Source organism: Strigops habroptila, chromosome 9, assembly GCF_004027225.2.
Source record: "Strigops habroptila isolate Jane chromosome 9, bStrHab1.2.pri, whole genome shotgun sequence".
Classification (NCBI taxonomy): Eukaryota; Metazoa; Chordata; class Aves; order Psittaciformes; family Psittacidae; genus Strigops; species Strigops habroptila.
In genome coordinates this window covers 43,560,237-43,703,606 of record NC_044285.2, presented here as the reverse complement: position 1 = coordinate 43,703,606, position 143,370 = coordinate 43,560,237, and the positions used below count along the sequence as shown (strand labels likewise).

The following is a 143,370-nucleotide window of genomic DNA, read 5'->3' as shown; positions in this document are numbered from 1 at the left end:
TCATGCCAAAGCAGCTGGTAGCTACGTGAAGGATGACATTAGAAAACAGCCTGCTATAATCATGGAAAAATACTAAAAGCTCAATCTTCAGACCTTGCAAAATATCTTTAGTTTGTCATTGTGAAAACATGAGGTGATCTCTCTGGTGGTTCTCACACAGTTACTTTGGTTTGTATTGCCATTCAGCAGGAAGGTGCTTCACGGGCTGAGCCAGCTCATGCATGTCTTCACTGTGGCCTGGTGGAGTGGCTTACAGGCTTACAGGGACGAGCACAAACAAGAGATCTGGGTGAAATCATACAGTTGAAGTTGCAGCTACTTATGCAACTCCATCACCCACCACCATTCTTTAGCTCTTGGTAAAGTGAGGTATTCTTATGGAAATCCAAGTTGCTATGGTTGTGTTTGGTATGAAGTAAAAAAGGGCTCCTGGGCTAGGGGCAGGCAACTCCCTGTGACATTTGCCATGAGGACATCTGTGCTGGAATTGAAGAGTGCCCAATACTTAAGGTTACATTTAATATCTTGCCCGGTGACCTTTTGTAAGGAGACAGCTGAGAGTGCTAATGCCCAGGGTAGTCTGTGAAAGGATATGTGCTTTTAATCAGCTTCCCAGTAGTAGGATAATAAAAGCAATAATCCTTTTAGTATTCTGCTACTATAATCTCTATCTACATTTTCCAAGGTCACTAAAGCAGTAAGCAGTGGGGAAGATGAGCTTTCAAGGAGTTGAACTGTAGAGCAGTGAAAAATATCACACCCAGCAGGATGGATTGTTCTGCTTCCAGCTCGTGGTGAGGGAGTTGAACCATGTACAGAACAGACTGAGTGGTTCCCCAGGTCACTGGTCAGAACAGATTTCCACTATAGTGTAAGCTTCATCTTCTAGTCTCCAAGCATCATTTGTTACATTCAGACTGAGAATTTGGACTTTTTCCACTTATCAAGAGGCCAAATCATTTGGCCTGGGGGAGGGAGGGAAATTATAGAGTTGTGGGTTCTGATTTGGTTTGGCTTCAATGAGCTTGTTTAGTTTCTTTGAGACAACAACAAAAAACACCCCATGCACCCCAAAAAACCTTGTCATCTGCTGCATGTACTGATTTCTGGTTGTGAAATGTTTAGCATAATAAGCTGGATGCCGTAGCAAAAGGAAGGTGTCATTGAAATGTCCAAAGTGTGCTTCTGTTCTCAGCTGTGGTGAACTCTACCACTAGATAGCAGGCATGCATTTTTCCCTTTACTTCATTAGACTGTGTACACGTACCAAATCTGGCTGTTTGCATATTAAAGCAGCATAATTGGGTTGCCCATCTCTTCTCTTGTGGGCTCTTGGCATTAGAGCGTCTCTGCTGGGTCAGTCCAAAGGTCCATCCAGCTCAGTGTCCTGTTTCCAACACTGACCAACTCCAACATGCTGAGGGAGGAGTGCTGCGCCAAGGGCAAGCACACAGCCCTATAGTCTCCTAGGCTCCAGCAATTTCTGCTTAGGCATTCCCTAAGTCAGATCTGTTTAACAGCCATGAATGGATTCCCCCCCCCCCCCCATTATTTTGTTTAATTGCCTTTTCATCTCTAAAATTTAATATTTATGACATTGTGTGACAACGAGTCCAATAGTTTTAACAGGGCATTTTCTGAAGAGGTATTGGAGGATTTCTATAGGTTACTGGAGGATTTCTCTAGTTTACCACCATGTCACTGATACTGGCTACTCCTAGCTTTTCGTGGGAAAATATAAACCACAGTTTTATGTGAACAGTTATTTATTGAATTTCCTAGAGAGCGAAATGTATTCTTTGGGCAGTCAGTGGTATACTGCTGCCATGAACTTAATAGTTCACATACCGTATAACTTGTGGCTGTTTTAACTATGGATGATGCAACTTCTGCCTATATGGATGTCTTTTGAATGCACATCTTACTTCTAGTTTAATAGTATTCTATGCTATTGAGCAGGAAACTTTATTCTCCTGCATAGAAAATGCACTGCATTTTTGGTTAGTGCTTGATTTGTTCTTTCTTTGATGTTGCTTTAAGTAGAACAAGCAAGTTTTACCCTGGAATACTAAATAATTATTTACTATAGATGTTTTGCTTAATTAAAAAATTTAGCCAAGTACCAGTTTGTAGTACAAGATTTATTTTGACTGCCAAAGCCTTGTGCTGCCTTTACAGCAGAGCTCTTCTCCATACCCAAGTTCTGTCCCTATGCTGTTCTCATGGAGCTCTAGAGGCAGTTTTGACCAAAGGACTCCCCGTGGTGGACATGGGGTGCATGAGCATTGTAATGTGCATGTGTATTTACATAGGTGATGGAGAAATGAAGAACAGTGGTCATAGATCATACGCAGCAGGATCAAACAGGACTTTCTCATGCCAGAAGAAACACTGTGATCTAATCTGAACTTTTCACATCACATAAACTATAAAGGTTAATGCCTTGTGATTCCAACCCCAGAAGGGTTTTATTTCAGGTGCTGGCCATGTATATTTCCCCTGAATAGCACTGCCATCAGTGCTAAAGCAGTTTTATTGCATACTATGGCATGGCACTGATTTTGGTTTGTCTGCCATGCTGTAAACTTTCAAGACAGTATTTTGACAGTCTTAATGTGTTTTGGAGCAAATGCATTTCCTGAGGTACGATGTGTTCCACCTTATCCTTTAGTTAATAGATTAATACTTCTGCCTCAGGCAGAGACACTTAGGCTTGTGCCTCTTGGTTGTTGCTTTTAATTTGAATTCAATTATGAGCATTGAAGAAACTGTCTCAGACATTACAATTGCTTTCAATTCACAACTAAAATGGTCCGTGACCCATCACATGGTTTTCAGACATTCATGCTGCTGAAATTCAGGCATCTAGCTTAGTCTGTGTCAGGCAGCTGTAGAGAATATCTTTCCATGTTGGCTGCATAGGACAGCAATGATATTCAAGTTACATTGAAGCTGCATAAGATGAATTGAGCTCTTCTGCCCAGCTTACTGCTGAGTATCTAACTGCTCTTGAGAGGAGTGGTCCTGCGTGGGATCCCCCACCCTGCCTTCACTCACAGCTGGATGTTCCCAGCACTTCTCTTGTGTTAGTGCCTTCACTGAACCCATTAGCGAACTAGTTCAACTCAGTTACTAGACAGTGAATATCCCAGCTGGAAAAGGAAAAGGAAGGAAGAGGAAGAGAAAGAAAGGGAAGGGATGGAATTGAGAAGGGCTGGGCTGGTAAACTGATACAGCTTACTTCTAAATGATGAATTTCAGGCATGATGAATAACCAATCCAAAACATGCCCAAAGCCGTACTTTCCCCCAGTTATGTGATGGAACAGCACCGAAGCATGAAAGTTCTATGAAATACATTCCCTCTATTTCCTGCTTCTCTGTTACTACTTCTAGCCTTGCAAGCAGGGTGGTTATCAAAAAGTTCCAGTTGATGTGGAAGGGTGAGCTTTGCTCTTGTGCCTGAGCAAAAAGCTTGGAAACTTTGAGTGTAACAGTCCAGGCTTTCTGTCGTGGGAAACCAGGCATGGACCCTGCTGGGGCACGTTGTTTGCTCTACTGCTGAGCTCAGATTTTATTTCCAAGATAGTAGGTCTTCATTTCTCTGCTTGTAAATTGAATATAAGTGTGTTTACCCGTGCTATACAGCCATTGTGTGGCTGAAAGGCTGTCTGAGAGTCTGCAGATAATTGAGTTGCTGTGTAAGCACTTGGAATGGAGTCCTGCTAAATTAGCTGTCAGCCTTTCTGTAGGATTATTCCTGTGAAGATATACCAATATACTGGTGTCTTAAAGATGCTTTGAAATATGGTCAGGTGAATTAGTTCACTTAAAGAAAGAACATGTCTAAATTACAGTCCCATTTCTCTCTGTATTTGACACAAGCTCATTTCTAAGACTGCAAAGCCAAAAGAAACCCAGGCCGTGGTGTTCTCCATTTTGCTTTTTCTTCCTCTCCCATTTTGGCAGCTTGCATGCCACTGGCTGGGTATCTGAGAGGGGAGTTGGCAGCATTAGCCGCAGGACACCTTGAAACCTGGCTTAGAGCAAGGCTTGTTGGGAGCCCGCTTTAGCGTGACTCGACCCTGCTGCACCATTCACCAGTGATATCATGGGTCAAACCAACCCATAGGTCCTGAGGCTGGGGGAAAGTGTCAGAGTGTCATGAAGACGTGGAGATGAGCTGGTTAGTCATGTTGATTTGCAGCAGTGACTGATTGCTGCATTTCTGGGTACAATCTGAGCTTTGGGGAAGGTTCTTTGTGCTAGTTCCCCAGTTTTGTTTGTGATTGAAATGCAGTGGCTTTTTCTTTCAGTGTTTGGCAGTAGGTGAAGCAACTGTACTATTTTGGCTGCCCTCTGACAGCTTCTCACAAGGATACTGGGACTTGAGACAAGCATGAATCAATTGGCTTCTCAGAAAAATTCTGGGAACTGGCTCTCTGCCACTCTGCCTGGAAATGGGACAAAACCAACGTCATTGCTCTGTTCTCTTTCACTTTGCTGAAATGCCCCAAAATCCTCAGGCTAGAAAAACAGTCCATAAAACCAAACCAAACCAACCAGCAGTGTGTTCCTGTTGTTAATAGTGACTGAAAGATCCAAAGTACTTGGCTTTGCTTGGTGATCTGAAGCAGAGAAATAAGGATTGAACAGTCAAGTGATAATCTGTAATGAGCAAGTGGTGTGATTTTTGCCTCGGGAAGAGCTTGTGCTTGGGTAGGAGTGATGCACAGCAGGGGGCAAGGCTGGAGACTCCTGAACTAACAGCATGAGCTGCTCCCTCTCAAGCCGAGAAGCTGTGCTCCCCAGCTGCACACTGTACCTGCTCGCTCTCTGCAGAGCTGCCTCAGATTTAGGAAACCCATAAGGGTGGAAGGATGTTTCTTCAAAGAAATCGTATCAGAAGATGTTGTTGTGGTTATTTAGTCTGCCTTCCCATGTGTGGAAGATCAGAACATGTAGGGGCAGGTGACAGATACAGCAGGAGTCACTTGGGGAAATGCTTAGTTGTGGTTTTAAGGCTGGGAGCAGACTTGTGAGGAGAGGATGTCCCAGATTAGATGATCTTCAAGGTCCCTTCCAACCCAAACCATTCTACGATTCTATGATATGGTTTGTCACAGGGGAAGATAATTTTCTTTCTGACACATTTTTTAAAGAACCAGTGCTTTAAGGTTCTCAGGCTTTAATTAAGGAAGTGTGTGCAATACGCAATGGAGCTGGTGTGACCTGCGGTGTGGTGTCCCACCAGCTGGGCTCTTTGCCAATGCTGTCCTTTGATTCCTGCAACATTCCTATCTCTGGAGCTAAACTCAGGCAGTTGAAGGTCTCTGCATCTTTCAGCACCATATCTTTTGTCTTGTTCGTTGACAAGATTAGTATGTTCATATTTCATAGCATTTTTGATGATGCAAACCCAGGCTAGTTTCAGCATCATCTCTGGAATGTTGAAGTGCTTTAGTTTGATTTTGCAAGGTCTGTTATACTCAATAACTCAATTTGCTATTTCCATTCTTGTTTAATTAATTTCTAATTAAATGTCTAAATGTGTTCTTGTCAGTTTAAGATTACTTCTTAATATATTGGACTTTGAACAGAGATTAAAGTTTAGTATATTAGTTACTTTTAGGCAGCTTAACATTTTTAATAGAGAGAAAAATCTGTCTTATGTAACTAAGCCTATAATTCTAAATGAAACTGGTTTAGCTGATCTGATAAATAATTAGTGAAATTGGAAATTAGATAAATTCTGGTTCAGTAGCATCTAGTTTTAGAATGGAATTGTAAGGAAACATGATTGGCAAGAGGATGCTGGAAGTGTATCTGTTGGTAATGTAATAGTTAGAGAGGACAAAAGTAAGTTAGTCAAGATTTAAGACTGCCTTAACTGACAGGACTCAGTTTTTTCCCCACAATGAAACATGAAGCAGTGCTAAAGATGCCCCTGTTAGAAAATGAGGATCATCACAACTCCTATGAGGACCATGAATGTACTGAATAAACTTGGATGAATCAGTAACTTTTATTGAGTAAGAAATAATAAATTTATCTAATTGATTGCTCTCAGGAGTTTCATCTGGGGTTTATGGGATTGCAGGGTAGAAGTAGTGGGAGCGGGATGAGGCACATGAACTGAAGCACAGCAAAAGCTGAAGGGAAAGATTATCCCACACACTGCAAAGAAGAAACCTCAAAACTGAGCATTAATTTGTCTTAGTTTGATATATCTAGTACAACACATACTGTGGTTATGTAGCTGTTTGCTATGAGCTGCTATTAGGTGGTGCTAACACTTCTTCCATATGCAGGATTTTCTTCAGCTTGTTTGTGGACAGCTGGTAGTCTGTGAAGAATTGGCTCATTTCTAATCCTAAAAATACATTAAATACTTTCTTCATCTTACTCTTCTGTGCAGCAGAATCGCCCCAAGACTAAACCATGCATCTGTGAAGCATAGGAATTACAGGACCCACAGGCCAATGTGGCTGGTAGGGCTTGGTCTGTGCTAAGGAAATGACTGGGAATCTCGTGTGAAGCACCAGAAAGACTCCAGTTGTTAAAGATTTGAACAAGTTCTGGATACACAAAAGACTCTTACTCCCTGCAGACCAGCATCTCTGCTGGTTTGGAAATCTTGTGTTTTCAGTGCCTGTTTCCCACACACCGCTGTGGCTTAGATAGCAGAGAAGCATGTTTGCTCTCTACCTGTTTGGGAACTTCTTTCTTGCTGATGGTGGTGGGGTAGGTCCCTGGGTACTAAGCATGGGTCCTCCTTACCAACTCAGTGCCCCACAAAAGGTTTACTTGTATGGTGGTTATTCCTTTCTCTGACACACATTTTAGTGAGCAACCAGAGCTTGCATGCATGTGGAAGAACATAGCTTTAGGTGCCAAACCAGGTTTTGGACATGCCAAGATGATTGCACTGGGTTGCAGGAGTCTCTCAGCCCAAGCTGGAGGTGAGGGATTGCAGGATCAATTCAGTAAGATATCCTTAAAGTCCTTGAAAGAAGGGGTCAGAGATGCCATTGACTTAAGACCTGTGAGAAGCTGGGTTTGGCTCTTGTTCATGGTGTTTGCATAAGTTACATATGGCTGAATTTTTTGTCCTCTGCTTCGTATCTAGTATGCGATGAGTTGTTTCCTCCATCTGTAGTGAGACATTGCATTGTCATTGTAATGATTCATTGTTCTGTACACAATTTATCATCCTGAAATCAACTTCTAGAAGATGCTGGGTACGTTTCTGGGCTGGGAACTAGCTCTGTGGGTAATTAGAGGTTGGGGTCAGGACCATAGATAATACGCTACCGAAATGGTCAGTTCTATAAATATGTTGGTGAAATTCAAAAGTACTGGAAAGCAAATTAACAAAGAATAAAGGCTCAACTGTTCAATTGGACCCAATGTAGCCCCTAAATCTGTGTGAACAAATGTTTATGAGCAGAATTAGCCCATTTGGCTATACAATCTGTGCATTGTGTTCTTGATTTCGTTTGCAGCAAATGTGAACAAAAGACTTTATGTTCCAGTGTTATGTATACAAACCCAAGCCCTGGATCTGGAGCATGTTTGATGATGCATACTGTCCGCTGGTGCAGAGGCCAAACTTTAGACCAGTTCTTGAAAAGGCGACCAGACAGGTGAGCTCCAAAACTGCGCTCAAGGTCCACAGTTCTGGTTTCAAAAAGCAAAATCCCAGAACATTCAGCTTTCTCCTCCTGATACCTGCTTACTATTTTCAGCACCCCAGTGCAGAACTGCCAATGTTTGGGAAGCTCTAGACTGAGCATGGTTACTTCTTCGAGGACTTCTTTTTTATAACTGGTCCCATAAGAGTAACTAAATTTAATATAACAACAGACTTTCAAAGCCATCCCTGGAGACATTCCAGGCCAGGTTGGGTGTGATTCTGAGCAACCTGGTCTAGTTGAAGATGTCCCTGCTTATTGCAGGGGGTTGGACTGGATGAGCTTTGAAGGTTCCTTCCTACCCAAACTATTCTATGAAATCTGTGGGGTTTTTTGCCTTTCTTGCAGGGTAGGTGCGTTTATAATTTTTTTTTTTCAACACAAGAAAGAACACTCTCAAAGTCTCCAAAATAGGTAAATTGGCAAACTAGTTCCCCAGTGTAAAGTTCATTCCCAACACTACTCTGATGTGGGAGTAGCATTTTGTTCAACTTCAAGCTGTTCTGCCAAGTTCAATTTTATAGGTGTGCAAAAAATCCTGGAGATTCTTGAGTCTTCCCCAGCTGAAAATCTGAAACAATAAAGGTTTCCATTTTTGAGCCCTGTCTGCTTCCATCCCAGCTGCAAATCAAGTCAGGGATGAAGAAAGTACTTTCAAATTTCAGGAGAATGCCAGCTTGGATTCATGCCTAGTACAAGGGTAAAAGGGTAGAGCATTTTCTGACTAGGATTGTCACTCTCTAGTACACAGTGCTATGGTTGATTCGCTTCATACAAAAAGAATATAGTTCATTTCATTTTGTAGGTACCAGAAAATACTCAGAAAAGTGACCGGGTTATGATTTTCTGCCAGTGACTCACACAACCCGGTCCCTCAGCTGAGTGTTCTTGAGGATCATCTTTGTGTGAGATGGAAAAATCTCAGTCACTGCTTTCAGCAGTAGTTAAACAAGCTCCATCTTGTGCAGCTTGGAAGTAGTCAACTGTGCTGAGCTGCGCTCAGCTACAGGCACACATCCTACGCGAGGCTCTGACCCTACATGCATACAGACTACTAGCTGTACTGTTATGCTCCAGAGACTGTTAAGTTAAGAAACATTTGCCTATGTACAAAAACTGTGTAAGTGATATATGCCAAAATGATACACAGATTGTCACATATTTGGGCTTTAATATGTTCTGTTTTCCAGGGAAAGCATCAATTACCAGTAGATTGACAGCCAATGCACCTTGGGCACTAATGTCTGCAGTCCCAGCCCTGCCACGGAATCAGGCAGCCCCAGATCAACACAAATGAAATAAAGTTATGGGAAGTTGTGAGGACTCTCCCTTAGTTGAACCATAACCAACAGAATCACATGAAAACAAAATGATCAGGTAATTATTAGAGAACAATAACATTGTTGGGCTGACTGGGCTATGCACCAAGGAGCTGTCAGTCACAGTTATTATGAAGAGCAAAGCGTTTAGAGGCTGTCAATCATACCTGCTTGTAAAAGCTGAAGGACTTGAGGAGTAATCTTACGCCTGAATTTACCAAATGCAGAAATAACAAAAGCCCCATAGTCTTTTGCAGGCTGATATTACAGTTTATGTAGAAGTTCTTGCATAAGTTTATGCCTTTATTCATCTGCAAATATCTTATGACACTGGGAACTTAGAAAGGTTTGTTTTTCAGCCAGCTCCTTTGTATCACTGATTGTTTTTAAGGCTGCTTAAGTGTGTCAAATCTGGGAACAAAAAGGGAACTTTTGTTCCATTCCTTTGCTGTGAAGCAAAAATTTTGGGATTTGGTATCCAAATAGCAAACACTCGATGGCCTGATCATCCTAAATAGATTTAGAAAGAACAGCAAAAAGGATTAAGCTGCCCAAAGTCATCCAGTGAGCTGATGGCAGATCCGGAGGCGGAAGGTACATCTCATTGATGTTCAGAGGAGTTTCGTAGGTGGACATGGACCACGCCACCTCCCCTGGTAGCATGCCCATGTACCACAGCAATAGGCGTCATCTCGCCAGAGCACTCACACAACTGGTAGTTAATTCAGTGAATTTTAAAAACAAATGTTAATAATTAAACTCAAGTGGTTAATGAGTTCCTAGAGAAAAGATCAAATTATACTCTTCAAACATGGAGTTAGAATTTTGTCTGATTAGAAGAAATATGTTTTTCCCATGAGGGGCAGTTGCTGAAGTGACAGTTTGGAGACTGTTTTGACAGCATTTGCAGGGATGGGTGCCAGCCAAAGAACAGAGCTTTTTTAGTATCTCTGGTAACGTAGTAGTTTCTTTTGAAAGCATAATTATGTTGCATTCTTTGCACAGTTCATTAGGAAAAGAAAAACAAAGAACTTGTATTCCATGTGGTTGATGTTCACACGTTTTTATCTTAGCATGATAGAAGAAGTTGTTAGATCCAGAGAGTAACATGGTGTCTCTCCCTCTGTCTCCCTGCTAGCCTAATAACTAGTGCTAGGTGGGAAAGAGCTTTTCTACCCACAACTGTTATTCAGGAGTCCATTTTTTTCCCTGTGTGAAATATCAGAAAGTGTAAAAATAAATGTAAGCTAAAAATCTCAACAAGAACTAAGTTTGGGTCAATTTGAGTCATTCTGATGTCTTGACATTTTTGATTTCTGTCTAATTTTAATATGGCTTTTTTTGCTGCTACTTTTTTAAATATAAAAAGAAAGAAATGGCTTTAAACTTTGGGATTATTTTTGTTTGCAGGCTGTAAAAGTGAAATTTCCCCAACATTTTCCCGCAGCACTCTCTGTTGAGGAACGCGTCCAAAATGTTCCCCACAAAAAAAGTTTCTCTGTTAACTTCACACATCTTTTTTTTGCGTGAAAAAGAGAGTTTTGTGGTACTATTCCCAAGTAACTCTAGCGATAAATATCTTCTTCATTACATCCTACCATTTGCAAGCAAAACAAGTAAACAGGATTTCTACAGAGCCAGAATTTATCAGAAGTGTCAAGATAAACAGATTCATTTTCTTGGAGCATATGTAAGGTAGTCCTTATGGCACAAGAGTATAGGAGAGAATAAACAATTTTTACTAGCCATTAAACAGACCTTGCAGAACTGAACCATCTCATACTTCCAGAAGCTAGCAATTACTTTTTCACGCTGGTTTACTCCATTTGTAGTAAGGAGAAAACCTAATACCTATAACCTACCTCCCAATAACTATAATTTACCTGATACCAACACATCCTGTTGAATCAATTATAAATGGCTTAAATCCCATTTCTATTTAGTGACAGTCTGAACTGCCCTGCTATGGTGGGAAATTAGCTCCATACACTAGGACATCCAAGTGTCCAGGCGGGGGTTGCAACTGGATGAGATTTAAGGTCCCTTCCAATGCAAACCAGGCTGTGTTTCTATGCTGCTTCAACCTTTTCAGGCAATTTGCAGCATCCTCTTTGGAGCAGAGGGAACTCTTTCAGCGTGCAGGAACATACAGTGGAGATGTTCACTTGCTATATGTACTTTTCTGTCTGTAACTCTAAGCTATGAGCTGTGAAGATAAATTATATCAGCTGTGCCACATTTTTTTGGGAAAGAAACTCATGATACCCCAGGATACACTATCACTGGAAAAGGAAGGGTGGAAGAGTCTGTTTTCAGTCATGTAGGAAGATGGGGCTCAGCTCTGGAGTCTGCCCAAACCCTCTTGCAGGTAAGAAGGTCCTTTCCCAGATAACAGGGATTTGAGGCAGAAATTGTGATAGGGAAAAGAGAAATTATTACTGACTTATTTATTACTGGCAAATGGATTGAGATAGAAACCATGCATGGATTATATATGTATATTTATGCATATAAATATATATATACGCACACAAAAAGTTTATTTCCCTCTAACCTGAGCTGTATAGTGGTCAATTGGGAAGCAATCTTGGTTTTCAATGGCAAGCCATTCTGGTAGGGCCCAGGCAGGGTCTGTTGCACATCCTGGTACTCTGTGGAAGACCTCACATGCACCAAAAAAATAACCTTCTACAATAAGAGACGTGCCTGGCACAGAGGAATCCCCTTATGGTTTGTTTCTATTGCTGCATCAGTTCTGCAAGTGAGGCATGGAGAAGCACAGAGAAAGGGAGGAAGAGGCTTAAGTGCACAGCTGCACTTACTCAAAAATCAGGCTAAAGCTGATAGAAATCAGCACACCCAGCACACCTGGGTATGGGTGGCTTGGTTTTGATAGCTCTGTGTGAAGCACACATACTTCATGCTGCCTGTGTTGATAAAGAGATTTTCTAAAGAACATTTATCCAAGCAAGAAGAGGTACGAGGATGTCTAAGAAATCTTCCATGTCCTTGTGTTGTCTAGAAGAATTGTTAAGGATTATAGCTTTGTTCATGGGCTGTTTGGGGGTGTTGTGTATCATTGAGAGCCCTTTTCCTGCCTTCACAAAAATGTAGGAAAAAACTGATGCAATCAGCAGCTTATATCTGGGGAAAATGTGATCAGGCAGCACAGCCTTCCCGTGGGGTTAACATAGTGCAGTCCTGTCTCTATTTTGTCAGTCCCTCTGTGTCAGTGCAATAAGCTGCTCTTGGTGAGCCTAAAGGATAGAAGGTGAGGATGTGCAGGTTTGTCTTTCTTCTGTGTGTCTATAATAGCTTTTGGGGCCTTTCACTTTAATCTCTGTTGTAATGTTGGCAGCAGAGATGAATTCCCTCCCCAAACCATGTCCAATCTCAGGTCTCCTCACTAGTAAGGAAATGCGTTCAGCTGACTGCCAGCACAACGTCTGCAGGCAAAAGGCTTGTGAATGTAAAAGCCATTCCTGGTTTAGGTGGTTTGTTATTCAAACTGCAGATACACTCAGTTTGTTTGGACTCTGGTAAGTTTCTGTGATGCTATGTAGGTATTTAGGAAAAAAAAAAAAAACCAAGAAGTTTTCCAGTGCAAATGAGGCCTCTTGGCACCAGCAGCTCGCTCAGTTATAGGAATGTTATAGGAGAAAGCTGCTGTGATCTGGTTCATCCCAGAGACTGACCTGCTCTAGCTGTAGCTTAACCGGACTGTAGTTTTGAAGGCATCTGTAAAAAGGGTTGTGGTGGAAGGATGGTGTCAAATATAAAGCTTGAACCCTTTTCTTAGCTTTTAACTGTTCCAGATGTGAAGCTTTTTAAGAATCTCTCATTGAAGTTTTGGAGCACAAAGACACCGGACTTTTAGGGAGCCTTTTAGACCCACAAATCAAGTGCCTAAGATCAGAAAATCCACAAGATAATACACCCTGCTTTTATATATATATATAGTTTGCTTGTAAGATGATTTCTGTCTTTGAAAGCTTTAGGAGATGTATTTTTCATCTTTCATCTGCAGCTGTGAGATCTACTGTCCTAAAGGGCTTAGATTTAAAAACCCAAGACACAAGATACTAAAAGACTTGCGAGGAAAACCAGAGTTGGCAGCTCTGGGCTAAGTATCATTTTTCTCTAAGTAATATGGAAGCAGGAATCTGAGTAGCTCACATTGCTGTTACCTCTCATAACTGTGCTTTTGTGGCTTAAAAGAAATGAAGTAAAAGGAATCCATTTGATATTAAATAGTAGCAAGTGGAAGCAAGAAGTATTTTAAGATGTTTATGAGAATTCTTTATAATGTTGTTTAAAAAAAACCCCAAAAACTTAGAGTTGAAATTCCAGCTTTGTCCTGTAGTTCAGTCATTCCTGTAAGAAAAAAAAAAAGCTTGTTAAGATTTGGCCCTGTGAGGTGTTGTGAGGTTGCTACCTCTGTTTCTCTTCTGGGAGCAAGCTGCATGGAGTGTTTGCCTTTGATGTGCTATCATGCTTTCCCCAGGTCTTGTTCATCTGGTTATATTTTAAATATGCATACTGTTATTACGAGCAAGCTACCAAAAATCTCTCTAGCTCTCAGGAACTAAGCCCCGTTCTACCCTCCCAGTCTCACTCCTAGGTGTGGCCACTGAAGCCCCGCAGCTCTTCCGGAGCTTGGTGAGAAGTGACCCTCCCTGTCAAACAGAGGGGCTTTATCTCGCTTGTGATACGAGTAGCAGAACTTGCTTCGTTCTCAGTGGGCTGCAGTGGCATGGGGAGTGGGATCAAGGAGAGAAGTGCAGCACCTTTGTTTCTGCGTGAATCAGCTGCTCTGATTCAGAGCTGTGTCTCGTATTGCAGGGCTTCTGTGCTGCAGCATGGTGCTGATATTTTTGGCAGAATAAAGCCCTTCTACATCCAAATGACCACAAAAGTGCTTTTATCTAGAAAGCGTTATGTCTTTCAGCCTTCTAAATAAACTGAATGCTCTAGAAGCATCAAATATGGAACATTTTGCTTGGTACTGTTACGCCTTATGAATCCTCAATGAAGTTACAATCTCTAGTTTTTGGTTGTTGGGTTTTTCCTCTTTCTTCCTTGGTTCTGTGCTTGAACCGTGTCTGTACTCCCACACAGCTTTGCTAGGGAAGGGAAAGTAGGAGTAAGTTCATGTTTCCCTACTTTCAGAGCTCTTCTGTGCCCAGGGCAGAGTTGCCTGCTGGTTTTGTGGGGCTCAGGTCCTCACATGCAGTGAAGTTTCTGTGCCTTAGATCAGTGTATCTCTTGGTCCTCAGCAACTGTGATTAGCTGGTACTGAAAGAGCTTCAAGATAATGATAATGTGCCTGACTTTGCACTTCCATTGGCCCAAACAGGATCCTCCGTGTTCAATTTTTCTTAATTGAAACAAACTATTGCAAGAGGGTTCCTTGGGTCGCATCAGCAGCGCTTCAGGCGCTGTCTCCAGTGCTTAAGAGGCATTTGGTTTGTAGCATCTCAGTCATACATGAACACTGAGACTGCAGCTAGGTTCAAAATCCTTGGTTTTGCTCAGGACCTGTAAAGTGGTATTTCTACCCATAATGATTAAGGATTGCTGGTTGCCTGTTCCACCCCTGAGGTTTCTATCAGTTTGTATGGTGCTCCCCACTTTGAAGGTGGCTGCTTTCCTTCAGTCTCCCTTTTGATGCAGTGCTGTTGATAGGTGTTCCCACATGTGTGTTTTGGTTGCCTTGATCTGGAATAATGCTCAGATGCCTGTTGTGCCAGGTCTTGCTTTGTTTGAAGCTCTTGCAAAGTGCTGTGCAGTAGCACATCACCATCAGCATGGGTTTTTCTATTGATGTTCTACTTGCCCAAAGGGGTTTTCCAGCAGAGAGCGTTGTCCTGTTTTATGTCAGCATCTGCACTGAACTCCTTGGGTTTCTGATGGCTCAGACTTGCAGAATAAAATGCTTGAGTAAGAGATTATTTTTAATGACACTGAGAGTTTTGTTAATTTGGAGCAGAACATAAACCTTTGCTTTGCTCTACGGCACTCTCACGGAAACTTTTATGTTGTAAATGGAAGCAAGGCTTGGGGTCACACTCCGCATGTAGGAATTTTTCATGCTTCAGATGTTCATGTAGCTCTGTGTTGTGGGCTTCTGCATCCTGCCTTCCTCATCTTTACATAAGGATCACGTATCAACAGTGAATTTGGTTTTGCTTTGGGGACTTACTGAGACAGTTCATCAAAGGGCCTGCAAGCTAAAGTCCCGAGTTCAAAACCACGCTCCTCACAGATCAGGTCACAATTTCAGCCCACCAGCAAGGTCCTGTGGCTCACAGCAGCATCACTGGGGTGGGATGTGCTCCTGTTGACCTGTGTGGATGAAGCTGATTTTGGCCTCACTGAGTATTTTGTGTTTCTAATTGCTCTTTGTGCTGCTTTGGTGTCATGAAACTGGGAACTCAGAAATGTGTTTGCTACTTCTTTGACCTTTCTATGCAAATCTTCCTTGAGGGTTAGATGTGTGTGAGAGAGAAATGGTGCCAGTATAATTTAAGAATGATATGATGACATTTGTTAGCTCATCTATGCAAGGAAGTCTATTATTGCCTCTTAATTAATGGAAGTAACATAATTGCTTATTTTTAGAGTGCTGCCATTTATCAAACCGTGGGTTTGTAATGGCTACACTGCCTTGTATGAAGGTGTTCAAAATATTAGGTTACCTGGCCTGATGCAGCTTGTTCTTAAATATTCTCTGTGCTGACTCCCCAGCCTTGGTTCCTGTCTCTCCACACAGTGCTCACTGTGTGCTGTGCTCGTACCTGCAAACCAAAGTACCTTCAGCCTCAAACCGTTGGTTTGTTTGAACTTCTCTCTTTCAGTAAAGAGACCCACTCTTTACTGAAAGCCTTCAGATGTCAGAAGAGGGATCATGCCTCTTGCCTTCAAACATACTTCTGCTCCTTGTGAGACTGAACATAAAAGAATCAAATTCCAGCTTAACTGGAATCAGCAGAAAAACTCTTGTTCACTTACAACTGATAGTGCCAGCACCCATAGCTTGGGATGATGCTGGAGCTGTTAGAGATCAGAAGCCAGGAGTGATGGACCTGCCCTGTTGTTTCTGATGGAGTGTTTCCCTCCTTTGAAGGGCTTGATTTTTACCAGAGGAACATAGAATCATAGAATCAGCTAGGCTGGAAAAGACCTGAACTGTTTCCCTTCCAAACGTACTTTACCCAAGGGAGGGGAGAGGGGAAATGTTTTCCCCCACTTGACAATTGATGGCTTGTTACTTCCTTAGCTGTGAGCTGTTCACATAGATATTACCTTGCTGACGAAGTGAAAGCAATTTAGTAATCACTTGTGAGAGAAAATCAGCTCCATTAGAGTTCAGCTGCCTTTGTTCTAGCCCTTAAAACGCAGATGCTGCCTTATTCATATATAAATTGTTTTGATAGTTTCATTATTTTTCTTTAGTCCAGCTTATTAAAAGAGCATCTGCATCCTTCTGATATTCTCATGCTAGTGTGAAGCGCGTAAGAAGAGGTTGGTCTTCTGTCACCCATCGCTTACATGGGGACAGCTCTGTATGGGTCTCTGACTACAGCAGTCATCCACAGCCTGGTTGGAAAACAACATTTCACCTAAATCTTAGGTAAATGTAAGAAACATATTCCTTGTAAAAAAGAGGATGGCTGATTTGGATCCTGTTTGAATGATGCCACTTCTAAATACCAGTTTTTCTTCACTTCTAAATGCTAGTTTTCCTTCATAGGCTGTCATTGAGACCAGAGGCTGTGTTTACATGACAGTGTCTGCTTCTTTGTTAGTTGTTAGCCTTCATATTTTCTCCATTGTTATATTTCTGGTGGTTTTCTACAGCTTTTCTCCTCTTTTCATTTCCTCTTGCTGTGGTCCTAGCCCTTTTGTTAAGTGCAGCCAAGCCTCTGCCTGCTGTTCGCAGCATCAGCCATCTCGGGACTGCTTCCCTTGCTGCAGCTTCAGCACGCCTTGTGCACTAATCTGGGATAGAATCCAAACGATACAAAATCCTTATTTCACATGTGTTCTCGTAAAGAGAACTGGGTTCATCCAAATTGCATCAACTCCTATGAAGCACCTTTGCTCTCCACGTCATGCTGGGAACTGAAGTAGTTTCCATTTTGTTTTGTCCCCTTGATTTCATTTTTCCTGACTCATTTACTGATGTCATAGATGACAGTTTGTGTCATTGCAATTTGCTCCCATGGAAATGACTCCTGCACACGTGCATGTGGCATCTGACTCTTAGCTCTTCTTCCATAATTTGGGAGCTGTCAGAGCTCTACCCCAATGTCCCCATTTGCCTCTTCTCTCAAAGTTAATGAGCCTTTTTCTTCTTGCTTCAGGCATATCACCCACCTTGACTTATTCATAGATCATGTCTATTAAAATTGTCAAATCCTTTGAAAACGAAATTATTTCTCTAAATAAAAAGCCTGCTTCTAATCTCATTGAAGATGTTTCAACACAGTTTGCCTATTTTCTCGTACAAATCAAGAGTGACTACACTGAGGACTGTTTGACCAGAGAGGCAATTGGAGCATCTTGTTTAATTGAAGATATTTGTGATTGACTATAGTGAAATATCAGAAACTGCCCCTGGCTTACTCTGGGAGCAGCAGCACAACACAGAATTTACCTGGAATAAGGCATCCATATTAAATCATATAGCATGAAACAGTCAGCATGGAGGCATGGGAGGCTTGCAAGGTGCAGGGATGCATCTGATCAGGGAGAAGGAAAGGAAAATGGGTGGAATTTGGGATCCTGATTTGGGGAGGAAAGCTGGCCTGAGGGAGGAGTGCTGATGGCCTCTTGGGCTCAATCTGTGAGTCAGCGTCCTTGGAGCTGGGCTGGGTGTATGTCAAGGGAGGGCAAGGTCAGCAGGGCTGTGGGTGACCTCGCAGGGGATATCCCATGTTACCGCCCTGTGGTGCTGTGGGTGAGGAAGGAACAGGGTGAAAACTGATGGAGAGAGCCAAGGCAAGAGGTCTAATGGTGTGGGAGTGATGAAGAGGGGGCGAGAGTAAGTAGGTACGTGGAGAACCATGTAATCATTTAATGCTATAGCTAGTTACGTGATCAGTGTAGCTGCAGAGAAAAGTTTTTGCAAATACAAAACTTGCCAAGAAAGGCAGAGAAATACTTCTAGAAACCTAGACTGGTTTGTGTTGGAAGGGACCTTAAACCTCATGCAGTTCTGAGCCCCTGCCAAGGGCAGGGGCACCTTCCACTAGACCAGGTTACTCCAAGCCCCATCCAACCTGGCCTTGAACACTTCCAGGGATGGATATGTTGCATCTAAGATGTCTTAGTGCACTAAGAAGTTGAGTAAGCATTGGAGGTTGCTGTGCCATATGGATACAGCCCTGCAGACCAGCACTGGCAAGCACCCAGCCTATATCTGTGACCTGCTGCCTCAAAGGCAGGATGTTCCTGCACATCAGTACACAGGCTTGCTCCTGTTTGAATCATCTTTCTTGAAAACAGAAGATTAGTGAATAAAAATACAAGTATTAAGAGTCAAGTGTCTTGTGCCAGTGGCATTAGTTCTTCCTTATCTCTACAAGAAATCCCTTGCTTGGTTTATAGCTTAGGTTATATTTGTCTCTTTCATGTCCCTCCTCTGCTGATGCTGTGCTGTGCTCAAATGCTGCAGTAATTGTCTTTGTTTCCAGCTGATAAACCCTTAGTTCACAGCTGAGTTTGTATTATCACATTTCATTATTAGTTATGTGATTAGTCGGTCCTTGAAGCCATCCAGCTCCTCCTGTGTGATGTTCAGCGTTTCCCAATGTGGGTGTTGCATCCTGGTTTTGACTAATTGATGCATTTAATTCCCTAAGTAAATGTTTTGGCATCATTAAATAAAGATAAAAAATCAGAATGAAATGACTATCAAGATCAAACCTTGCCAACCCCAACGAACAACTTAGTTCCAGACCAGGGTTTAGTTTTTCAGCCCAATCCATTTTCATCTCCTCTGCAGCCAATTCCATGGCACTTTCACAATTGCTCTGCTTGTCTCTATCTCTGGAGTTTACCTAATGATTTCCCTGGTGACACCAAGTCAAATGGCTCAGTGAAGTCCATGTAAATTAGAACCAGTGCTTTTTTTTTTTCCCCCTGCAGAATGGGGTGTTAAGGAACAGACAAACAAAATGTCAAGATACCAAGTCAAGACTTAGGATGTACCTCTGGGAAACTCATGTCACATTTTATAGCACTTTTCATCTATCTTTAAATCTTTAATTTTCCTGTTACGAGTTTTCTTTTCCACCTGCTTTTGTCTTTAGAGTTTTCCTTAGTCCTGATTTACCAGGACTAAGGTCCTGGTAAAATATCCAGTTATGGTATATTTAGATCAGAGAAACGCTGCCTTTCTGAATTTATACTGTCAGTCATCACTTTGAGGTCTATAGGGATAAGTTTTCCAAGGGGGGAAAAAACGGGGGCACTAAAAAGGAAAAAAAGGCCTTGCATTTTTGCAGTGTCCTTTGGGGGGGGGGGTGTTTGTTTCTTGGGTTTTGTTTTGTAGTGGTTTGGTCTGGTTTTGTTTTATATTTAATCTCTTCAAGGAACTACTGATCATTTATCAGTCTTTGTTCCCCAACATTCCTAGGATCCAGTGTACTCCTCATATATTAAATAGCCATGTGATAGCCCGTAAAACTGAAAGAAGAATTAAAATACAGCTGCCAAGTCATGGTCTCTTTCTCTACAGTAGAGCATCTCCATTGACTTTACAAAGACGTGCAGTGGTGGGACCAGAGTTAGGGTGTGTAAGAGGCTGCACGCTGCCAAGAGCTGGGTTTGAATCACTCCGTGAGCATTATCCATACAGTAGGAGCTGCTCTTGCTATGAATAGCTACGTTTCCTATGTAATTATTGTGTATGAAATACAGGTAAGTGACTTATGAATGTTTCGGTCATTCCTTCTCTAACATTGTACAGGTATGTGGAAAAGCATTATTTAATTATAATAGTATAGTAAAAGCCCTGAGCGGTTTGTCAGGGACACTTTTTATTATGCTTTGTCCTTTGCTTTGCTTTTCCCTGTTTCATCTGATGCTGTGATTTTGTTTTTTGGAAGATGCTCTGGCAGCACTGACAATAGGAAGGGCGCTCAGTGGCATGTATTAATGGTGCACCACCACGTTAGGTAGGAGGCCTCTATTAAGTACCTTATAATTTAAATTAAATACCTCTCTGGGCTTTGAATTAGAGGGTTCTGTACGTTCAGGCGCTTACTGGGAAAACTGATTTAAGGGAGAAGTGATTTCAACTGTGTGAACCCGATGGTGAGCAGTCATGTCCTGGTGACGTGTTGGGCTGCGCGCAGGCATGACAGGCTGAGAGCTGGGCTCGTCAGCCTGGAGAAGAGAAGGCTCCTGAAGGGGAGACCTTAGAGCAGCTCCAGTGCCTAAAGGGGCTCCAGGAAAGCTGGAGAGGGGCTTTGGACAAGGGCCTGTAGGGACAGGACAAGGGGAATAGCTTTAACCTGACAGAGGGGAGACTGAGATGAGCTCTGAGGCAGAAGCTCTTCCCTGTGAGGGTGCTGAGGCGCTGGCACAGGGTGCCCAGAGAAGCTGTGGCTGCCCCATCCCTGGCAGTGTTCAAGGCCAGGTTGGACACAGGGGCTTGGAGCAACCTGCTCTAGTGGAAGGTGTCCCTGCCCGTGGCAGGAGGCTGGAACTGGATGAGCTTTAAGGTCTCTTCCAACACAAACCAGGCTGGGATTCTATGATGGGTCAAGCTGCCTGAACCCAGGGTCCACATGCAAAGCCAAGGGGAGATTCTCCCTGGACCACGTGTGGCATTTGGTGCAGGGTTTGCCCCATATGGCTGCTTGATAATCCCAGTTTCTTCATTTAAAAATGAGTGATGTTACCAAACTGGCGTGATTTCAGAAGAACTGGAGTGAAAAGAAAGCTACAAATGCAACATCAAACACTTTCTTGCTTGATGAAGAAATTTGCCTTAAGTGATAGATGAATTGCTACCATTCCTCTAAAAAAAGACACGCGTTTTGTGTAATGGTGTGTGTACGTTCGTGCTGTGACTCAGGATCTGGCCTGGTGAATATTCATGTTCTTCTTTTCCAGATTAAGTGCTGCTTTTTATTATTCTTGCAAAGTGTGCACAAGAACTCAGGAATGTCAGGTTACTTGTATGAATGTGAGATTTCCCCCAAAATGAAATAATTTCATGGTTATTTTTTATTTAAATGCATATATGTAGGTGTGTGTTCCTATGGGCACATACTGGTAACAAACGTCATGTATATGGTATTTTAGCATTATGTCACATATGGCTGAATTAAAAAGGGACTGAGGGAATGTCACCCCAGTGGTGGCAGAAGGGGGGGTCTTTACAGCCACAAGAGCTGCCTGAGGGGGATTCTGCAGACTCTCAAATCTCTGTGTGCCAGGGAACAAATACATGCAGTGCCTATAGCAAGTGCTGACTTTTCAATGCTGGTATTGAATGTTTACAGGCATTTATCAATAAGGATGAAGCAAAATCCAGGTTTTAATTTATTATTAATTCCATGAGCAGTCACAGGTAAATAAACATCCCACGCAGTAATAAGGATCCCAAAATATACCTGCCAGAGAGGCTGAGGGATGCTCAGCTGGTCTTTTTACAAAGATGAATTTTAGCCACTGGAGACATGCTTATTTAAAGGAAAAAAATATTACCCCCCAAAAAAGGCAGTTTGGAATGATATCTACACATAGAAAATATGAACAACTTGGGTGCAATCATTCCAAGAAGTTAGGACAGTAGGTGATGAGACTCAGATTTATGCTGTTGTAGTCCTTCTGTGTGTCTGAGCCCAGAGAGCAAGTTTATCATTGCAGGGAGTGGCAGAGAAGCTACATCTTCTTGTGAGGTTCCCAGGTGCTCTCCCACCAGGGGAAAATAGAAAATAAAGATGCTGGTCTTCCTGACAGAAGGTAGATCAAGATCACTTCTGTGTGCTTGTGGTGCCTCGGAATGTCTGGGAAAGAGATTAATGCCTTTCTGACTCGGTATTAGGGAAGATACAGAGAGGGAAATTAATGCTGTTTGGTTATGGACAGCATGGTAGTGATTCATTATTATGACCCTACAAAATATCATTTCTCACACGCTTGAGCTTGTGTCTGAGAAAATCCATTTCCTCTTGCTGTGGAAAAAATGAAATATCATGGATTTTTAGTTTGTAAGCAATTAAATAGCTACTTTCTGTGTTGGAATTAAAAGAAGTGGTAAAAAGCTGCGTTTGGGGAGGTTTCCCCAAGGTTTTGTTAAGTGTTTTTAACTCTGATTTATCTCTAGAACCTGCTGGGAAAACTTAAAACTCACAGAATATCCTTGCAAATCTGAAGAGGGAGTATTGAATACTTCCTTGGAAAGAAAGTCCCTAATCAAAGTGCTAATAATATGGTCTCCAGTTCAAGAGTGGCTATGGAAAGTATTTAGAAACTTAAAATCAAGTATAAGAACTTCTCTGGGCTGCATCCTTAGTTAATTTTGAAGTGGGTATCTACAGAATAATCATTATGGTTTGATTTTTCTTTTCCCACTGAAATGATTGTGAAAACATGTCTCTGTGTTGACACTGCTTTCAAAAGACAGGAACGTTTCCTGGTGCTCCCAAGTGACCAAAATGAATTGGGCATTTCTACATTTGCCACTTTGCAGAATATTTTTGAGCCACAGATTGAGACACCTCAACAGGAAACCTGGCAGTGTTCAAGGCCAGGTTGGACACAGGGGCTTGGAGCAACCTGCTCTAGTGGAAGGTGTCCCTGCCCGTGGCAGGGGCTTGGAACTGGATGAGCTTTAAGGTCCCTTCCAACCCAACCAGGCTGGGATTCTGTGGTTCTATGATTCTTCCTCATATCTACCCGGTTTCAGTTTAAAGCCATTATTCTTGATCTGCACAGAAATAAGAATGCGTGTTAGTGTGGCCACACAGAGGAAAAAAGTGAATTGCAAGTGCTTAAAATACAAAATTCTCTAAATATAAAAATATGCCTTTATTCAGTCACTAAAACTAAAGGGGCCCTTGCAAAGTTGTTGTGAAAAGATGCATTTTAAAGCAACCTTCTGTTCCAAACAGAAACGAAAATGAATTTGGCAAGCATTAAAAAAATAGATTAGTAAAGATGCAAATAGCTGGAAATACAGAGTTTAGAGTGAGGAATGAAGCCTTAAACATGCTTTCTTGAGCCTAAACGGTGTTAATTATTTATTAGCATATAACTTTAAAGTATTTGTCATGTTGTAAAAGGTTTCATGGAGCCATAACAATTCACATCAGCTGAGTGTTTGCCTCACATAGTTGTGAACTATCTGCAACTGTTTCCCTGTGAAAAACTCCAGGACTCACAGTTCAGTTTGCTCATCTTCATGTTTATTTTTACCCCTCTGGAAGTCTCCCATCTAAGCCAGGGCTGAAGGAAATCCTTTTGATTTAAAAATATGGCTGATCTTTAACAAGTTGTTGGCTCTCCTCTGCTTAGCAACGAAATGTGAATGTGACTCAGTGAATTGAGTACTGGTGATTTCGTTGGAGGAAAAAGTCTCTTTTGCTCAAATATGGCCTCTATCCCTATGACAAGCCATTGGATGTTGCTTGTTTTTCTCATGGGAAGGAAATTGCTGAAAGTCATAAGTTTTGATCATTAAGTACTTTTGGTTTTTACAGGAAGACTTAGCAGGAATTAATGTGTTATTCTCCTCTCGGAGCCAGCTTGAGACTCAGGTTATTTTTTGGGGCTAAATTGACAATCTTTGATTTCTTGCCCAATTTGAAATGCATGTTGTTAATATTCAGGCTATGGGTCCTAGAGAGTTAGTAAATGATTTATGAGAGCAGAGGAGCTCTGAGTCCATCCAGGAGAGGCAGGATCCTGGCTGGGGGCCAGGGAACTTCTGGAGTTCTCAGCAGGTGGCTGGTTTTCTCCAGGAGCTTTGAAGGGTGAAACAACTGAAGACAAATGCATTTAATTCAAAGGGGAAAAAAGAATTGTGTTTATTCCAAGAAAGGTTTGTCTGTTTGTTTGTTCCTTTTAGCAAGAGAAATGGTTGTAAACACTCCCAAAGGCATCTGAACCCCCCAGAGCCCCACTAGTTACAGGCTTATGAACCACCATAGCTTTTGGGTTTTAACCTTCTGGAATATCTGAAAGCTTCAGCATCTCAAACTCTTGTATTAAATAATTCATATGTTCTTGAGGGGTAGAAACAAAAATGATTTTTCTGTTTTCAGTTTATTCTAAACTGGACTAAATCTGAAGGGAAAACATGCCCAAAGAACTCATTACTTGCCTCTATCAAAAAGCAAGAGTGGGACAGACAAGAACCTGGCTTTGTTGAATGTTTAAATTATAGCTTTTAGGCCTGTTGGTAGTAGATTGCACTGGAATTGATGCTTGACCAGAGAATTCAGGATGTGTGCTTTGGAGTCAGTGATTGGAAAAAATCTGTGGTAGGCACAGGTTTTAATTTAAAATTATGGAGATATTTCTTAAACATATGCAGAATTCATGAATCAAATGTGAATTATTTTTCTGGTACAGTGATGTGCTCAGAAGTCTGTAGCTGAAGGAATTAGTCATAAAGTTTTACCTTGTGGAGGCTGAGGGATGCAGTGAAAAAGCAAGCTGGTTTAAGCCAGAACCCATGTAAAATAATAAAAGTATTAACAAAGCAATAGGATTATTAATTCTTAAGGTGGAGCCCAGTCTGCAGCACTGCAGTCCTGAGCTGTTATAAAATAAGACGTTTTTAATTCAGAAACCATATTTCGCAGTTAGGTTTTTTCTGTTTTGTGGCTTGCCCAAGGAGGGGTGGGGTTTGTTTTGTTTTTGTGATCTAGAATTGAGGCATCTCCCTGTCCATGTTCCTTTGGCAACCCCAACTAGCACATCCGGGAACAGCAAACTCAAATCTGTGGCAAGTGTGGTGGTAGCGTCACCTTCTCCAAGAGCTCGGACCTAGGAAAGAAGTAAGACCAAGACTGGGCATCCTGCTGTCTGACCATGTCATGGAATCCCAGACTGGTTTGTGTTGGAAGGGACCTTAAAGCTCATCCAGTTCCAACCCCTGCCACGGGCAGGGACACCTTCCACTAGAGCAGGTTGCTCCAAGCCCCTGTGTCCAACCTGGCCTTGAACACTGCCAGGGATGGGGTATGTCCTCATGTTTGGGCATGAACTTTCTTCTCATCCTGCCAAAATAGTATTGTGGCATGACCAGGAGTGGCCAAGAGTAATGGACCCAAAGAGAGAGGATTTCTGGAGACCCAGAGATTCCCACTGGCTTTAATGGAGGGTCTTACATAGCTAAGCTCAAGTGCCACAAAGCTGCCCACTGCCTCCTTCATGTGGAAAGGTGATTTGGAAAAATGGTTAGTTTTGTTCACAGCTTTCAAGTAAAAGCCATTTTGGAGGGAAAAAAGTACTCTGAAGTATTTTGAAACTTTCTATAGACTTTTTTTAGACCAGTTAAATTAGAAAAAAACCCCAAAGTCCAGTGACTGCTCCTGATTCATCTGCTTGTGCAGCTGCAGAATTATTTGCTGTGCACATAGTGCAAAACTTCTTCCTAAATATGAGGTTTAGAGACCCTTTGGGAGTAATTAACTATAACGCAGAAGCAAATCTGGGTTCATTGTCTGCACTGCTCATTTAAGAAATGTTTTTGTGCACAAAGCCCATTAGTAAGTTTCCAAAACCTTCATGAATGTTAAACATTTTATTATAGGACTCTGAGCGCTTCTTATTTTACATAAAACCGAATGTAATCCCATGAATTACATTTTGCTTTTGATCCCTGGATAGCAAATTGCTGTGTCACATGTGTGCCACAGTGGATTTGAGGGCTAAAATCTGGCTTTTATTTAGTTATTTATTTAGCAGTTATAGAACAGCTCTTTTCCTGTGGACTACACAAAAAGTTGAAGATATGCTTAGAATAAGTTGTACGCTACTGATTTTATTCTACTTACTGGTTGACTTCCATGCAGTATGTGATGCGTGTGTGTGCTGGTGTTCAACTAACTGCTTTCCTTCTGTGCTTTTAGTCCTATGCTGTGTGTGGTGGTGAGGATCCTCTGAGGCACTGGAATTGCAAAGCAAAGCTGCTGCTTTCATAAGTTGTACGGGATTGGCAGTCAAAATGATTGAGTTCCAGAGGTGGTGATTTAGCCAGGGTTAGGGATATACACCTTTAGCCTCAGTTTGGGTGTAGGCATGTGCCTGAAGTTAAGAGTACGTTTGATTTTCTGAATTAGGTCAATGCACGAGACTAATGGACTCCTTCAGAAGCAGCAGCGTGATGCTTCCTGGCCTGTATTCCATGGGCGGTCAGGGGTTGTGATCTGATTTGCCCTCACTGTCAACTGCTTTGTGAAGAAGCATAAATCCTGTGAGATATGCTGAGGAAATCTATTCTACAGCCTGTGTGCGTGGTAGGGATGCTGATCCCTGTACGTGCTGGGCAATAGTCCTGGGCAGCAGGCTGGTTGGATTGGGTTTACTGGCGCAGCTGCATGATGGTGACTATCATGGAAGCACAGTGGCACAGAAATGGATGAAGAAGAGCAGAAATAACTGCTCAGCTTTTATGAAGATCTGTCCTTTCTTTTCGATCCTTGTCATCTGTTTGTTTGCAGAGACTGATAGCACATATGTATAATATAATGTTGTCTAATATAGCCACCATTTATTGCCCAATAAAAACCATTATAATAAGAGAGTTAATCATGAACATCTGAGGGTTTTTACACCTGTGCTTTATCTCAGAATATGCAAAACATATTCAAATACTTCCATTGGAGGTGCTGGTTTACACTGTGTCTGGGCTGTGCTATGTGGATTGGTTGGAATTCCGTGTGATTACTGTTTTACACAGCAGCAGAGTAGCTCTGAAGTGGCTATCAATTGAAACATATTTTGCTCTTCAGACTTGCTTTTGCAGGTTTCACAAAACATTTAATTAGTGATAATCAGCTTTTAACCAGCCAGAACACACTGATGTGATTCTCTCCCTTTTCCCCCCATAATTGTAGGCATAGTCTGTACCCATAAGATAAATTGCTTCCTGTCTGGAGAACATCTTAGCCAGCAGGAAGGGAGAGAATAAGGATGTCAGTTCATGGGGATATAAGGAAGGTGTTGTGTGTGCTGTGATTTCAGTGAAGAATATTCTTTCTCTTTCCTTTTCAGAATGGTAGATCTGGAAACAAGCTGGAGATTGCAAAGTCTCGTTTCCCTTGAGGTTGCTGGTCAGTGGTCATCTTCCACCACACTCAAGGAAACTAGAAGAGCTCTGCACTAGCTTCTGAGGTTTGCCTCACCATGGAAGATCATACGATTTTCTGGCTCAGGTTTTATGAAGTTCAGTGTCTGCCTTGGACCTACAATTTGGAAAAGGGATCACCTCTGAGGCACTGTTGAGAGACACAAAAACCCATCCCAGACAATGAGCACTTTAAGTAGTCCTGGAATATTACTCAGCTTAACGACAGTGTCTGTTACCTTGGATTTTAGTTTGCATGGTGGTCTCATGGCTTGGTCCTTAAGCAGCAATTTGACTCTGAATCAGAGTTTGCCTACATCTGATCCTCTTAATGCCTCTGAAAAGAGCGAAGTCTCTCGGATGTCTGTGAGGGAGAAGAACTGGCCAGCCCTCCTGATCTTGGTTGTCATCCTGCTCACCATTGGGGGGAACATATTGGTAATTATGGCTGTATCCTTGGAGAAGAAGTTGCAGAATGCCACAAACTTCTTTCTGATGTCCTTGGCAGTGGCAGACATGCTGGTGGGTATCCTGGTCATGCCCGTGTCGCTCATTACAGTTCTGTATGGTAAGTGGCTTCTCTCCTTGTTTGACTGTATGCATTCACAGGGAATCCCTTGAGGCTGCAGCAATCTGCTTTGCCCAGATTTTCATGCACTGGTAGCTTGGGAAGTATCAGTGTGAACTTGACTGTGGGTGTGTGCTGAGGGTCACGCTCTGCTGGGTGAGGGCAGTGCTCTCTTGACAACAGAGCTTGTTTGATGCTGCCAGGAATGACCCGTGACTGGTGTTGGCATCGGGGTTTTTGTTGCTGAAGCCACCCAGAGAAACTGCAGCAGTGCTTCTTACCTCTTGGTTGGATGGCCCCAGAATTAGCCAGGAGACAAAAGATTACGGAATAGCTGAGGAGGATTGTGTTTGTGACTGGCCCAGCTCCTTGAGCTCCCACTGATATCAGTGAGATCTGAGCAATAATGTGGATAAGAAAGGAGATTTGCACTGGTAGGTTTGGCTTTCAAATGAAAACCATCACTCTTGGCATTTATACCTGAGCTTGCCTGTGTCTTTCAGGGTGTCGGTTTGCCTTTCTGTGCCTCTGTATCCCTGTCTGTCTTAAAACACTTTGAGATCTGCCTGTTTAGGTGTAAGCATTTATTTCTCCCCTAACATACTAGGGTTGGTGTGTTTGTGCTCACGCGGGGCATTGCTCCTGCACTGAAGTATAGAATCACTGTTAGCACTTCAAAGGAGTAAAATATAAAACAAATCCAGCTTTCTCATCTGTCTGAGTCTCCAAATCTGACTTCTTTCAGTATGGTGCTGGAACATCCCATCCCTGCATATTACAAAGGGGTATTTGCGTTTGCCTATGTCTCCGATGATCACGTTTGTAAACTTGTGTGTCAATATAATGTGTGTGTGTGTTTCATAGATAACAGTAATTTTTGAAGTCTGTTTTCAAATTTTCTTTGAAAAGGATTTCAGTATTGATATTTCTTGAAAACAAATAATGCTGTTTACTTACAAATTTGATTAGAAATTGGTTTGCTGTCCTATAAAGTAAAATATAGGGATATTTATGTGATGACTTCTCTTGCCTAAATGATTAAGTCAGACAGAGATTCATTTCCAAAACACATTGATCAAGCATACATCATTCCAAAACTTATCTAACTTGTGTACAGTGAGTTAAATCAATATGTGATTTAGGTACAGACCTAGCCATTGAGATTGGATGCATAAAGTCTTTTATTTTGGGCTGTCAGAATAGTTTCCTCTCTAAATCTTCTGCATGTTACAACATGTGTATTTCATTTTTAGCATTTTATTCCAGTTCCTGGAGCTTGAAAGGGAGCATATAAATACGGAATGATTTGATTGACCTGCACTTACATAAATTCTGGGTTACCCAGTGACTCTAAAAAGGTGAATTTATGGAAGTGATCTTCCTACATACATACTTTCTGAGTCTTTGAAAACTAATGGAAATGGATTTTCTGTTTGGCCTAGAAAATGAGGTTTTAAGGTTATTTAAAGGTGTGAAGCATGCTGCATATTTAGAAGCAAGTAAATTTCATTGAATTGAATTTGAACGAGGAATTGTAGTTATTCCTCTTTTCTACCAGAGTACCAGTATTAGCTGTTGATGGCCCAAACACTTCTCTGCAGGCCAGTGACTCTAAATGGATTGTTGGGGTTTTTGTGGGTGCGGGGCTTTTTGTTTTGGTTTTTTATTATTATGTATTTGTTTATTTTTTTGTGCCAAAAGTTATAATTCCAGAACAAGCATGGAAAATTTGTGGAAATACTGTCAGAAATGGGAATAGCTGCTCCTGTTTCAGGGGAGCCGTGCTTGGATGCTGGCTCGGCGGCCCTTGCTGGGCTGGTCCGAAGCAGGAGTGTTGCCTTCAGGCTTTATGAGGGGAGGAAAAAAAGCTCTATTTAGGGAAAATGGAACCTCAGAGGAACTTTTGGACTGATTTGAACAGGACCCCTGTGAAATCACTCTTCTGTGTTATTTAGGCTACTAATTGTGGAAGTAAGGAGCCAGGGCTCTGCCACACCAGCAGCAAGAAGGCAGCTGCCAAAGGGAGTATAGAAAGTCTGTCCCTTCCCCAAAGTGATGATTTGCTAATTCATCTTGAAAATAAACACTTGTTTTGATACCCAGAAGCTAAAGAGCATGGACTGATGGGTTATGTCAGAGAGAGGACCGAAGGAAAAAGACTGAGATTGCTTCAAGGGTATTGCTCCTCTTTAAATCCCCCATAACATGCAGATGCCTTTTTTTGAGCATCTAGAAAAATCATTCAGGATGTAAGACCAATAGGGCACATCACCAATCTCAGCACATGATGGTTCATGTCAATGAAATGTGTGTGAGAGCACAGAGGCAAAGCAGGTTAAACCTGTCATTCGTCACCACATACAACTTGGACCAAATACAGCTGTGTCTTTCTCAGCTTCACGTGTGCTGGAGCCATCAAGCTTTTCAGAGTAGTACAACCATTTCTAGCTTTGGCAAGGAGGGGAGGCAGGTGTCTTGTGTGTTATACTCATCTTGGTGGACCAGTTCTTATGGCATCGTGAGACAGCAGCAGGAGAGGCTCTTGGCAGAGTCACAACATTAATAAATGCTGTTGTTATAACTGACAGCCTCCAGAGATCCATCACTTATTCCTGAGTCTGTTTTATCTGGTGTCATATGTAGCATCTCTGCACACATTGGTTTTGAGCACAAAGGCTGGCCTCTTGTGTAAGGGTTTCTTGGCTTGGTTTGAGCTATAGTTTTTGGAAGAATGGTGGTTCTTACAGCAGCCTGCAAGCCTCCTGGGTGCCAGAGTGGCAAGTAGGACAGTGGACTTTATCTTGGTTTTTTAAAAGCTAGAGGACAGGAAATCCAAGTGTATACAAATACTTTAGTAAGTTTTATATTCTGTTTGACATGGGAGCACACAAACCAGTATCAGTGATTAATGGGGCAAATAGTCACACATCAGCAGAACTCTGGAGAGTAACTTCATGGGTTCCTGGCCATGGACTGAGCAGGGAGAATGTTACTGCTTGCAGATGTAACTGTGAACGTTCAGTCATTTTTACTCTATATATTTTACCCTGTGTGTTCTATATAGTCTATATATAATGACACTGGGCTGTTTCAAAAGCTGCAATGTGCTGTATGGAGAAATATATGCAGCGCAACTCTCCAAGGTCTGTAGAAGTCACTTCTAATTTCTGTAATTAGAAAGGAACCTTTAAAAAATAGATCTAATAAATAGAAGAGTGATGAAGTTACTGCTACGTTTCCACATTAGCTCTCTCAGCCTCAATGATAAACTCTAGGTTGCAGAGTAGGTTCATTTCCTCACTTTTTAGATAATGAGGTAAATGAAGTAGATTTCACTTCAAGCATAACCAGGAAATTGAATAGACACCCTCCACAAAGACTGCTTGTTTTCAGTGGTTTGCTTAATTAAAAGAAGGAAAAATCATGTTGTCAGTTAATTCAGGAATCTTATTGCAAAGGGAGGGATGGCAGGATGGATCATGCTGGACTTTTCACCAATTTTGCCTTCACAACTTGAGCAGTGTGGCTGGAACTCTTGTCAGTGAAGACTGAGGCAAAAATGCCAGGTAGGGCAAGTGTCCTTGATCTGTGCAGATGGTCACAGAATGGTGCCCGGTTGCTGGGTTATGTGGACTTCAAGTGTCTCCACTCAGGCAGTGGAATGTCCCTCCTTCGATCAGTCTTTCTTAAATTATTCTTCAGTTCTTCAATTAGTCTTTCTTAAGTGTCTTGGACTAATCAATGAGTTGCATTTGACAATGTAGAATGTTTTCCATGGTATACAGTTCCTAAAGAACTAAACAGTATGCTAGTTAATAAGCATGTACTGAGGAGGGTAAATAAGAAATTAACACTGTTTAATCTCAGTGGAGAAACTTCTGATGAATTAAAAATACTGGTGTGAGAGGGAATCGGGTATTCTGCATCCAACAGCTTCTGACAACACACAGATTTTCCTCACCTTGGGGCATTTTAGGGACAAGCAGTGGTAAGTTTGCATTGTCTAGTGTTGACGGGCAAGAAAGAGGGGGGCTGCTCTTTGTCTACTAGGACTGGTGAAGGAATGCAAGAGAATCTCACCAGATGATGTGAGTGGAAATTACAGAAGGTATTAAACTTTCTTTGTCCTAATGAAATGGGTTCAGAGCTGCTAACAAGTTGCTCTAGCGTGGCCAGCAAGCAGCCAGCACACTCATCTGTGACTCGGTGCCCAGGTTTCTCTCTTCTCTTTGAGTTTCAAACAACACTGGACTGCTGGTGGCCCGACGCAGCTTCCAGGAAGGCTGATATTAGACGCAGCATGCCTTAGCCCCAACTGGTGGAGCAGCTTTACATCCAGATTATTTTTATTACAGATAATTGCCATCATTATTATGTGGTGACAGAGATGTGCTGAGCACTTGCAGTAGACTTTTTAGGGACAAGCCATAGTAGGTTTGCACTGGCGGAAGCAGTGCAGTTTAGGACTTTGGGAGATGATATTCAGGTATCTAAAACCAGTCAGTCCTTTCAGAAATCCTGCCAAGTCATGGCCTTAAGTGCATCCTGACTGCACCAAGCTCCAGATGGCAGCTGGCTTGTCTTCAGAAATGATTTTTCATGCATGTTAATTTTAAACGTGTGACCTTTCTGTTTGTACTAAGCAACCATTACAGCTTGTTCTTCTGCTAGAGGGTGGGTGAATGCACACACCTTGCACTGACTGATGTCATAAACTCAGAGATGGGTTTTATTTATTATTCCTTCTCTCCAATGGCACCTTGTACCTGGGATGGATGCAATGAAATTTATACCCAACAGCATCTATTAGTCTGTTATCTTTTGCCATCAGTAACAGCCATTGGCTGCTGTGCTGTGTGCTCAGCCAGCAGCACTCGTTCTCTTTTGAAGTCCTCACAGCTTTCTTGGAACTTTGGCTAACCTAAAGAATTCTGTGAAATCTAAAACCATGCTACATCATTGCTCATCTTCTTTCCAGATTATTGGATACAGAGAAAACTTTAATTTCGCTGTTGAGTATCCTGCTCCTGAATTTTCTCCACATGAACAGCTGCCTGTTTACCTACTGTGACAAAGCTTGCACTGGTGGAAAACTCATAGCTGCTGGTCAGGTGAGAGTCAAAGGCTGAAGAGCTGAAGTCAGCACAGGAGCTCAGGACTGGAGAGGGTTACAGTACCTGGCAGGAGGAGGGAGTGATGCTACGTACCCTTTCTGAGCAGTGATTATATTTGGTCACTTGTATTAGCATCAACCTCTTCCAAAACACTTTGAGTAGGAGCCTTTAGCTTTTACTGGCTATACTGAAAGCTGGATTTGTTCCATACACGTAAATTTCTTCATTTCTTCTTAATTTCATTTCTGCTCTCACCTGAGATTATCCATGCCTCAATTCTGGCTTTTTATCTTGCTTGTTTTATGTGTTGGTTAAATTTTTAATGTTGGACTTTGCACAATAAAGACTGGAAGCCAGACTAGTGGGGGAAGTGGCATCATCCGAGCAGTGCAAAGCACTTTGACATAAAGACCACAGTGCTCCGTGGTGCTTCAGAGTCATCTTCTTGCTACTCTTATTAAGGCAGAATTGTTTTGTAAAGTTGTCACAGGAGTTTAACTTGCTTCAGCCTTTTGTTGTTATTTCTCATTATTTTGATGTGTCTTTTTCTTGATGTCTTGTCTGAAAATCTCCTCAAGGTTTTCATATTCCTTTGTTAGAAGAGATGAGAAATCAAATCTTCTATTTGCAGAATGGCATCGGTAGGAGCTGGATACAGTCATTTGCACATTCTTTTTTTGCAGTCTAACTGATGAAATTCCACTTGTTCATCCAAGGAGCAGCCCCATCCCCAGGACTGTCACAACAGGCAGGCTGTTTATGCCTCTAGTACAATATTCTCCATTGAGATAAATACTTCATATGAAATTAGCATAAATGCCTCTTCTTTCTTTCTGTGTCTTTCATTTTTCTCAATTTGATAGAAAAAGCTGCCAGACATTCTGGAGGGCATGTGGCAGCCCTGCAGTAGCTTTGCAGAATCAAAACTTGAGGTATTTAATTTGTTTTTGTCTTCCTCTCCAAGAGGTCACGCAACAATCCAAAGAGAATGAAGAATATTGGGTAGACCAGGAATGAAGAGGAGGCGCAAATAACGTCAAACCTTGATGCAGTTACGTGACAAAAGGTGTTTATGTGGGCACAGGTACCCCCTGATAGAGAGGCACAGCACTTGGTTCTATTTTCAATGCAATAACATAGTGCTTGTAACATCTGTGCTGATTGTTTCAATTGTCTGTGAGCATTCATTTGACTCAAGTGGTTTCTTCATAAGCTCCTTTCTAAGCCTTATTGGAGTTTTAGTCCTCATCAGGTTAAGAGAAAGATCGAAAATGGGCAGCCCATACAGTTGGAGAAGGGTTGTCTCCAGCTCTTCCATGATGAGCTGCTGCCGTGGAAAACAAGACACACCGCGCTAATGTTGAGGTTCTGGTCTAGGAATGAGACAGGGAAAAGTTTCCTGTTGAAGCTTATCTTTGCTTTCTTTCTGCTGAGTTTCCTCTTTTGAGATGGTGCATGGGTTTTGGTTGTAAGGCTTGTGAGTAAAGGAACAATCTAGAAATAAATTGTATAAATTCAGGGAAGCAAGCCAAGGAAGTCTGCTGCCTGCAGAAAGACTCTTGTCAATTAGGAGGTTTATTATGTTAAGCATTACTTTGAGTTGGATTTGACTTCTGACCTGTTTCTCAACCTAAAGTTGGGTAGAACAAGAAGTGCTACAGAGTAGAGTGTACTTAGCTCATCTGAAAGGTAGTTCACTTCTAACATCTGCAGGATCTGTCTTTCTTTCAGTAGATTAAATTATAAGTGTTCAGCATTTGACCTGCTGTCACTTCTCTGGGCAGATGGTAATGTCCTTTATCAGTAACTGAGCTGGTTTTTGTGTGTGCTGCAGCTGCAAGGACAGATTTAGAAAGCTTGTCACTTTTAATATAACAGGAACTGGCCCCATGAAAATTCAGATTTTTGTAAAACCTTGGCTTGAATTGTAAATTCTTCCTGCAAAAAAGCAAATACAATGCATGGGACCCACTGTACATCTTCTGTATGGAAGAGCTGAAGCTCTTTCCCTGCCTTAGAATAAATCTGTCCCTTAGCAGGCCTCTGTGTGGCAACAGCAGCTGGTAGATTTGCAGCATTATCCTGCTGTGATGTGACATCCAGGAACATATTTCAGGACACTGTGAAGGAGAGGAGCAGGCAGGGCTTGCTGGTCATGCACCAGGAGTACCATTTGAGTGGCATCCTTGGAGATCCTGTGCCAAGGCTTGGTCCAGCCTGCACTCTGCAGGCGTGTGCTGTGAACTGAGCAGCTCTCTGGAGTGTCCATCCCTGACAGCAGTGAAGATAGCTATACCTGAGCTCCCAGGGGGCACCAGCTCACGGATGAGCTGTTCCCTGCAAGCTGCTGACCATCACCTCAGCACTGGTTGGGTGTGCTTGCACATGGTAAATGTCTTCTCTTTCCCAGCGGGAGAGCAGAGGCCCCCCTTCCCTTAGGTCTCTGGTCTTGCTTCCCTTGCTTCTGAGCACTGGCTGATGTAGCAAAGGGTTTGCTGTTGCTGTTGCAGGGAGGATTTTCCCCAGAGTAAATCAACACCAGCCTTAAGAAAGCTTGAAGGGCATCTTTCTCACCTGCTGTTGGCAAAGCCTGGCAGTTTTGTGCCAGGTCCTTATGACTAATTTAAGCTCAGCTGTAATCCACATTATGGAGCATCATCTTATAGGACTCTGAAGACCAATTTATGCTGTTGGATACAGAGGCAGAACTCTTGCTATCTAATTTTTTTTTACCACCTGCCTCTTGTTATTTCTTCACTCTGAGCTGCCTCTATATCATCCAGCTCTGCCTTCAGCCTGCTTCTTGGTGTAGGCAGATGTATACTTTATTACCCTGCCTGTGTTCGTTCCCATTGACAAGAGTATCTTGTCAATATGCCAGCTTTAGGAGAAAACAATAAATGTTTTGCACTCGTAAACATGCTTTTCTGCTCCTCCTAACCTCTTGCTGTTAAGCAACCACCTACTTTGGGTTAATAGAGCCTGTGATCTGCTAGGGATGATATTCTGCCAATGGAGCTCAGGCTGCTCACTCCAGCACAAACACTTCCAACAGCTTCTGTTTCTGGTAGCTTCCATCCTGAGGGCTGGTCATGGAGCAGGTTGCATGGCCGCTTGCTGTTGGCTGCTAGAGGTCTGTTGATTGCACATCGCTTGAATCAGCTTGTGTTGGATTTAATCAAACAACGCCCCTCCAGAGAGGTTGAGCAGAGCCCCTGGGTCTGCACTCGGGGTGCACAGCAGTGGGGCTGTGGTGGGTGTCAGGTCTGAGCAAGCCATAAGTGCAGCATCTGATGGTCTCAGCATGTCACAGCACTGGCAGGCTGAGCTAATCCTGGCCTTTTGCAGGAAATGTGCTCGTGGCCCTGATCTTCACAGGTTGTGAGGGATGCTGCAGACTCATCCTTTGCCCTGTAGGTTTGAGAGGCTTTTTCTGAGATGAAAGGTGGCCCATCAAGTAGAAAAGAGAACTTCTTTTATTTTTCTTTTTTTCCTAAATGTAGAAACTGAAACCCAGGAATGCTAAAGAACACGCTAGATTTTATCTTCTAAACGTGTTCCTGCCTCCTGTGTTTCGATCAGTGACAGCAGGCTGCAGGCAGATAACAGTGTGTGGTTTATTGTTCCCCTGTGTTTACAGGTAGACCTAGGGAATGGCTTTCTACAAAACACATCAGAGGAGATCCTGACCATGCTGAAGTCACGGGAAGGGAACACTGGCAGCAAGTTCAGAGAGGCCAGGATGTCTGCCAGAGCCCTTCTCTGCCTCCTCCAACCCTCTTTACACTCCTCCTTCCTGGTCATGACTGTAGCTCTAGGCATGACTATGGCAGCATCCTTCATCTAGAAGGGTCCCAGATGTTTTGCTGCTCTCTAAGCAGTCTAAAGGAATCCTTTCTGCCACTGCAGTGCAGCTCCTTTAAGGCATTGCTCTTTATTAGTTTTCAGCACCATCACAGGAACCATGAACCATTCTCGTGTTAAAGCTTTATGGTACATATAGGTAAGAGACCTAATGCTGCACAGTGTGAGTCAGCTCAGTGCTCAAATGTGCTACCAGCCCGAGCAAGGCCTGATCCTAAAGTGTATGTCAGTGGGCATTAACTTGCTTAATGTGGTTTGGGATGAAAAGCTTCTTGTGATCGCATTCGCGTTGGCTTCGTGAGGCAGGTTATCCCTCTCTTTTGCTCTGTTTCCTTCTGGAAAAGGTATGAACTTCTCTGGGTTGGTTGAGACTGTTGAGGGGTTTTTTTGTTTATTTAATTGGTTTTGGTTAAAAAATAAGATTTTTCAAAAGGCAGGGAAAGCAAATAATTCACCTTAGAGAAGGAAATCATATTTTCCTGAGCAACATGATCCAAACAGGAAAATGAAATCACAATGAGATTCCAAGGAGTTCCCTGATCCCACAGGAATACAGGAGTGAAAAGAAGTTTCTGACTTGCTATGTCCTGTTGTTTGCTACCAACTGTTAGTAAGACACTGAGCTGCTGCAGCTATGTCTTACTCATATCTTACAGCTGCCAGAACCTGTTTCCTTCCCTTTATCTGCCTCCTGTTGGGATGCGGAGGCCAGGATCTGGATGTAGCAACAGAAAGCCATGACAAATCTGAGCACCTTGTTACAAAATCAAAAATTCTTCTCTTTGCCAACCTCAACTTTCTTGCAAGAAGCAGTTTTAAATAGAAAAATCCTACCACTGCAGTGTGAGAAAAGCAGAGCCCCCATGTACCTTTCTACTTTGCAAGAAGTAAATGGGCTTTGCAACTTCCCTTCAAAAGCCAATAAACGGCTTCCCTTTTGCAGTTTTATCCAGGGGAACATGTATCAGTATTTCACAGAATCCCAGGCTGGTTTGCGTTGAAGGGTTAAAGCTCATCCAGTTCCAACCCCTGCCACGGGCAGGGACACCTTCCACTAGAGCAGGTTGCTCCAAGCCCCTGTGTCCAACCTGGCCTTGGACACTGCCGGGGATGGGGCAGCCACAGCTTCTCTGGGCACCCTGTGCCAGCGCCTCAGCACCCTCACAGGGAAGAGCTTCTGCCTTATATTTGATCTGAATCTCCCCAGGGCACAAATGCCCATCATCTAAATCATTGAAGGCTGTGATCCAAAATAAAGCTGGAGGCTAACTTGTAATCAGCGCAAGCAGGTTGCAGAGCAGGTCTCTATAACAAAGCCTTGATGGGCACCTGAGTGGAGGCAGGTTTTTTGCGCCACTTCCAGCTCCACAGCTCAGCTGGAGATGTGGTCTCACCCTAGGAAACACAATGGAAGCAGTTCAAGGGAAATGCGAACCATGAAAAATGTCGCCCCGGCATCTCAGTGAGAATGTTTCCTTGGATGCAGCCTCCACAAATGTAGCAGAAAAGACCAGCAGGGTCCAACCTCTCCCTTCTCCCAAGTCCCCGAGAGGTGAAGGGAAATGTTAAAGTACTCCAGTTGATTTCAGTGGATTAACTCCTATGTACACTACTTGAACACATGGCTTTATACTTATCTAATTCACCCATAGCATGTGTGCTGCATCCAATCAGAGAGCTATTTGTCATATTTCAGACACTAAATTGGACAGGCATGTTTTGCCTGCCCGGTGTAATTGAGAATTGCCCATCCAAAATAAATCTTTTCTGTTCAACTATGACTCATTGGAATGGATTTGAGTGGTGCACATTTAAATGCTGTTATTTAATGCAAATACAGATTTAGATCCAATTATATTTTTATATTCCATCCTCTTGCTACGCATGTTTGGAAGGTGTGATGGGTTTTAAAGCTCACAGGACTGTGAAGCCCCCAGAACCTGGAGTGTGTACAGTTACATTTCTGTTTTACAGGGGTTGTCAGTTTAAATACAGCAGCAGTTTTAATGCTGTCAGTGCAATTGTCTCATGCCCAATTTGCTTCTGGATCAGTGAAGCTAACTGTGCTTTAAAATGCATGAATCTTTGTTTACTCTTTATGACGGTAGCCTGTTAGATCCAGTCGTAGCTTTGCAAGTGCATTGCCTCATTGTAATTAACTTTTATGAGTTTAGTGGAAAAGAAGTATGAACTTCCATGCTTTGTAGCAAACCAGAAATTGATACAAGATAATGAGAAAGGCGGAATTGTGATATGTAGGAAGAAAGACCCTATGATGATAAACTGCTCCAGCAATAAATTTGCTGCTTTATAAAAGTGGCAGGCAGATCACTGAGATACCAAGTAAAATGAAGACAGCTAATGTGCTTCCTAAAGACAGATTTAGCCTCATCTGAAAGGAAGAACAGTAGCACCTCCAGGTGCTGGGGGCATGTGAGACATGGCCACCCAGAGCCCTCCTTAGGTATGTTTAATCCCCTATTCTTAAATTTACAATTGAAAACTGAGGGAAAGGATTTCAGCAGAATTGCAGACATTTTACCAGGATAGAGTTCATTTTAGTCCATGCCATTGTACAATAGATATTTACCTGTGATAGCATCTTACAGGGACTTTATCTTAGGTACGATGCTAGTCCCAGCCTAGGTGCCCCTTTGCACAGCTCACCCGAGTTCAGCTTTACCAGCAGCTCGGGCCTCCCTCAATCTCACAGCATGTTGGCCATCTGGAGAAAGACACAGTTAAAACGTGCCTCTCCAAGCACACGGCAGCCTGATGCTCAAGCAGCATCTGCTCAGTGAGCAGGGGGCTGTGTGTGAGCTGACATTTGTTTCTATTGAATTCTGTAACTGGTGTGATCTTTAAAGAAAAATATAAAACAAGAATGAAAAGGGAAAAAAAGAGACGAATAGAAAATGACAAGGAACAGCAGAGGGGAGAGGACAGCAGTTCCTCCTCATCTTCACCCAGATATTAACCTAGGGAAGTGGGAAGTAGATTCTTGATTTAGACCTCAAAACAGAGATGTGTCCACAGCAGCGTGGTCTGAGTTGTGACAGAGGAGTGCATCTCAATGGCTTTATTCATTCTGTCCATCCCAAACATCCCCCACCAGTTATTCCTTTAACTTCTGGTTTCTCTCACACAGAAAAGCCCTTCCTTCCCCTCCTAGAAGGTGCGTGCAGCTAAATCTGGCTACACTTTGACGCACCAAATATCCAGGATGTCTTATCTCATGCTGAGAACTTGCTATCTCTTCTCACTCACCCCAGCGGAGTGAAACTGGGATGAGGAACCGGTTGGTAGCATGTGTTTCTCAGCTCTTGCCAAAAAGCAGTTATAATTTCCAGGAACGGTCCTACTTGCAGTCTGTTGTAAAGATTAACATATGGCTCATTTTCCTGTGCTGGCTGCAGCTGCAGATATTGGAGAGTGTAAGAGGAAATGCAGAAGGACTCCAAGGATGGTCAGCTGTATTTCTGTACTCTGTCTTGATTTAATGTGTAATTGAAAAACTCTCTCATCCTTGTTCTGTTTGGAAATTATGCCCTGTATTGACTCGGGAAGTCTGTTGTTGCATGTGGATAGATCACAGGAGAGAATCACAGACTGGTTTGTGTTGGAAGGGACCTTAAAGCTCATCCAGTTCCAACCCCCTGCCGCGGGCAGGGACACCTTCCACTAGAGTAGGTTGCTCCAAGCCCCTGTGTCCAACCTGGCCTTGAACACTGCCAGGGATGGGGCAGCCACAGCTTCTCTGGGCACCCTGTGCCAGCGCCTCAGCACCCTCACAGGGAAGAGCTTCTGCCTGAGAGCTCGTTTCAATCTCCCCTCTGGCAGGTTAAAGCCCCATCCAACCTGACCCATAAGCTCTTGGTCTGCTCCTCATCCACCACCAGACAGAGCACTGTGCACTCCAGCTGGTCACTGACATAGAGGGTGATAACCCCTCCTCTCCCTTGCCTGTCTTCCTGAAGAGCCTCTATCCTTCCATTGCAACCCTTCAGACATAGGAGCCATCCCACCACATCTCTCTGATGCCAATAAGGTTGTAGCCCTGAAAGCATATTCCCTATGATATGTGCATAGAGGCATTTAAATTGGGTGATGAAGCCAACTTACTGGCTGTAGTGGCTGGAATTCCTTTGTGCTGTTCTTCAGGTGCTCTCCTGCTGACCTGTGATCCCTTAGATGCCTCGTGTCAGCATTTTACCATTTGGTATATCTCTGTACATCCTATCAGATTTGTTGCTTTATTGTATTGTTTTGTGAAAGGAAGTATGATTTCTTTTCAGTGTATGGTAATCTCAATGTTCTTTAAGTAATATCTTAACTTCTGGCCTAAGGGCTCAACCTGAGTGACGGTGCCATGCCAAGACCCCAAGGAATAGACTACTGCATTTGTAGAAGAGATGCATGTAACGGGCAACCCAGCCTTTGAGCTCAAAAGCATGGAAAAATCACTCACTGCCATTATGCAGACCAGTAGATATACAGGCAGCTGCTTTACACAAGGTGGAAAGAAATACAGAGAAACAAGGTGAAATCTCTGAAAAGCACTTAGATATATTGTAAGACAAATACGTCAATGTAATACATTAGTTTGAATTACGGATGTTTCCAGAATTGGGTCAATTAACTCAGAATTAACTCAAATTTTCCTCCTTTCTTTCACATCTGTCTGTTGAATTGATGTCGTTAAATTCTTCCCAGCAAATTACAATTTTAATGTCTCTCTCCAATTCACATGACATATCCCTTGAAATTCGGGTTCTTGAGTTGTCTGATAGTCATTAAAATGTGTGCAAATACCCTCGTAGGTTAGTTCCCTTCCCTGAGACCTAATGGTAAGAGTAGCATTAAGTTCCCACTTTGTGTTTTATCAGCACATGCTGGGAAAGAAGCTCTGATGTGGTTCATGTTTTTGCATGGTAATTAAATGGAAATTACATTGATGGAAGAAGGGCCACATGCCAATTGCTCTGCCTTGCACTAATTTGCACGCTGCCTCATTGACGCAAAACAACCCTTTTCTGAATGGACAACTCATAAGAGAACCAGAATGGATCCTCACTAGCTTTTCTGCCAAAATCGTCATTAAAGATGCTAATGACATGAGGAGAATTTGTGCATGAGCCTGTCACAGAGCCCAGGCTGTGATTATCAGCATGTGCTATAGCAACATTTTGGTTTCATGCATTAGTTTCAAATATGTATTCCATTTTTCCAGACTCTGTGTTCTCTGGTTGTAATGAGTGTCAGTGGTGGAAAACTTTTCTGTTCCTGCAGGAACTCTGATAAGCACAGTGACAGCAGTGGGTTTAGTGAGGGAATCTCTCCTCTGAGATGCTTTGGTTCCTAGTTGAAAAAAGTTCAAGACTACAAAGTTCAATGAGTAATGAACATGAAATACCCTGTTCCTCTATCAGCTCTTAGGTGCAAGACTTTATGAGCAAGGCAGGATGGTTGATAAGGTTGTGTTGATTCTCTCTTATTTCTCAGGTGGTTTGATTTCCATTCCTGTTGACATTTGGCAGCAGGATCTCTCCTCCAGCTGTGCTGGAGTTATTGGGACAGACTGGTTGTTACGGTGACCAATCCGTTTCCAGCCTCTGATGGATGCTTTTTTTTTTTAAATGTGTTTATTTTAGGTGAGTTTTGGGCGTTTTGCTTGTTTTCACAAACATCTATTTCCAGCCCCAATCAGAGGCAGCAGCTGTAGAAAGAGGTCTTGGTGGTGGTGAGATATGGAAATTGTATGACAGGCTTTCACTGTTCCTATTTGGCACCCACTGGGATGCAGAAGACTGTAAATGTGCATCTGACACCTATGAATATTGATGGCTGGGTTTCAGAGGCAGCAGAGCTCTGTCCTTCCATCCACACATATGTTCTAAATGAGAATGACTTCTCGCTCTATTTAAATTTTGAATTTTGGGGAAAAATTTTGAATTTGCCATTTAAGCTTTTGTCAATTCCTTCAGATCAGCTGAAATGAACTGAGAGAGACATTGGATTTATACACAGCAGAAACCAAAAGTTGTGAGTCTCATTTGCTGTTAAAATCTTGCTGGCTGGCTCCCTCCAGGATGCACAACAGCAGAACAAGGTTGGTTGTTTGATGCGACACGGCAAGTTGATGTTGACAAGCATGAACACAGGAAAAACAACTTCCAAGATGAAGTCCTTTAAACATTCTCTTTATAACCTACTTTGTCTACTTTCCATAATGATTTTTCCAAGTTTTTTCTAGTCTGTATTGGGATAAGTACTTTGGGATAAGTACCTCTTGTATTTTGGGGGTAACTAGTTCTACTACAGCACCCATATTGCTCACTTACATTTGTTAAATAGATAGCAACGCTTATTACATTTTGCTAGATCATTATGTTTACATATTATTTTATTATCATAGTTACCACTGGGTTTGATTTGTAATCAAGTGCAAGATTACACTGTAATAGTAGCATAACCATGATAATAAAATAACATTGCACTTGATTACAAAGCAAAAACAAGTCTATCAAAAAATCCAGTGGTATAACTTAACTAAATATCATTTCTTTAGTTTCCTTTTCTGCCTCATAAGACCGCTGTAATTTCCTGGGTAATAGTATTCTTTCAAGTATATCTGTACACCCACACTTCATTTATCCATATTAAATTAAACTTTTACTTCATGTTAATGGAACTTACAATAGGCCTACAATTTCTGCAAAACTCAAAACCAAAGGAGTACAACTGTGCCCAGAATGTGATAATAGTGAAGTTTCATTTTGCCTCTGATGCTGCCCATCTGGAATACTTTCCACATGTGGAAGCATTGTTATGGGAAATGGGATCCGTTTGTCCTGCATTGCTGTTTTCAACACAGACCTTTCCAGGATTCCAAACTGATACCTGCCTCATTCATCAGAGAGGGACATAAAGTCAGGCGGGATGGATATTGCTGCCTGTTTCTTTTCTTTTGGGCTGAGGGATGTCCCCTGAACTCCAAGTTATGAGGATGAAGGTACATGTGTTGGCATAGTCTGAGGTGTTTCTGAATCTTTGGAAAGCTCTGAGTTGACCTTTACACATCTTCATGCAGCAGTTTGACAACAATCTGGCATTTTGTAGGCTGTAAATGCTGTGGTATGCAAGTACCATGATCTAAGATTAAATCTTACTCCAGTTCAAGTTTTACAGCAGACTCTGTTAGTAGTGAGCTGTTATAATTAGTAACAAGTCGTGTACAAAATGCCTACAATAATGCAAATCTTTAACATCTTATTGTGTGGCTTCACACGCTGGGCTGTCACACTGAATGAGAACATGGCGACTTGGAAGTCAGTGCTGATTTAACATCGCACTGCATTAGGCTGGGTTGGGGGTGTATCAGCTCTGCTGGGCAGACATAGGGTAAGCAGGGCTATAGAAGCCCCATGTTTCTTGAGAGGGACAGTGCTGCTTTGACTCCATGCAGCCTTCCCAGGCCCCTGCTTTCCCAGGGTTGCTTTGGATGCTTGGATGTTGGTGACAGGGTGACCTACCCTGTTCAAGGCAACGGAGCTTGGGCTGAGCCAGTCTTCTTTGAGTATCATACCCAGATGGTTGGTTGGTTCCCAGCTAGCCCGAATGAATCAAATCTTATGAGAGGGGCCAGGAGTTAGTCTCTCACCTGTAGCACTGGCTGCTAAAGGCAGAATTACCCTGCAGCCCTCTGTAAGTGAGAAAGGAAGAAATACTGCATCATGCCAAGGTGAATTCCGCAAGCCTTCTTCCCTCTGATGCTTAATGCAGAGACACATCCCCATACTGTGATTCTGTTCATGCTTCCCCACAGAGAGGTTCGGTTAAACACGAGCCTTTAAAGTTACACTTTCTTGCAGTGATAGAAGTGGAGCATATCACGCCAGGAGTTCTCCACTGGCACGTCCACGTCCTGCAGGCGTCTGGGCTGTCTAGGAAAGCCTCCTGTGCCGCTGATGGAGAAATGGGCTTTCCAGCAGGCACCATGCTGTCCAGCTTATCTGCCAATGGAGCTTCCAGACCTAGTCCTGCTGCGGAAAATTATTTTCCACGACTGTGAAATGAACCTCCAGGCTTCCTGTGGCCTGGCAAAATGGAGAAATACCTAAGTATCATGGGATAACAGGGGGAAGAAGTGGGGAAGGACAACCAGGTAGTTAAGGCTGACATGGAGGGAAGGGGACTCCAGGCTTTGCAACACTGTACTGGAAGATAAACGGTATTTTTCCAATATTGTGCAAGGTTTGAGAAGAGCTCAAGCTAAAAGTCTCATTTAGCTGCCTTTGTTTGCTTCATCTCATTTCTATGTCCAATTCCTCAGTTAAAAGAAAGATAGCAAATTCCCCCACTGTGTAAGTCTGGATCGTCCCACCACAGGAATCCTGGTGGATAACTGCGCATTTCTGGGTGCAGCCTAGGGGCTGTTGATACACTTGCATGGTTCAGCAGGTTGTTCCTCTAGAGCACGGAGTTGATTGGCAATACTTGCATTTCCTAGGTTGCTATTAGGATTCTTTCATTAAATATTTGAACCTGATTTACATACTGGATGAATTTTGTCCCACTCTTCTTTCAGAGAAGGACAGGGATTCTTCATTTCTCTGCCTTTTGATCAGGGCAGGTTGCACATTCAAGGATAACTTACGAGTTGGCACATGGTGGCCATTAAACTCCTAGAAGACAGTGGGGCTCACTCACATGTGCACAGATTTCCTTGGGATTACTGAGTATGTAAGAGTGTTCATTAGCTAAGTAATTCCTTAGAAAAGCCACTGAAGGTGCTGTTCTGTCATCTTTCAGACTCCCACAGTGAAAGTTTCCAGTGTGACAAATTCCAGCCACACTTCTCCTATCATGAAAGGTGTATCTGTTCTTGGTCAGAAGCAGCTTGCACATGGTGGCTGAAATGCTTTGCAAGTGGGAGGTTTGCATCTGAGGTATTCCGTGACAGAAGGACAGTAGATGGCACTCAAGGATACGGAGCAGAATTTCTAGGCTTCTTAGCAACCCCCAAATCCTTGCTTTTTGCAGTGGCTTCTGTGGAGCACTCTCATGCTCGCATTTCTACCTGTGCAATCACAAAGAATCAGAGATGCCTGTTGGAAGCTAAACAGGGAATGCATTTTGCAAGTGCTCTGCTCTGAGAAATATCGGAAATGGAAATAAATGTCTGTGAGAATGACTAAAATATGGCTTATTTCCCTCGCTTGCAGTGATTTCTTGTCATTAGCAATCTCACAGACTGCTTGTGCTGGCTTTTAACCTCATCAGAAAAGCAAACTGTGACTCAACACTGGCATGAAGTTCAGCTAGACAGTTAACCCACTGTCCCTAATAGCTTTCCTGCTGTTGAGGAAGGTACAGTGAGAAGGAAAGCTGACTCACTGAACTACTTTGATATCCCTAAATTCAACGCAGCAGTTGAGCATGGGCTGCACTTTCCATCGGCATTAGACCAGTGCAAGTGCAGTGCTGTGCTGAACAAGGGCTGAAATGCTGGTTGTATCCTGGCCACATCCAGCAGCCTGCGAGCAAACGGGAGGAAAATCACTGCTGTTTTTCAAACTGCAGATCTTGCTTTGGCCTCACATTGTGCTTTATATCCTGAGCTGGAATTCTTTATTTCCCCCCACATGAGGAGGGGGGAAATACTGACCACTGCGCAAGGGATAGCAGAGTAACAAAACTCCTGAAAATATCTGTATCTACACACTCAAAGTTAATGCTAGTGATTTGCAGGAGTTGGTTAGAGTAAGTATGCCAATTCTTGTTAAATTGGGCATCTTCCTGGAATATTTAGTAGAAGCATTGGCTAGTTAACAATGACAGACCTGTGCTCTCTAGGTACAGAACCCTTTACATCAAACTGAAGGAAAGCCTTGTTATGACTGTCTGAAATGGGAAATTTTATCAGCGTTCAGAGGCCAGTTTGTTCAGTTGCATTGCCAGGAGGGAGCCCAAGCTGAGAAAGAGGTTTAGATGGAGCTGGGGAACAATTCCTTCCCCAGAGGGTGCTCAGGCATTGGAACAGGCTGCCCAGGGCAGTGCTGGAGTCACCGGCCCTGCAAGTGTTCACACCCCGTGTAGCCGAGGCCTCAGTGCCATGGGCTAGTGGTGGCCTTGGCAGTGCTGGGGAGCAGTTGGACTGGATGAGCTTAAAGGTCTTTTCCAACCTGGTTGATTCTATGATTTTATGGCTCTGTCAATCCCAGGTAGGCTCCCAGGCAGCTGTCAGGGGGCGATGGATGTCTAAATTGCCATGAAGTTTTGCTGAAATCGAAACCAAGACCTAAATAAAAAAATCTCTATATGGTTTTGTGTCCTCTCTCTTGCCACAGAGCCATACCTAGGAAAGAGCCATAGTCTAAACTTAATTTGACGTGAAACACTCTGGGTTCAAGCAGATGGCTTCTTTGTTCCAGCTGAGGTGACTGCTCAGCAGGCAGCTGTAATCTGAATAATGCCACACCATCGTCAGTTGTGAATTTTAGTTTCCTCAAATGATCTGTGTGTTTTAGCAGCTACTCCTTGTGACAAGGGATCTTCTACAATTTCATCAGAACTAGGAATACCACCAGTTATTGTCACATGTTTGTGCATTTCGTTAGGAAACAGTGTTGGAAAATATCTCTGTTTTTACATTTAGAAGGTATTTTATTGGGGCCTGTGTTTGCTTGTGGGCTTGTTTTCCAGTGCAGTATTGGTTCAACTGTTGCTTCATTAGTTGTTTAAATAGCGGGTCAAGGCTGATCCATAACCTGCATGAAGGAAATGAGAGGCCACTGTCCTGACGTTGTGCTGACATGCAGAACATCAGTGAATATTTTATTAGACTGTGGTTTCTTTCAGATAAAGTGTTATGGAGAACGTATATCTCAGAATTGTGTGAAGGAGTCATCTCTCTGTTGGAGTTAAAATGCTGTAAGGAACCCTTCAGATGAAGTTGGTGATAAAATTCAATTAGTTGTACCATTGCCCTGTTAATTATCCGTATCACTCCATGTAAAAATTCCAGATGTAGCTACAGATGTTGAAACTGTGAGCAAAGAACATGACTGAGCCTAGAAGTTTTTCCTCTGACTTCAAACATCATTTTAGTGTCCAACAATAAATGGAAAGATGAATATAACATATGGATTAATGGAATGAAAGACCACACCAGAATAATTGATATTTCCTGAAGAGACGCTGCCTTTGGGATGACAACAATATTCTCTATGTTTTCTTCTTAGCAAACATCCCAATATATTGGGTTTTTTTAAGCAGGGTTGTTTTAAGCAGATGATGTGTTAGAGCTGGCTCCTTGCATTTATAATATTACTTAAATGATGTTCAAGCAATCTTTCCTTCAATCAGATAATTACATCCATTCTGGCTTTAAATTTGCTTCTTTCTTACAAGTTCTGTCAAGACTGCAAGTCATTGCCATGCTGGATAGAAAGCAAAAGGTAACACAGTTATTTAAAAGTCTCAAAACAGCAGAATATGTGCAATTGTTTAATTTGCAATAGAATAGTCCCATCAGTTAATCACTGTAACTTGTGAGGCAAGAACCACAGAGCCTTCGGAGACACGTTCAGCTCTGCTGGGGTTTTCCTCGATGGTGGGGCGTTCTGAAGGAGGCCACTTGCCTGCTGCTCCCTGCCCCAGGGTACCACCAGTACCATGCTGACAGCTCCAGAGGAAAACCAAAGCTCAGGAGTGGTGGCATGGCCCAGTTTGGATGTGGTGGGTGGCACAGACTCCAGTGTGCCACTTTGTGTGGTGTTTTACTATGGCAAAATAGCATCTTCTAGGCACAGAGGTTCAAGAGCAGGGTCCCAGTAATGGTGTCACCAGCACTGCATGTGGACAGTGTCACCCTCCTTTTCTTACTTGGAGGTCTTTTCCACCTTCTTAGCCACCATATCACCTGGGAGCCCATGCTCTGCTGCGCATCTGTTGGGACTTTGGACTTGCAGCTTTCAAGAATACAGCCCTTCCCCTAAAAGGTATCTTCATTCATAGTGTATAGATTATGTCCTTGTGCTTGGCTGTGCTGGAATCTGTGCTGTTTATAAGGGATCCAGATAGCTTTAGGATAACCTGTGTTTCCTCTAGAAAAATGCAGGGTAGAAACTTAAAGGTAAAGCCAATTTCTCATGTAATCCAGCGCTCAGGAGTTCAATATGTTAGAAAAACATTGAATTCCACTCTACTGCTGGTAAAATCAGAAACACTGGCAGTGCTGCCCTTGAGAGCAGCCATTCCTCATGCCAGGGAGCTTAGCTGCATGTGTGTGATCCCTCCTGTGGATGTGCTGGTGAGCACTGAGGACTGCGGGGGTAAAGCAAGACATTCTGTACTTCTTGGGCATGATAGAGGTTTTCAGCCCTCTTGGTTGTGTGACTCTCGGGATGTCTCAGAGTCATTTGCCTATGTAAATCTGAAAGAAATAAATTAGCAAAAAAAATAGATAACACAGCTTTACACGTACTGATGTGGTATTTCAGGCTAAGAAATACTTTACTTCCTAGATAAGAGAGAGAACCATTTAAATTCTTCCATTCCCTTGGGAATAATGCAATGCTGTAATGTTAAAACTGTATGTAATTGCTTTCTATTTTTGTCAAGCCTGTGGTAGCTATGAAACTTTAAACTGAATACTGGAAAAGTGTGGTTGGTATAAAAAGCTTCAGGTGAATACATTAATGGTTCAATGGGGTTAAAAAGACTCCTAGCAGTGGGAAAGGGTAGGCTTTTTTCCACAGCCCATAACAATGGCTTTGCCTGGAATGTATGAAATAATCATACAATCAACTGGGCTGGAAAAGACCTTTAAGTTCATCAAGTCCAACCATTGCCCAGCACTGCCAAGGCCACCACTAACCCATGGCACTAGGGCCTCGGCTACACGGGGTGTGAACACTTGCAGGGACGGTGACTCCAGCACTGCCCTGGGCAGCCTGTTCCAATGCCTGAGCACCCTTTGGGGAAGGAATTGTTCCTCAGCTCCATCTAAACCTCCCCTGGTGCAGCTTGAGGCCGTTTCCTCTTGTCCCATCCCTTGTTCCTTGGGAGAAGAGACCAGCCCCCTCCTGGCTCCATCCTCCTGTCAGGCAGTTGCAGAGAGCGATAAGGTCCCCCCTGAGCCTTCTCTTCTCCAGACTAAACCCCCCCAGGTCCCTCAGCCGTTCCTCATCACACTTGTGCTCCAGACCCTTCATCAAAAGCCACTTCAATCTGACAGAAAGTGACAGCTTTTGGGTACATCTTCTGGCTTGCTGTTTCCCGTCATCTCCAAGCTGCTCTGAATTACAGCAGGGAAACCTGAGTGAACGCCACTCTTCTCATTCTGAAAGGCCATATCCTCATTTCCCAGTGGATTAGGTGAGGAATTAGTCCAGGATTTTTGTCACTGACCTTTCTGAGAACCAGAGCACCAATCAGTGTATGGCCTGGAACAGATCCATGGCAGCTAGAGGACGATGAAGATGTGCTTCACGTGCTGTGTTGCCATGTTAACCACTAAGAAATTGTGCTTTGTACTGAGATTAAGATTCATTCGAATTCATGATTTCCCACCATTTTTAGTTATAGTAGTTCAAGATCTGCTGGGAGTTAAAGCAAAATGTAACTACAGCAAATAGCAGAAAGCCAAAAAGAGAAATATTACATGTATTTTTGGTTTTGACCAGGCCAATGAACAGCATTAAAAGAGGCTGTATTTGAACAGATATGCGTCTCTTGTTCTTATTCTGCACCTTTTAGCTCTGGAGTTTTTTCCTGTATAAATGCATATGTATATTAGATATATGTGTGTATATATAAAAATGTCACCGTGAGTCTAAAAGACAAAATATACCCATATTCCTCCTGTGTGATTTTGAAGAGTGGTTTTTACCCTTTTATCCATCCTGACAGATATAAAGCCCTGGATAAACACAGGAGCTCTGAAGCCTTCTCCAAATTCCTGTTCATGGTTAGAAAAAACCATCTTGGCTGCAGCTTACTGCGAGTTTGTCATGGAACGTTTCTGATGCGACAGGGATGAATTTTACACAACTCTTCACTTTCTTGTGGTGTGAGCAGATATTTTATGACTATTATTCCCCATTTGTCCTGAGTGTTACAATGCGTATTCCTGGGACAGACTGTGCTATGGAAGTAGTAAATATGTACAGGCAATAGTTGTTTTTTAATATGTAAATCTAGTGAGCCAGTCCACTTGTAGCATGGAGTGTGTGTTTCTGTGTACACACAGCTCCTGTCTACTCCAGCTTAGCACAAAAAGCTGGGTAAAGCTCATGAGATCTTGTTGGAGGCTCCAGGGAGAAGGAAGGGGTTTGTATCAGCCTCCTGCAGTCCCACGTTTCTTGTCATCACAGGTTCTATCACATTTTTATTCATTTTTTGTCTCAGTTCAGCCATTCTCCTACAATCTGGAGTAATTCAGTGTTAGCATAATTAATTTTGCTTCCATTTGCTGTGGTTTGGTTTAGTCAGTCAGCTCCTGCTGCAGGGGCTGGTAATTCTGACTCTAATGCTGTGAGCCGCACAATAACCACAATCACAGTGTTACACAGCACTTTTCACCCATATGCATAGAACCTCTGACAAAAGTGATTCAGTTTCCTTCTCACCGTCTTTCTTGATGTAAAGCACAAGAAATTGAAGGGAACTCTCATCTGACACCAAATCGGCTGCACGCAGAGAAGCTCTGCAGCTGTGCCAAAATGCTTGTGAGTTTCTGTATTTTGCTGGCGATGGTTTGTGCCCGTCTCAGTGCTCAGTGGCAGGCAGGAACTGGGGTTTGGTTTTTCCTCCCAGTGCGGGAGACAAATTCCCACCTCTGGATCATGACTCCTGGTTAAATATGAGTGTTTGACCCACTCGTCATGTTTCCCATGAAGAAGGACAGTGCCTCAGGTTCCATGAGATGCTATTCAGTGTTGGAGGCTGAAGCAATATACACATGCGTTAGTTTCCTTCCAGGATTTCATACATCGTGTTTTTATCCTGATCAGAGCTAGAGGCTAACACTGATCTATCATTGCAATAGTTTTCTATATGTTTTTCTCTATGAATTTGTCCAGTGTAAACTTCTAGCATCCACAAAATATCTGAAGGCAAAAATACCTATGGTTTTATTGCACGCTGGTTAAAGAAATATCGCCTTTTGTTCTGACCTGGTGCATTCATTTAATTCCCTTTAGCAGTATCCTGTCTGGTCTACCAGTCAGTGCATTAAATAGATGACTGATTTGAAGGGCACAGATTAATTCAAGGTACAAAAATCAGAGTTTCTTACAAAGAATTTGGGTTTTGCTTGCCTGGGTGTTCAGTACTGTTTCATTCTTCCTGGAGCCAAATTTGAACTGAGATTCATGCTTTTCATTGGAAACGCAATTACTAAAGCTTAGAAGTGCTGGAGTCCAAGACTTCATTTCACTCGGTCATCTGCACTTCTAACTATATGGTAATTGCTATTCTTTGTGTATGAAATGAGAGAAAATAGAAGAAATTAGAGAACTGTTGCCTTCTGCCAATAGAGTGTTTCTGAGGATAAGATAGTTTTCAAGGTATAACATCCTTAACAGAACAGGGATTTAATCCTTGTTTGTACCTTGGCACAGTCCCAGGGCACATTTCCTGTGTCTTGTACATTTATTCGAAACAGAATTAGAATACACTTGTTTTCTATTATACAAATTTCTGCCTTTGGAGGCTGTGTAGGTGTTATTCAAATACACACATCATGCTTACTTAGAAGGAATTGCATTTGAAAATAGGCTATATACTATGCCCTTCCTATCAAGATATAGTAACGAGTTACAAGCTGCCATTCCAAAGCTTTCCAGTGTCACATTTTATTATTGCAGAACATTTTAGGAAACTTCTTGAGGAAGTAAAATGTCTCCTTGTGGAACTGCCTTTTCAGCTCTGAGCGTAATGGTGTGCCTTGGGGCAGTAAAGAGTAAAAGGATTAGCCATCAGGAGGGCTCTCATACCACCTTTATCTTCAGAAACATCCAGGCAGTAATTCTGGGCAGCATTCCTTGGATCTCTTGGTGGCTGTAGTTCCTGCAGTGCAAGGGCTGGCAGCGGGGAACACCTACTAACCTCACACCGCGGGTATGAATGCTTACTGTTGCTTTTGCTTCTGCTAATTCTTTGCTTGTAATGCTATTGTCCAGTTCACATCAATAGCAGTTGTTGTTCCAGGGGGAGTCAGTCACGGGAAGTGGTGGGGTAGCTCGAAGGAAGAAGTGAGAGAGGTTATTCATCATTCAATAATGCTGAAAAGGTGGTTGCTGTAGAAACCTCTCCCAGGTCTAGCAAATGCCAAGAATCAGACTGAACCCGCTGCAGTGCCATAGATCAGATTGAAGATGCTCCACGCACAGGGAGCCTGGAGGCCCTTTCTGTAGACACTGGAGATTTCCTGGCCTTCTGCCTGATGCAGGGAGCCGCCACCACCACCACCACACCCCTGTGCAGAGGCTGCTGCACAGTCACCATCACCCCGTGCACATTCATCAGGACCACTTCATTCATCACAGCATGCTCCTGGTACTTTTCTCCAGGTCTTGTACTCAAAACTCCTTTCAGCCTGTATCAGAAAGCAACTCAAAGGGAGAAGTAGGGAGGGATAAAGTGTGACCGAATGTGTTTTAGCTTGGGCTGGCAGCAAAAGCCTGGGGCTGTACAGGGAGTTAGGCCTCGCTTGAAAGAGATCAGACTTGTTCTTCCCTGGAGGCATCATTAAAGACCCAGCAGTTCAGAGGTGTGCTTAGTTGGAGCTCTGAGCTCATTTGCAGGCTGATGCCAACGAAGCCCTAAGCTATTGCAAAGTGCGAACAAGAGCAGGACGTGCAGAATTTGATCATAGCTTCATAAACGGTCTGAGTCATCGTTTAACCAAGCTCAATTCATTTGCACAGCAGAGGTGCCCTTTAGAGTAAAGATGCTCCAGACACAAAGTGCTTTACTTAGTTCCTTTGATAAGGACCTCTTACTTGCTACATTGGATTTCAGTCCACTTATAGTCCATCCAGTAGGAGTGGTGCAAACTTGCTGAAATAAATGGTTCATCTCCCCAGAGGTGAGGTCTTCTTGTGTGGGTTTTGTGAGCTAGTTAGCACATCTCCTGTGGGTTTCCCACTGGTAAAATGAGCTGATGTGTCTGTCTCGTTCTGCCATGCTCTTTGTGTGGGATTCCTGGGCTGCATTTGGGCAGTTTGTACTGATTTGCTCTGGTTCAGTTCATCTTGGGGTTCTGCATGTAAGGTGTCCTGGGTCTCTCTTGGCTGGGTAATTTGTTTCAAAATATGCTTTCTGAGACTAACATTTCTCCCTTTCCGTTCGCGAGCAGTAGGATGGAGCTGCCTTGTGCTTAATATGACTGATTCTGCAGAGTGATGTTTCTGATCCTTGGGTGAACTTTGAGATTGCTTTAGATTTCCGTGTTTGGAAGGAAGACACAAGATATTTCATTATTCAACTATTATGAAACCTCTCATGTTTTCAGCTGCTATAGATACTGTTGATTTGTTTTGATAAGTGTGTTAGAGCTTGGCAGGACATGTTATTGATCTCACACAACCCACTCTAAGCATTAACATGGGAGTATCATTCACAAATCAATTTTCTTTGTGCTTTAATTTAAATACCAGCACCACTGGAGGATTTTTCTTGGTCACTTTTATTCTCCAGCTGCACTTTAGCACTGAGTAAACTGAGTAGTAAATGCAGGCACCCAAATTAGCCACATGCCAGCTGCTGTCAGAGGTAGCTATCTAGTCTGTTCAGTTTGCCGGCACACTTGTTTCTTTAAAGAATAATACTCAGCTCTGTCTACGTTCAAAGCAGTTTTCAGATTTCAGCCACTCAATCCCAGCTGCTCTGTAAGGAGGCAGCTATTGCTCCGTTATTAAGGCACACTGCCTTGGGAGGAATATTTAAGGTAAAGTATTGTCATTTAGCTAGTTAGAAAAACCTGTCTGCTGCCTTTCTCCTCAGCAGACAGAAACTGAGAAGTACTTATCAGGAAAGGTTTAGAAAGGATCTGGGTGAAGCTAATGCCACAGAGCACTGTGCGATCCATTGAAAGGATGTGATGAGGTAATTACAATGCAGTATTTGATTTTGTACAGGTATGGCTGAGAGGTAAAAAGAGGAACAGAGTTAGAACGGTCACTTGGAGGCACTGCCAAATTAATGTTCGTTTGCCTTTAGCTACTGGTCATGGAAAACAAATGTGTGGGAAATGGGTATGGGTTTATGGAGTGCTCGGAGCCAGGGACTGCCTGGAGAGAGGCCCTGCAAGAGGTTTCCTTGTCCACTCCTCATGCATGTGCCCCTTGCTGGTATCGTAGGGTTAAAATATCCCACAGGTTTCTCAGAAATGATGGCCTGGCTTCCCAAATTATTTCCTTTCCTTTTTTTCCTTTCATTTCTTTTCTCTCTATGTTTCAGATTATGCTTGGCCTTTGCCTAAACAGTTGTGCCCTATATGGATTTCCCTAGATGTGCTCTTTTCAACTGCATCTATTATGCATCTCTGTGCCATCTCTCTTGATCGGTATGTAGCAATACGCAATCCCATTGAGCACAGCCGCTTCAATTCCCGCACCAAGGCTATTATGAAAATTGCTGCAGTTTGGACCATATCCATAGGTAAGCAATGCGGCTCACGATCTTCACCGTGTCTTAATGAATGATAGTGTTCCTCCAATTTTCATTTAGGGTTTTTAAGAGGAGACTCAAATTAATTTACCTGGCCTGCATGCCTGAATATAATAGATGATTACTGGGAAACACAAGTCTTTCATTGCAGTTGGTCAGTGACCAAAAGAAGTAGTCATTTTTCAGGACCCCACCACTTTTGATGCTGAAGCATTGCTGCTGTGTACATAGCAATATGCCGATAAGACAGACAAATGGTACTATAAAACTGCTAAGTAACCAAAGCAGAAAATAGCATTAGCAAAGCCTTTGGAAGGAAAAGCCAGCTGGTACAAATGACATGTCTACACTGCAGTTGCTGCAGATAAACTTGCTCAAATTGTGGCAGTGGTTTAAGTGAAGTGGCGCAGAATGAAGGCAGGCTAACAGAGAGGGATTTACTGCTCTTGTGCAGGCTTTAGAGCTTGTGTTATACTCTGCCACAGCAGGATTGCTGCTAGTACTGAGCTGGCAAGCTTGAAGTCATAGTAAATTAGGAGTACACATAAAAGAAGGCACTTTTTTATCACTTCGATAAAAAGCAATAAATAAAGCAGCAGTAAAATAAGGGAAGAAATGGAAAATGATAGCAAGATGGCTCTATAATGTCAGGAATTATGTGAAGGAAAGCATTTTTTAGGGGAATTCTTTCAATGCGCTTTATAAAAGAGACATTTGAGGCAGGGTCAGAAGTGTCTGACCACTTCCCTCTGCCATATTGCCTTTTTTGCTTGGATAAAATGCAGTCTTACAAAGATTTCATGGAATCATAGAATCCCAGACTGGTTTTGTGTTGGAAGAGACCTTAAAGCTCACCCAGTTCCAGCCTCCTGCCACGGGCAGGGACACCTTCCACTAGAGCAGGTTGCTCCAAGCCCCTGTGTCCAACCTGGCCTTGAACACTGCCAGGGATGGGGCAGCCACAGCTTCTCTGGGCACCCTGTGCCAGCGCCTCAGCACCCTCACAGGGAAGAGCTGCTGCCTCAGAGCTCATCTCAGTCTCCCCTCTGGCAGGTTAAAGCCATTCCCCTTGTCCTGTCCCTACAGGCCCTTGTCCAAAGCCCCTCTCCAGGTTTCCTGGAGCCCCTTTAGGCACTGGAGCTGCTCTAAGATCTCCCCTTCAGGAGCCTTCTCTTCTCCAGGCTGCCCCAGCCCAGCTCTCTCAGCCTGGCTCCAGAGCAGAGCTGCTCCAGCCCTCGCAGCAGCTCTGGGGCCTCCTCTGGATTCGCTCCAGCAGCTCCATGTCCCTCTTGTGCTGTTGCCCCAGAGCTGGATGCAGTTTTCCAGATGGACCCAATGAAATCCCACACAATTTTCTGGAGGATGGAATAGGTTAAGTGAATTCATCCTTCCTTCAGTATTAAATATCACAAAAGATTTGCACATTTCTGTGCATGATCAAATATCAAATTCAAAGCACTGACGTGCAGGCTGGTCAGTTTGCATTCCCTACTTCAGTTGGAATGAAGAAACTTTTCAATGCACCCTATGTAAAGAATTCCGAATTCAGTTCCTGAACCAGAATTTAAAAAAGGAAGTAAAAAGCATGTAATTTATCTTAATTTAGTTGCTTTTGCATTCTCTTTTCCTGGAATGTTAACGCTGACATAATATATAATAGAGGTTCTTTGCTCATTGAGCTATAAATTTGGCAGGTTGCACAAGCCTAAACCTATGATTAGGGTTTTAAGCAGGGGAACATAACAGAGCCCTCCTGTCTGTTGACAATTGCTTTATGAATGGGTCTTTCCAAAGTCCTCTTTGTTCCACATTCAAGTCCGTCACTGCCAGTTGTCCTGTGCTTAACAAAAGTGACCTGAGCAAGATTTTTCTGTGTTCGGTTAAAGAAAAAGTAGGTGCTGTGAAGTGCCTGGCTTGTAACAATGAGTTTTGTGATAGATAGCACTGTCCTGGGGCTGGAAGTAGGTGGGGCAGCCATCTATTGAAGCAGCATCTATTGTAAGCAACACAATTGAAAATGAAAATGAATTGTAGATATGAGCTTGCTGGCAGAATCTTGGTGGTGTTTCAAGACTTCAGACTTTTCACAGCCTCAAGTGCAAAGATGTTCATAAGATGTGAAGTTGACCATCTCACCGGACTCCCTGTATCCCTCTCTGAGGAAGGTGGCTTTGGGGCACCCTGGCCAAGAGAGCAGCTCCCCGTGCAGCTTTCAGTAGGAGTGATGAGGAGCTAGTCAGACTCTAAATACACACTGTGTAATACAGGAGAAAGTGTTAACTGGGTGATAGCAATGTAAAAGGAATATCACTTTGGAAATGTGAATGAAAGAACATCAGTGATGTGGAAGGGTGCACTCACGCTGCTTCTGGTATGAAAATAAGTAAACCACTTGAATCCTGAACTTCCTGGTGGCCTGCACTGCAGCCTGCTGGCACAAAAGGGGTTTTCCTCTGCTTCCCAGAAAATCCAAGGTTTGATAATTTACTAGAGAGCGCCGAAATTACACATGCTGCCAATTTCCCAGCTCACAGCTTTACATCCTTAGTAACAGTGTCAGTTCCATTTACTTGATAAGTGACTGAGATAGGGCTGTCCTTTAAATTCTGGTGTTTGTCTCAGTGCCATAAGCAGACCTCCCATGTCCTTTTTTTGCTTGAAAACAGAACAAGTAACCAAACAAAGGAATTGCTCTGTTGAACTCTGGTAATACGATGATATGTGCTGTGTTAAAATTGGAATTTTTTTTTTTCATTCTCTCTCCCTGACTCTCTAATGACATTTTAATTTTGATTTAAGGTAGGTGCTCAACTTTCAAAGGGAATTTTACATTCCCATTGAACTTTCATACTACATTGTTTTATTGAGGAGATCTATTTACAGAAGTCTGAAAGACAAGCGTTGCAGGGATCACTTGATCACAGATCAAGTGATTTTATGTCTCACAGCGGTTTGCTGCTGTTCCTCTCTCACGTAGGCTGAGCAGCCGTATGCCTGCAAGCTGTCCTAGTGATGTCCTTAAAGAGCCTCCAGTTATCAGTTAAACCTTCGCCTGTCTCACTTGGGATAATCCTAGTGGGAAATGATACTCAGTTTGAGGAACATGCTTGGAGTGACAGCACTGATATTAAAAGGAATTGTAGTCTTCGTACAGGCTAAGAGCAGGTTGTGCACGCAGGTGAAGGGGGGCTGGAGTTAACTCACATAGCCTCCCTCAAGTTGTGGTTTTAGTCATGTGCCCTAAGAGGGGAATTTTCTTCCCCAGAGGGTGCTCAGGCCCAGGGCAGGGCTGGAGTCACCGTCCCTGCAAGTGCTCACACCCCGTGTAGCCGAGGCGTCAGTGCCATGGGTTAGTGGTGGCCTTGGCAGTGCTGGGAACGGTTGGACTGGATGAGCTTAAAGGTCTTTTCCAAGCTGGTTGATTCTATGATGCTATGATGGACCTCCCTAGCACATCAGCAAGAGTTGTCAGGGTGAGGAAGATCACAGCAGTTGATAACAAGCTGAGCTTGTAGCAAGGGAGCTACCTTGGGATTTCAGGCATGGGTACTGGCGTCGGTTTGGGTTTGTCATGAGGCACCGGTGAAGGGTTTTGTCTGGGACAGCAGTAGATGGTGATAAACTGTGAAGTGTTTTCACAGAAGATGAATGGGCCATCCCCTCTGTTCCCAGGGGCAAGGGAGATGCCGGTATCTCCTGTTTGAGGTCACTGATTTCCTGGGGAAGCCCAGCCCTGGCAGCAGGTACGCTGTGAGCAGCAGCCCCATCCCCTTTGTTCAAATGTGCTTTTGGAAACACATGGCTGAGCAAACCAGGAGAAGTAATTTAGCAAAATGCAAGGGCAGGTGGGAAAATCATTTATTTCTTCTGTCTGTTACTGGCATTTGCTGATGTCCCATCTGGGCTCAGGCTGCTCAGTGCTCTCGCAAGGTTTAAGTAAAGGTCAGCAACTCATGCAGACACAGTCAGTAATTACATTTATCTGTTTGCAGTTGTGCTCATGGTGGGGCAGGGAGATCCTTCAAAGTTCAGCTCCCTTTTATGTCTGACTTTAAACCAATACAAGGCTGGCACTGTTGTTTTATTAGAACAGTTAGATAAAAATAGACCTAATCCAGCCCTGAAGGTGCATTGTTGTTGTATTAGCACATGAAATGCACTGCAATTAGTCTGCTGGCATACAGGGAACAAATGGAATTTTGGGGGTTTGAACACTTCAAATGCCCACGTTCTTCTGTTTGCCTCTGAAGAGCTCTGCTGCTTTCGCAGTGCGAGTCAGGAGGCCACTGTCTGTTGGGGTTTACTTCTTGCTGTTTGCTAGTTATCATCAGAGAAATGTGCAGGCACTTTGTGAGACACTTCTGCTGAGAAACCAAGCAGATTTGGGTTAATTTTCTTTTCCCTTTTCCGAGAGGATTAGGGGAGTCAGTTCCTATTTCCTCTATCAGACCTTATGCTAATGCGCAGTTACAGCAGCTGCTAACGTTCAGGTGAATGCCTCTGAAAGTTGCAACCCACATCTATTTTGTATAATAACAAATCTGAGGTTAAAGATCTGGATTTAAATGCGGTGTTTAGCATGGACAGCAGTGTTCTTTGGTTTGCAGCACAGACTCCTTCTGTGGCAGCCATAGGGTTCTTTGGCACACAGCTCTTTCTGCTTTTTATTCTCTTTAAACTGTGTGTAATGCCAGGAGGATTGAAGTGAGGTCCAAAGCCCACCTCCATCAGCAGAGCCTTTGCCATGGACCACAGCAGGCTTTGAATCCAGTGTTGAGACTAGGAGAGGTGGTCTCGGCGTTCACAAGCTCATGTACCTGCAGCAAAATACGACCCCTCTTGTGTTCAGTCCTGAGAATCCCACACATGGAAAGACAGAATAAATCCATACTCAGACCTCTGGTTTTTGGTGAGGTGGTTGTCACTGGGGGAAATAAAATAACCTCTTTTATAAGAATGTTGTGAAAAAGAATGGAAATTACTTCCTTTCTTAGTGGAAATAACCATGAAAGGCTCCATCTTTCCAGTAATTCCTATCAGTCCATGGGCTTTCACAGAAGAAAACAAGAGATTAAACACAAAAACATTACTGTTTTTCATTCAATCTAAACTCTGTAAATGACAATTTGGAGTTTCTAGCCAGTTTTTCTCTGGAGCAAACAAGTAAATGTTTTAGAAAGCTGTATTTGCAGTCATTTGGGTTTTGTTTTATTAATTGAGAATCTGTGAAGAGCATCTGTTACTCTGTGTCCACAGCATCATCTCAGCCCCATTTGGTGAACCATTCTGCTGGCTTAAGAACATCTTTAAAGCTGTCAAGAAGCAGATAGGACAACAACTGTAATTGGATTTGTAATCTGAAAGGATATCTCTCTCTGACTTGCTTCCTGCTGCTCTGTCAGACAGAAGCTAAGGGAGGGGAGAAGAGAAAAACTCACATTCATCTTCTCCCTAGTAAAATGCTGTGGTGAAAAGGGATGTTCTGCCCAAGCTGCTGCCTGGCAGAAGGTTGTACAGAGCTCCCAATGTTGTGTCTAGCAGGGACCTGGTTCGTGTCCTTCTGGCTGGTGGTGGCTGGTTGTCTCTTCTTCCTGGGGCAAAACCAGTTCCTCTGGGCACTGCTCAAACATCAACCAAGACGATCAGGTTTGCTCTGACGAGCAGAGCGTGACATGCAGTAAGTTTGCAAAACTTTTGCCTTGCAAGTTTTTGGAACAAACCCACTTCTCTTTGGGAATTCGCTGCCACCTTGGCTTGAAAGGGTTATTTGGCACAACTGGAAGATGCCTCTGAGGCTGGACACCTCAGCTCACTACCTTAGTTCTGTTGTGAACAGTGACAACCGCAGTGTTAGTACAGTGGGTTGCTTGGCTCAAGTGGAGTCGAATGCCTTCTCCATACTCATTCAAAGAGCTGAACTCAAGTAAGTCAGCCATTCATGTTTACCCATGTTCAAGCACCATGGTAAACACAGCACGTACTGCTCAAGGCAACCCTATTGAAGTCGCAGCCAGGGTGTGAGCTGTGTCCGCAGGCGGGTATTTGTGCACTGAGGATTGTGGCAGTAGCAATTTTGCAGTAATCCTCCATAAGGAAGTCCCTCTGGGGTGTCTGAGACCTTCCACACTTCAGTTCTCACTACTGGGGTGGTGTAGAGTTAGTCCCTGTTGCCCAAGTTGTGGAACAGACTTAGTTCCCTTAAGGGCTGGATTGTGGAGTGGGTGAGTGATAAATCTCAAAGAATGAGTTGCAAAGGAGAAGTGTGAGGCAGAAGAAAGCATTTGAGATGAGAGTAATGCTCCCTGTTGAGCAGTGCTATAGGTGAGCTGGCAGCTGACTGTGTGTTGGCAGCTCCCCCAAGGGCATCTTTCTCCTGCTGTTGATGATGGGATTTTCCTGGGCTGGAGGGAGGAGCAAAGACCTGGTGCTCTCTCTCTTCTGTGCTTTCTCAGTTTGAAATCCCATTTTATTAGGAGAGAGGTGAAGGTCACTTTTCCATTACAGCAGCTACCTGCCATCAATGCTGAGGTATGTCATGCTCATGCAGAATTGCAGGCTGCCAGCAGTGCTCTTGGTTTGTGTGTTCATCATATCCCAGAACTAGGTTATTCTTCCCAAATGTACTTTATGTGTGTGACCATGAAGATATCCTGAAACCTCATCTCTTTTCCCTTGGCTAAAGCAATAATACTAAATTCAATGATGACTACTTCATGAATGAACCTTTATTCATTTTGGAGTTTTATTTCAAAGAATATATGTTATAGAGGGCTCTAAAGCATAAAATTATCCATGGAAATATAATCCCAGTGTAATGCCATTGATCTAGTTCAGGTTTCTTTACAAGAAGACTGCTCTGTCCACCTCCCACCAATTCCCGAATGCCTGTGGTTTGATGGAGCCAAGGCATTACAAAGGTGTCTTTAACAATAAAGAGTCAATGGCTTGATGGGATGAAGGTTATCGCAGTCACGGGGATTTGGCACAGACAAGGTAATAGGGGTAATGAATCAGAAAGGAGGCAACTGCCTTGCTAAGGTTAAGCTGATAAGCATCAGCAGTTAGAGGGAAAGAAGACCAAATCCTGGAATTATCACTTGAGCTAAGAAACACATCCTATGACCACAGAAGGCGTTTATAATCATTATTTTTCAGAAGACATTCCTTCACTAGATTACTGGCAAATTGTAATTTTATGGTAATGACAAATTGCTGATGTATTTCCTCAGAATCCTGGAAAACACTTAGCTGGAATGGAAAAACGCCCTGGTTAATCTCTTTAACATGTTATTCTTTCTATTTAGAAATACAGAGTCCCACAGGATTAGTTCTAGACCTGTGCTGTTCACAAGAACCCCCCAAAAAAAGCAATCCAGACACCGCAGTGGCCTCAGCATTGGTTGTTTTTTGGGTGAAGAAGCTAAGGAAGGACATGGCTAGCCCCACAGATACGCCTGTGGAGTGAATGCTCATGGACAGCCGGGTGGTCAGAGGGTAGGAAGGGCAGAAAAGACCTGCTGCTGCTCTAACTGCTGTCTTTTTGTGCAGGTCTTTTTGCTTCTTTACAAGGACAGAGAGGAATTTGAAAAGAAATGGAGAAAGATAATCAAAGGCACAAAATGAGTTCGGCATGAGGCGAGTGAGTAAATAGAATAGCATTCCTCAGTTCCAAACGAGATGTCAGACAGTAGGGATGATAAAGGTCTATAAAATCACTGAGAAGGTAGAAAAGGAGACCAGAGAGTGATTATTCACCGTTTCTCACAATAGAAGAACTGAGGGGAGTCAAAGGAAATTATCAGACAGCAAATTTGAGATGAACAAGAAATACTTTGCTCACATGACAAACAGGTTGTGGGACTGAATCCAGAGAAGACAGGTCTCTCAAAGGTTATTTTACAAACGAGGTGTGGATGCACCTTCTTGCTGTGGGATTGTCTGAACTAATGCTGACGGCTGCCCCATTTTGTACCATGGCCCTAAACTTGTGGTACCTACCAAAGACACAAGACAGGGCTAGATAAACCCATGATAGTGTCACTAGACCTGGCCCATCCTGTCTTTTCCAGGTTCTCATGTACACATAGGTTGTGGTATTCCAAAATATGTTGTTGCTTTTGTTGATTTGGCTGTGTCTAGACAGATTTGTTTGGAAGGTTTCTGGTCTGTCCTCGTCTGCGACTGAGCTCCATGGATCAAGAGACAAAGTTTGGATCTCAGTACACATGAAAAATATTCGAGTGAGATCCAGTACTCTGGCTCGAGTCATGTATTTCTTCTTCTTTCTGCCCCCACAGTAAATTGATGATGACTTTCACAACGTAGAATAGAGCAAGTATACAGATACATATTCCTTAGAGGAAAAGAGTGTTGGAGGACAGTAAGTAAATGTGTCTGAATTAGAGCTATTCAAAATGGTTTCATTCCTTCATTCCTTCACTCTGTGAGGGACAAGCCACTGGCTAGCTGTGGCTGCAGGCAAATATGTGCAGTCCTAGACAGTCACGCTCCGGGCTTGACATGCTGTCTGCTCTGCCCATGTGCCAAATAGCATGGACACGTAGCCAGAGACCCTCCATGCAGGACTCCTGCTTCTGCTTCAGAAAGGCCTGATGTCCTGAAATCCTGGACAAACAAGCTGTGCCGGGTGATGCTGGAGAGGAAAAGGGATCCAAAATGTTCTGAGTCTCACTTGTCTGCCATTAAGTCCGTGACTGTAAGAAGTGCTGTGCCACCAGGATACAAGGGAAACTGCCTTGGCAAGTGCAGTGATTCCCAAGGCTTATTAGTCTGTTTAGTGCTTGGGAGTAGCTGGAAGCTGTGCTCTAGTTGTTGTTATAATTGAGTCATTTAAAGTTTCCTTCCTTTTTGGCCAGAGGGTTTATCACTGGGGTTCTGATTTCAGACCATTACGTCACTCTGATTACCGTTTTAGTTACATCTTTTCTACTCTCACATTGCCCATTCCAGTTCTTAGTCCTATATTCAAGATAGAGGGATGGTATTCAGGCAGATGTGTGCTGCAGCCTTTTCATTCGACTGTGTAATTTTCTCTCTAAGAATTCAAGCGAGGCTGTGTCTGTGGTACTTCTCAGTTTCACACTGCTCGAGGATAAAATGCCTGGGCAGGCAGAGCTTGCAGGGACCGCTGTCTGCTTGCACCTAGATCATCAGTGCATAAGGACCCAGGAAGCCAGGAGCTTTTCTTCCATGTGGCCATGATGCAAAAGTGGCCATTTTTCTATCAGGTTTATTTTAATTTCTTTAAGAAACTTGCTCCTAAATCTTAACAGCTGGGATTCTTTCTCGTTTTGTTATTTTTTCTCTTTAAAATTTGGTGCTATCCACCCTATGTCAATGATTTCAAAACCTCCCCAGTCTGGCAGGCGTGGAGTGGCCAGCTGGAACAGAGCAGGGTAATGACTGCCTTTTCTACACCCACAAACTGCAATTAATGCTGGAAGAGAACTTGATAAAGGGGCGATGCTGCACTAGCTGTGCCAGCTGTGGAGCACAGCAAAGCTGTAGTTGATCCCAGTGGAGGCTGTTCATGTCCTGGAGCTGCACTCCCAGGAGTGTTGGTACACGAGGTTTTCCCTTCCGTGTGGGAGTAGTAGCTTCTCTTTTGAACAGATTTAGGCAGTGGACTAAATGCATGCAGGACCCTCATCATTTCTGCTGCCTCTTTGGGGCCCCGTCCATCCAGGTAACAGTCTCTTGTTTTGGTCTCGTTTTTCCAGGGATATCTATGCCCATTCCAGTCATTGGTTTGCAGGATGACTCCAGAGTGTTTGTAAATGGGACCTGTGTCCTCAATGATGAGAACTTCGTCCTCATTGGATCCTTCATGGCGTTCTTCATCCCTCTCATCATCATGGTGATCACGTATTGCCTGACTGTCCAGGTGCTGCAGAGACAGGCAACGGTGTTCATGTGTGGAGAGGTGCCCAAGCAGAGGAGGAGCAGCGTAAACTGCCTCAAGAAGGAAAACAACGCAGAGAACATTTCAATGCTTCACAATCACGAGGGGGCATCTCACTTGAACTCTCCTGTAAGTAAGGAGGCAGTGCTCTTTCGGAAAGGAACTATGCAGTCCATCAACAATGAGCGAAGAGCCTCCAAGGTCCTGGGCATCGTCTTCTTTTTGTTCCTTATCATGTGGTGCCCATTTTTCATCACTAATGTCATGTCTGTCCTTTGCAAGGAAGCCTGCGATAGAGACCTCTTGAGTGAACTCCTTGATGTGTTTGTTTGGGTGGGGTATGTTTGCTCTGGGGTCAACCCCCTCGTATACACACTCTTCAACAAAACGTACCGCAGGGCTTTTTCCAATTACATCCGCTGCCTATACAAGACCAGCAAAAAATCAGCCCTGCGGCAGAATCAGTGTCTGAATGTGGCTTCAACAGCTTTATATGGGAAAGATCTGACTTTAACTAGTTATCGAAATGGCAATGAACTCAATAGCATGGTACTAGATGAAGCTGAGGAGGGCCTTGAAATGCAACCAGGGACTTCAGAGCTCTCCATAAACAGCTGTAATGTTATAAGTGAAAGAGTGAGCTGTGTGTAAAGGTGGCTCACACAGCCTTTTGCTGCGGGTTATCGTAGCCAAAATATATTGTATAAAAATGTAAGTGTTGGTCAAAGGACCATGTAAATATTGCATTCTGAACAAAGCTTTTTTTTTTTTTTTAAGAAAAAGAAGGAGTTGTCTTTCCAGTCCAGTACTTAAAATCATATATATTAGTATATATGCAGTGAAGTTTAAGGTTCTATATTTACTGTTAATACTAGATCAGAACTATTAGTTACTTTGCATATGTCATGGACAAAATGTTTGAATTCTTCTTCCAGTGCATGAACAAAAATGCTGAATATTTATCTCAGGTGGCATTTGCTGGAGTCCAGAATGGCACGTTAATAGTTATATATCAAATACATGCTATTAGACTTGGTCAGTATAACTTTCTTTTTCAAGTTGACAGTAAATATATACTTTAAATCCTCACCCCTATTTGTGCCGTGTAAAGACTGTACAGAAACTTGACAGAGAGACATCGTGGAAGCATAGGGGCTGTGCAGGCACCTGGCCAGACTTGTCCTGTTACGGGTAGTGGCTTGCTGCCATACTGGGGCAGTCTTGCCCTGCAAGGGACGTCTGTTGAATTTTGACACCCCCTCCAATCCTGCTGTTTTCTTTCTGTTCCCCAGGAGGCTCCAGCTCCCCTAAGGAACGTGGGGAATGAAGTTCTGGTGTGGGTTTGTGATCCTGACTGGGATCACTTGCACACTTGGAGAAGCAGCATGAGAAACAGAGCAAACCCCAGCTATATGCTTCAAGCATTTCATAGATGGAGGGCCTTAGATTTATAAAAAGCCCTCCTTTGGTCTTATAGCTAATCATCAGCTCTGGGATAGAGCAAGATGTGCTCGGTGTGGATGGCACAGATTGCTTGGATGATCAGGGTCTTTGGTTGACCTGGAGAAGAGTGCTCTGGCTTTGTAAGAGCTCTTGTCTTCTTGGTCCTCACATCCATTTATTCCGTAGCTTGTTTAGCATTTGCTTTTATTTTTCAGTATCCTGGGTCTCACAGTGCTGGTGGTAAAACACTGCCTTGGGTGTAGAGCAGAAGCTGCTGCACATGTGGAGCTGGTCGGGGTCGGGCTGTGAGGTGCAGGATGTGAGGTGCAGCCTCCCTGGGGGATGCCGGCAGAGAGGCATGAATGAGGGCCCCTGCTCATTTCTCCTGTCTCAGCAGGGGCTGGGTAGAGCTGGGCAGAGTATGTGACTGGAATAATTTACTGGTGACATGGTTCACAAGCGAATGATGCCCAGGAACAGGAAGGAAGCAGACCTGGAGCCAGTCTACATGGAAGATTACTCTGGATTAACTTCTAGATTTTATTTATTCCATTTGACTCCCAAAGTAAATTATAGTAGATCATATTAACTACTTACATCTTAATGAAAGCATCCACGTTGGGATTTAATGCTTTTAATTCACATGACGTATAATTTGAATTAATTTTACCTTGTATTCCTGTGTAGAAAACCCTCCCAAGGCATTGTGTCCTTCTGGCAGTGTGCCTCTGGGATAATGCCTCTCATGCAATTTTCCCTGTGTAGAGTGTTGCCTAATGCCAACCCATAAGTTTTTTATATCTCTGTTAACTAATACACCAATGCTGCAGTGCTCGTCTAACATAGATGCCTTTAGCATCACTGACAGCCTCTGACTATGAAAATCCTTGCAAAAGAAAAGCTTACGCTAGGCATGGAGGAATTGCATTTTACTCACATGAACTCCTTGTACCCCACGTTTGCTGTGTTCATCCCACCAAAATTAACTTGTAAAAGAAATGGAAAATTCTGCCAGTGCTTTAGCATAACATTGTGCTAATGCATTGCTGTGTACAGCAACGACCTCGCTGAGGCAACTGCTGCAACACAACTGTCAGGTTACATCTGCTGCTGAATATGTTGCTAATCCTCTCTTCTCCCTCAACTCTTCCTGGGAAAAATCCATAGTACTTCCATGAAGACAGGTGAGGTATCCCAGTGCAAAGCTTACTGCTTGCAGAAGGCAGCAGAGATGCACCATGTGCCAGTCTGCTGATGCTGCCATGGGCTTGAATGCTCGGGAATCCACTTGCCTCTCCAGAAAGGTCTGGTAACCTGTAGGAAAAGGACCTGCCAGAGACACAGACTTGTGCCGTCAGTGACTGCCCTTTGCTCTGAGTCAGGTTTGATGATCTCAAACAGCACAGAAAAAATCAGAAAGATCACATTGCTTTTTACGTTCTTTTTTTTCCTTGGGTGAACTCAGAGCACATCTTTTCCAAACATGTATATGTGTGTGTGTATATATATGTGTGTGTACGTATATATACACATATATATATTTAAAAGACAACCACAGATTTTGAAAGCATTTAGCAATAAGTTGAATTACAGTCGCTTCTAGCGCGTGTGTGAATAGGTCATGTGTGAATAGCTCATTTTCCATAGCTTCCTCAAACTTGGTATAAGTAAGTCCACACACAGCCATTGTGTTCGCATAGGAGCCTTCATGTCTGCCCTTGCCAGTTCTGTTGTATGGGGAAAAAGGGAACCTGCTATATTTGGATGTAAATACTGGGAACTGAACAGAGAATTTACAGAATTTTTATAAATGTTTTTAAAAACTCAGCACCAGAAGTGTAAATTTGTCAACCCATTCTGATGTCCATCACTTGTTCAGATCCACAGCCAAGGGGACTGCCTTATAGCGCCTGCGCCCGCTCCCAGCCAGTGGGTGACAACATTTGGTGAATGGTTAAACACTGTCACTCACCCAGCTTCCTTTGGGTCATTCACATCAGGGTTTTGTGATGCTGCTATTAATTTATTAAAGAAAGTTTGTTGGTTTAATCACTCTTAATTTTTCTTTCATGGTCTGTCAGAACACAGATGAATGAACGTGCCCTCTCTGCCTTTCATCTGTCCCCAGTTAAAATCTTTCCTGTGTGAAAAATGTCGTGAGCCAAAAACAAAACAGCAACAAAAAATGAGGATAAGGATGAGGATAGCTTTAATTTCTGCTCCCACAATTGAAGTTGCTTAATCATGGAAATTTGTATCAGCAGATATCAACACTTCTGACCCCAAAACTGGTTACAAATCCAAAGATGGTGATAAGCTCTTTCTCCTCTTCTCCTTCCTCCCTCCAGGAATAACTGTTAAAAATGACATTTAAAAAATTACCTCAGTTTGACAAATGGATTTAGTTCTCTGCAACTTAACCAAAGTCAGGTTGTCCCCACAGCAGCTTTGCTTCTACTGAGCTGTAGCCATTAACCATGGTGGTGCCTCAAGAAGTCCTGCCCTGGGGCTGCCTGGTGATGGTGGGAGTACCCACTGGAAGCCTTGTGTGAGTATTCAAACCTTGGCTCAGGTATGGGTTTGTCTCACGAGCAGTGTGTGGTGGTGCTTTGATTTGAGTTTGGACTGATCAAGTGAAAACAGTTGCTTGGAAATGGTGCTGTAGGCTGCAACGTGTTGGTTGCTTTGCTTCCCAAACCAGATGGGATGTGCATGGGAAGGCTGCCTGCGAGACAGAGCATGCACATAGAGGGTCTGACTCAGCAAACAGACCACCCTCTTTGACTTGCATTGAGGAGTCTACTAGTGGTGATGCCATGAACTAGCCCCTGAACTAGCCCCCTCCTGAGCTGTAGGGGCTTGCAGCCTTCCCCACCAGAGGCCAAGCAAAGCTGGCCACGTTTGCTCTGGCTCAGAGACCTGGCTTCCAGGCCTGAGCTGGCTCATCTACATCTGTGACCTGTTGCCCCGCACAGCCAAGTGTGGGGTGTAGGCTCCACGGAGACAATCATAGTGGCTTTGGAGATCTCCAAGGACCTCAAAGGCTGTCCTTTGAGGACAAGGGCCTGTTCCTTCAGTCCTGTGCTTGCTGAAGATAAGAGCAGCTACCCAGAGGATGTGGCATTTGGGATGTGATACAGTATAGAGCCAATGATGAGGAGCTTCAAGGCATCCCACCTCAGCATCGCTCTCCTTGTTTTAACGACCTGTGAGTCAGCAATAGCTTTTACTTGAGTGATAATTTAAAGATGCTCATGTTAGGGGATGTGTGAACAGTGTGGTTAGTGCCTTTTTCTCTACGGAGACACTCATGTCACCCATTAGTGCCTTTCTCCTGGACAGCCCTACAAAGAGGTTCATCACTGACGTGGAGCATGGCCAGTGCTCTTCCCTTCCAGGTCAGCAGCCTGACTGCAGTCATGTGATGTGCTGGAGCCATGAGGGCCCTGGATATGGAGACCCAAATTCCAAAGGGAAAAATTTAAAGGAAAAAAAGCAAACCACAAGCAGCTCTTCAAAAATATTGTTTAGTTTTGAGCTAATAATGAAGAGTGTCTCCTGTTCTTGCAGGCAAATTATGCTAATCTGGCATTCCAAAAGCAGCATCCGTCATGTGATAAAGATGCAGATGTCTCTTGGATGGGTTTCCTCTCTGGGTCATGGTATCATTAGGATAGCTACATGCCAAGCCAAGAACTGCACTTGTCTTTGTCTCCATTTCAGACTGGGGCAGAAAAGGCATCAGAAGCTTTTTCCTAGGAAAAAGCATACAAAGATGACCAAGCCTTGTGCAGGTGCAGCAGAAGAACAGAGGTGGATACATGTACACACAGATCTGCACATGTGAACATGCACATCCCAGAGCCCCCAGAGAGCAACAAGAGGTGGTGGTGTGCTTCAGCCTTCCCTTGAAAACTTGTGACTAGCTGAACAGCCGGGGAGGAATCCTGTGATGGGAGATGGAATGCAGCCGTAGGTGTCGCTGTGAAATGTGGGCTGCTCTGGTGATAGTGTACTGCTGGGGGTGCATGGACCAAAAAAATGCTTTGATTTGTTTCATTTTGAACTATGAAGTTGTTATTAACTGTTCTGCCTCATTTTTCTTTAAGGCTCAGGTCTTCTACTTGCTTGCTTTTACCTACACTGAAACTTGTGCTCTGAAGCTGTCAGAAGTCGACAAAATATCTCTGCAATGTGTCATTCCCTCTTGGCTGCGCAGGGATGCTGCAATCCCAGAACAACACAGAGATGGGAAGTCTTCAGGTGAGTGATGTTCGTAGAATCCCAGACTGGTTTGGGTTGGAAGGGACCTTAAAGCTCATCCAGTTCCACCCCTGGCACAGGGTGCCCAGAGAAGCTGTGGCTGCCCCATCCCTGGCAGTGTTCAAGGCCAGGCTGGACACAGGGGCTTGGAGCAACCTGCTCTAGTGGAAGGTGTCCCTGCCCGTGGCAGGGGGTTGGAGCTGGATGAGCTTTAAGGTCCCTTCAACCCAAATCATGCCATGATTCTGTGAATCCTTATTATGTCTTACATCTTCCATGAATGTTGCTCTATGATCTGCTTCCCCCAAAAACAAAGGATCTCTTAGCCTATAACTACAATTTCCCCAACAGACCCCTGGGATGATGGCTGTTGCTTTGTCACTGCAGTGGTCTACCAACACTTAGGTGACTTGAGAAATGAATCCTGCAGCATCACACGGGGGCATGTGAAATCCACTGTTCTGAACTTTCCTGTGCTTGAATCGTAATTAGTTCAACAAATTGGATACATTAATGTTTAATTAAAATACAACCTAATTATCCAGTGTGTTGCTAATAGGATCTAATTGTGGCACTTTGAGTTATTTACATTGTGACACTCTAAAATCAAGCTGTAGGCTGATGCCTGTTAGACCACTGCCTGGTTGCATTTGATAAATGTTAGAGCGATTTCACATTGGTGTGCACTGCTGATGTTGTGTTTCCTCCTGCAGAAGAACAGGCAGGTGCTGGTGACAGATGCTCACCAAAGGCATCTGAAGGCTACAACAGCTCTTCTGTGGCTTTCTGGGGAGGAAGACTTCAGTGCTCCTCCTGCGAAGCCCACGCTTCCCAAAGATACTGCTCAAAGCAATAGGTAAGTGCAGATGCTCTGCAGAGGTTTCAGCTGTGCTGGCAGGTCCTCCCCTACAGGCACCAATCCTTCATGTCCCAGAATGTCTTCAGAGAGGACCCACAGGTAGCAGTGACACACCCGTGAAGTCATGGCAGTGTTTAGCCCCCTCAGGTAAGTATTCCTCCTTTATTTGAACCGCTGCAGAAGGCTGGCACACTGGTGGGCTAACCCTCAAATAATGAGCATTTGGCCTATCCTGCACCTTTCCTGGGCACTGATGAAGAGAGAACTGCCTGTGTCCTCTACCGGGCTGTCCTCCGAGTGGTGGGATTCATTATTGATCCATGCAGCAAACCAGGGGATGCAGCAAACCATGGTGAACAAATGGTGGTTTTCCTTAGCCAGATCTTTTCTCCTTGAGGGTAAACGAATGTGATTGCCTGTTGCACTGTAGTTTGTTGGCACTTTTGCTTTAAAAAATGGACAGGACTGAGCAGTAGCCATGGTCATAGGCACGACGGGGGGACACAAGTCCAGGCAGGGCATAGAGAGCCCCTTTAATGAGAAGAGAATAGAAAACTTGGCTTGTTTCAGGCAAAGATGAGTGAGGAAAGCTCTCCATCAGGACTCCATCAAGGGAATGCTTGTTCTGATTAAGGAGGGTTTGGAGCTATTTAGGCTACAGGAAAACACTGGCACACAAAAAGGGACAGAAATAAACTTGAAATTTGAAGCAGGTTTCTAACAAGTGTCGTCTTGCAGGTCTGAGACTGCACTGGTGGGGCAGCAGTAACAACCAGAAAGCTTATTGAGGGCTCAGCTCTTGCATTCATGCAGGAATTAGTGCTCTAGAGGTAGAGCAGGAGGGCCCAGCCCAGCCTGCCTGTAGCCAGCCATGCGCAGACAGCACCTCTGCCCTCCCCAGGGACGTGTCCCAAAGCGTGGCCAGGACAAACATCTTGAAGCAAGACTCTATTTCTGTGCTATTGCCCTTCCAAGTCCCAGCAAAGCGTAAGAAATGCCACAGTTCTGGAGGAAGGCAGGCGAGGACATGCCAAGCCAGTGCGTGTCCCACAAGCAGGACAACATGAAGCCAAGGGGTTGTGTGTTCCCAGCCCTGAGCCAGCCCCAAATTGTGTGCAGCAAGATTTCATTTACATGCTCAAAAGCATCCGGAATCAACCCAGCCTGACTGCATGCAGTCACGTAAGTAAGTTTTATATACCCCAGCAGCATTTCCGTGGACATTGAGTGTTATTGGAGCCAGTCTCATTCTCCTTTGGAAAGCCACAGCATTGAGGTAATGGCCCCTTGGGCTGCCATTAGCTGGGGTAGTTGCAGAAACACTGGTGAGCAGCTTTAAGGGCTGAGAGCCGGCTCTGTGCTTGCACTGCCTGACTTTAGTGCTTTTCTTTGTCGTCGTGTTTCCAACTGTGCAGCCAAGAACTTCACAGTTTTCTTCAGTAAAATAAATTGTGGTGTTGGCCTTTTAAGTTCTTCTGTTGTTCAAAGTGGACTCAGCTGAACTGGCAGGCAGCGAGGTTATTGTTCTCTCAGTGTGTTTCTAACTAAATTGGCAGCATGGGCACAAACTTCTGGGCAGCTAACAGCTCAGATCAATTTGAGAGTCCCAAAGGTTGGGACATATTTCCAGTTCAACAGTTAAAAGCTGGAAGATGATCAGATAAAAGTCAAGGACTATCCTCTCTTGGGCTTTACGCATCAGATGGGGACCTCTTGGTGGCACGGTGGCTCCCTCAAGCTCTCTGGGCAGCCTTGTCTCTGCGGTCAGAACCTGTGAGGGTGCAAAGGATGCTTGGATACCCAGAGATATGATGGGAACCTTCACCTGTTGTCTCTGATTTCTTCTGCGTCAAAAAGAGCGTGAGCAGCAGGTCGAGGGAGGGGATTCTGCCCCTCTGCTGCGCCCTGGGGAGACCCTGCATGGAGTCCTGATCCAGCTCTGGGGCAGCAGCACAAGAGGGACGTGGAGCTGCTGGAGCGAGTCCAGAGGAGGCCACGGAGCTGGACCAGGGCTGCAGGGGGGGTCTCCCCAGAGCGCAGCAGAGGGGCAGGATCCCCTCCCTGACCTGCTGCTCACGCTCTGGGGGTGCAGCCCAGCACACGGGGGGGTTCTGGGCTGCAGCTCAGTCCCATGGTACATCTGGAGGAGCAGCCGGTACATGAACAAGCAGCCCAGGATGGCAGGAGTGTGAATACTCAGTTTTGGTGCAAACCTTGCTGTGGCTGTCTTTTCTCAATGATTGTTTTATCTCTCCATACTCTGGGAAGAAGATCTCGACACAGACAGTTTGCAGAGCTGTTTCAGCTGTTCAGACAGCTCAGCCACAATATGTTGCCTCAAATTGTTTTGTTAAGCACATGCATCAGCTGCACTTGTTTGCCCTGAAGCTATGAGAACCACACACCCTTCTGAGAAAAATCAGCTTCTACATAGACATAAAGAGCTTGACAGTGCTTTCTAATGTACCCCGCCACACAAGGCCGTGAGCTGCAAACCTGCTGTGGCCCTTGGTGCTCTTTAGATTTTAGATTATATCATCAGTTACTGCACTCTCAAAGCCTCGACATCTGGTAGCTGAAACCAGAAGGGTTGTGTCACTTTACATCCTTTTGAGATCTAGGTACTTCACTCTATGTAGGTACTACTACTCTTTGTAGGAACAGGTCAAGGGGGAATGGTATTAAACTGAAACGGGAGATTTTGATTAAGGAAGTTCTTCCCTGTGAGGGTGGTGAGGCCCTGGCAGAGGTTGCCCAGAGAAGCTTTAAGGTCCCTTCCAACAAGAACCAGTCTGGGATTCTCCCTATAGCTGCAGTGGCTCAGGGATGGGTGCTGAGACCCACGGTGGCTCAGGAGTGGGTTCTAAGCCCCACGATGGCTCAGGGATGCAGGAGCTGATGCCAGTGAGGCAGGGACATAGAGCAGGGCGCATCCACACTTGGCCGAGCCTCCGGTTGGAGCCGATGGGGTATTTCTTGGGTGCTCAGTGGCATGAGCATGGGAGCGAGGGCCGGGGCAGGGCTGGGTTTGGCTGGCATATGCCATAGGAGTTGCAGCTCTGGTCAGTGCAGCAGTGCTGGGCCATGGTCACGATGCCACGAGGGGTGATGTTACCTGGCAATCAGCCCGTCACTGAACGATGGAGCAGAGGAGTGACACTTCTCACTTAGCAGTGCAAAGAGAACAAACCTCATCCGGCAGTGAGAGCGCCATTGGCGCCTCTATTTCATTTCCACGCACTAAATGCCGAGTTCTGCCAGGGGCATGCTGCACCTGATTTCCTCCTCCAATGCGTCCAAGCACAGATGCTGACACCCAGTGGCCATGGAGCTTCTAGCGCTTGTAGAGAGAGAACATTTCAGCAGGGATGCCTCAGCCGGTGAGATACAACCTGTACATTGTTACTTCTTCAAGTGCAAGAGGAGCAAAGAGCCCCTGAGAGAGGCCAGCCTTGCTTTATGGCCTTCAGCCATTGTCAGGGCAGAATGTTGTATTCAGAGGCCAGTCAGAAAAATGAAGAAATTCGAGGCTGGATAATGAGGAAACAGAAGGTAAACTGGTGTTCAAATAACACTCATTGGCAGCTTGATAATAGACCTCAGGGAGAGAAGGAGGGTGATTCTGTGAGTTCAGAGACCTTGGTTTTCACCTTCCCTGTTTTGCTGCTTCCCAAAAGCACTTAGAATATGACAGAGGCAAAATGATGTTGCATTTCCCCGCAGCACGCGCAGGATCGAGCTTTCAGAGGTTTGACAAGTATTGACATTCTCTGGGGGGAAAATCTCTGTTGGAAAGATTGGTTTTTACTCTTCAACAAATGGCTCTAAGACTTTATATCAGCCAAAGACAGAAAAACGACCTGAATCTCAAGGGTATGCAAAGGAGTTCTCATTGTGTGTTGGGCAAATGCCTCACCAAATACGTGGGGCTAAGATGGTAAAAACACTGGGAACCCAGATATGAGCTGGGAACAATAAGAGCAGAGTATGGCAAAGGAGGGATTCTGAAAGCGCTTTACTGAAAATATTAATTATAGACTACAGCAAATGAATTAAACCACTGTAATGCAAATAGTGTGTGAAAGAAATACGTAATTAGTGTAATTCTATAAACAAAGAGGGGAAAAGCATACTACTGAAATCCCAGTGAGGTTCAAGATGTGAGGAAGGACTAGCAGCTATTAGGGTTCAATTTTAGTTAAATAGGCCACCTATTAGCATTATATTTCACACATGCTGCAGATGTGATGCTGTGAGAAAGGGGCGGGGGGTGTCTGCAGTGAGGCCCCTCTGCCGGGGTGAGCTCGGTGAGTGGGGAGCCCTGTGCTGGGACTGAGGCCAGCCTTCTTCACCTAAATACTCCTGTAAAGCTGCAGCATACAGATACCATAAGTAGAAGTACTTAATTTATCACTCTGTTACTAGGCGGGTTTCTAGGCAGGCTTCTAGGCAGGCTTCAGCCTAACTTTTCTATTTTGTGGTTACTGAAATAGCTCTGATCATTTTGGGGGTGAGTTCTAGCTGCAGAGGTACAACATCTGCTCCTTCATCATGTCTTACCTGCGTAAATTTTACCTCTTTTTGAAACAAAATTAGACTAGAAACTTTAACCCAGCTTAAACCTGTCCATCAGGTTGAGGTGGCTGCACCATTTGGCTCACTCCAAATGCCTGTGCTCAGTGTCCCCGCATGGTGAGGTCACATCTGAGGTACGCAGGGCAACAGGGTGGGCTCGAGCTGCCTGCCTTGCTTATCCCCTTGGGGAGGTTCACAATGCACTCCTCTGTTTTTAGTATATGTTTAAACTGTTTAAGAGGTTTCAGGACATCAAGGCCTACCAGGAGCTATTTCCAGCAATGGTAAATCTCAGTGGGACTTTTTCCAGTAGTTTTCTCTAGTCTTTTTCTGGTTTTAACCATTATTATTAGTGCAGTAACTGTTGCTCTGGTGGCAGTTCTGGAAGCCCATAACCCAAATGTTACCGAGTTCTGGATAAGAAAAATGGGAAGAGATGTTTTAGCAGGGCCTGTTGTGGTAGGACGAGGGGTGATGGTTTTAAACTAAAAGAGGGAGATTGAGGCTGGACGTGAAGAAGAAACTTTGTACAGTGAGGGTGGTAAAATCCTGGCACAGGTTGTCCAGAGAGGTGGTGGATGCCAGGGATGGGGCAGCCACAGCTTCTCTGGGCACCCTGTGCCAGCGCCTCAGCACCCTCACAGGGAAGAACTTCTTCCTTATGTCTAACCTGAACTTCCCCTGTTTCAGTTTAAACCCATCACCCCTTGTCCTATCACTACAGCCCCTGATGAAGAGTCCCTCTCTGGCATCCTGGTAGGCTTCCTACAGATATTGGAAGGCTGCTGCTTTCCATTTCTCATTGTTCCTTTCACCTTCTCTGTCAGATCAGTCAGTGCTTGTAAGTCCAGCTCTCTTCTCCAGTTCTGTGCTGCATTCATGAAGGTAAAACACAGTGTGTCAATGCCCGTTGCATGCTCACTGGTATGTTTAAACATAAAGCCATCCCATGCTGGCTGGCCAAAGGCCCCAGGAGACCACAGAGGTAGAGGTTATGTCTCATCAAAATAACAAGAGCCAGGAAACTTGATTTCTGCTCCAGGCCATGCATAGACCATGTTTTCCTAGAGCTTTCTTCCTTTGTTTGCTCCCCAAATAACATTGGGTTGTTGCCCATTTAGCAGTGGAAGCAGCTGATAGTGATTGAGTAATTTTGCAGTTGGATGTGTAAGACAGCACTTGCTGTGCTGGTTTGTGCCTGATTGGATTAGCATGGCTCTTTACAGAGCTGATTGATGCAAACTTGATTTTTCTCTCTGAGCTTTCACTGTTCATTAGAAATTCCCATTTTTAATAAATGTTCCTGCAAGAAAATATGTGTTCTGGGTTGTTCAGATCAAATGAAAGCACACTGAACCTCTGGGTGTCAGCTGGTTAGGTCTTTGACCAAAAAAATATCAGAATGGGCTTGTTGCCCATTCTGTCTCGTTTAGTGCTGATTTATTGCTACTGTTGTTATCTTACCATTATTATCATTATCATCATCATCTTCATAGGGAATAGTTCCTTAAAAATCAGTCAGCAATTTCATCAGCTGAGAGACACCTTGGGTGCTCCACTGAATTCTGGTACTGGCACCCAATTCCCAGAGAAGTTCCCACACTGCCTTTGCCAGTGTAACCCTTTCAACTCCTCTGAAGGATCTGCCCCTTGCAGCAGCTGTGATCATGCCTTTTTACAGCACAAGTTTCTCTCTAGGCCTCCCCACTTCAGCTTTGCAGCAGATATGGCACATCAGTTAATGAAATAAATAGCTCAAGTAGCTCATATTCAGCATTTAGGTGCTCTCGGCAGGCTGAGTATCTGTGGACATGGTGAGATTGAGGTGGGTACAGTGGCAGGGAGTTGTACCTAGCATTGTGTGTGAGGTGCTGCCCTTCAGTGTGTGTCCTGCTTTCACATTTCTAGAGTCTTAAAAAACACCAAAACAAAGCTACAGAACAACATGTTTCCTTTATTCATGGCAGGTTCCACTGCCTCCCTTTTTTCCCTTGTTCTGTCATCAATAACAGCTTGCTCCAGAGTCAGTTTAAAACGCCTCCGCTGTTTTCCTGGGCCTGTTGAGGACTTGAATTGCAACAACCAGCCTCACAGATGGCAGGAGTTAGGGAAGACCCATATGGGCTTTATAAAGTTCAGGCCTCCTCAGCTGTTCTTGGGATGATGTTCTAAGAGCAGTCCATCGAACACAAGTGGTACAGCAGTAGCAAACGGACTTAGCATCCCGCAGAAGCATGCAATGGCTTTCCTGCTGGGGATCTGAAAAGGGCACAGACTGTTATTCCCAGGACTGCGAAAGAGCTGGGGACATGCTGTAGCATTCCCGTCACGCATCGCCGCATCGCAGTGGCAACGTGGGAAGCGTTTCCTTGCCACAGTTTTCTTACCATCATCTACAGTTTGTTCACATTTTATGAACCAAAACGTTTGAAAGTTGGATACAAAACAAAGATGAAGGAGAGCATGTCTCCGACTCCATGCGTTCAACTACCAAATAGGTGTTAGTTCAGCTCTAAGGACAACATGAAGGTATTTCTATAGCCAGTTCTCCCTCATCAGTGATGCCTTAAAAGGCATATTAGAAAAGCTACTTACTTGCTTCAACTATATGGCCGTAAGGAAAAAATAATAGTTATCAGTACCAGGGGATCAGTTTTCTCTAAGTGGTCCTTCAGACCTGGACAAAATGTCATCGGTACCAACAAATTGGATATGGGAAAATTCATCCCCTGCATCCACTTTCCCCATGTGCCATCACCGACATGAATGCAAACAACTGGGATGGGAGCACAAAGAGAATGAGGCCATAACCCATTAAAATAGCACTTTAACACAACCAGTACAAATCTCTGCTGCCTGAGTGGTTTGGGGCAAGATAATGGCATTATTTATGCTGCTGTGCACGCAAGTAACTTTGCTGCATTTAACAGAAGCAGTCTGGGCTCATGTGAGCAGGATTTGGGTCTCTGCTGTGAGTTTTTGTGTTGCTGTGAGGCATTTTGTATCAGAAACAGCCACACATACAGGGTTCCTTTCTGAAAATAAACTGTTGGTTGGTGTCCAGTCTTAGAGCATCTATTGATGTTTGGCTCTTAGTATTTAATGTGTTGTTTCATTTACAACTGTAGTCTGAGGCACCCACTTAAAAGCACATTGCATGGACAGGCTGCCTTGGTGCTTACCTTTTCTTACACTGACCAATCAACATAAACATTATGAGGCTACTTGACAAACTCAGAATGACTGGAACAAGGATAAATAGTTGCTTGTCCTCTTTTCTGGACACTGCAAAGATAAATGACAGCAAATAAGAAAACATTCACTTACAGCATGGGTCATATCACTTCTTACAAAACTTGGGCTCCGATGTAAACTCAGTGTGTCCAGATTTGTTACCCTACATATATTTATTCCTCTATTTATGTATTTATATTTTTAAATGTATTTATCTATCTATCTATATATTACAGATATATGCCAGGTATGTGTCACTGTTCAGGGTAACATACTCCTTCAGGGTAACATCTATTCTGCGCATACATATAGCCACCACTCTGTGCCTCTTGCCCTCACTGTGCATTTTGCAGCAGGGCCAGTGCACACGGGGACAGCCCTGAGGAGCCTACAGGGTGCAAAGGAGCTGCTCTGTGGTGTGGGGCAGCCAGGAGGATGCGTTGTGGAGAGACTCCAAGTTCCACGTGTCCTCTGTTGCAAAACAGTCACTGTCTATCCCAGCCGGCCCTATGCAGCAGAGAAGGGCGCTGGTCCAGAAGCATTAATATTTGGGGGTTTGCCTGCTCAGTACACGGGAGGTGCAAAGCTGTAGGAATGGCTGTGCTGGAGTAGGCTGAGGGCATAACTAAACCAGGATCCCACTCCAGTGCTGGACACTGGCAGATGCCCATGGAAGCCATCAGCGCTTGAACCCAACCAGGCTTTATGAAGGTTGTAAAAGAAAGGCTTTGGGGTCCTTACCAGAGAAGCATTCCTGCGTCCATTCGCTCCAAAAGCCCTGGTCAGCACAGAACATGTTTGTTCTCCCCCTGACCCGAACACATGATGTGTGGCTTTGGTTTGCTCTGTAAATCGTTAACATGGTCTCCATTTGGGTTGACACAGGCTGAGAAACAAACAGAAAGAACAAACGTCAGGGAATTACAGGACACCACCAGGAGCTCTCTGTTTCTGACCAGGCTCTGCAAACTCCTGGATTATGTTTTGGCAGAGAAGCTGTGGCTGCCCCATCCCTGGCAGTGTTCAAGGCCAGGTTGGACACAGGGGCTTGGAGCAACCTGCTCTAGTGGAAGGTGTCCCTGCCCATGGCAGGGGTTGGAACTGGATGAGCTTTAAGGTCCCTCCCAACACAAACCATTCCATGATTCTCTGATCCCTTATGATTAATTCTTGCCATTTTTGCCACCAAAACTGCACCCAGATAATGCACAAGGAAAAAGCACCATAGAAGCATAAAAGACATGTTGTGTCCCAGGCTACTTCCTTGGAGAATTTAGAATTACAGTTGCATTGGACCAAGTTGTGCTGCCATATTCAGGAAAACAAACCCAACAACCTTCACATCTCCGTGATGACAGCTCTCTGAGATAACAGGCAGAGGCCTGAGGGAGGGTTTGCTCAGAGGCTCACACTGGGATCTGTGGCTGCTAAAGCAACTGCTGCAGCTGGGGGTCAGGGTGTTAAGTAGGAACACGTGTGGTGGAGCAGCTGGTAGCATTTACCCCTGAGGAGCAGGACTTGGGGTGTTGGGTGATGAGAAGCTCCTCATGACCTGGCTTCAGTGCGTGCTTAAGCCCAGAACACCCCTGTGTGCAGGGCTGCACCCCCAGAACATGAGCAGCAGGTCAGGGAGGGGATCCTGCCCCTCTGCTGCGCTCTGGGGAGACCCCCCCTGCAGTCCTGATCCAGCTCTGGGGCAGCAGCACAAGAGGGACGTGGAGCTGCTGGAGCGAGGCCAGAGGAGGCCCCGGAGCTGCTGCGAGGGCTGGAGCAGCTCTGCTCTGGAGCCAGGCTGAGAGAGCTGGGCTGGGGCAGCCTGGAGAAGAGAAGGCTCCTGAAGGGGAGACCTTATTGCGGCCTTTTACTACTTAAAAGGAGCCTATAAGAGAGGTGGGGAGAGACTTTTCAGCAGGGCCTGTTGCAGCAGGACGAGGGATGATGGGTTTAAACTAAAAGAGGGAGATTGAGGCTGGATGTAAGGAAGAAACTTTGTACAGTGAGGGTGGTAAAATCCTGGCACAGGTTGTCCAGAGAGGTGGTGGATGCCCCATCCCTGGAGCCATTCCAGGCCAGGCTGGATGTGGTTCTGAGCAACCTGGTCTAGTTGAACATGTCCCTGCTCATGGCAGGGGAGTGGAACTGGATGAGCTTTGAAGGTCCCTTCCCACCCAAACCAGTCTGTGATTCTATGATTCTCCACCAGCAGCACGAGCTCAGGCCCCTGCACACGCCATCCGCAGCTTGGTGCAAGCTCCAGTTCTCAGGCTGTCTCCCCACCGCTGGCCATGGGGCAGGGCTCCCCCATCCCACCCCCCCGGGCACGGTGTGTGCTGTCCCTACCGCCCAGGAAGCCTTGTCCTCCCCGTGATCTTCCGCCAGCTGAACCTCGTACTCCAGGCACTGGGGCGGCGTTTTGCCGCTTGGGGGGGTCCACGCCACGTGGAGCTCCTCAGGTGCAGGCATGGAAACCACCAGCTGCTTCGGGGGTGAGGGCTTCGCTAGGAAGGAACAGAAAGAGGGAAGGTCAAGAGGTGCAATCAAACATCTTCAGTTAATCACTGACAACCTCTGCCCCTTCTCCTCATGGATGGGATTTCTGGGCTCCCATCTCCATCAGCCACAACGCTGCAGGAGCAGGATGTCGCTGGGGCTGAAGGGTGGGTTGGTCATTTTACCTTGGTGTGTGTGCTGGGCTAGGTCCTTGTTCTGGGCTGTGACACAGGGGGGTTGGAACGCTGTGGTGCGAGCACAGTGCTCAGCGCACAGCCTGGCCTCTGTAATAGAACACTCTCTGCATCCCAGGAGAGGCTCTGGTTTATGTCAGATGCCCAAAGCCACACATGAAGCACATGGCAGTGCTAATTGAATCCAGAGAAATCCTGCTTGTTAGGCCAGGGGCTTAGCTGGAGGACTAGATACTTATCCCTCAATGAGTAAATGCAGCAGTGTGGTAAGTGACCATAATAAAGAGTGAGTACATGTGTTGGGTGATAAATCATGCAGTGCTCTCCTTCCTTTCCCTGTCTCTGGTGGGTTTGAAATAACACCTTTTCTCTGGCAGACCCCATCACACTTTGCACTGAATTCTCCCCAGCCCTTAGCTGGGTTTGAACAGCAGCCCAAAAGATCTCTCCTGTGCTTGCAGGAGCGGAGCAGTGGTTTCAGTTCCAGCACAGTACATGAAACCAGCTCTGTGGTGGTGCTACTAAAGCCAAGAAACCTATAGCTGCTCTGCCACCTGGCCAGCAGACCCCACTCGCAGCACTGTGTGCAGTTCTGGTGTCCCCAGCATAAGGAGGACATGGAGCTGTTGGAGCAAGTCTAGAGGAGGCCACGAGGATGATCAGGGGCTGGAGCACCTCCCATATGGAGACAGGCTGAGAACATTGGGGCTGTTCAGCCTGGAGAAGAGAAGCTGCGTGGAGACCTCAGAGCAGCTTCCAGGGTCTGAAGGGGGCTACAAGGATGCTGGAGAGGGACTCTTCATCAGGGACTGGAGTGACAGGACAAAGGGTGATGGGTTTAAACTTAAACAAGGGAGGTTTAGGTTAGATCTCAGGCAGAAGTTCTTCCCCAGCGCCCTGCTGCCCTCCTGCCAGCGTTACCTAGGTTGTGAATGCGAAGGGTGACGTACAAGGGCTGGAGCAGCGCAGTGGCTGCCGAACCGTTGACACAAATGCTCAGATCCTTATATTCTGCCTGGCTCAGGTTTTGCAACACGCAGCCAATGTTCATACCCTGCTCCTGAACATAGTTGTCACACTGCACCGCGTGGTCCAGCCCCTCGTACCTGGTGGTGGAGTGGGAAAAGAGAAAGAAAAGAAATAACCAGAGCCATGGCATTTACTGCTTGGGTAAGGCCTTAGCCTCAAGTATATGCTACCTATATCCTACCTACCCCTTGCCTTCCACAAGTGATCCAAAGCACAGTGTTGTGCACTGGTCACCTGGAATCCTGCTTCCCAGGCTGGTTTGTAGGTTGTGTCAGTCTTTCGGAGCACAAGAGGCCTCACAAGGTGCCACGGTGTGAGTGGAGCCTGGGCAGGATGTGGCCCCTATTTATGGAGACATTTGTCCTCCTGTGGGGCGCACAGAGCACCACCAGCTCTGGAGCTGCAGGAAGGCCGCCTCCCAAACCAAACTGCAGAGGTTTGTGGCAGGTGCTATCTGCCATGAATGTAACGAGTGTTAACGAGCTGTTAAGGCTGATTGTGGGCAGGTCCCTGCACCTGCGTGGGCACATAATGGAAACCCAGGAGTTGAGTGAATGGTTTGGGTTGGAAAGGACCTTAAAGCTCATCCAGCTCCACCCCCCTGCCTTAGGCAGGGACACCTTCCACTAGAGCAGGCTGCTCCATCCCTCTGATGACTTTTGTGCCCCTCCTCTGGCCCCTCTCCAACAGGTCCATGTCTTTTCTGTACTGAGGACTTCAGAGCTGGATGCAGGACTGGGGGGGGGGGGGTCTCACCAGACCAGAATATAGGGGCAGAATCACCTCCATTGACCTGCTGGCCATTGGATGCAGCCCAAGACACAATTGGCTTGGGCTACAAGTGCCCACTGCCAGGTCATGTCCAGTCTTTAATCCACCAGTACCCCCCAAGTTCTTCTCCTCAGGGGTACCCTCAATCCCTTCATCCCTCAGCCGGTATTGACACTGGAGGTTGCCCCAATTCACGTGCAGGACCCTGCACTTGGCCTCGTTGAACCAAGTTTGCTGGTTATTAGCTACTGTGCAACCACAGCCTTGACCTCTCAAACTGCCTCCTACTGCCACCCACTCCCCATAGCTTAGTCACTGGCGCTACCCTGGAAATCCGAAGTGGTGTTTCATGTTACCTTTGAGCCTCCTGCTGGGTTCATCCCTGGAGCAGGGCTGAATCAGGCCTCTACTCTGCACCTAAGGAAGGTCTCCCTGCACAGCACATGATGTCTGGGGGAAAAACTTCATGTGGCAGTGCTGTAACAACTGACTCACAGGGAGCAGAGCATGCCATGGCTGTGTTCCCACCCGCTCTCGTTATTCAATGGGACCCAGGTCCAACTGCCTGGGTTTGTTAGAGGCAGTTAAACAGGGTGGGTTTGGTGAAGTTTTTGTGGTTTGGCGTTTTTTTTTTTTACGAACAAATCAAGAATTTCCATGGTTTCTTTCAAGCAGACCTTTGTAGTCAGGAAAATGGTTTAAAATCAGTGTTTCTGCTTTGAAGTCTAATTCCAAGAGCTATGTGGAAGCTATTTTTGAAAAGCAGCAAAGGCAGGAAACCCAATGATTTCCTAACTAGAAATCTTAATCTTTGTATCATAGGAATTGAAGCACAAGTACAGCATTTACTTTGTCCAAACCCACTAAGTCTAACTTTGTTTTTCGTGCAGAACAGAGTCATAAGGCAGCAGTATGAAAGAAACAACTGAGAAACATGCATTATTAGTACCTTTTGGCAGCATGTTTGCTTGTATGAGATGTGCTAAGGCTATGAAGATCTATTTGAAGAATAAAACTGTTAGTTGCCAGGAAGCCCTGCTCTTTCCATAGGGTTCACTAACCTTGCTAACCTCCTGCTGAACCTATCCTGTAGAGATATATGTGCTGTGATCAAGAGAAGTGTGCAGCCAGAGTGATCCAGGTGTGCTCAGCAAAGGGAAGGGCCAAGGCTTCGTGATGAACAATATGCAGAAAGCACTCCTTACGGGTGAACACAAGGCAAAGGAGGATGGGAGAAGGCATTCCCTGTAGAAGGTCAGCAGGGATTTAGTATTTCCTTGCCAGAAGGAATATGTTGCTCGGAGCATTATTTCAGCTCATTCTGGGTGGATCATGCAACAGCACTGCCAGCCATAAAAGCGTATTTTCCTGGCATTTTAATACTCTGAGAGGTTCACTTGATTGCTGTCTGGATGTTCCTTCTGTCTTGCTGATACATACCAATAATATAGTCCATAATGTACACTATGAGGAGTGAGGAGACCAGGTTGCCAAGTGCACTTGAGGTATTCCCAGTCATGGTAGATGCAGTGGAAATTCTGAACCTCTGATTCCAGTTTTCCTGTCAAACAAGAAGGAAATAATCACTATTCAGCAATGTATCAGTCAGGCCCAGCAGAAGCATCATTTTACCTCTTTGAACAATTGTGTGCTGCAGCTGAAAGACAAGAAAGAAAAAGAAGGCCAGCTACCTTTGTTAGTTGTGCTGCCAAGTGCTCTGTTCCCTATAAAAACCAGCTCACTGGACTTAAAGCAGGAAGAACCAAGACTGACCTTTCCATTCAGCAGTGGAGCTCGTGTTGTGCAACCCAACAGAGCTTGGATACAGGTGGAGGAAAATGAGCCCCAGGTATCCACAGCCACAGCCAGTGGAAGCCAAGATGCTCTGGTGTCTTATACCTCAACAAGCCCTGCAATGGCTTATCCACCCCGCAACCCTCAGGCCAGCAGTGGTTCATGCAACAGGCTCATGCAAAATGCCAAACTGCCCCAGGTACCAAAGGCTGCTCCTAACCTCGCAATGGGACCTGAAAGGTAGCATAAATCCAGTCACTCTCCACCTCCACGTCTTCAGTACACCGTCCTTCAAGCAGTGTCTGGACCCTCACTTCAGCAGTCCTGCTGAGGTCAAAGCCAACTCTGACTTTTAGCTTCTTAGTAAAAATAACCTGGTTGAAAGACAGACTTTATCAGCACCTCTTCTGTCCCCAAGTGGGTGCAGAATTAGCTGCCGTTGCTCCCACTCCAGGAGACTCATTGGTGTGCTTTAATGTTTCTTTACCTTCTTGTCAGGCTTCTCCTGCCCAGTGCTTCTCCCTGTACCACTGCTCTGCCCAGCCTTGGTGGCTTTGAGTCCCTCCACCCCACAAGACACCAGCAACGACAAGACAGAGCAGACTGTGGTTCAAGGGGTCCCCACCAGCCAGGAGCACTGGGTTGGGGTCTGATGACGATACCACTGGACATCCAGTGGGGGTCACCACTGCATGCCGCTGGTCTGAGCCCTTTTTGGGAGAGAGAAGGTGTCATATCAGCCCCAGCAGGACAGAAGTATCGTGCCATAGGATGTATGTGTGTGATGCAGCAGGAACTGCAGCGGCACAGCCCACAGTCAGGATTTTGATCAGCAGTCCCACAGTGTATTCTTCAGTCCCAGACTGATTCTTCTTGATCTTATCAGGGCTTCAGGTTTTGGCAAGGAATCAGAGGTGGGTTTTTTTCCCTACTTTTTAGATCTGCTTTGTGTAAGACACTTTTATTACTTGTGATTTAGCAAACTCTGACATGTTTATTAGAACTGCATTTGCTTTCCTTTGTGCTTTTTAAATGCCATTTGAGATCATCATAGAAGAATCCACGCTGCTGCATGACCGAGTGTGATATGCATCATGACTGATGTCAGGTCAAAGAGCCCCTGTCCATGCCCGCACAATTACAATCCATAGCTGAAAGAGGGTGGGAGGCACTGTGCAATTCCACCCCTGCAGGCTCCCATGGGATGGGTGGGCCAAAACCCCTTTCATAGAATCATAAAATCCCAGACTGATTTGTGTTGAAGGGACCTTAAAGCTCATCCAGTTCCAACCCCTGCCACGGGCAGGGACACCTTCCACTAGAGCAGGTTGCTCCAAGCCCCTGTGTCCAACCTGGCCTTGAACACTGCCAGGGATGGGGCAGCCACAGCTTCTCTGGGCACCCTGTGCCAGCGCCTCAGCACCCTCACAGGGAAGAGCTTCTGCCTCAGAGCTCATCTCAGTCTCCCCTCTGGCAGGTTAAAGCCATTCCCCTTGGCCTGTCCCTACAGGCCCTTGTCCAAAGCCCCTCTCCAGTGGCTCCCTTTCGCCAACCAAACAGCCTACTGCTGGGTTTCTCCTCACCCTAAATCCATTTACCTTCATAACCCTGCAACAGCTTTCATCATCTAAGAAATCCCAAAATATATTCCTGCGCTCTTCCTGTACTGTCTCTGTCTGCTATTGCCCTGCTGCACATCAACGAGAGACCACTTTATCATAGAGCTGAGTTAGGGTCAACAGAATCGCTAGATAAAGGGAATGTTAGAGCATTAGGACAATGAATGAAATTTAATCTTTTATGTATTCACCACTTTGCATTCATAAGGATCTGTTGACACCAAGTTTTGGGTTAAGCCCCCTAAAGACTTTCTAGAAACTGTTGTGCCTTTTACAATGGGGGATGCTACAGGATATTACTGGACCATTTTGGCAGCGAGCACGTACCCTCTGACAGAAATAGCCCCGTCTCTGGCTGCATTTCAAAACACATTCACATCTGGCAGAAGATTCAAACCACTGGAACAGTTCTGGCTTTTTCATGGAAAGCTGGAACTGCTTTGGTACCACTCCTCCTCAAGATGCAAACAGAAACTTATGCAGGACCTAAAGGCAGAACAATACCCTGGGTTTAAGAGGATTAAACTGTGCTTTGTCTCACCTTCCAGTCTCTGTCCCCAGCGCTGTGGTATTCAAACCTGTATTTTACTGTGCATTCGTTGAAGGTCTGTCCACTGGGTGGAGGTTTCCACTCTATATCGAGAGAACCCAGGAGGCCAGGATCAGTGATCTGCAGGTCTTGTGGGGGAGCAACTACATTGAAAACAAAGCAGGGAGGAAACCAGAGTGTGGGTGTAAAGAAAACAAACACAAACCCCTCGTGGGATTGGGTGATGTGACAAGTGGGGCTGCAGGATGTGGAGGGAAGCACTGCTGGGCCAGGTCCAGCCCTGGCTGTGTAACAGCCTGTTCTCAGCAAAGCCCCACTCCTGCCACCCCCAGAAAACAGGTTTTGCTCAGAGAGGACACTCAGGGACCACTGAAAAGGCACAAAGAACGCTCCATCTTTGTCACTCTTTTTCAGGAGCTGTTAACCGAAACTGTTGTCCCGGGCTGATCATTCCAGTCCTTTCTTTGCTTACTTTTAACTCATGATATTTACTAACCATCCTTGCAGACTTGTTCAGCACATGGACCAACACAGGATGCCAGGTCACAGCGTGCTGTCGTTCCCCGACCATAACAGACACAAACCACCCGTCCTGCTTTAAATATTCCTTTCAAGTATATTGTAGAATAATGAGAGTAAACCAAGACAAAAAACAAGCATCAGAAAAGCAGAGAGTTAAAATCATTCTTATTTTGTACATCAGCAATACAAAAGTGTGCTTTTACAGTCAATCTGGCTTTTATTAAGCTATTGTAAGGTGCTATCATATGTTAATAAATCAGCATATATCATGGATGAATTTTGTACTAAGACTTGCTGCCTAAAAGCCCAGCTGTGTATGGAGCTGTCATTGATAAAAGCTGCTTGGCTGTTCAGTTTTATTAGTTAAATCAATTTTTGTGACATCTGAAGTGATTTTTCTCCACTCTCTAGAGCTGAGGTTTTCCATGTCCATTGGGGTTGCTGCATATTCCCTGCATGATACACTGTTTTCACAGGGATTTGGAGCCCATCTCCTGGCAGTGCCAGTCCAGCATTGTCACCACTTCTCTCTTTGAATCTGGCCTTCAGGTCACTGGCTTCTCTGCCACCTTTTGCAGGCCTTTATCAGGATTTACACCATTTTTTCCTTTCTTTTTTTTAACAAATCCATCATGGAAGCAGACCTTGAGAATATCGTTCAGTGGAGGATGGTGACATAAATCAAACTTCAGTGTGCTCCTTGGGAAGCTTGCAGAGAACATCATTGCAGGATTTATTTCTCCCAAATGAAACACGCCTCAGGCAGTAATCTTAAGATCCCACTTTTCCCAGCATGTAAATCTCTATGGGAGACTTGTTGCTATGTGAGATGGCAAAGCAGGATATCATGGCAATGTGTTTGGGGATCAGGAAACAATAGACTACAATAATTTGGAGAGAAATTCAATTTTATGTATTTTTCTGTGTAACAAGTAAAACATTCTCCCTCCCACCATTGCGTCCCATGGAGGCAGCCTGGCTTCAGAGCGGGGTGGTGGGACTGCTGCAGCTCCAGAGGCAATGGGGCATGGCCCTGCCAGTGCAAAAGCTTCTGTTCAACAGCCCCACGTTCTCACAGGAGGTGAGGGACTGATGCCACTGTGCTACGACAGGCACAGGTTTCCCAGCACGGGCAGAGGAGGGGGAACAGGGGAAGGAGGGGATTGTCTCTCTCTGCTGTGCTCTGGGGAGACCCCCCCTGCAGCTCTGATCCAGCTCTGGGGCGACCGCACAAGAGGGATGTGGAGCTGCTGGAGTGGGACCTAGCCAAGGAGATGTGCTGGCAGGGCTGAGAGCTGCGTATTCCTGTGCTTGGGAATATCCTCTGGAGTGGGTAAATGCTGAGCCTCGCAAACAAGGAAGCAAAAAGCTACTGGCCTTTGCTTTGAGCCTGGTGTTAAGCTGTCAAGAGAGGATTAGATTGGTCCAAAATGGAGTTTCTGACCAGAAACAGTTACGCCAAAATTTGTTTCCATCCTGAGCTTGAACAAAATAGTAGTATTTTTACAAAGCAATTGCAGCTGGGAACAGGAATTCCTGTAAAATCAATTGTGACTGGATTCCAGAGCGGGTGGGAAAGCTTGTTTTGGGGATGTGGTTTGTGTTCAGGGATTTGATTTTTTCCTTTTAAATGTCAGCACTGCACTTGCAGTTTCTCACGTTCACAATATTACATGACAAACTGTCCTCACTCATATCATTCATACAGAGCAGGGGACTGGAAATACTTGGTTTCATAGAGTCACAGAATCACAGAATGGTTTGGGTTGGAAGGGACCTTCAAAGCTCATCTAGTCCCAACCCTGCTGCAATGAGCAGGGACATGTTCAACTAGACCAGGTTGCTCAGAACCACATCCAGCCTGGCCTGGAATGGCTCCAGGGATGAGGCATCCACCACCTCTCTGGACAACCTGTGCCAGGATTTTACCACCCTCACTGTACAAAGTTTCTTCCTCACATCCAGCCTCAATCTCCCTCTTTTAGTTTAAACCCATCACCCCTTGTTCTGCCACAACAGGCCCTGCTAAGGTCCCCCCACACCTTCTCCGTGCTGGTCAGGGAGGTGCAGTGACGCTGTGTTTTAAAGGCCATGCTGTGTGCGTGGCACAGCAGCGCTGCAGCTCTCCACGTGAGCACTGGGAGGACAGGAAGTCTCTCAGTGCCCTCCTGGCCATGTGTTCACCTCTCCACCACGCTGGAAGGGGAGGTCCAGACCTGCTCCCCATCCCTTGATAAATGGAAGGCTTTTGGGTGCAAAGTCCCAGTTACCAGGGGCCAAAAGGGCTGGGCTGGAGGGTGCAGTGCAGCAGGGAGGTGCTGGAGGGCTTGAAGCAAAGGTGCTTGAAGTGCCGTTGCCATGGATACAGCTTGAAAAGCAGAAAGTATTATTCCCCAATTCTGAGCAACCTGCTCTAGTGGAAGGTGTCCCTGCCCGTGGCAGGGGGTTGGAACTGGATGAGCTTTCAGGTCCCTTCCAACCCAAACCAGTCTCTGGTTCTGTGATTCTTACACCTATAGCAAAGTCTGTCTGGCTGGGACCATGCTCAGGAGCATTTTTGTGCCCAAGTGTCTCTGTCTCAACCATTTACCTGATAACTCTGTCTCAAACCATAGATTTGCTGGGCACCAAAGGCAGTTTCTGCTCCTTTGAAGTTACTCAGAAAGATACCCACTAAACACACAATACACTTATACAACAGATTACAGGGCTGTGCACCAGCCGCTCGCTCTAACACAGACACAAGCAAAGCTGCAGTTGAAAAACTACCTTCATCACCGGCCCCAGTCAATGTGGAGCACGTGTTAGGCAGCGGCACGGCCACACGCCAGCCCTTACCTGCGGTGTGGGATGTGGAGGAGGAGGATGATGCTGCGCAGCCCCACACCAGTGCCGTAGAGAGAGCGCAGAGCCACTGGAAAGCCATTGAGAGGTGGGACATTAGGGGCTGTGCTGGCCGGTGCCTGGTGTCCTGCGGGGCACGGAGGCTGGAGGAGGAGACCAGAACTGAAGGGCTCCAGCGCAGCGCTGTGGCCCTGATGTTCCCTCTGCAGGGTGAGCGCTGACAACAGGCGCCTTTCTACCCCTTTACCAAGTCTGATTAATCATTTCCCAGAGGAACCCCGTGTGCCACATCTGGGGACGGGAACACATGGCTGAGCCTGGCTTCGTGTGAAAGGGTTTCTGGCTGGCTCAGCACATTCTCCCCAGGCTCGTCAGCCTGTCCCTCAGTCACCACTGGCTGCCGCGCAGGTTCCATCGAAACAGTGACACAGCCCCTGCCCTGCAGAGAGCCGGGGATCAGTGACATGCCCACTGAGATAAAAACAACAGAGCAGAGCGCCAGAGCCCTGCCTTAGCGCATGAGCAGACATGGCTTGTGAACTGTCACCCGTGCGCTCGGTGTTCCTGTGTCAGGGTTTGGTGACTAAAGAGAAGAAGATACTGCAGAAAGGGAATTTCCCTTCTAATCCACCCTCCAACAAAAAGAGAACAAATAGCAGGAATGCTGGTGAGGAGTTGTCTTAGTAGTCAGGATCATTTTTTAAGGGGAAAAATTCTTTTCCTGAGCAAGTCTGCTGGAGGGAAGGTGGGGACTGAGGGAGAGGAGCAGTTTTGGGGAGGGGGTCTCCTCCGTCCTTTAGATTTCATGCTGAAGGTGGGTAGAAATCGCTGCCTATGAACACACCAGCCCAGGCTGTTTCCCTGTGCCAGAAAGCACATGGATTACGGGTAAAAAGAATTGGTTTTTCTTTGTTTTTTACATATAGATACAGGTATAGGTATAGATTAGATAGAGATGAGGGTGCAGAGAGAGATTAGATATAGATACATACAGATACAGACATATAGGTATATAGACATAGATATACAGATATGATATGATAGAGATTTAAATTAACCACAACTTGTAACTGGCAACACATGGCAGCAATTAAAAATACAGTAATTTTAACGGATAGAGATATGATAGATTTATAGATACAGATCTATGTCTAGATATGGATATAGATATCAATCTTACTGAAAGCTTGAGGCCAGTGTGCAAGAACACAGCAACATTCATGTGGGCACACACTGCGTCACTGAGCTCCTTTCAGATTACAAACTCACTTTACATTGTCCATGCAGCCATGGCTGTAAAGGGTGGCCTGTCAGGTCCTCCTCTGGCATGGCTGCTTACTCCTCAGCACCAGCAGCTATGGTGCAACCACACAAAAGTGGGGGTCTGCTGAATGGCAGAGCTGCAGCTCAGAGGTGCCTTGGGGGAGCTGAGGGTTTGGGCCAACAAAACCCCTCAGCATTTGATTGAGAAGTGGCTCAGGGGAGCCAGAGGAGTGGCTTGTGCTGGGAGGGGGCAGGGGGGGGTTAAATTAACCACAACTTGTAACTGGCAACACATGGCAGCAATTAAAAAGACAGTAATTTTAATGGCTCATTTTCAGTTTAAACTAATGTCGAATCCCCCCAAGTCCATCACATCAGTATAAGTGATACCAGCAACTTTTCTATTTCACTGTGAAATGAGAACATATGGAGAAGTTCCAGTCAGAAGGAATGACTGGAATTACTTCTTAACATATCAAATAGGACATAAACCTTGTGTCAGTACAAACCTGGCTGTATGCATAGGTCTCTGCCTGGGAAAGGTCTCATAATTGAGCCCAAGGATGCAAGGGTAAGGAGGGCTGCCTTACAGAGCTGGGGACAGTAGCAGCTCTAACTCAAAGCACATGAATGTTGGTGTAGAAAGCTTTTTCCATTCCCAGTACAGTTAATTTCATGTATTCACAATGTTCCACAAGGCAAGTAAAAGTAAACAAAGGCTCACACAGAAAGATTTCAAACCATCCCAATGCTCTTACCTGGCCCTCTCAGCACATGGGATCCATCTGCGCTGGGTGCTGAGCTCCTCCACAGCCCCGGGACCGCTCTGCTCCAAACTCTGCATCTCACAGAGATGCGGAGGGTTTTAAAGAGGCCCAGCAGGGGCCAGATGCCACATTGCAAAGAGGTTAAAGCACTTGCCACATGACCAGAGGCTTTACTAAGCCAGCACCAGAGAGAGCACTGCTGGAACCGAGGAGGTGCTGGCGTTAACTGCTGCTCCGACTGCGCTCACGGAGGTCTGAGGTATGTTTGAAATGTTTAAATGACTCATTACAATGAAAACCAAACAGCACGATCCGTGCAGGCTGCCTGCAGCCTCCTCGCCGCGGTGGCCCTCGTCCAATGCAGCTCCGGGCAGTGGTCCCCCAGGTCCAGCCCTGGTTTGACCACCAATCGGCTGCTGCTGCCTCTTAGGGCTCTGTAGGAAATACACAGAATTATCCATCCTCTTCCTGCTCTCCTGCGGGCTGGGCACATCAGCATAGCTCGTCACAACCTGTCCATAGAACTAGATGAGCTTTAAGCTCCCTTCCAACCCAAACCAGTCTATGTTTCTATGAACATGACACTCATATAGCCTCGCCTGTCACCATTTACTTCCTCCTCCTCCCCTGCATCCCCCTCCCTTGCCCCCAGCCTGAAGCACCCATTGCAAGGCACAACTGCTTTGACAAGCTGAGTACAGGATCAGCCAGGCTCATGAGCAATAACACAAGGTGGGTCACCCCCATATTGCCCTGTGGGTTAAGGGAAGTTGGTTGCAGCAATTCCCCCCCAGGAGGGATGATAAAGGATGCTTTGGAAAGAGCAGGGCTGTGGTGCGCGTGCCCCAACAAGCAGTGGGCTGGGGCTGGATCTGCCCATGGCCACGTTTGGGTGTATTGAGAAACCATTCAGAGATAGTAAGAACATGAGAAACAGCATCAGGCACCGAAGGGGCCCATCTCATTAGGAAGAAACCCACCCTCCCAGCACCTCCACGAGACTTAAGGTATCGCTATTTGAACTGATGCCCAACTTAATGTGTTATTACATCCCAGTTGGAGTCAATGGGAATGTTTTGGAGCAGCAAATGCAGGATCAGGCTCCTTTCCACCTACCGGCTATCCTTCCCATTTGACTGTGCATGCAGGTAGACTTGTGCTCGGGCAGGGCAGTGCTGCCAGTGCTGCGTTGGCTGTGGAGACCTGAGGGAGGCACCATCCCTTTCCAGGTGTGAAACCATTCCCATTGGACGGGGCTTGGAGCAACCTGCTCTAGTGGAGGGTGTCCCTGCCCGTGGCAGGGGCTTGGAATTGGATGAGATTTAAGGTCCCTTCCAACACAAACCAGGCTGGGATTCTGAGATTCTGTGAAGGCCATGAGGGCTTTACCTGTAGTTGGAGACCACTGAACAGGTGAATAGCCTCTTGCTTTGCATCTTTCAAAAGTAAAAAGCAGTAGAAATGGGTAGTACAAACCCTGTTGCCTTGAGCACCCTGTGCACTTTGGCTGTGAGTGGGTTATGGGTGAGTTCTCCCTTCACTGCAATTGGCTGTTTCCTTCTTACTTTCTTCAAATGACAGGGGAAAATAAGTCCTTTGCTGCTGGTAAATGTATGGCCCTGCTGTTAGGGTTATGCAAGGTTAAGATTTAACATTCATGTATTTTTCATTGTGTAAGCTACTTAAGCAGAAAAGGTCACATTAGACAGATCATCTGAAACAGATGAGACTAATTTCCCAGTAGGGTGAATGCCAGTTTCTGAGTGCTGGAACTGGGTCAGTTCCTGAGAAAATTAGGTTGGAAAAAAGCACAGTTGGGGTTTGCAGGAATCAGGGTCCACCACTGGAGCACCCGGGCGAGCAGAGAGTGCATCTCCTGCTGCAAAGTGCCACCGGTGCAGCCTCCTCCCGCCACCCTCCTCCCCAAACTACTGCCCTTCGCAAACCACCAACACTGTTCTGTTCCCTTCCTTGTGCCGTTGTGCTGGTACCTGATGATTGTGCTTGTGCTTGTCCTCCTGCCACTGTTAATGCAGTCCCCGTGCTGGTCCTGGAGGAGGAGATCCACTGAGGCCAAACTGTGCAGGACCCGCGTCCTGTCCCAGCGATGCTGAGCGGAGGCACTGCCCATGGATGAGAGGGTGACACACAGGCTGGGTGGAGGTTGTTGCACTCTCTGCTTGGCCAAGGTGCCCACCCTGCCTTGGGGGGGTGGGAGGGACATGGGAAAGGGGAGAGCGCTGGGGGTACTGGAATGGTTTGTGTGTGCTGGAGGAGAAGGGGCTGGAGGGAGAAGAGAAGGGTTTGCCTGGCCCAACAGGGAGGCTGCTCCAGAGGAAGCAAATGAGCTGCAGCTCACAAGGAGAACTGCCTTGGCTTATCTTCCAGCCCACAGCGTCTGTCCCTCATCGGCTCCCTGTTTTATAGCCTGGGAATATCCACTATAAAACCAATCTTCCCATCCTTTTACATTGTCTGTCTGCAAATGTCTGGAACAGAAAACATTCTTCCGAGGTCAGAAATTACTCCCCACTGGGAAGGACTCAACACAACACAAGTCAACCACTGCCTTCTTCCCACTGGTTGTGGTGGGAAGCAAGTAAACATGCTCCAACCCTCAAGCAGTCCCGGCAGCTGCATTTCAAGTGTCTTGTTTTGGTTGAGATTAGTCCCATACACAATTTAGAACATTTCTGGCCCACAGCAGCACTTTTGGTGAGTGCTTTCCATGGCACTGCAGCACATGTTCTGTCCACTCCAGCCTCTGAGCTGAACCAAAGAGTGTGGTGTGGGGCGGGGCAAAAATCTCTTTGGATTCCTTCAGTCCATCAGAATCACAGCACGCCTGACAAATGAACCAACAACAGCGGTACAGCTTCAGATCAATCCGCCCTATTGTGGCCTTTCAGTGCTTAAAAGGAGCCTGTAAGAAAGATGGGGAGAGACTTTTCAGCAGGGCCTGTTGCGGCAGGACGAGGGGTGATGGGTTTAAACTAAAAGAGGGAGATTGAGGCTGGACGTGAGGAAGAAACTTTGTACAGTGAGGGTGCTGAGGCGCTGGCACAGGGTGCCCAGAGAAGCTGTGGCTGCCCCATCCCTGGCAGTGTTCAAGGCCAGGTTGGACACAGGGGCTTGGAGCAACCTGCTCTAGTGGAAGGTGTCCCTGCCCGGGGCAGGGGGTGGAACTGGGTGAGCTTTAAGGTCCCTTCTAAGTCAAACCAGGCTGGGATTCTGTGATTCTATGAATACTGCAGGAACAGATCAAGAGGCGGGCAGGGGACTGCTCACAGAAGAGGAAGGACATCAAGTAACAAATGATGCTTGACTCGATGCAGTGGTGCAACAGTGATAGTTCTCCCTACTCTCTCTCCTCTTTTGCAGCCTTTAGTTTGCAAAGACAGGAAGAAGGAAACTGTTTGACCATTCCCCTGCCATTTCCTCAGAAACAACATAATCATCGTTCAACTGATGTTCCTGGGAAATAGCAGTTTATGTTGCTTGAGCCAAAAATCACAAAATTCTCACTGTTGGCAGAAGTGTCTCAAATAGTTTTCAGTGATTGTGCATTAGAAGCTGATGCTAGGGAGGACGATTTGCTGTTGCTTTCCTTTTCTTTTGACTTCCTTCTGATTACAGGAGAACTGGAGATTCTGGAGAGCAAAAGCAAGCGGCTGAAATGAACAGTGTCTCAATAGCTTAAGAATTCCTGCCTGTCTGGAATGTCATATTCTTATTAACATAAAGCAGTATTTACACTTAAGGTATCAGTATTTCTCACTCAAGCTGCAAAAGAATTAAAAAGAGAAAGAGCAACAAACCTGTTTGAAATGCTGAAGAGCAGGGAATGTGATGTAGCTCTAACAGCTTTATAGAAGTTCACACACACAGAGCGTTTGTCTGTTTGGACATCTGAAAAGTTGTATGAATTCTGGTACTGAAATTATTATACTAAAACCACAATTAGAAGACTCCAAAGATAGATGTTTATTGAATTGCTGAAAAATACAAGTATCCCGGTAGGTTGGTCACGTTTAAATATTAGCTAAAAAACCCCTACAGCAGGTCAACACAGAGCCTGGTTGTTCTATTTCCCCACTATAATGAAAACCACATCAAGATGACATGAAGTCAGACCTTTAACTGGCACCATGAATCTCAGAGCAGTCACCAAGTTCTAATTCTTCCGAGGTTGCCCCTGCTGGTCACTACAAGCTCTTGTGCCCAGTTGTGCATCATTCAGTCCTGAAGGCAGCATTAGAGCTGTGACAACCAGGTATGTGTGTTATAATCTAACTCTTTGGCTCTATAATCAGGGTATTATTAGCATAAGATTTCCATTATTAATGAGGCCGAACTAATTAAACCCACAAATAATGACACAGACATTTCGAGGTCATTGCAACATTAAATGGCAAACTTACATTCTTGGGAGGGTTCGAACAGCCATTTGAGTGATGGTTGTAGCTGATCAATGTGTTTGAACACAGAACCAGGGACAGGAGAGCCCTGCGGAACCAGGCAGGAGTTGGACTTAGTTTTCTAAACTCTCCTCAGTTTCCAGAACGAAGAGCATGGGAACAGCGATGCTCAGCCGGGGCTCTGCAGCTGCACCCATCTCTGGGCTGCAAACAGAGAGTTAAAAGGCTACAGCCATGGCAATGACTCTAAACCGAGGCAAACCAGCAGCCGCAGGCACACGATGCACAACTGGTCTGCAGGCAGGACACTGGAGAGGCTGGAAAGGAGCCACAGCGTGAGAACACACCTCAGAGGCACCTGACAGACCCCGGAGGAGATGCAGCTTTTATGTTGGAATGGAAAAAAAACCACTTTTGATTTAGGAAATAGAAGCTGAATAAGCTCAGTGTGAGAAGGTTGCTGCGGTCAGCAAGAGCTGTACAGACCTAGAACTGCTCCCAAGGCTCCTGGGGGGAGGAAGCACTGCAGGGGGGATCCATACAACACATCCAGTGCTGGGAGCTCTGGAATCCTGGAAGACCTGCTGCAGCCTTTCCCAAGGCAGGGGTTGTAAACCATTTACAAACCTCCCAACACCTCATGGCTCAGTGCAAAAGGCCCGTGTCTGAGGCATGTTATCCGCAGCTGATCATCAAAATATAAAGAACACACTTGTTTGTGGCACCCTGCATTGACTTTCACCAGTCAGGTCTAACAACAAAATTGTCTGGATCTTCAAATAAACAGAAATAAATGAAGGTAAAATCAGGTTTTTTGTCTAGAATTCTGTTTTAACCAACATCTGAGTAACCTACAGAACCCGGCAGTTCTTTCCCTCGTGTCGGCTGTAGCAGTTACTGTGAACCACACGGAAGGTGAGCTGTGCTCTGGCCAGATCCAGCCCTGGGAGCTCCTCTGCCAGCTGGAGTTTCCAGACTGGATGAAGCTGATTGTGAGCATGATTCAAACAATGATGTTACTCCAAATGTACGTACTACGAGACATTGGGTGATTTTCATGCTAAGACAGGGGAGTGTATAAATGTGTAAAGACCCTGCTACAAGAGAAGGTGTTTTTATCTTGACATATCCTCCCACCTGTAGTCCCTGTTGGTCACAGCCAAAGTCCTAACCTACCTCATCTGTCAGTGTCCTATTGCCTTGGAATAAGAGTCAATGTTTCTTGTTTGTCACTATAAAAGATACAGAATCACAGAATGGTTTGGGCTGGAAGGGACCTACAAAGCGCTTCCAGTTCCACTCCCCTGCCATGAGCAGGGACATCTCCAACTAGACCAGGTTGCTCAGAACCACATCCAGCCTGGCCTGGAATGGCTCCAGGGATGGGGCATCCACCACCTCTCTGGGCAACCTGGGCCAGGATTTTACCACCCTCACTGTACAAAGTTTCTTCCTCACATCCAGCCTGACTGATGCAGGTCACTCATCTACCAAAATGGCAACAGAGACACTTGAAAGAACATACAACAAATCATTGTTATTTACTACGAATATATAAAACCTGAAATGAAATCAAATTGAATAACTTGACTACATGAAAGTTATGAAACAGTCTGTATTTTATACACAGCGTATGTACACTGGTTTGGAAATGGGGGGTTATCCATGCAAATTGAATACAAAAAACTATTTACAAAAAGTAACAGTAGGAACAGTTTTCAAAAGAAACGTCTATGTTGGAAGCTCCAGCAAGGATGGAAATCCTGAAAAAAGGCTCCATACAGTATTGTACAAGTTGACAGTCTTGGAAGTGTGGGAGGAAGATGCACTTTACAAGAACATGAGATGCAAAATGAATTCAAACGCGCTATCAAAGAGGTTGCAAGTATATACACAATGTCAGCATCTGTTTCTCCATGACCACCCCAATACGTCAGAACTGCTCCTGCCCTGCACACATTCACACCTCCATCGTCTGCTCATGGTGTGTTTTCTGAGTTTCATAACCACAAGTTACAAAACAAGACACCTGAACAACGGTCACAATTTCCTTACTGTAGAAGTTACACAATAGTAAGAAGTACTCATGTTACTCCCAACGTGATCCACAAACCACCCTTCCTCTACAGCCCTCCCAGTGATCACAGGCTCCCATCACCTGCTGGTGCAAGAGGTGGGAATTCCCACCATTGCAGCAATGCTTAGTGGGAGGCATCGCTTCAGGAAACAGCTGGATGAACATCTGCACGTGAAGAGCACGTGCTCCAGGAAGCACGTTCACACTGAACGATGGGAGGTCCCATGCCACGACCTCTGGGGAGATCCCACGCAAATAGAGCAATCCTGGGAAGATTGAACTGCTTCACTCCTACTTAAAACATATCCTTGTGCTTATTTCCAAGCATTCTCTATTTCCCAATCTGCCTTCATAAAACTATCATGAAAAGAAGTGTTTGCCTTATTTCACACAAACTTGGATGAAGTGAGGAAATCCTCATCGGTGCCAAGAATTCAGTTTCAATGACTGACTTCATGGTGTAGCTCAGTTCCAGGACTATGGAGGGAAATTCTGGTCTCACTGAAGTTACAGCATCAGTTCGCTTGGAAAAGACCTTTAAGATCAGCGAGTCCAACTGCAAACCTAACTCTGCCAAAATGGAAAGCTTCCCAAAACAATCCCATTTGCTGTTGGTTTGAGCTATTCTTCTCCCTTCACATTGACTAAGATACTAAAGTAGTCTTGGAAAGAGTTTTTGGTTCTGGTTATTTGAAGATTAGGGTTTGAAAATGTGTATGGAAAAAGCAGATTAAACATTCTTCTTTGAAAACATAGTTGGCTATAGAACATTTGAACTAAAAATGACTGGTTGTGTCATTTTTATAATCATACAATCCCAGACTGGTTTGGGTTGGAAGAGACCTTACAGCTCATCCAGTCCCAACCCCTGCCGCGGGCAGGGACACCTTCCACTAGAGCAGGTTGCTCCAAGCCCCTGTGTCCAACCTGGCCTTGAACACTGCCAGGGATGGGGCAGCCACAGCTTCTCTGGGAAAAGTCTGTGCCAGCGCCTCAGCACCCTCCCAGGGAAGGGCTTCTGCCTCAGAGCTCATCTCAATCTCCCCTCTGGCAGGTTAAAGCCATTCCCCTTGGCCTGTCCCTACAGGCCCTTGTCCAAAGCCCCTCTCCAGGTTTCCTGGAGCCCCTTTAGGCACTGGAGCTGCTCTAAGGTCTCCCCTTCAGGAGCCTTCTCTTCTCCAGGCTGCCCCAGCCCAGCTCTCTCAGCCTGGCTCCAGAGCAGAGCTGCTCCTGTAACCTCTACAGGAAGATGTACTTAAGGGTTGGCCTCCCTCCGCATGAAGTAGCTACAAAACATCTATTTTCTCTGCTTAATCTAAAGGCTTTTCAGCATGAAGTGATTCCATGTGCAGTCAAGTCAGAGCACCCTCTCCTGAGAGAACTGTAATTTGCCCTTCCTGTTCCTGGTCTTACTGTCTTCTTTTAACTCCAGTTCTGTGGCTGTTGGACTTGTGGTTTTCAGGGGGTTTTGGGTGCTTGCTTTTGATTTTCAAGTAGAGGTCACTGTTTAATGAAGTACCTCTTGAAAGAAACACCTACAATAGCCTGACTTCAGGAGGAAAAAATGTGATTTACCAATACAAAATCAACTATCTGCAGAAAGTGCCAGAAACTCCCAAAAGTTGTTTTTAGTTGGAATCAGTTGAATTAGTAACAAGCTTTGGCACACAGGCAGACTGCAGCTGAATTAGGTACAAGACCTACCCTTGTACAAGCATTTAGCAAGCAGTAGAAGGACAAGTGCCAGACCTTTCTCCTCTTCAATCTGAGAAGACAAATGGACATTTGCTTTAGTGAACAGATGCCTCTTCATTTTTTGTTTGAATTAGGCAGATTTATACCCAAATCTAAGACTGCCACCAAGTGATACCTGAAATCAAGTTTGTGGTGCAGTACATGTCCAACGGCAATCCTCACCTGCAGTGTCACTGAGGTGACACCTTCCCATAGTATGAAAGCTGTGCTTCAAAGGAATTTTTCCTACTGTCTTAATACATATATGGCACATCAGAAAATCTGTATTAAATAAATGAATTATGTAATATTTTACAGATTCCCTTGACTTACCAGAGATCGCTACTTTTAGTCAAGAATTTGATACTAAAGTTTTGCCAGTGTTAAACGAATTTGAGCCATGTTTGCTATGGGCTGCAGCTCAGCTGATCCATTAAGCCAAAAACGTGGAAACTTTAACAATAGAATCTTAGAATGGTTTGTGTTGGAAGGGCCCTTAAAGCTCATCCAGTTCCAACCCCTGCCACGGGCAGGGACACCTTCCACTAGAGCAGGTTGCTCCAAGCCCCTGTGTCCAACCTGGCCTTGAACACTGCCAGGGATGGGGCATTCACAACTTCCTTGGGCAGCCTGCTGAAGTAAAGAATTTCTTCCTTATATCTAACCTAAATCTCCCTCTTTCAGTTTAAACCCATCAACCCCTTGTCCTATCGCTATGGTCCCTAATGAACAGTTCCTCTCCAGCATCCTTGTAGCCCCCTTCAGACCCTGGAAGCTGCTCTGAGGTCTCCACGCAGCTTCTCTTCTCCAGGCTGAACAGCCCCAGTGTTCTCAGCCTGTCTCCATATGGGAGCTGCTCCAGCCCCTGAGCATCCTTGTGGCCTCCCCTGGACTCCTTTACTGAAGGAGTTCTTTACTAAAGGCCAGCTCCGAGACCCTTCTTCTCTCCTCCTTCTTTACTGAAGAGCAGAACACGCCTTGGCTTCTGTGAAGCTCGGATTTTACCCATTCTTACAATTCATGTACTTATTGTTTCAACTGTTTCCTCCATATTTTGTGATCATTTTAGCTCTTTCTTGGAAGGCCTCCAGGTGTAGATGGCTTTTGCATCCCCAGCAGTGCCCCAGCTCACACACTGCATTAGCAGTGTTATAGATGTGAAGCCCTTCTGAGATACTGTGTGGGACGCAACCACGCTTTACAATGGTTATTTTAATGTCACTGCTTTAAGACCTCACGATATCTGGGGCATTATTGCTTAAATGAAAGCTCTTTCATGTGCGACATACTGCAGCCAATGATACAGAGAAACAGAAAACATACATGAGGCCAGAGGCCCTGTCACTATGTCGATTCACTCTGCAGTTTATAGTTCAGACCACACGACTGCAGTAACTTTGTATAGCATTCACAATAAGAAAGCACCCCAGTTAACTCTTATTAGGAAAACTTAATGCAGCTTCCTGAAGTTTTTCATCTTGATTTCTCCTTACACCTGAAGCAAAAACTGAGTAACTACAATAGGAAGGGGGGCAGGCCTCTATTTTTAACAATCCCATCAGCTGTACCAAGTATTCATTAATACTACTGCATCCTAAACAGAATAGGAAAAGGGTATCTCAAACTGCTGACTGCTGGGAGCAGGGATTCTGGAATCACAGTAGTTCACCAATGACACTGGAGAAGTTTCTTAAAAGTCAAGAGGAAGGAGGAACATGTTTTAATGACCAATGTGAAGTCACTAGATCTGTGAGCAGACAAAAATAACCAAGATGATGCTGGGAATCAAATGGAAAGGGAAAAAGGGACAAATTCTTGTACAGGAAAGACAGCAACAATCTCCACAAGCTGCTTTAAAATGAAAACTTGTATTACAGAACTTGAGCATCTTTTTTTTCCACAGTTGCTCCTAAAAAAAAAAATACAACGGGAACAGCCAATTTTTGCAAGGCTTTAGATTATTATTAATCGTAACAGCAGCCAAAGGAAGCTGAGAAAAGATTTGTCCAGGCACAGTGGACCTTTTCTCAAGATTGCTCTGAAGGATACTTGAAGGCCTTCATCTTTGTCATGCTAAAAAGGAAGCCCTGGAAGAATCATGATTATCCTTCCCTGTAAGCATAAAGAAGGCCATAATAATTTCCAAGGAATGGCAAAGTGAGACTGTTTTAGTCTGTGGGAAGAACTCTAGAGTACTAAACAGAAAGTTATTTTAGTAGTTTTCAGCTTCAGAGGTACAATTCAAAATGAGGCCATTAATTCATATCCAGTTTTCAAGTTACTTAGGAAATAAGCTAAGCTTAAAAAAACCCCACAACCCAAGACCAAACTGGCCAGCATGTGGCACGCAACATCAAGGGGATTCTTCATGTCTACACTGAGATGGAACTTTATCAATTTAGTTTGAGTAGAAAAAAAAAAAAAGTTACTTTAAGATCAGAAAACATTTAAATATGACAAGGAAATAGGTCAGTTTAAGGCAGGTAACTGAAAGTGACCATTTACAGTCAGCAATTCTATGGCTAATGTACTGAAAGAGAATGTGGTGGGTGTCGTCAATACCACAGCCACGAAATGAAAGACAATGACTTATTCTTTTGACTGGCTGTGTTCTTCAAATGCAGCAGACAAGCATTTTGCTTAATGAATTATATTACTTATTCATTTGAGTCTTAGTGTGACTTTCCAGATAAGTGCCTTTAATGAGGAATGGAGACCGAAGTTGTTAAAATGAGGCTTATGTGGATGATTTACAAACCAATTAGAGAGGTTTGAAATCCCACATGTCAAAGGTCAAAGCAATCCAGTTTCCTTAAACAAGTATTCATGTAACCTAAGATTTCTTTTGAGGAGTTTGTTGTTTTACACCGGCCTCTCCAGGAGCTGCACTGTAAGAAACCCACCATCTAAACAGTGGGTTTTAACTATTACACATCGGTCAGCTTGTTTGAAGGGATTTAAAAAGAATCTATCTATTAAACAAAATCTGGTCAGCAGGAGGTTATTTTTCCTCTCAATTACTGATTTTAAGGACTGTAGTTAAGTACGTAAGGAGTACACAATACCCCTTCCCTCATTCCTTTATGAATTGTATTACAATGGGCCTTGATTAATTGGAAAGAACAGAACCAAATCTTGTTACCTGCTTGGCAAATGCATCCCTCAATCAAAATTAACTCAGCCCAAAACAGAAACTCTGTGGCACTTTTCAATGGAGCTACCTATTCATGAAGAACAGCCTAATGCAAACGGATTTATTACTAAATTATTAGCAACTCTTTTGGAGAACCACTCAACTGTGTCTGGCTTCAGAATGTGCTCAAAACACCAAGAACTGGTGCGGAAGCAATCAAATAGATAAACTTAGAGAAGTCTCGAAAAAACCACCACAGTGGAATTTGTTCTTTTTCCCATTTATCCAGAAAAGTCTAATGGTCTAATGTCTCAGCACAGCGACATTTGTACCAACTGATCTGTGTGCTAGGCCACACTTGTGTAAGTCACACAATAAATCCTGTAAACACTAAGAAGAGAAACACTGGTATTTCCCAACTAAACTATGGATAAATCTGTTGTAAAAATGTAACACGAGCTCAGGAGCAACATTACACAAAATCCTGAAAGTCACAGCAGAAACCTGAGATTTTGGCAGTTTTATCAAAATGTCCTAAATTACTCGGTGTGCATCACTAGTCCTCACCTCTTACTCACCGTGTGTACTTGTGTGTCCTAAAGAAAAGTAGACAACTTTTTTGTCCAACAATACATTAACCCAAAAGTGATCAGGTATTATCAAATTAAATATCATAAATAAAAAGTATTTACAGTATTTTCTAATTATTAGACAACAAAATAACCAATTCAATTGTGCAACGAACTTAAAGACACCCAACATCAAAAGTGTGAAGCGTTACTTAAATCTTCACGTACTGATTTTACAAAAACCTATTAAAATATTTAAAAATTTCCATTTCATCTATTTTAAACAAAGAAATTGCAAAAATGTTTCCGACTATTCAGAGTTCTCAATTACACAGGCACTTCACATGTAAACAATCTACAGTACAACTGAAAAAAAGTATTTGGCACCAACCTAGAAGACTGGAAAAAACTCAATAAAATGTGTCCTTTTCCCATTGGATACTGCTTTGTGTAATCACCAGACACTCAGACTAAATACTGGCAATGTTAGAAGTGTCTAAGTTACAATGAGGAGTGCAAAAAATAAAGAACACAAAGATGAAGCTTTCGGAGGGAGTGGAAGTGGGTTACAAGTGATCAGCCGCTCGCATTTCTGCCATCGCACCAGCGCTACATTTTTGTCTTACCTTGAAATCAAATGATTGACTTGCAAGATTAAAGTGAAGGGAGTGTGCTTTGTACTTGTAAAAGAATTCAAACAACGTTTTCAATGAGAGAAAAAGAAATCCAGCATTTAACTGTAACACTGTGAGGTGTTAAATGGCAGCTTTTAACTGAAATTAACCGGGAAGAGAACCTGATGCTACCATATCTCTTTGTGCATCCAATTACAAAAGTAAAGAAGAATAATTATGGTCTTTTAACTGCCAGCTGACTCCAAGGTTGTCACCTACAACTCCAAAGTAAGGCTCTCTACAGCATCTGGACAGATAGTAGTTTTTGATGGCTTGGGTGTTCCCGTGTAGGAAGCTGAACTGCCTCAGAGGGATCCAAACAGGCAGATCGGATGGAAGGTTGTCTGGCTCCCAAGCAGTCGTGTCACATGGAGGAAAGCTGAGGTACTTTCAACGTAGGCAATTCAAGCAGAGCTTGAACTGTGAGGCCAACCTTCACCAGCCCCCTTTCCTCCAGGATGTGATGAGGCAAGCAAAGTCTCTCCTGTAAAACAAAGCGGTACATGTATCAAGCTTCATTCTTTTTTTCTCCAAGGCAGGTTCTCTAAAGGCCCACATACATCACACTGAGACACCTACATAGAAAACGTCTTTGGCCTTAAATTTCACATGTGGTTCTTTACAGTAACAGAATGGCTACAAACTTATTAATTCTATCCAAGATCTGTTTAAAGTGTTAAACTATGACAACATCAGAAGAGATATAAGACTGCTAATTTCATAAAGCCAAAGACTGTTTGTTTCCATAAGCAGAGCCAGAATAACAGCTGATGGGCACTGTTGGCTCAGTGCCTTACTTCCCCCTCACCTTGTTTTATAGGCTTATTACCAAATTTTCCCTTGGGAGAACTTGGAAGTGCTGACAGACTGGGTAATGAGCCATTCCCCAAGCAAGTCATCTTTCAGTTTGAAATTCCAGCACAAGCTGGACAACTTTTCCAAGTGCTAGCTGCTGTTATTGTGATTCAGAAGATACATCTTAGCATCTCTATCTTCTGAATTGCCTGTGGCTCCATGCTAGACAAAAGCTGTGGCAGAGCAGTACCCCAGGCTTCTCAGACTTCACTAAAACAGATCAAGGGAGGTTTTTTTGTCTCTCCCAATATGCAGGAAACGGTTTGAACTTGAGGGTTTTCCCCCCTCATACAGGGAAGTAAAAGGATAAACTTGGGCAATAGAAGCATGAATAATGGGCTGCAACTACAGCTCTGCTGAGGATGACAGCCAAGCAGTTCTGTAATTGCAGGATTCTTCTAGGCAGACACTGAAATTCACCAAGTGAGTTGCTAAACTCAAGGCTTTCAAATATTACAACATTACCCTCTCTCATCAGTTCCTCTGTTTAGATAATTTCCAAGGAGGTCAGTATTATTTTTACTGTAAGAAACAGACTAGAAACCCATCAAGTAGCTTCCTCAAGTTCATTCCACAGGCTAGAAATGGGACTTTCCATACCTTCAAGTTCTGGTTGGTTTTATAGTCACTACTGCTAACTGAATTAAGCCATCCAAACCCCTCCAACTTCAGTATTTGCTGACATATTTGTGGCTATTAATAAGTCAATAAAGCAATCAGTATACCTGTGATACGCCCAGCTTTTTACAAGCGTCAAGAAAGTTCTCAACATTTCTTCGGCACTTTGCCATACTGAGTTTAGGCTGTAAAGACAGGATGGCAGATCATCAGACAGTCATTCCTGATGCAAATACAGTTACAGCTGCTAAAACACAAGTTTTGTGAAGACTCACTATGTGAAATGAGCTCTTAAAGAAAACTTCTGAGCACTGTTTAGTGCTTCCTGCAGAAAAACTGAAGTGAGGAATGTAGCCAGTTCACCTGGTCAACATGATTCATGATGCTTTAGTATTGAACTTCAAAAGCTTGTTTTCAGATAAGATGCAACAGAAGTGAGATAAACCACCTACCACTGCTGGCGATGGTACATGGATGCTGGCAACAGAACGTGGCCTTATGTGATTGGCTAAATGGCAAAGAACTACTCCATCCATCAACGCCGCTCCAATGTCATCTGGCAAGATTACTTTTAACCTGGATTCAAGATTCTGTTAAAAAGTCCATAAATAAGTTACTTTCAACATGAGCTAATTTTTTGATTTTAAAGCATTCGGTTTCAAAGTGGTATTTTAATACTAAAGTGAAGTAAATGGAGTCAACTCACACTTTACTTCGTACAAATATCTTTTTAGCATAAACCTTATATTCCCTTTGCTTGCCTGCTTGGTTTGTTGGTTTTTTAAATGACACAGCCACATACATTGAGAAAGACATTGAGCCAACAACTACCACAATATACAGCTCTCAAAGCCATTCCATGAACTCACTACTCAGAATAGGAAAGCACAGAATTTAAGGACAGAAATGTCAGGCTGAATAGCTCACTGGCTGGTAGTGTGCAGAATTTATGGGGTGAAATCATGCACAACTTTACTAGAAGGAGAGAAAGAATAAAAGACAGGAACACAACCACTTTGGGTATGGCTGTTTCACTTGTGCAGGTGACGGTGAAACAGCTGAGAAAAGGGTGGCCAAGAAGCACCAACATTTGTGCTGCAAAACAGAGAAGTGGGGACTGATTTTTCCTACCCCAGCAACAAGCCTTCACTGCTCAGGCAGTGAACCAGACACGACAGAAACAGCCTTCAGAGAAGTCACACCCCAAACTCCTCCTGCCCTGGACAGCAGAGCTTATCTGATTTATAGTTAACTGTAACTGTTCCGTATCTTGAGAACTGGATAGAAAATAACTTACTGGAAGTCTGAAATTTAGATCCCATTCAGTATTGTACAACTTGCAGCAACTTTCTACACTCAAAAAGCATTTCACTAAGTCAGAAGACTATGACCATCTTTCTTCAAATCTCAGGTCAAAGAGCAGCAAACGCGAGCAGACTTCTTGTCTCTCTCCCTAGGAAAATCCAAAACCTCATAAACCTAAAAATTAAGGATTTTCATTCCACTGCATTTTTCAGCTAAAACACATTTAGTTCCTGGTTGGTGTTTTAGGTGAATCAAAACCAGTGCCAATGTAGCCTGTGACATGAAATTTCTTGAGAAGAACTATCACTACAGAGATGCCCTTGTACAACTGTAATGATTTGCAGGTCTTTGTTACAAAGGTTTAAGCTGTGGTTATAAAGGCTTAAATTAAATGCACTGCACCCATACAGTACCTAATGGTACTTACATTGCGAAGCTGTCTTATTTGTTCCCTTTCTTCCCTCAAATGTTCCATTTTCCTCCTCATTGTAAATCCAGGATCCACAGCTCCATAGTCCTGGCGCGATGCACGGCTGAAAGCTGTTGAGCATTAGTGAAGTTAGTTTTCAGAATTCAGATTTAAAACATGTAATGGCTAAAAAAAGGGACAGAGTTCCCTAATACAACTTACACTGAGAGATTTAAAATATACATATATATATACACACAGACACGTTAGGTGTGCATATGCAGAGATACAGTGATTGCTTCCTAAAGAATTTATCTGAAAGTATGCAGCACCTCACCCAGAAGTTCAGAGTTCTTTAAAAAGGAGGTGTGTTCAATAATTACATTCCCTTTACATTCTTCATGGGCAGAAAGCCTTCAAATGACAAACCTATTATTTTATAGACCAAATAAAACCTCTTCTGTAGCAGCACCATGGTGTTCTTCAGCACTGGACCACACAGCTTTGAGAAAAAACTATAATACTTACACCTCTAGAACCTTCTATATTGTTTCTAACAGCTTGGATTTTAGCGAAAGATCTAACAATCAAAAGTAAGAAAAATTTTATAGGTGCTCTTGAAACCACTGCTCTGAATCTATACTTTTTGAGTGCGTGTAGGCTGTATACAGAAAAATACAAAGGTGTGTTACTGACAGGACCAATGGAAGCATCCAAAACCACAAAGATTTTGCCTTGTAACTAAGAACCAAACTGTGAGCTGGCAGGGGTCCTACGAAGCCAATACCACATGGACAGAAGATGGGCTGAGAAGTCCTAACAAGCCTGCTTCCTCCTACCAAACCTGCATCTTCCTGCAGCCACAACTCAGAAGCCTCTAGATGATCCCAGCCAGGCATGTCCTGGGACACCAACTACCCTGGCTACCTCTGGCACTGAAGTTTCATACAACTGCTTACAAAGCTCAAGGGACTTCAAGGGCCCTGAAGAAGCCCTTTGCATCACCTCAGCCAGGCACACTCTGCTGCTGAGGGCTCACAGGCTCCTAGTAAGATCATTTCATTGAATGAAATTAAACTGAGGAGTTGAGATCATTCTTTCTTAATGAATGTGCACAAAGACTGTTCCCTTAAAAACAGCCAAGAGCAGTATTAACAGGAGAAAGGATTGCACAGGGCTCTTCCAGTGGTCACACAGACACTTGCAAACAAAAGAATATGGTAACTGAAAGAAAGGTACTATATCTACCTAGATTTCAGAGGACTGAAGGTCTGCTTGAGACAATACAGCTCTCTTATGAGGGCACGTCAGAGTCTTGGAAGAGTCAGGGTGCAAAGCAGCACTAAGCCATGAAACTCCTGGCAAAGCTCTGCTCAAAGCACCCTTTCATAGGACAGACAAAAATCTACTTCTCTTGACCCTCCTGCCTCAGCCATCAGGTCTCAAGAAGGAGCTGTTGCCCTGTTCGTTGCCCTTGTTTTTGTGACTAAATATGCACAAGTGAGTGTGCTTGTAAGTGGCTGCCTTTGTCCTTGTCAGCTCCACAGTCATGATTAAGTACACAGAATGGATTGCTGCACTGGGGCATCTTCATAGCCATTCCCACTCCCACATCCTCCATCCTTACCATCCATGTCAGCCCACAAAGTGAACAACTGTTTCTATCATGCTATGGTAGAGAACTGCAGCTTACCTGACCTTGGTTTGAGACCAAATGGACCATGAGTGTTACTATCTGTCCTTTCATAATCCTGTTAAAAGAGATAAAGTCAGTTTTCTTCCATTCATTAAAAGAACTCACTTTTGTTCCATCAAGATAGCGCTTAAATTATTCTTGCATAAGAAAAATGTCCTTCTGCTTAAGTGTACTGCCCTCTTTTGAAGGGCACAGTATAAAAGAGGAATGAAAGTAAGCTCACTACATGGAGATAAAGTTACCTTAAGTGATGAAGAAAAGCAGCACCAGATTAACTAAAATCTACTCTAACCCATTTCAAACTACTGCAAACCATTCTGTGAACAGTGTTCTAAGCCAGCTGAAAGCAAATGCAAGTATCCTCCCAACACTTGGTATCAAAATATTTCTTAGGAAATGTTTACTTTCAATTACGAAGATCAGGTTTTTCTCATTTCACCATCTAAAACAAGATATGCACTCAGTGATTTGGTATGTACAGGAGATCTCATTGTTTCCACTCATTTCATCGTATCTGGGAGATGTTCTCATTCTGCTCCCTCAGGCTCCTTATTGACATAAGGGGGAAACATGAACAATCTCTGGTGTGCTTTGTCAGAGCTCAGCAGTGTGGTGCAGCCCCGTGGACACCCCTTCAAACAGGAAACAACCAGGGCACGAGGCTGCAAGGCTGCACCACAAAGGCAACAGCCTGAATCATCAATGATGAAACTCCCATCATTGATGGATGGGTTCCTTGTGATATATAAAATACAAACCCACAAGTTTCACTTTAAATCCTCTGGATGGCTAGTGCACAGGACACCTGCACAGTGTGCAAGTTTGGTTTCTGCTTTATTAGCTGTTTTCATTAGGAAAGATAATGGAGACAAACCAATGCACCTTTCCCCACACTGGTCAAAAAGAAGCAATCTAGGAGAGACCAGATAGTTGCAAAGAGAAACCGAGTTGTACTGGCTCTCTCTGGTTTCTATCTATTTTTGATTTTATGATGATGAAATATTTCTAATTGCAGTTTCAAAAGAAAAAGCTTTACATCTGTGTGGTGACAAGTAATGCACACAAAGAAATGTCTGTTGAATGAAAAACAAAACCACAAACTTGTACCTCAGACGACACAGGAGACTGTGGGGACACATTAGTATTATCACTGTCTTGCTAAAAAGAAATCAAAGAGATGAAATTATAAAAATGAAGATTATGATTTCACAAGAAACATGAAATTATGAAATACACAATACATGAGACATGCAACATTTGTCAAGTATGCAACAAACTGGCAGCAACTGAGTTTAAGAACATGCAAGTCAAGGAAACACTCTTCACTGCTTGTGTTGAGTACTACCTTCACATCACCTCTGCTTGACAGGTGAATTAACTTCCCTATCACCAAAGCAAGTAAATGTCCTACTTTTCTTGATGACCTTTTTTAAATGGAGTATAATTACTTGTTGCTGCTCTGGCTCTGGAATGCAGTTTGTTTGCACGCACCCCAGACAATGCTCCCCTGTTCTGTGACTCGTGTTTGGAAAAGACAAATGTAATAACGCATTTTCTTAAACGTTTTACACAGTTACAGTTTCTCACCTCATCATTTTCATTGCCACTTGAACTCTTTCTGGAAGACTTATACTGCAAAACACACATAATTATTACTTTAAAATGGAAGTATGGTTTTCATTTGAACTAAATGGCCTGACAGCACTCAGATGTGACTTATTACTGGTGAAGCTGCTGAGAAAAAAAACATGTTACAGAATCAAAGGAGCTAAAAAGAAACAAAACAGAACAGGAACATCTAGTTCCTAGGGCAGGCAAGATCTTATGTTGGTGAGCTGAAAGCATTTTAAAACTAGATACTTTTAAAATGTGAACTCTAGATATGAGACATATTGTGTTGGAAGGGACCTTAAAGCTCATCCAGTTCCAACCCCTGCCCCGGGCAGGGACACCTTCCACTAGAGCAGGTTGCTCCAAGCCCCTGTGTCCAACCTGGCCTTGAACACTGCCAGGGATGGGGCAGCCACAGCTTCTCTGGGCACCCTGTGCCAGGGCCTCAGCACCCTCACAGGGAAGAGCTTCTGCCTCAGAGCTCATCTCAGTCTCCCCTCTGGCAGGTTAAAGCCATTCCCCTTGGCCTGTCCCTACAGGCCCTTGTCCAAAGTCCCTCTCCAGGTTTCCTGGAGCCCCTTTAGGCCCTGGAGCTGCTCTAAGGTCTCCCCTTCAGGAGCCTTCTCTTCTCCAGGCTGCCCCAGCCCAGCGCCAGAGCAGAGGTGACAGAAATCTGTTTCACTCAGAAGTTTTTCCCTTTTTCTATCAAAGGCAAAATTAATTAAAGATAAAAAGAAAAAACAAACCCCAAACCACCAAACCCCTGGAAAGAGGACACGAGTCCATAAACTGCTCAGGAAGAAGATAAATAGCTTCTATAATGACAGGACTACCTCCGAGCTGTATGGCATGCTCTGTTCTATCCAGAACTTAATTCCTTTCGAGGTCCCCAGCATTTCATAAAGATGTTTGATGGCAAAGATTCAAGAAACTAGTTTCTTAAGTGACAAGTTTAATTTTACCTCAACTTCCCACTGCTGATAATTCTCCTACTTCTCTACCATGCCCCAAACCAAATTTTAACTGATGATGCTGTTAAGTTCCAATCTGTTTTACCACCAGCAGGCACTGACCTCTGGTGACCAGTGGAACGCACTACAGCAGCGAAGTAGTACAGAGAGATTTCCTCTCTAAAATGCAATCTAATGCACTGAGAACCCAAAGGCACAAACCATTCTCAGAACCACGCTGCACAAAATCTATTTCCCTTGCGCTACAACAAAAAAAAGCATAAAATCCCTCCAGTTGGATGGGGAAGGAGTAATGACTGAAGATTTGTTTCTGTCTTTACCAGAAGACAACTGTAAATTACTTTCATTTATTTAAAGCACTCTCACGTTACCTTAAATACAGAATATATATTATTTAACTCCAAAGAGCCAAATGAAAAAATACAGGTTACATAGAGAATTAAAAGTATGAGAATCTTTGAGGTTTTCTTACCTTTCCTTAATGATATAGGTTCTTCTACTCATTAAAAATAAAGTGCCCCCCACCCACATTCCCCCCCATTACCTTGAAATACTCTTTCCTGATCTGTTTACTTCTCCTTCTCTCTTCATTCTGCCAGATCACTGGCTGGGTTTCTGGCCAGTGCTGCTCATCCACTGAATCCTTCTGGTTTTCCAGGGGCTATAAATTCCCAAATATTTTTAAGTAAAAGGTAACTATTCCTTGTGGACATTAACATCAATTATTCTGTACTACACGACTACAACACGACAATTTAAGTATCTCTCTGCTGTTCTCATATAAAAGATCATACACATCAATTAGCTGTAAACGAAATCTCTCTTTCGAAGTATTGTATTATACAATGTGTTCTGAAGAGACAGCGAGAGCAGATTTAGTCTTATAACAATGAATATGTATGAATATGTCTATTTTATGAGAACTGAAAGCAGACAATCTGAAGGGACCATTTCATTAGTAGGCTAAAACTTCATTTCCAACTATTTCTTCCTATTAGAGTATCAGGCTTTTAAAGCAATTGTAAATACTTGATAGATTAAAAGGCAGTACCATACATCCTTAAACAAAAGGCCTCCGTTAAATACAAGCCAAATTATCTTCAAGCATAAGGTTCTTCAAAGGCTTTCTATTTTCCACCCCAATTCCACACATACAATAACTCTGTGTGTAAGCAACCATATGACTCTATAAGCATTTTCTGCCAGAAATACAAAAGCAAAAAGCAACAACAACAATCATTCAAATACAACGCCATCACATTTACAGTTGAGTATTTACCTGCCAGCTGTATGGGGACACTGGGGAATTCACTTCATCTGTTGAGACACTAAAAATGAAGATGAGGCATTATGAAATTTACTCCTTGTCTATTTAAAACTAAGTTATTTTAAAATATCACAAAAATGAACACTTAAAAAGCAGCTTCTCTGCAGCACTACAGGGGGTTTTGGCTACCTGTATAAAGGATGTCACAATGTGGCTAAAATGTAGGACCATTTGACTAAAATCTCAAATCCTATTTCACTCTCTCTTACCACATTCTAACAATAGAACTTCCACGCTACAGTTCTTGAGCCAGATAAAGCTTTTGCTTCAGGACGTTGATCTTTAGAGATTACTAATATATCTTCATTGCTTTGCTTCTCAAAGCAACCAAGGAAACATTGTGATCACAGCTGACAAGAGATCTATTATTAAACTTCTAGGAGGCTCACCTCCTTCCTTTCACTGTCAGCTCTATAGAGTAAAGTAGAAGCTTATACTAATAGGGAAAGGAAAAACGTTTTAAGATGGGACAGTGAAGCTGGAACATGAACTGCACGAGAGCCCTAACCATTCTATGATGAGAAGTTCTTGGGGAAAGAAAAATGTTTAGATTTACTGTCACTTAAATTTTTCTTCCTGAATTTGCCTGTGGAATTCACTTCTATCCCCTTTCCAGCACCATTTCATTCACATTCTGACCGCTGCCTTCGGAGCTGTGCAGTATGAGGCGGCTAACAGCTGGGGATTGAATGGAAGGACATAACACCATGAGCAATTAGAATAAATCCTGAAGGGAAAGCACCCCGCCATTTAGCTTCTCCTGCTCTGGATTCCTTTCCCTTCCTTTTTCTTTGTTTGCCTCAAACCAATAATGCTATTTTTTAAAGCTGTCAGGCACAAGAAAATTGAATCATATCCAACAGCCTGATAAGCAATGCAGTTGAGAACTGCAGGAACTGCTGCAGGAAGTACTTTAGCAGATATACATCTATTAACTACGACATGTTCTGTAAGTATAAATTCTTTAGAGATAGGACAGTCTTTCTACTCTCTTTGTATGTTCATCACGCAGTATGTGATTTGGGTTCCTGTGTGTCAGTACAGTAAACCAACAAATAACCTGCAACACCATATCCTGTGTGCACCCCTCAGAATTAAGGGGATGGGGAGATGGTTGGGAGTGGGTCCTTTTGTTTCATTTTTAAGCCTCAGAACTGTTTCTGTTTCATTAACAAAACAGGGAAAGGTAAATTTAACCCTTCCTGGATTACCCTGTGACATGAAGGCCTAACACAGCTGTACATTACAATAGGTGACAGCATCCCAAAGAACAGAAGCTGTATGTTAAGGAGTAAAGGACTGCCAAGTTCCACATGCAAAGGAATAATAGTTGCAGCATGGTTCATCTAACCACCAGCCATGTACGCAGCGGGCTCTCTAAAACCAGACACAGATGAGAGATGACAGCCAAAATAGGATGTATCACACTGAACTATCTGCACTGTGTCCTTTTCTGTTCCAGTAAAAGCTTTCCTCATGTGAACCTGTGCTGCAGAGAGCTGTTACCACCTGCAGTGCTCTCTAGCAACATTATGGCTTTTGTCTCCAAGATTCACAGCCAGACAGGGGTCTGGACACAAGCAGTTAAAGAGATTCTGCTGAAGGTATCCATTTCAGAAGACTGTGGGGCTGGCAAAAATCACAAAAGCCACCATTCAAATGGAGCTCTCACAGGAGGCTGCCAGTAAATGCTCCCTCTTCAGCTTAGAAAATAAAATAGATTATTTCTAGACCAAACTGATTAAAAGAACTCATCCAGGATTCCTTAAGGGAGGGAGGGCTGAAAACTTGCTAAGTTCTCTCACCCATGTACACAGAAACGGGAAGCGGTGAATTCCTAAGCGCCCAAAGAGAAGGCCCTGGGTATTTCTGTTTGTGGTTGGTTTGTGGTGGTGGGTTTCTGTTAATTCAAAGAAAGAGCACAGAAGTACATCTCCTGCAGAGCGTGGATTCCTGACACATCCTCCATGGGCAGTGAAGGCTTTGAACTCCCAGCAACTTGTCCAACAGCTCTGAAGAGCACAAAATGACTGCCAGGGAGGAAAGTGCAGATGCCTGAGCGCAGCTACAGTGCCACTTTGTGTGACACAGGGTCTAACCACCTGCACAGGACTGTTGCCTAGGGGAGCTATGACCTTCTGGACTGGAACTGCATGTCTAAAGATTCATCCACTGATGTTTTAGTCATCTGAATCACTGCCACAATCAGACCCATAATTAGGTTATGGATTACACCAGCTCTCCTAAAGGCTCCAAAGAACAGGATTTTACTACTATTTTTTCTAACCTGGAAGCAAGAAGCTCCGAACCAGATTATTTGTGCAGCTTCTGCTTGAGCTATGACAGAAGATGGCAGCAGTGACACAGAGTAAATACAAAAACTGATCAACTCCCGAAAGCTGTGATACATTTAAGTGTATCAGTACCATTTTTCAGATTCCACTGGCTGCTTTGGCCTGTTCCTTGTGCTTACTGAAACTGAATGATTTAGAAGCCTGGAAAGAAAGAGAGAGAGACATTTATCCAACAGCTTTGTAATTTACATGTATTCTAAGAAAAAAAACCGTTTACTTTCACTGCATAACATGTCCTGCGAAAAATAGTTTTGAAGATAAAGGAGGTATTTTCCATGACATTAGACTGTGTGTCCACATGAAATCCAAGCCCAATCCTGCTTCCACTGAAATAAACAACATTGCTTCCAGTTCTTGAAATATTTCAAGTTCTGAATGTTAAGTAAAACTTGATAATTCAAACCAAAACCTCTTCTTTTCCTCTCTAACTACATACTAGTTGAGGTGGTCTCACACCTGTATAAAGTTATGCTGCCTTCAACACAAAAGGCCCCACTGTTCACCAAAGTCGGATGACAGAAGATCATTAACCTAAAGCAGACAAGAAACCATACACAGACTGAGCACAAGAAGTCAGTCAACAGGAGCAGGTAAGAAGGTAGCAGAGTAAGAAACACTGCAAGTGCAAAGGAAATGCAGGGAAAAAGGAGGTGGAAAATGGAGAAACACATGCTAAGAACTAAGTGAAAAGTCTAATACAGAAATGAACCAACGGAAATTCCATGTTTCTAAATGGTTAACAGTGAAAAAAAGCCTAAACTCACATATAGATTCAGAACAACTGAAGAACACACATGAAGAAGATTATGAGTTATTATTATAGGTGTTTAAAGTGTTAAAGACAACAAAACCACTCAGTGTCACTTACAGTTAAATGGTTTCAAGTAAGTGTCATGTTGAACAGAAACTAGACTGAATAATTCTGAATTCTTGGAGGCAATATTACACGTTGACACTGACTTCATGCGCAGAACTGTGATCAAAGTATATTTACACTTTTAAACCAGAATCTATTCAATCAAAATAAGGAATAATACATAAATAACCCCAAACACTTTTGCCTGAGGGTCCAGACTCGAGGTACTGTATGTTAAAAAAACCGAAAAGCTGAAGAGGAAGCATGCCAAAGGTACAGGAAATTTTGCTTCTAGGTTTGGACTTACTTAAATGTTCTTTGGAGAGCTGCCTAATTAAATATTATCCTTACATAGTATTTCAGCTCAAAGAATAATAAATGCATTGCCATCTATTTTTGATAGCAAAATACCTCAGGCTAACTTAACCAACCCCTTTATTCTGGTTTTGTTCAAGAAATGGCCAAAACTGCTCCTTTTGTGGCCATTTTAACTGTGGCAACCTGAAGCTCTACAAACACTTTATACCTTGATGCACGTCCTGCCGCCCTTGTCCTCTGGAAGAGCTTTTCACTGAATGAAGTTCTATAGCTTAATGGCCTTCGTCTGTATTCACAGTTCATGTACACCAAAGCCACAGACGGAAGAAGGAAGCGGGACAGGTTGACGGGAGAGGACAGGGAAGTCATTAGCAGAGCAAGCAAAAAGAAAAGAGACTGCATAATATTAAAAGCAAACCAAACCAAACCACACTGAACGGACAGAAACAGGATTAGTAAGAAGTTATTTCATGATGCTCACTTCTGTTTACTCAGACTGAACACATTTTCCACACGCACAGAAGTAGCTTCACTAAATTCAAAGCGTTATTCTTATTGCTGTTTGCGGCAAGAAGTTACAAATTCACAAAGCCAGGGATGCAGAATCAGCGATCAGTTTTGTAGCACAGCTGATTTTGCCCTAATGTACTTAGAGACACATAAGCAAACTTCAAACATGAATGCTAAACAGAGAAGTAAAACTTAAGACTGCACGTCTGAATAATTCAAGAGCAAAGCAGAACTATTAGCAAGATCACTGCATTACGATACAACTACGATGAGTAAAAGTTAAGCTGCAGTTCTTCAGAAGAGGAGTGGGTTGGTATTTCAAATTATTAGATAACCAGGAAATAGTAAAACTAATCAAACACGTGCAATATAAATAACCATCATATAAAACCTAACAGAAGAAAACACACTTTTTCTCTTTTGATTGAGAAATTGAGAAAATTTGGCATTCTTAGTCTTTTTTGCAATACTTCTTGGTAATAAGAACATATTAAGATTTCATTCTTATTTTTCCCTTCCCAATGTGAACAACCGATTCTTAAATACACTGCATGGAGTTATAAGTAAAACCTATTTTATCCCCCTGCTGTTATTATTAACTCACATAATTTTTAAAGCTGTGCAATTCACAGTATCAGGATATAAACCTCTCTAAAGGCTTCATGTGCATTTCAACTACTGCCCAAGAAAACCAGCAGTACAGAACCTCCTCCCCTGGACAAAGTCATTTTAACAATAATCTGCTTAGGTGAGCATTAACCATGCCTACTTAATACACTGCTTTGGAAGAAAAAAGAAGGTATGAGAAATGTACACACATCAAACCAGGAAATCAAGAGACTTTCACATTCATCTCTTCCTCTCCATAGGAGGTATATCCCTGCTTCTCTAGACAACAGGTTTACGACAAGAAACACAGGACAGATATCTTGAAAGCATCTACCACTGTAAGAGCTGGGCAAAACAGTTCTCAAAATGATGAGGTGTCCAGAGCTTTTGGGTCTAAGGCAGGTTAAAGAATAAATTCATTGTACCACAAGGTACCCTAATACTGGAATACCTGTGTTTTTGTTCTTGCTGCAGTAACTGAGCTGCTATTTTTCTCAAGTCAGTCACTTCTTTGAGTTCATCATCATCTTCAGCCAGCAGCTGTTCTTTCTGCAGTCTGAAACATGAAACATCAGTGACTTGCCTGACTTCACTAAAGCCAGACTCAGAAATGGCTGCATTATTGGACAACTTAGAACCACTTCCTGTAAGCTTATTTTCTGTCCAAGAAGGAGCACTCTGTGTTCTCTATGAGATTCCTTTCCACCAGATGCAACGAGCTTAAAACAGAATCACAGAACCATGAGGTTGGAAGTGCCCTCTGGAGAACATCAGGTCCAACCCCCCTGCCAAGGAAGGGCCACCCAGAGCAGGTTACACAGGAACTTGTTCAGGTGGGTTTGGGATGTCTCCAGAGAGGGAGACTCCACAACCCCCCTGAGCAGCCTGTGCCAGGGCTCTGCCACCCACAACGGAAAGAAAATCTTCCTCATGTTGAGGTGAAACTTGTGTTTTAGTCTACGGCCATTGCTCCTTGTCCTTGCGCTGGGCACCACTGAGAAGAGTCTGGCACCGTCCCCGTGGCCTTTGAGATACTGATCTGCATTGATGAGATCCCCTCTCAGGCTGCTCTCCTCTAGACTCAACAGGCCCAGCTCTTGCAGTCTCTCCTCATAACAGAGATGCTCCAGACCCCGGAGCATCCTTGTGGCCCTCCCCTGGGCCCTCTCCAGTAGCTGCTGGTCTTTCTTGTACCGAGGAGCCCAGAACTGGACACAGGACTCCAGATGTGGCCTCAACAGGGTCAGTAGAGGGGGAGGATCAGCTTCCTCGACCTGCTGCCACACTCCCGATGCACCCCAGGATACTCTTGGCCCAAACAAAAACAAAAACCAAAACCACCCTCACCCCCCACTGCCAGTAAAAGCTTCCCCAAAGAAGATCAAGAAGATTTACCTTTTCTCATCACCCCAGTCCTCATTCTGTTCTATTTTCTGAGATTTCTCAGGCTGTTTTCCCCGTTCCTTGCACAGAATGAAAAAAAAAATGACTTGAATTCAAAGAAAAGCAAGGCTACTGAACAGTGTTTCTCGTCACACTATGCTACCTTGATATAAGACAGCAGTGGTCCAGTGTGTACATCTCCTTGCTCAGGAACAGCTCCCTCTTCGGCATTGGGATCAATGTAGTCGTACACCTCCTGGTCTAGTGAGGATTGATGAAGAATGGAAAGATGATATTAAACAGCTCTCTCAACCAACTTTTATTCCTCAGAGACATAATCACTCATGAAGAAGGTCAGATAAAACAATGAAATCCTGTCTCCTTCAGCTAGAAATAATCTTTCTTTCTTTCTGGCCTTGTCTCTGTGATTATTACATTGTTTTCTGGACGGATGAAAACACGGCGCCAACACGTGATCCTATCCTTTGGTGCAATGTTCTTGTATTACATTACCAAAACAGAAGTATTTCTGTTATCTAAACTGACAGATGTACAACAGATATTACCTTTCTGTGTATCGAGTTTACTTCCCATTACATGATTATCATTCTTTAATGTCTGTTCCCTCGTTGATTCCGATACCTGGGAGTGGAGGCTGATTGTATCATCATCCGATGGCTGCAAAGACAGTCACATTTAATACAGATCTTACAAATAAATGCCAACATTACATCATTTGCTAAGAACTCACCAATTCTAGTGCAACTGACCCCACCAGGAGTCAGAGCTCCCAGGATGAACAAGTCAGGTGAGGTGTCTTTGTGGGTGGCTTTTTTGGGAGGAGGTGGGAAGGGGCTTTAAAAGAATCATAGTTTAGGGAGTGACAGACAACTATTCAGTACATAATCTAATACTGAAACACAGTACTTTGAACAAAGAGGTCCAGCCCAGCCCTGCTCAGTGGACTAAGGAAAATCCTTGGGTACTGTCTTACCTACAGGCTCCAACTACTTTGACCCTTGTTATGCAAAGGGAGGAGAAAGAGAGGAAACAAACCAGCCAAAATTACACAAATTCAATATTAAAAACCACTCACTTCTGTTGTGGACAACCTTTTATCCCCATTATCGCTGCCGATGCCAGAGTCTGGTCCATGATTTTTATTGGGATAAAAGTCCTCCATGCTACATGAAGAAAAAAAACCACACATAAACCCAAAGAATGAAAGACACTGTAGTTCAAAAGAAAATAGATATCCTTTAATAACAATGTTCTCTGTACTCATGGACTGCAGCCAATACAATTTTTGCACAATGCCCCATGAGCAGAGAATAAAAGCGAATGGCTTTAAACCTGCCAGAGGGGAGACTGAGATGAGCTCTGAGGCAGAAGCTCTTCCCTGTGAGGGTGCTGAGGCGCTGGCACAGGGTGCCCAGAGAAGCTGTGGCTGCCCCATCCCTGGCAGTGTTCAAGGCCAGGTTGGACACAGGGGCTTGGAGCAACCTGCTCTAGTGGAAGGTGTCCCTGCCCAGGGCAGGGGTTGGAACTGGATGAGCTTTAAGGTCCCTTCCAACACAAACCAGGCTGGGATTCTATGATTCAGAAGCCATGTACAGACACTATGGACTAATTCCCTATGGCGCAGTTGCCCAAGATCAAGACCATGGACCGACTCTGATGGTTCAGATGGTTCTGTGTAGGCCTTCTTCACAACTTCCATCTTTCCTTCAGCTTTGAACACAGAGAGGCACAAGTTGCCTATTTTCTTAAAATGTCATGTGAAAGCAAAGTGTTGTTCCCTATGGTTTCCAACAGCAAACCAAACTGACAGAGAACCCAAGGGCACACCCACTGCACTACCCAAGATGTACTCAACACAGAAGGCAAACAAAACATTCCTAACTTTTTGACATCATCTAATCCAATAAAAAAAATCCATGGTATTTCACTGACGTTTAAGCCCGTTTCCCTTAATATATATATATGTGGGAGGCAGACTTTCCATCCACCACACTAACTCTATATTCAGAACATTCATGAGAACTTCTCATCTGGTTTTGCCATAATCTGTTTGGGAAATAAAGAGCTGAGATTTCCAACCAATAAATGGAAAATACACCTTTGTTCTGATTGCAAGTCTTCAGCAAGTACTTTAGCAAATTTCAGAGCAATTCAGACAAGCCAATAAAGCTTCCAGTAACACATATGGAATTTATCCACATATGGATAAATACTATGACTCCTAAATAAAGAAGAGTTGAAGTACTGAAATTACAGCTATTATCTGTAATAAACAGATCACTCCATAGCAAATGCTGCAGTGAAATAAAACAAACACAGCACCACTCACCTGTCTGTCAGTGGCTGGGAGGGGATTCGTTTACCTAATGATGGAAGATCCAAAGAATCTGGTTTTTTATCTATTCTGAGGCACGCCTGGATGCTGAGGAATTTAAATATATGTACTTTACCCTTTAAACAGATCTGTTGGGAAACAAACGAACAAGAAAGAGATGTTAATTATACAGCATGTCTTTGAAACTGCACCCCAGCAAATACGTCCTACACTGACTTTGTACCCACAACATCCCACAGGGAGAAATAAAGCTAAAAAAATGAAAACCTGATTGCTCTAACTTAGAACAGCTTCTTCTTTCTTAAGCTCCTACTGCAAATTTCTGAGCTTGAATGCTTTAATACTAACCTGTGCTGGTGGTATCTGCATTGGATTGTTATCCAAAACTATAACTTGTAAGTGCCGTAACTTTCTGTAACAAATTGGGATTTCTGTAATTTTATTACAAGAAAAATCCAGCTTTACCAAGGGAAGGTCTCCTAATTCTGCATTGGGGGAGACAAACAGAAACACAATCAGATACCTTCTTAACACTAATTTACCTACATCAAAGAAATGAAGAGGAGCAGCTTACCATCTGGCAACATATGGAGATTATTTCTTCTTATGTTTAATTCTCTAAGTGACTGCAGTTTTCCTATCTGCTGGGGAAGAACCTGCAGCTCATTGCAGCTAATATCCTGAGAAAGACAGTAATAAATTAACACAACATCTTAAATGAAATTAAACAAAGGAAAACTGTTATTAAAACTACTACAAAGCATACTGTAAAGCCCCCAGATCTTATATCTTTCTTGTTTGTTCCACAAAGGGAAAGTAGTACCACAACACATATTGTCGGTCTTCAGTATTTAGTCATTCAAGTTTCAAGAACCCAATTCAAACAGTTAAACCAGTGAGTGATGAAAGTCTGGTCTTGAGATTAAAGCTGTAGCCCAGGATTCCGGAGTTCCTGGTGCAGCTCCCATGCCAGTGAAGAGCTCCCTGTGCCACAGCTGGCAGATGGTTTGCATTGTGCTCCTCCTGTGAAGATTCTTTTTCCTGAAAACACCTTGAACCAACCCGTGCGACTGAAGATTGACAAAGAGCAACAGCAGGCTCACCAACTATCTGACAAGCACTAGATGGTGACAGAGCTGCACCAAATGAACACAGACTACAGCTATTTCTGAGCCTAATTTAACATCTATTTATGTAGTCCAGACTGAGTCAACAGTCACAGTGATGTAAGACCATCTCTAACCTCTTTTTATTTTCCATTCAATGAAATTTGCTTCAGAGGCTAGCTTCCTAGACAAGATAACAATGGTAGAGATGATTTTAAGGCAAGCTGAGCCAGTACCTAGAAGCCAGGCCCTAATCTAGCCTCCTCCTCCACTACATGCTCCCAGGGCTTCAGCTCAGGCACTGCTCACCTGCTTTTGGCAACCATGGTATCTGCACATAGGTGGATGTCGCAAAGTCCAGGGGCTTGGGATCAACTGCTTCTCTGTCCAGGTCAAAGTTTCAGATGGGATTCCCTCCCTTAAAGCATCTTTCTAGCACATAGCTTAGATGTCACCTTTTAAAGTGTATATTACTCATGTTCTAAACAGGTATAAAACAGGTCCTGGAATGAAACTCTCTAGTAGGCCTTTAATCTGTGTCATCAAACACAAATTCTAGGTTTGACAATTCTGGAAAATAAGCCAAAAATACCACCACTGCATTCTGAAAACATTTACTTCCTTTAAAACTAGCATTGGTCCCTTGAAATCCTCTGACAGTGGAGGAAGCACAAAGAAGGTGCTGAGGCGCTGGCACAGACTTTTCCCAGAGAAGCTGTGGCTGCCCCATCCCTGGCAGTGTTCAAGGCCAGGTTGGACACAGGGGCTCGGAGCAACCTGCTCTAGTGGAAGGTGTCCCTGCCCGTGGCAGGGGGTTGGAACTGGATGAGCTTTAAGGTCCCTTCCAACACAAATCAGACTGTGGTTCTATGATAATATCTGATACTGCTTGTAAATTAGGTCATGTTAAATGAAATCTCCAGGGCATACACAGTTACCCCAGAAACAGGATGGAGACTGCTTGTAATGACCAAAGAAGTACACATAAATACGAAATCAGGCACAGTGCAAGCACCAGGTTGGTGAATAATTGTGCAGAGTTCTCCAAAACATGAGCTTAACACAAAGTAACGATCAGAAAAGCCCAGAATAGGAAGAAATATAGAGAAAGTAATGGAGGACAAAGCACAAATTTAGTATGTCATAGGATAAAATCAGTTTGTACAGACACCTAAACTGTGAATATCACACATCCTTCTAGTCACCCCAACCAACATAAAGGAACAGCAGAAGGGGGATGGGACACGACAAAAAACCAGGACCATGACAGCAATGACTGAATGGCATAACTTGTGTAAGAGTACAGAGCGAAGGGAGATGAACTCTGCAGCTGGAAAGAAGATTCCTGATAACATACCAAAAATGAATAGAATGATGATTACTCTAAAGAAGGTAAACAGGAAAATCCACCCTTTTTAACATACAAGTGAGGGACTCCAGTAAAACTGTGCTTCAGATTCTCTCACTTAGTGAACCCAACATACTGGTTTGTGTTTAACCCCATTTTTGAAACCCTACAGCACAGTACACCTGGAATTTCAGCTCCAACACTAAGAAAAAGCAGGAACTGAATTTAAATGTTGAAGTTCTGTATTTACAAGATTATTAATTTATCTTTTATTACAAGGTGAACAAACTGCTTCTCATTTAAGGTTACTCAGCACAATGGTTCACAATTGTACTTACCAACTCCATGAGATCTCTTAACTTTCCAATTTCTTCTGGAATGGAGACCAGCTTGTTGTTACTGACAACCAGAACTTTCAGGGGAAGATCAAACAGGTATTTTGGCAACGTTGATAAAAGATTTCGACTTGAAAGTAAGAAAAATGAAGACACAAGGCTAGGTTAGAATCTCTGTATGCATGATGTGGAGTCTGAAACGCTCATCGTACAACTTTCCTCCTAGTCACAAGATATTCTCCCCCTATTCAATTTCATTTAACTTTAAGCTACAACCTCCATCATGAATTCCTTACCAGATAAAACCTCTCTCAGATATGTGAATTTTAGGTCCTCATCTTGCTGAATATGTACTAGAACTGAATCCAACACTAAAATGTACAGAGAAATGTGTTAAAAGGAATAATGTTTGATGTCTGCTGTTACGCTGCTTTCCCATACCTTCAGAAGGAGCACCTGATCCAACACTCTACCAATATAAAGTTATGTTCTCAGCAAACCAGAACCCAAGACAAGGCCACTGCTTCTCCGGCCATGTGGTCACATCACTCTCAAGCCACCACAAAAAGCCCTCAACATCTATTTATTACTTTGCTCGAGCAATAGTCTGAAAGGTCAGTTTCAATACAAATAAAATCCATGTGTCATTTTCCACCTGCATGTACATATGTCTGCTTTGCACACAAGAAATATACACTTACTGACACTCTGATTTACATCCAGACTGGAAAAACTACCAACTGCAGACTGCCACTGCCAGAAATACAGACAATTCTTCTAATAAGCTACTTGGACACTTAAAAAAGCCATTGGAAAACCAGCTTGTCCAGGTGTGGTATGAAAGCCATTCCTTTCAGACATAAAAGTAAATAAATAAATCAGTAAACACTGTTGCTTTAAGTAGAACTGTGGAGAGTCAGTTCTAGTTTGAAGAGAAAAAAGCCATAAAACCCCCCATCCAAGTGCTGACATCTGCGTTCACACTATATTAAGAAACCCCCCAAAGATGTACTGGTTTATATTTTTCAGAGCCCTGTTTTTATATGTAAAAGCTTTTTACATTATTCTTCTCCATGACTACAGCTTAGAGAGCTGCAAAGCCAACAAAAATAAATTCATGTCTTGCAATGTTTCAGCTTCAAAGAAGTGCTGCAAGTTTAACAGCATCAAAAGAAAGTAATTGGAAGCCGGGTAGAGCTCTGTATTTATTCTGTTCATTCTAAGTGAACAATGCAAACAAGTTCTGGGTGTAGGTATGTGGCAAGTCTCTTTGTACATTGTATTTCAGGCAGATATGACAGGCTTTTTTGGTTAGAGAGTATGAGAAGCAAACCTATAAACTTTTTCATGATTGATTATGAAATGGAGGCAATGGAACAGTCATTCTCTGCGTTGCTTCAGCTTCCTCTGGGCTTTTGCTGGTTCAGGGGGGTTGGTTTTTAAAGAGCTGCCTGCTTGACTATGCATTGCACAATACACTTCTTCAGTCATCTGAATCCAAAATTAGATTTTGAGATCATGTGGTTTTCTTCTGGAACAATATATTTCAACTCATAAGGCAGGATTTTAGCCTGTTCTTCAACTCCTCCAGTCCACACATCCATGCACTGCAAAAACAGGCCTGAGACATGAGCACGCAACTGGAGACAAAGCACGGTGTGGCAGATGATGACTGGAAGAGTTGACTCCTGGACCCTGCAACACGCAGTCAGAACTGCTTGCTGCTCTATTTCTGTGAGAACTGCATTCAGCACCATCTAAAGAGAACTGGACTGTTGCCGCTCTGTAAAGAAAGCTGGCTCCAATTTCCTTCAGAAAACATTCTAGTTTTATCATATCGTTATTCTCTTTAGAATGGTCACAGAACAGACTGTGATTCTCCAATCACTGTATGTACTGATACTGCAGGTTTCAAGACACAGTTGGTTTTTAACCCCACTGTTAAGATCCGGCTGCAGAGGGTGCTGGGCCATCTAGTCAAGGTCATGCTTTGCCAAGGAAAGTTGCCCACACAACCCCTGAGGTCCCTCCCGACCTGGGATTCCAGGATTCTAGGATTTTTTTCTTGTTTGCCTGTGTTTGCATTTTGCTTTTTGCATTTTTCTTTTCCAGAATCTATTCACAAGTTTTGGTTTTGCTTTTTTTTTTCCCCCCCCAAAAATCAGTTCTGGAACCAAACCTCGCATGTTCAGTAGCTCTCAGCTGACAGGACTATCTAGGACTTGATACAGCCAATGCAAGAAACATGGACTATTGCAGACAGCAGGGTCTCTGCTCTTTTTGGGAGGGTTCTTCCAGATTCCTTCTCCTTCAAGAGCTCATATTCATCTTCTGTTCTTCTGAGAAGATCCAACCATATGTTTTCCAAGTTTAAGAGCAGCAATAGATGTAAATAATGTGCAATATGAGGAGGGCCTTCTGGCCAGAGATATCCACCCTCCTGAGAGCAGCACATTGTTACAGCTACTTCCTAAACACTGTCTGTCTGCATAACATTAAAACCAAAGAAAACTGCATAAATTCTCCTTATCCTCAGCTACCATCACTTACTGACTGAGATTTCCTAATGCAGTCAAAGGAAGCAACAGTTGCTTGCCCAAAAACTACCAAAGACAAGGCAAGCAACAGCAAGTATTTATCTATCTGAGCAAAACTGAGAGCACAAGGGCCCTCAATAAGTTGAATGCCACCTCTCCAATGAGATAAGTTACACAAAGTGCAAAACTAAGCAGCGTTACTCACCTAATGTTAAGGTAGGTAAGCATTTGCAGGTTTTTAATAGATTCTGGAATGGATTTGATGCAGTTGTGATACAAATTCAAAGTTTCCAGTGGTGCAAACAGCCAGACATCAGGAGGGATTTCAGTGAATCGGTTCTTTGAAAGATCTAGAAGCAAAAGAAAATAATCCTGGTTAGTCAAAAACGTCCCTGCAGGAAGAGGAGATAAAAGTACCCTCCGTTATTCTCGTCACGCTCCTAAAAATTAAGGTGTTGCAAGAAGTGTAAAATAATTCAGTTTGACCAGATGCTACTGCATATAATTAATACACAAGAAAGGCCTTAAAATACTCAAAGACTATTGTTTGACATGCAATTATAACGGAAAACAGGGAAAATGACAGGCAGTCAAAAATATATTACCCCCTACATCACTAAGAACATTTAAAATGCAACTGCGTATCAGTGATGAAGTCCCTCTTCTAGCGGTCTTTGTTCTGTGCAACTGTTCAGCATTTTTCCCCTCCGATTCTGGGCACAACAGTAAGTCCAGGTACAAGCCAGGAAACGTGATTTTTCCTGTTTGGCAGCTACATTACACTTTAATCTCATTGTATAAAATATCTGCAATGCTAAAGCCAAGTTTGCAAAAAACCCTTACATATTTATTTGCTTAAGAACTGCAACTTGTCTTTATTGCAAGCACAGCACTGAGACATTTTCTAGTTACACACTTACAAGTTGGCTAGAAGGAGAATAAAGTCACAAAACCCAACGCTGAGTGCATCTACTTATAAAAGTAAGGACACAGTTTAGCCTGGCCTAAGAGGGGAAAGAAGAGGCATCACTGACAATGGAAACATAACACTTGAACTAGAGCTAGTTTGACAATGCATGACTGCCTTGTGCAAACATGCACGCAGAAGATCTGAAAGCCAGCATGCCACAAACCCACAGCGTTTCTGACTACATGAAATCTTTAAAACAACTGGAAAATTCAAGTATGATATAACCCAAGAAGCCTGGAAATTGTCAGTTAACTACCAAAACCTGTGTCATAACAAGTCCATGAAACTATCTTGGAAGAAGGAGATACCTACTCAAGATGGACTGTCTGCTTTTTTGAACGCAACTCTTGTTCCCAGCCCAAGATATTTCAAAAGGATGTGGTTTCTCAGAAACGCTGAACAAACTCTTTTAAAAGAGAAGCAAGACAGACCCCTTGCTATTTCAGGCTTTAGCTCTCAGTTTTTAACACGCGCATGAAACGAGTGTCTGCCTGCTTAACTTCTATTACATTATCATGGGAACAACTATATCGTTTAGTCTCCACTGCTCACCATAACCTATCAGAGTGCACTTGAGCCCAGAACCCCCCCGTGTGCTGGGCTGCACCCCCAGAGCGTGAGCAGCAGCTCAGGGAGGGGATCCTGCCCCTCTGCTGCGCTCTGGGGAGACCCCCCTGCAGTCCTGATCCAGCTCTGGGGCAGCAGCACAAGAGGGACGTGGAGCTGCTGGAGCGAGGCCAGAGGAGGCCCCGGAGCTGCTGCGAGGGCTGGAGCAGCTCTGCTCTGGAGCCAGGCTGAGAGAGCTGGGCTGGGGCAGCCCGGAGAAGAGAAGGCTCCTGAAGGGGACACCTTAGAGCAGCTCCAGCGCCTAAAGGGGCTCCAGGAAACCTGGAGAGGGGCTTTGGACAAGAGCCTGTAGGGACAGGACAAGGGGAATGGCTTTAACCTGCCAGAGGGGAGACTGAGATGAGCTCTGAGGCAGAAGCTCTTCCCTGTGAGGGTGCTGAGGCGCTGGCACAGGGTGCCCAGAGAAGCTGTGGCTGCCCCATCCCTGGCAGTGTTCAAGGCCAGGTTGGACACAGGGGCTTGGAGCAACCTGCTCTAGTGGAAGGGGTCCCTGCCCATGGCAGGGGTTGGAACTGGATGAGCTTTAAGCTCCCTTCCAACACAAACCAGTCTGGGATTCTGTGACACACTAGACTAAAACAACAGTCTAGAAAGTGGCTGAAAAAGTGGCTCAAAGTCACCACCAGGCTCAAAGAGAGCTCAGCAGCCTGAAGTGGAACTGACAAACCAGCTACGAGTGGCACTTCTCAAGCTAAATCATCCCAAATCTTTCCTTTAGACCAGGGCAGCCACTGCTGATGCTGAATTCTGCAAACTCTCATACAAGAGGCAAAAAGGGAAAGATCTAGGCTGCAGGACTGGCATTCTTAGTGAACTGAATGAAAACCGGAATAAAGCTCTCTGACACTGAACATCCCAACTAAAAGCAAAAAGCTTTTTAAAGAACTTAGCAGACACTGAGAAAGTTGTCACGATGGGTGAGGTTTGTTCTCCCTTTCCCACCATAGCAATTTTCAAAACGACAAAGAAAAATGTCAGCTTTCACATGGGACAATTTCCTGCAATCCCCTTTTTAGGTTAAACAAAGGCTCTCTTAGTCTACCATTGGGCAGAGCGGGATAACTGCATGCAGGGAAGATGCACGTGGTTCTACCGCTGGCACAGTTCTCCAGCCACCACCACATAATGAACACACAGCCTTTGATACAATCCTCTTCTGAAGCAATCAGCTCTAAGGCTCTTCCTGATTTTATCAGCAGCTGGAAAGGTAACTGCAGGCTATTGCAGAGATCCAGTCCCCAAAACACAAGTGAGAGGATCCCACCCTGCTGCCACTGATCCAAAGAGCGGTGCTGTAGGTTGCATCTGAACTAAAAGACTCAAGAGCACCACGAAAATCCTGCTGCATGTGTACCCAGCCATACCCCAACCACACTTCTTGGAAAGACACACACTGAAAAAGAGCTTTGCCATTGCTTTTGCAGAAATAAACCCCAAAGATGGCCAGACAACCACAGAGTGCAGCAGCGCTCTGCTCTGGACAAGGAGCGGACCAAGACTCCAGTACTCCAAGGCACTGCAAAACCAGTTGAGGTTTCCAGCCTGGCCTGACACAAATCACATTAGCACAGTCTGGCTCCAGTCCCTTCATGTCCCCTCGCACAAACCCCAGACAGTTTCACATTAGAATATACAAATATGGTGGAAATGGTCTGTGTTACTGCTGAAAACACTTCCCTGAAAGTAATGTCTTCAGCCACTGTGGGCAAGGATTCCACTTTTCCATTATGAAATCCAGCAATCCTATTAAACCAGGAAATGATACCCATTCTCTGTCAATAATAAAATGAAAAAGGTAAATAAAGAGTTGGGAGAGTATGACTTCTCTTCCAAGCAATTTTTCATTCCCTCATTGCAATACAGTATCAGAGTAGCCCCAGGGGCTCAGCTCTTTCTGAGGATAAAGATTCAAGTGTGTATAGTTTGCCATAACATTTATATATCAGATGTACTTACAGCTTTTTGAAAACAAGTAATTCTATTCTTTATTGAAACTGGAATATTATTTCTACACCAGAAATATTCTCGCCACAAGCAAAAAAATGTATGAGTTCATCTGTTATGCTAAATAAAACGTGGATGTGCAGCTTATGCAAGTGGGGTACCTTTTGAAGACTAAGAATCCCATGTATGACTGAGCAAACACCGTAGGAAGAAAGGAGGAAGCTTCTGGAATGCAGCACCCCTCTATAAACAGGAGAGACTTCATCTCAGTCAAGATGGAAGCACGTTGCTGGCACTTGAAGTGAGAATGGCCCAGCAAGGGTTAACGGACTGAAGCAGCAGAGGGAAGCTGCTAAATTCAGAACTGCAGATGATATAAGATGACAACTCCTCTAGAAGTGAGATTATAGGAATTCTTTGCTTAACCAGTTTAGACTGGAAAACTCTAAACTGGGGGTGTTCTGTGAAGACTAAATAGAAGACACTATCCATGCCTGCTCATGAATCACAGGGTATTCCAAGTCACTATCTCTGCAGAAACAGTAAAAGGGAGAAGTACACCATTACTGAGGTTAAATTTAAGAGGGGAACTACAGAACTATGAAGAAGTTGGTTGCAGCTTAGTTTCCTTTTAACAGAAAGGATAAAGTCTCTACTGACTGTGAGAAAATGATTAAAAGACAACATACTAAATGTTCAAAAGGCAAAAAATTAGGAAGTCAGTCAGATTGGAGGGGAAGCGCTAGAAGGGAGAAGGTATCTTGTATAAATTTAAAGCATGATCAAAGGGAAAACCAAAAAGCTCAAGCTGTCAGGTTACAGCAGCATGCAGTAAGGTACTCAAATAGCATTAACGTTGTGTTTGCCTTGGTTTTGCACTTCTCCATGAGCACTCCTCGCTGCTTACTGTTAGAGCCATGCTGCTAGCACAGACCGGCCTTTTGTTCAATCCAGTACAATCAGTTTTACAGTCACACGTGCTGAATTTCAAATGCAAGGCTTAGTTGGGAAGTTTACACTTGAACTTCATCTTGATGTTTATACTGGTTTTCATTAAAATATGCTGATCCACTATATTGGTGTTGGGGTTTTGCTTGCTCAAAGCATTTCCAACATCGCCCCCAAACCCCAGAGCTGCCCTCCTACCTTGTAACACATACAGATTTTCCTAGCCAGCAATGATTTAGCTGAGTCTAAGCCAAAAACCATCTAAGCACAACAATAACTATCTAATCGGTCCTACTGAAGTCGATGAATGTACAACATTAAGTGTTCAGACCTGATCCCAAAGATTCACTATTAGCCAAACTAAAGACAAATCTAAGATCAACACACAGAACATGGGTAAGATCTTATTAGTATGGCAGATGATTCTGGAGAAGAAAAGAAAACTGGCCTCAAACATTGCAGAAGCAGCTGCATATGGTAATTCCAGGAGACAGAAGTTTTGCATGGCCACAAAACACTCAGTCACCTTATAATTCAAGTCCTGTGATGGTTAAAATTTATATTGAACAATAACAGCATTAAACAAAACCCCTCATTTAACTGTATTTCACACAGTGACTATTAATCCCTTGACAGGCCGATGGTACAGAAATACAGGCAGGAAACGTTCTTAGTGTAACGCTTCAAACCCACCTATGACCACATCCTACCAACTATTCTGTTAAACAAATATCCTGTCTCTCTTCTTCTCCCACCTCAAACAGAAAGCCAAGTCTTCCTCCTTGAGAAGGGTCCTATAAAGAGATACGCCTTCTGCCTGATGGAGTTCCAAGAGCAGTATCAGTCACTGGAGACAAGCCTAAGGCTTTGCTCGTGTATCACCTTCACCCACAAGTAAGGACAGACATTAAACTTCAAACACATTTAACCTCACAACCTTCCATGGTAAAGTATGGACATTATTTGTTCTTTGAATGCTGTGGTACAAGAGACAGAATATAAGATCTATGAAATTAAGTTATGTTGCACAAAGATACTGCAGATGCTGAAATGTCAACATAATTGAAAGGAATGGGCCGGTAAATGTATGCATTTCCCTGTCTCCCTGAGCAGGAGGAAGGAAAGTTAATCCAGGCTGCCAAGTATTTAAGATTAACCATGAAGCAAAGATGCACTCATGAAATATAATGAGATTTTCCTCAAAAACCAAACCAACCAAAGTCAAACTATAAAAGTCTAATTCTTTAAGCTCCTATGGCCATGAGTTGACCACCTTCTGCCAGGAATGGAGATTCCAGTACAGCACAGAGAGAAAAGTACAAACCCAAAGCTAAGAATAGGTCAGCTTGCCAAAGCAGTCCAGCCCTTCACCTCCACTGCACCCACCACGGCCCCCTGGCATGCTGGGGTCAGCTTCCAGAGCCCTGCAATGTTGTTATATGGCTTTAACACATGCAGAGGAGGGAATCTCTCACCTACTGCAGATGAACAACAACCAGGGCTGCAGAAAGTCACAGAAACTCAAAGCTAAGTAGAAAAAGACCCTTCCAATCTCTTGGAATGTCGCTATTGTTCATGACTGGCTCAACAAGTCATTCCTCAGTGGCTGTGTAAGTTCATTAGCTCCTGTCCTATCTTATGTTACATTAGCACAGTGTGCATGGCCATACCATGAGCAACTTCTAGTTCAGCCCTCAGGAGGACGTTCCCAGCCTGCACATCTCTCATTCAGGTATGTTTGTAACACTACAAAAAACATTTTTCTCTTTCACAGAAAAGTAATGGAAGGGAAAGGAATCATCACTCAAATATGAAGCAAAGGCTGGGTTTGATAAGAATTACCTAAAGTGTGCACAAAAGCCGAAGCTGCTTCTGTTAGTCTCTGTATGCTCAGTTATACACATCCAAGGCCTTTATCCTGAAGCGCTTACAATCTAAACAGAGACAAGGGAGAGACGAAAGGCTAAACCAAGTCAACTGCAACCAGTGTTACTCTGAGACTTATCTTTTGCGTGGATAAAATTGCTTGACACTGGATAACCTAAGCAGGAACATCCTGAAAGTAAGCTAGACTGCTGGAAGACAAAGAATGCTGAAAAACAAGGCAGGAGAAGGAAGAGTGAGGCAGAAAAATCCCCTAGAGAAAATGGGTACATGAACAGTCCATGTCCACAGTGTGAACAGGGTCTAGCAACAGCTACAGCACGTTCTCCTGAGACACAAAGGCCTCTGCTCAACTTCAGCATCTGTTCTTCTTTGCTGGTGCCTCCCGCTGACTGTCCCGCTCATGCCAGGCCTCCTGGCAGCATTCAGAATGGCTGCAGCCACTTCTATTAGCTTAGAAATCAGTATGTAATAACACTCATTACTGCAGGTACTTCCATAAACCTTTCAGTTCTAAGTCAGTCTCTAATATATCAAGTTCTTGTCCACTACATATTGGTTCCACCTACTGAACCAGTGGTGAAGTGACAAACTGAAGTAGATGTTTGGTTTAGTACACAGATGGTCAGGGATTTGCTCATTGTGCGGTTACATCTGCTGGTCAGCAGCCTATGAACAGGCCCGAGATGCAAGGTGCCTTCAAGCCTTGGGAACACATTAGTGACAATCAATCACGTCTGCCAAGGAAAAAGACATTTCGGTTCTGTAACAGACAAGGAGACTTTTATTTCATTTCCACCCACCCTCCCCATCTAAAGCGCTCTCTCTGCCTTCTCTGGATTAGACCTGGCAGCAGATTCTCCCAGCAAGCAGCAAATAGCCCCAGGTTAGCTGGATGAATGATGAGAATCAGGCTGTTGGGACAGCCACAGTAAAGCAGAGGATCAGAAATCTCTCCACACGGACATGTAGAACTTCTACCACAAAAAAGATCCAGCAAGTACCTTTGTATTTGAAGTAGAATTCCAGCCTTCTGTCCCGATGCAGTTACTTCTGTGCTAAAGACACGTTTCAGCATTAAACACCAGCCTTGGCAGTAAAATTAATCTCTAATTTGAATCAGCTCCGAAGCAGCTCCACAAGTCCAAGAAGAAGATGCTCTTCACAAACAAAATAGTCTTAAAAAGCAAAGGCTAGTCCACTTCTTATCTCACACAAAGCTTTGCAATGCCATTCATGATCTGAATGCATTTGTCCCCCCTCAAATAATAAGATGTATCACAAAAAGCTCTTTAGATCCACCAAAAGCAGAACTATTGCAGAGCTTAAGTTTTTTATATTCCACAGCACAGAAATAGTCAATGTGATAGCAAATTTAGTTTTGATGGGTGGAGAATACAAAAAGTCAAACTACACATTGCACATTTCTTGTAGGAGAATGTTACAGCATGGAATTTTAAATGTTTTTAAGGATTATTAGATATTAGTGGTACTCTTCCTAACACAGACCTTTTAAGCAGGCAAAGTAATCATCAGGTGGTTTAACTTCAGCTCCCTGAACTGAGACTTTTCCCAAGTTGCCTGTAACACCAGGTGTCCTTAATACTGGCCTTTGCAAGAAAGCCTCAAGCAACAGACACAACTCATCTTCCCTTAGATTTTGCATCAGATTCATTTCTGAGCATAAACACTGCCCTCTCCCCCCCCAAAACCCCCATATAATCTCAGTTTCTCTTTCTGTTCAAATCTGAAGCAGTCAGTACTAAGAACCACATGGTTTTCAACATGTTTGATTTCCAGAATGTAATCTAGATTTAGGACATACACCCTATATGAACGTTATTTTCTTAAGCTGAAAATTGGATTTGGTATTGCTATTCAGTTACCTGCCAAGACTTTAATGAACATTAGTACCACCAACAAAAATATATTTCCCTGTCTGAATAAAGTTAATTGGTTTGGAAGTATACATTCTAAAGACAGAAGTAGTATAAATTCATTTTCATGCAATTCACACTCTGTTTTAAGCTGTAGATTTTGTTGGGTTTAATCCACAATCACAGGAATGACTCTATACTTTACAAGAGCCAGAAATACAATGTAAAAACATCGATGTCACAGAAGAATTGCTAGGCAATGGTCTCTTGTACAACAAGATACACGCATCTTGAACGTGCCTCTTCCATCCCATCCCCTCAGCAGATACAGGCAGGAATCACCATGTGGGAACTCTGCCTGGGGTGCTGAGCTTGTTACTGGCCAAGACAGGGGGCTCATCCTCAAGTCAGATCGGGAATACACTGGTGCTCCTCCTCAGCTACATAAGAAGGTAGCAGGTGGCAGAGAGGAGCCATTTCAAAGTTAATATATTTACAGGCAATCATTCAACTACTTGTAATTGCCTGGAGGTTTCCTCTGAGTTAAAAACTGGGACTCCAGTTTGCTGTGCCAAACTCGCAAACAAGCTTGATGGCACCACTGTATGTATCCAGAGCAAAGAAATTGCTTCTTGAGCTGTCAGTCCCATACCTCTCATATTGACTGAATTCGTGCTTTAAGGAGCACTCACAAAACCAGAGGGGAAATTGCTAAAGGCACAGGTTGGCTTTGTTCAGCGTGGCAACCTATCTCTGGAAGGAGGAGAACAAAGCACACAACTCTCCAGCTAAGCAGACAGTGATTACACCGATGCGAGATACACAATTACTTACTGCCGGGGGGGTAATTTTGCTTCTCGCTGCACGAGCAACATTACACACGTTAATAAAATGATTGGAATAGTCAATGTACCTCTTGATACACCTCTTCATATCCCATGACCTGCGGTTTTTTTTACATTCTTTCCCCCACAGAAGTTCATTTCACAGCAGCTGAAGCAGCCAGAAGGCGAAATCAGGCAAAGAATAAAATGAGGGGGTTTTTTTGGACCAAAGAGCTGCAGTAACAATTCACTGTTAAAAAAAGAAATATATGACAAAGAAGGGCAGAGCTGAAAGCCAGATACCACCATGATGCTTTCAGCTGCACAATAGTTTTTGTCACATAATTTCAGGTGCCAAAAATGCGCTCCAGTATTTGGAGCTGATGGACTGGGAAGCTCTTACATCAATTAGATGTGAAACATGGACAGACCTTGAATAAAAACATCCCAGGGCATTTTTCATACATGGGCAGCAGTTGTGCTTTGGCCTATGCAGACCTGAACCTGACTGGGAGCTGAAGTGGTTTTCTTTCTGACGCTGGTTTTAGTGACATTAAGGCAGAATATTCTGGATTGACAGTGACACTGTAGATCCTACTGCATAAAGGGTTGGGATATGGAAAAGAAATCGTTTACATCCAGATTTGTTGGAGAGGTTGGTTTAATGTTTGTTTCAAGTCCCATGAAACCGAATTTCAGAGCGTTAGAACAGAAAGCAAAACACAGCAAAGGTTCTTGACCCAGCCCCCTTCTCCCCTGCCTCGGCATAAATCTATAACTTTATGCATGGGTATGTTTTCATGGGAAACCATGAGAACTGCTACAAAAACACCAGTGAGTGAGTGAGCCTTGCCTCTGAGGCAGCTGCTAATCCCATCGAGCTCTGTGCCACACTGCTACTCTGTAAAGGATGTCTGTGACTCACCAGCAGAATGCCATTTACCCGCTCATCAACAGAATTCTACAGTACAAGTCAAAACAGAGACTACAAATCTCTTGTTTACAAGCATATTTTGAAATACATCTAAGATTTGTATTTCACAGGATTAATTCACAAACCAGCGCTGCATTAAAGCAGGATTGGTACAAGATGGTACTTGTACATCCCCTATTTCAAGTAGATGTTTTTAGAGCAGCCAGCAATATGGCTATTTCTGTCAGAGACTGCCCTGAAACACCTTCACACCATCTTTCACCATGAAAAATTCAATCCTGATGGTAGTGACTGGGCTCTACTACACCCTAAAAGATAAAGACAAGATCACTGCAGACAGCTTTTACACGAACATGATGAGAGTCAAAATAAAACAACAAAAAATAAAACCCAAAATGAAATTAGGAATAATTAGAAGCAAACACAAAATATAGGTCCTCGATGCACCTGCTTCAGGATACAGAAAGTCTTTTTAATAATAAATTGCCTATATACAGTGCTTCTTTTTTAATGCTTTAGTTATTGAATATTTATACACAGAAGTGACCTACTATGTTGCTAAATACATTTGTATGCTACTACAAGAAAATGTAGTATGTACTACAAGAAAATGGAATCTCTTTTTATTTTATTTCCTATTGGAAGCACAATATTAACTAACACACTTTCACCTATCCCTGTTCTGCATTGCACACAGGGATGCATCACATGTGTCAGGAAAAAAAGCTAATAACCCACAAATCATTAGCAGGCTCGGTACTGGATACAGAAATTGGATTTTAAGATCAGCCCTTCACCAATTCCACCCCCTACACAACCTAATACATCACAAGAGGATGGGTACATCATTATTTAACCCTGTGCACAAATGTAGCCCACAACAAAGAGCAAGAGAATGAGTGTTTGATAGACCAGGAGTACAGGATTGTCAGAGATGGATAAGGTACCACAATGGGCAGTCTCATATTCAAAACAATAAGCCAGCTATTCATAACTCACAGGGAAAGAAAAGCCACAAAACAAAAACAAAAAACCACCACAGAATTAATTCACCCAAACAATATTTCAGAAAGCCACTGGTACTTGTGAACAAAAGATGCCAGGCCCTCATCAGTATTTCGTTCTAGCACATTACTCAAAATGATCCATTTTCAGCAGCTACTCCAGCAGCAGATAAATCCGGAGGTACATACATCAGAGATGAGCCAAAATACAACAGAACTCCCATGGCAAATGTAGTTTTGTTTTCTAAGAACTGCACAGAAAAATGTCTCCAAGCTCACTTCACCTGCAAGCCTGGGTAAATCCGGGCTCACACTCAGGGTGCCTGAGCATTTACCAACACGGTGCATACATTAAGCTCTGACCGCACACTGCTGGATGCACACACATCGCTCACACCCGCGCTTGTAACCATCTCCCTGCCGAGCAGGGAAGAAGGACCGAGCGGAATACCCTAGGCAATAAAGCTTCGCTGCAAGCGATCTGACACCCGTGACGGTCCAAACCAACCGCATCACGGAGCTCTCATTCCCAGAGTGAGAATTAACCAGCTCCCCTCATCTTGCACACCCTGTTCCAGGCACGGTGTGAATCGCAAGTCCTCATCCTCATGACACGTACAGACATTGAGAACGCAATGCCCAGTTCCCTGTGCCTGCCCCCCCAACCTCTTGCACGCACACAAAGCATCACCCTCCCCTCCATGCACAAGCACGGGAACCCCCCTCCTCACTGCTCCCATGGAGCACAGGCTCCCACACGGAGCACAATAAGGCTCCCGGGGCACACACACACACACGCTCAGCACAACGCCCCCCTGTGTGCACACACGGACGGGGTTCAGCGGGAGCCCCCCTCCTCGCAGAGCCCTGCCTTTGCACACACACGCTGCTGGGGCGCCCTCGCCCCTTGCACCCCACCTCCGCAGGCGCACCCCTGCCTCTGCACACACTCAAGGTCCCCTCGGTGCACAGCTCCCCCCATCCCCCGTAACCACACACAGCAGAAGCACCCCCCCTCTTCCCAGTGCACGGAAAGGGGGAGCGAACCACCACTGCACCCTCAGTCCCCTGCATGCAGGGGAGCTCCTTCATTGTCCTGTCCCATTCCCCCCCTCAAATGCGCAGCCTCTCCACTAGCCCCCGTTGCCCTCACACAGCGAGGACCCCCGCTGCTTCCCATTGCCACCCCAGCAGCCCCCACACACACTCCCAGACCCCCACTGCCACCACAGCGGGGGCTCCTTAGCGCTTCTCCCCACTGCCACCACACCAGCGCTCCCAATACATCTTCCCCCCTGCCACCAAGTGCCACCCCCCGCTCCCCCCAAATGCCATCATAGCGGATCATCCCCCTGCATCCTCCCCATTGCCCCCCAGTGCCACCACAGCAGACAAGCTCCTATGGCCGCCAAAGTGCCAACACAGGACACCCCTCCGCTGCACTCCCCCCACCGCCAGGGCCCCGCACCCCCACACAGGACACCCCCTTCCCACTGCTCGCCCCCAACTGCCACCACAGCGGGGACGCCCCCCCATTCACCCCGCATCACCCTCGCAGCGCGGCCGCCCAGGCAGGAGGCCCAGCCGCCCCTCACAGCCGGAGCCCCGCACCTGCTTGCGTGGTATCGCTGAGGTCGTAGCCGCTGCCGGGGAAGTCGCGCAGCTTCCTCCCGCTGAGGCAGAGGATGCCCGAGCTGCCCGCTTCCTCCAGGGCCCGGTCGAGGCTGCGCACCGTGTGCGGCTGCGGCAGAGTGGCCGCTCCCCAGTGCGGCCCGGCCGAGAAGGACAGAGTGAGGTGCCCGGGGATGGCCAGCCCGCCCGCCCCATTGCCGTTGTTGTTGTTACCGCCGCCGTTGCCGCCACCACCGCCCCCCTGCCCGGCCGCCATCTTGGCGCGGCGCAGACCAGCCCCACAATAACAACAGCCGGGGCCGCCCCGCCGCCGCCGCGCCGGCACTGCGCATGCGCCGCGGAGCCCGCAGGGGGCAGGCGGGGGGGGCGAGACGGAAGGGCCGCTGCCGGAGGGGGTGTGGCTTCTGCGCGCCCCTCGGCCGTGCTGACCAATCCACGGCGGCGAGGAGCGAAGGGGGCGTGGCTTCACAGCTTCCCTTGGTAGCGCTGACCAATCCGCGACGGGAGGGGGCAACGGGGTGTGGTTCCCCTAGGCGGTGCTGGCCAATGAGGGACCGTGCGAGCGCCGCTGGGGGGGTGGCTTGTGGCGCGCGGGGGCGCTGAGGGGAGCGGAGGGCGCTGAGGGGAGCGCGGGGGAGCGGGTCCCCGCCGGCCCCGGCGCTGCGGGATCGGACCGGGGCGCTCCGCCGCCGTGTCGGGCAGGGCCTGCGGGGAGCCGGGGAGCGGGCCCGGTGACACGGAAAAGAGCTGCTCTGCAGCCGCAGAGCCGGTGGAAGGGCACCGCTGCCCGGCCGCGGGGCAGCCTCGCCCGCCGGCGGCGCAGCAATGAGGCTATTGTCAGCCGGGCGCGCCGTTCGGGTTTACTGTCGTATCTATGGCAACGCTGATCGTCGGTTGCTCCTCAGGTTAAAAAGGCGGGTGCATCCGAGCATCACCTCTGGGCCGAAAGCTCATGGCGAACGGTGTCTGACGGTCGCTGCAGGAACCCGCTAGTGGTGAATCTCCCGCAGCAGGACAAAGGGGAGCAGGAGTGCGGCCGTCACCCTGAAATGGGTTCAGAAACATTCACAGAGATACCGATGCTCCTGACTCTCTGAAAGGGCAGTGCAGAAACATAAACCAAGCCAGTTGCAATGTCCAAAGCCCCGCTGTAGTGATAAACCGCTGCACAGTTGGTGTCATCCTGCATGGTGAATGACGATTACCGTGTAATCTGTACTTGTGGGTGCTGCATGTTTATCTGTCCAAAATGAATTCTGGAGCCATAATTAAGGAAGGCTAAAGAAAGGCTCATAGACCCCCATTTTAATGCAATTGCTGTGGGTTTCACAAGCAAAATCTGCTTTTATGCTTTGATCCTCCTGAAGGTTTGGAAACAGATGATGTATTTTGCATCATGACTAATTGGGGGATCTAAGGGAAATTCCTTCTATAAGCAGCATGGAAGAGACTAGCCTTCAGTCAGCACTGTGTCAGTGAGAGACAGCTGAGCCGCTATGAGTCAAAAGAGGAACATTCCGTGGGTGATAGCTGACTGAAATTCAATAGAACCACATTAACCAGGATCAGCAAGAAGATGCTCAAGAGTGAAGGGGTTAATCCTTTGATGCAGGCTTCGGCATCACTGTCATTGCAGATAGATTGGCTTTCCCAATGTGCAAAATGTGTGCGTGTGCTGGGGGAAGGGCTCCCATTGTCACCTGCAAGTATTGTGGCTGGCTGCTTCAGGCAACCTTTGCTGTCAATGCTCTTGTGGGCTGCGGGATTGAAGCTTACAGATGAATATCTACCAATCACTCTGCCTGGGCCAGAGCTTCTGCTTTTGCGCTGGAAAAGCTGATTGTTCCTTGGATTCATAGCAGGACAATCATACAAACACGCACAAGCACTGCTAACTGCTGACCTCGGTTGAGTTTCCAGCCAGAG

General features: G+C 44.4%; 3 protein-coding genes across 15 annotated transcripts in view; 1 reads left to right on the top strand and 2 right to left on the bottom strand.

Annotated features, from left to right (window-relative positions):
• HTR2C (5-hydroxytryptamine receptor 2C) overlaps window positions 1-68,971 on the top strand; it is a 201,532-nt gene extending 132,561 nt beyond the window's left edge. Inside the window, exons 4-8 of one of the 7 annotated variants that reach the window (XM_032920165.1) lie at window positions 7,535-7,645; window positions 8,884-9,070; window positions 27,256-27,896; window positions 55,343-55,543; window positions 65,293-68,971. In XM_032920165.1, the coding sequence (XP_032776056.1) occupies window positions 27,512-27,896; window positions 55,343-55,543; window positions 65,293-66,125 (1,419 nt within the window). In that variant the 5' untranslated portion in view covers window positions 7,535-7,645; window positions 8,884-9,070; window positions 27,256-27,511 and the 3' untranslated portion in view covers window positions 66,126-68,971. Of the gene's footprint in view, window positions 1-7,504; window positions 7,646-8,769; window positions 9,071-27,255; window positions 27,897-55,342; window positions 55,544-65,292 lie in introns of those variants that run through there. The other 6 variants (XM_032920164.1, XM_032920166.1, XM_032920168.1 and 3 more) reach the window with 6 other exon arrangements.
• A 9,583-nt stretch (window positions 68,972-78,554) lies between these two features.
• Window positions 78,555-95,849, bottom strand: IL13RA2 (interleukin 13 receptor subunit alpha 2). 2 transcript variants are annotated; one of them, XM_030498430.2, is made up of 10 exons: window positions 95,683-95,849; window positions 91,656-91,804; window positions 88,287-88,438; window positions 86,347-86,500; window positions 85,773-85,893; window positions 83,454-83,638; window positions 82,189-82,346; window positions 80,590-80,734; window positions 79,797-79,899; window positions 78,555-78,873 (listed from the first exon to the last, which is right to left on the bottom strand). In XM_030498430.2, the coding sequence occupies exons 1-10, from the start codon at window positions 95,820-95,822 to the stop codon at window positions 78,831-78,833; spliced, it is 1,350 nt and encodes a 449-aa protein (XP_030354290.1). In that variant the 5' UTR covers window positions 95,823-95,849; the 3' UTR covers window positions 78,555-78,830. The 2 variants fall into 2 exon arrangements, with proteins under 2 accessions (XP_030354290.1, XP_030354291.1); XM_030498431.2 differs by lacking the exon at window positions 95,683-95,849 and adding an exon at window positions 93,683-93,860.
• Window positions 95,850-99,704: 3,855 nt separating this feature from the next.
• Window positions 99,705-141,790, bottom strand: LRCH2 (leucine rich repeats and calponin homology domain containing 2). Of its 6 annotated transcripts, XM_030498425.1 has the most exons (23): window positions 141,424-141,764; window positions 129,006-129,150; window positions 126,267-126,393; window positions 124,049-124,154; window positions 123,823-123,959; window positions 123,590-123,602; window positions 123,469-123,502; window positions 122,215-122,302; window positions 121,685-121,796; window positions 121,282-121,379; window positions 121,131-121,198; window positions 120,187-120,291; window positions 118,825-118,902; window positions 117,515-117,583; window positions 115,041-115,089; window positions 114,306-114,422; window positions 112,767-112,811; window positions 112,287-112,337; window positions 111,177-111,234; window positions 109,502-109,614; window positions 108,222-108,359; window positions 107,877-107,954; window positions 99,705-106,780 (listed from the first exon to the last, which is right to left on the bottom strand). In XM_030498425.1, the coding sequence occupies exons 1-23, from the start codon at window positions 141,698-141,700 to the stop codon at window positions 106,661-106,663; spliced, it is 2,226 nt and encodes a 741-aa protein (XP_030354285.1). In that variant the 5' UTR covers window positions 141,701-141,764; the 3' UTR covers window positions 99,705-106,660. The 6 variants fall into 6 exon arrangements, with proteins under 6 accessions (XP_030354285.1, XP_030354281.1, XP_030354283.1 ...); XM_030498421.1 differs by having other exon boundaries at window positions 123,469-123,602; window positions 141,424-141,790; XM_030498423.1 differs by lacking the exon at window positions 112,287-112,337 and having other exon boundaries at window positions 123,469-123,602; window positions 141,424-141,790.
• Between the last annotated feature and the right edge of the window lie 1,580 nt (window positions 141,791-143,370).

What these genes read in the sequence shown, in the direction of transcription:
- IL13RA2 (XM_030498430.2), bottom strand. Translation starts at nt 95,822, where the DNA reads ATGGGCAGTGCCTCCGCTCAGCATCGCTGGGACAGGACGCGGGTCCTG. An exon ending in CTGGGGACAGAGACTGGAAG is followed by an intron (nt 86,501 to 88,286) that starts GTGAGACAAAGC and finishes TCTTTCAACCAG; the next exon opens with GTTATTTTTACTAAGAAGCT. An exon ending in GACGCAGGAATGCTTCTCTG is followed by an intron (nt 79,900 to 80,589) that starts GTAAGGACCCCA and finishes TTATCTTTGCAG; the next exon opens with TGTCCAGAAAAGAGGACAAG.
- LRCH2 (XM_030498421.1), bottom strand. Translation starts at nt 141,700, where the DNA reads ATGGCGGCCGGGCAGGGGGGCGGTGGTGGCGGCAACGGCGGCGGTAAC. An exon ending in GACTGGGGTGATGAGAAAAG is followed by an intron (nt 120,292 to 121,130) that starts GTAAATCTTCTT and finishes TTCATGTTTCAG; the next exon opens with ACTGCAGAAAGAACAGCTGC. An exon ending in CCAGTGGAATCTGAAAAATG is followed by an intron (nt 115,090 to 117,514) that starts GTACTGATACAC and finishes CTTCATTTTTAG; the next exon opens with TGTCTCAACAGATGAAGTGA.